This window comes from Diceros bicornis, chromosome 2 (genome assembly GCF_020826845.1).
Source record: "Diceros bicornis minor isolate mBicDic1 chromosome 2, mDicBic1.mat.cur, whole genome shotgun sequence".
In the NCBI taxonomy this organism is placed as follows: Eukaryota; Metazoa; Chordata; class Mammalia; order Perissodactyla; family Rhinocerotidae; genus Diceros; species Diceros bicornis.
This window is the reverse complement of record NC_080741.1, coordinates 47,954,335-48,066,898: the sequence shown is the minus strand read 5'-3', so window position 1 is coordinate 48,066,898 and position 112,564 is coordinate 47,954,335. Positions and strand designations below refer to the sequence as shown.

Genomic DNA, 112,564 nt, shown 5'->3' with positions numbered 1-112,564 from the left:
TCAATCTAATCTATCTATATCTATCTATCATTTCCTTTCTGAACTGTTTGAAAGTTGCAAACATCATGCCCTTTTGCTCCCAAATACTTCATATTTCAACGTGTATTTTCTAAGAACATGGACATTCACTTATATAACACCATACAGTGATCAAAATTAGGAAATTTAACAATTATTATCTTATATACAAATGTTTTTCAAATTTTCTCACTGCAACTTATAGCAATATTTTCCCCCCTGGGATCCAACCCCAGATCACATACTGCATTCATTTGTCATGTCTCTTTAGTTTCTATCAAGCCGGAACACTTCCTCAACATTTTTTTTTTTGGTCTTTCATGACACTGACATTTTCTTTTTTCTTTTTATTTTTTTTTGTGAGGAAGATCATCCTTGAGCTAACATCCATGCTAATCCTCCTCTTTTTGCTGAGGAAGACCGGCTCTGAGCTAACATTTATTGCCAATCCTCCTCCTTCCCACCCCCCGCAAAGCCCCAGTAGATAGTTGTATGTCATAGTTGCACATCCTTCTAGTTGCTGTATGTGGGACGCGGCCTCAGCAGGACCGGCGAAGCGGTGCGTCGGTGCGCGCCCGGGATCTGAACCCGGGCCGCCAGTAGCAGAGCGTGTGCACTTAACCGCTAAGGCACGGGGCCGGCCCCAACACTGACATTTTTAAAGACTACATGCCAGTATTTTGTAGAATGCCTCTCAATTTGGTTTTGTTTGATATTTCATTGGTAGAATCAGATTACAAATATTTGGTATTAGTACCACTGAAGTGATGTTGTTTCCTGCTCAGGGCATCCTAGCAGGAGGCACAGAGAGCTGTTCCAACACTGGTAGTGTCAACGTTGATCACTTGATTAACGTGGTGTCTGCCAGTTTTCTCCACTGTGAAGTTACTATTTCTCTCTTTATAACTAATAATTGTTTTGTAGGGAGATACTTTGAAACTATGTAAATATCTTGTTGCTCATGAAACTTTCAGCCTTCAGTTTTAGCCTCCGCTGACGATTCTTGCCTACAACAATTTTTACTAAGATGGTTGCAAATGTAATTTTCTAACTCCACCTTTCCTTCTACATTTATTAGTTGGCGTTCTACTGTACAGAAGAGTTTCCTCTTCTCTAGGATCTATCGGTCTCTTGATCTGTCTATTTATTATCAGTATGGACTCATAGATTACGATTTTATTCAATAGATTGTAATCTATTACTACCATTTTTAATTTTAGTGTTCAAATTGTTGCAGATTTGGCCAGTGGGAGCCTTTTCAAGTTGGCTTCTCTGCCTTTTGGCAAGTCTCCATCATTCTTTGAACATTTCCTTACTTTTTGGAACAAGATGTTCCAGGCTCATCTTGTACCTTCCCTGCCCCAGTCATGGAATCAGCCATTTCTCTTAGGAGCCCTGGCTCCTCTTAGTGGACAAAGGTGCTGATAAACCAAGACCTGGTGCTGGGTGTGCTTGTCTCAGTGGAGATGGCATAGCTTCCGAGCTCTCCCAGCACCTGGGTCTCAGGCTTTCTGAAGTGAGTTATGGGGACGCTGCAGAGCCTGATGCTGCTTGGTTGGTTTCTAGTCACATTTACTCCTGAGACAGCCCAATACGATGGACGTGGGACATTTTCTGAGTTAAGTGTTTCAATAACTCCCTCCTGGGACTTGGCCTGGCCGAGTAGGGCAGCTGCAAGAGCTGCATGGCTGAAGCGGTCCTTGGAGGACAGGAGAGAAGCAGGGGCCACAGCCCAAGGAGAAGTCTCATGAAATGCCCGTCAGACAGAGCATTTGGAAAATAAAGCTACTTTGTCCTCACATAGCTCCTCTCCTAGAGGAGACCTTGATAGATGGAGATGCTTCTATCTCTGCTATTGTTGTCATTGCACAGACTCTTTCTTCTTTCTCCTCTCTTGGAAATAAAGGATTTATGCTGATTCAAGTTTTGACCATGGGTTGTCCCAAAATGGTGAAGAAAAATTCCAGGGGTTGCCAAGGCCCAGCTGGATCTTGAGATGCTGTGCATTCAGCACAGCAGACGCTCTTAGCTCTGAGAGCTGAGTTCTTAGATGTGGTGGTAGGGAGGGTCAGGGAGAGACCAAAATAAATAACGTGAAAGGGGGACTCTCCTGTGGAAGATAACAACCCAGGTTTAAAAACTCTCTCCTAAAAGGGCCAAGGAAAACCCAACGAGTGAGACCAGCCTGCACACCAGGAATCCTAACCATTGAGAGTCACTCAGCTCTGATCAAGTGCGGACCTGGTCCCGCTAGCAGATTCACACATGAGACTTTGTGAGACACCCCATTTATAAGGGGGCTGCTTTACTGAGTTTGTGGACTGAGCGGAAGCAAAGAAGTTATGAGTCATTGGTCAGAAGAGGGCTGGCAGGAAATGCACTTGCAGCCCAGCCTGTGGATGGATGTGGCAGAGCCCCCAGAAAGGGCCATCTCTGTCCTTTGTGGTGGGGCTGCGAGAAGTCCTGCTAGAGGAAAATGCTTTCATTCACCATTGAGATGCAAGTACTGCCCCTCAACAACGTTAGGCCTTTTATAGGCAAGTTCAAGGTCAATAAGGCAGAAATCAGAGAGCCAACACATTTCTTTAGCCGATCCCAACCTCTTAGTGATGTCAATTTTGTGACACCTGAACTATTTGCATGAGTTTCCTGGCGTTTCTAGCCTTCATTTGGCTGCTTTTCTAGGATAAACTGACTGGACCGTTAAAGGCTTTTCCAGGGCTGGTAGCACCCACCTTTCTGTTAACATAATGATGGTCTTTCTTCCTAATACTCCATACAGTAAGCTCCATTCCCTCCAAGAGTTCACAATGCTTTACATGTGACATATTAGTTATCCCATCGCTTCATAGGTGGAAGGAGGGTAAAATTAATAAAAAGATAGAGTGTTTAAATTTAAGCACAAGAAACTAATTTTCTATAAGAGGGAGGAAGGGGAAAATGAAACTTATATTTATGTATGTTATATTGTGAAGCATTTTATGTTATATCATGGTTCTTTACTAACAGTCCTCACACGAGGTTATTGTTCCCGTTTTAGAGACATGAAAACTGAGGCTGAGAAAGCCTGGATAACATGCCCATGATCCCACTGCTGTAAATGACAGAGCTGAGATTGCAACCTATGTTGGTCTGATCTCAAAGCATGCAGGTGCTCTTGAAGCTGGTATGGTTGTATCTGGTTGAATTTGACCCTTATATTAGGCACATAAAATATAAATTGTAAATATACATATAAAACGTGATTAACATTGTGTAATTTGAACCACATTTGACTAAGACATGTCATCATCCCTGATCATCATTGTAATAGGGAAGAGGTAGGATATTCAAAGTTAAATCTTTGATACTTAAATAGAAAATAACTATCACCAATGTGGTCAGTTGAAAAACAGATGACCAAATAGAATGGGATTGTTGGGGTTTGATCGATAGAAGGTGAGGGCTTAGAGTCTAAGACTGGGTTCTAGAATCTAGTTTATTCCGTGTGGTTCCTGACAGCCCAACTTCATTAGCTGTGCAACATAGGGCAAGTGCTTAACTTCTGTTATGATGTGGCCAAGGACTGAATGGGAAACAAGACACCCTCATGAGTATACAGCCCAAAGACCATGGCACCAAGCACAGACAGGTAAACGGTGCACAGAGGCAAGATTTCAAAGGTATGATGACCTTCCCACACAACATTTTGAGGACAGTCCTGACTGCAAATATTCCAACCTATTATCCCTTGAGGACGCTGCTACTTGAAGATCATGATATCTCTTTTTTTGGTTTGTAAAATATGGTTACCATAAACAAAGAGGTCTCTGGATGGCTGGGCCAAATCAGAGGGAAGTCTGGAAGTTGTCTTAGCAGACTACTGCAGGGCTGTGTCCCTGACTCTGCCCTGTCTGGGTGGCTTAACCCTTGGGCAAACCTGTGCTCCTTCACTAGGACCACGGGTGGTTAAACAGGAAGCAGCTGGGCGTCTTTCATCTGCCTCTATCTTCTCTCAGCAATTCCTTCCCCAGGCCTGACTCCTTACTTCCAGGCTCCTCGTGACCTAATGGAGAGATCAAGAGTCCCGAGTCATGACTATGATCCTGCGAAGCGAAAAATTTAATGCTGATTTTGTAGGACACATTTTAGTTTACAAAATGCTTTCAATTACATTATCTAATTTAGTGAATTATCAACGAGGATAAGGAAAAGTGATAAGAAGTGCAACAAATATGACAAAAGGCACAAGCCAAACATGGGAAGTCCCACAACCGATAATGCTCCTGCTGTAGAGGGGTGACCTGTGAAGGAGGAGGTCTGCGGATGAGCAGGCCCCTGAGTGGTGGGCGGCCTGGGCAGAGGCAGGGCAGGACTTGAGGACAGAATCACCGACCCACAGGCCCTGTTTCCCCAACACCCCTGCCCACTCAGACCCCACTGATACAGAGCAGGGAACCGGAGCCTCTCTGAGAGACATCCTCCGCAAACTGTGACAGAAGCCTCCTTTGGACGATTCAAGCGCCTCACGTGGCCGGGAGCACTGGACTACTTTGTGATGCACTAATCTGCAGGGAATTGAAAGCCTGTCCCCCTGGTGATTTATGTTCAAGGACCTCATTTAAAATCGTGCTTTGAAAATATGAGTTGCGAAATTGACAGGGCCGGGCTTGTGTCTTTCTTGCCTGACCTTTCCCACCCCTTTATGAATCTGATTCGTATTCCATTACCTTCGGATAAGCCATTCCTGCTTGGCGGAGAGAGGATGCCAGTTAGTGAGTGCCCTGGATTACACCAGCATTTTCACTGCAGTCTTCCCTGTCATTCTCTGAAGAAAAACGAGAATGAGAGAAGAGTCTCTGGCAGTGCCATAGACTTTTGAGATTATTTTGGAAGATTATTTTGGGCAAAGATTTTTTGGGGTCTTTCCAGACACTAAGAATGAGGCTGCTGAGTCCAGTCACGTCTGGCCAAGCACGTCCTTACGTTTCAAGGGTACATCTCGGGAAGGCTGGAGGTGACCCACAGAGCCGCTTTCTGGCCAGCCCTGAGGCTGGCTTCATGGAGAAGGGGTCGGGCTGAAGTGACAGTGTGGTGGGACTCCTTCTCCACTTCTCCACCAGGACTTGGGTGAGTGAGAACACGTGTGAGTGAGAACACTTTGCAGGTCAAAGCTACTGATGCCCTGTGTCTGGAGTGCAGCCGGTGATCTGCGAGTGAGCACAGCACACAGCCAGGGCTGCTGCTGGGTCATGGGGGCGTGTGTATGCGTGTGGATATTCCAGCAGTTGGTGTTGAGGGCCTCCCCTTTCTGTCAGGACCTTGTTCTCTCCAGACTCCTCTCAATGATCAAGGTGTCACTAGAGGGCAGCCTGGGGTGGGGTGGGGGACTGGGAGAGTCCAGAGGCTGAGTAAAGACCCTGCTCTGGTCTGCTTTCATTCTTTTGCATGTGGCTGTTCAGTCTTCCCAACACCATTTATTGAAGAGACTTTCCTTTCTCCATTGTATGTTCTTGGCCTTTTTGTTGAAAATCAGCTGTCCATAGACGTGTGGCTCTCGATTCTGTTCCATTGATCAGTGTGTCTGTTTTTTTTTTTTTTTTGCCAGCACCATGCTATTTTGATTACTATAGCTTTGCAGTACATTTTGAAAGTAGATTATTATCTTACATTGTACACAAGAATTAACTCAAAATGGATTAAAGACTTGAACGTGAGACCCAAAATCATAAAGCTCCTAGAAGAAAACATAGGCAGTATGCTCTTTGACATCAGTCTTAGCAATATCTTTTTGAATATGTCTCCTCAGGCAAGGGAAACAAAAGGAAAAATAAACAAATGGGACTACATCAGACTAAAAATCTTCTGCACAGCAAAGGAAACCATCAGAAAAGTGAAAAGACAACCAATTGGGAGAAAATATTTGCAAATCATATATCTGACAAAGGGTTAATATCCAAAATATATAAAGAACTCATACAACTCAATAACCAAAAAACAAACAACCCAATCAAAAAATGGGCAGAGGGCACGGACATTTTCCAAAGAAGATATACAGACGGCCAATAGGCACATGAAAAGATGTTCAACATCACTAATTATTAGGGAAGTGCAAATCAAAACTATAATGAGATATCACCTCACACCCATCAGAATGGTTATTATTAAAGAGACAAGAAATAACAAGTGTTGGGGAGGATGTGGAGAAAAGGAAACCCTTGTACACTGCTGGTAAGAATGTAAATTGGTGCAGCCACTATGAAAAACAGTATGGAGGTTCCTCAAAAAATTAAAAATAGAACTACCATATGATCCAGCTATTCCACTTCTGGGTATTTATTCAAAGAACAAGAAAACACTAAGTGGAAAAGGTATATGCACCCCTATGTTCATTGCAGTATTATTCACAATAGCCAAGACTTGGAAGCAACCTAAGTGCCCGTCAATGGATGAATGGATATGGTGTATATATACAATGGAATACTCCTCAGCCATAAAAGAGATGAAATCTTGCCATTTGTGACACATGGATGGACCTTGAGGGTATTATGTTAGGTGAAATAAGTCAGATGGAGAAAGACAATTACCATATGACTTCACTCTTATATGGAAGATAAGCAAACAAACAAACACATAGATATGGAGGACAGATTGGTGGTTACCGGAGTGGAAGGGGGCTGGGGGAGGGCAAAAGGGGTAAAGGGGAACGTGTGTATGATGGATAGCAACTAGAATTTTGGTGGTGAACATGATGTAGTTTATACAGAAGGCGAAATATAATGATGTGCACCTGAAATTTATATAATGTTATAAACCAATGTGACCTCAATTAAAAAAAAAAAACACCCAGCTCTGCCTCTGTCAGGCCCTCTGGCCTTAGAAAGTCACTTATGATTCAAAGTCCTCCTTTTATTCATCTGTGAAATGAGGGGTTTTAGGTCATCTTCAGCTTGAGTACACAATGGTTTTGGGAGGGTTCTTACCCTGAGGTCCATGGATCATGAACAGGCTTCAAGGGCTCCATGGACCCTCTGAGTATACACGAGTCCTTGTATGTACACTCATATGTGTGTTCCTTTCTGAAAAGAGTCCATAGCTTCCTTAAGTTCTCAATGGGCTCAATGACAGTGACACAGGGCACACAGTACAGGCAAAACACTATTCTCACTCTTTATATGCGTAACTCACATCTATGCCTCACATCAGCCCTCAGGGGCACAGAGAGGGTAAGTAATTTGTCCAAGGTCACACAGTGGGCATTTGGGCTCTGGAGCCCGAGCACGTGACCACTACACTACATGTGGGTAAGGAATGACCTTCCCAAGAATATCTGAAAAAAAACCCCTCTCTTCAGTTAAGGCCGTGTCATACAAGCTAATAGGGTGTTTTAAGGCTGAATTTCTCTTCTAATTTAAATCATCAGCATTAATTTAATAATCGATGAATTATTATCAATAATTTATTAAATCGATAAATTATTAATGCTGATTTAAGTAGATAATTAATTATAATAAATCAATTGCAATAAATCAATAATAATGATTTAAATCATTAATAGTGGAACTTTATTATTAATAGCTTATAGGGAAATTTGTGCATGAATAACACGGTGTGCATGAATTTCACACAATTTGCGTTTCATAGGAAGTGACTCATCTCAGCTAATCACTGTTTTCGGGGATCCCTGTGATTGTCCGGTAATGTCCCATGTAAACCAATCTGTATTATTCTTCACAAAGATGGCTAAAGGTATTCCCAGGTCTTGCACTGGCCAATTAGTTTTTCTGTGGTAACAATACACTAGCCTATGGTCTATTGTTACCCAAACATATGTCAATAACAACAACAAAAAAGAATAAAAAGATAAGGGAGACATAAAAGATCACTCATTACTTGTAAAGTGTTTTTCTGTAGCACACCCAACATAGAAAAATTATTTTATTATAGTCAAGCTTGACGGCCTCTCTTAACTTTACATTTTTATATATTTATTCTAGAGACCAAGAGGTCTTGAAGCAAAGCTTATGTCAGATGACTTTGCTTAGATCCTTGGACTCAGGCAGCATGTGTGACTTGGAGGGTGTCCATGTGTACAATGGTACCCGATGTCGTACATTCACCTCCTCCACACGTGGTCATTAAAAACTGTGGGACTGTCTGTGAGAAGAGAGCAAATGTTGGAATGAGGCTGTCAAGAACACACTAACTGATTGTTCTGTAGGAAGCAGGGAAACCATCCAAATGTTGTATTCAAATGGAATGCTGTAATAGTTGTGGGCTGTAAGAATTATCTTTTTCTGGAAAACCTTGATGCAACTGGCCCAGGATCCTTATCTCTAGCCAGAGGTGTTATGTCTCTATGTCACATTTAAATTCTACCTTTCTGCTACATAACAATTGCTCTGAAAACACGCTCACATGTGTCCTAAGTTAAGAGCAGGTGGAGTGGCTGTCGGTGAGCCCAGTGAGGAGAGGGGCTTAGTGGGGTTGAATGAGTGGAAAGCCGATGGTCCTGAAGATGGTGCAGGCCTAGGGGGCCTCCTGTTGCCCAGCGACGAAGCTGCCTGAGCTGCCAGGCCTCAGCCTCCCTGTTCTCGTTGACAGACCTGAGCCCGAGGTTTCCAAGGCCCCTCAAGATGACGTGGCGCCTCCACTGAGAACCCACCTGTGAGGGCCAGCGATGTGTGGCACGTGGAAGCCACCTGAAGAGTGGCTGAGTCAAAGAATCAATCGGCATCATTTGAGAGTCCAAATTTGAGAAAAACTGCCCAAATCAAAGCAAATGTATTTCTCTCTCTTCATAGTGTCTAAGACCGTCTGCTGCGGTCATTCTGAATGGAGTGAGCCTGAACTTTCACTGAGAAAGCCCCTTTCACCTCTTCCTGTGACTGCCTTCGAAATTCAGGAAGAAACGCATTTCCCAAACGAAAGGCAGTGAGGTGGGGAAAGGAAGTCACTCAGGGGGAGAGACTGTGGGGCAGCCATGGGTATGGATTCCACATCTGCTCCCTGCATCTGCAAAGCTAACGGCAGGATCACAAGGCCCATTCCCATCTGTGCTACCTGGAGACCCACAGACTCCGGATCAGTGGGGCACCTGCTCTCCTGCCCCAGGTACGGAAGGATTGCCTGTCAGTGGCTCACTCTAGTGATGAGATGCAGCTTGATGCATAAAATGGGGATTTAAACCCCACGGAGTGATAACACTATCGTTTCAGATTTGAACAGTGAACTTGACTATTTCCAGATTGCTCCGTACTCAGCATCTCCCGCTCTGTGCTTTCTCGCTTCGTGTAGTTGTGTCTTCACACCCCAGGCGATGGGATACACCATGTGTATCCTGGTGTGTTCACCCCGGGCACCTAGGACAATGCTTTGCATATAGCAAGTGTGTTTTTTTCCTACTAAATGTTTGTTAGCTTAAAGAAAATCAATAACATTAGATTTAATTTGATCCAAATCCACATTTTTAGGATGAGATGAGGCTGGCGGCTGGGGAGTTACTATGTAGAGTGAGATTTAAGGGCCTGGAGTGTGGAGTCAGCATTCGAATCTGTCTTCACCTACCAGCTGTGTGGCAGGTTAATTACCCTCTCTGAGTCTCAGTTTCTTTTTCTGGGAAATGGAGGTGACAACAGTTACCCAACACTGTGGTTGAAAGCATCAAATGGGATCATGTATAGAAGAGTTTTCTAGCAAAGTTCCTGGCAGAGTAAGCCCACATAGATGGGTGCCTTTTGGAAGCTATTATGGGAACGTTGAGAACAGAGGGGTTAAATGAATTGCCCCAATTCATACAATGAGTAGTATTTGTTCTATTACATCACATTGTGGGGTAAAAAAGCCAATAGAAAAACAATGCAGGTCTGCAGGTAACATATACACACACAGAAGGTTAATGTAAATCCTTAAAAGATAACAATCTAAAACAAAATTAGGCAAAAGATGTGAAGAGGCCACCCTTGGAAAGAGAAATACAGATCGTCAATAAACATACAGAAAGATGCTCAATCTCATTTTCAAATAATGCTAATGACAATAATAATGAAATATTAAGTTAATATATTTGCTGAAGGTTAAAAAGGGGCTAATACCCAATGTTGAGATGATGTAGGAAAACAGGTACTCTCAGAGTCTATTGGTGGCAATGTAAATTTAAGAACTTATACTATTATACTAATCTGTTGGGGTTAATGAGTTGCTTTATTTTTGTAATAAATAATATGCGAATGCTTTTTTTTTTGGATGAAAAGTTGAAACAACACAGAGATACGTAGAATTGGACATGAATGCTCCAGTTCAACACCATATCCTCCCACCCCAACCTGATCCTGCTTTCTTTTCAGGGACAACCACTCCCAAGTCTGGTGCATCTCCTAGGCATTTTTCTAGGCACAGATACAAATATATGTAGAAATAAGATATGTGGCTTTTTAGATATAAATGAAATGTTATACACGCGTGCGTCAACTCTAAGTTTTCTTTCCATGTCTGTACATATAGACTTATGCTCTCTTTTTAACAGGTACGTGTTAAGGTGGACCATATACCTTATCATGGATATACCATACCTTGTTTAATTGCTCCTTTATTTATAAGCATTAGGTTGAATTTTGCTCTTATGAATATGTCACTCTCATATGTACATCTTTATGCACGTGTGCGGTTTTTTTGGTGGCATAAATTCAAAGTGTAACCCATTAAAATTAGGGGCAATCCTGCCAGGTTGTCCTGACAACGGCTCTAGGAACTTACCTTCCCACCACGAACTTATAAGAGAGCCCACTTTTATAATTCAAAAAATTGAATTTGTACAATTTGGTAGTTTGTATCAAAATTTTACAATCCCACCAAAGCAATCACACAAGTGTACAAATATAGAGGCATGAGGATGATCATTGCAGAGACAGTAAAGAGCTAGAAACCAACCAAATGCCCAGCAAAAGTTAATTGGTTAAAGATTCCTCGGGTCTCCCTCCTGTGTGGGGGTGAGGATGGTCAGATCTGTCAGGAGAGCCTCAGTGTGGGAGGAGGTGATTAAAGCTCATACCCCTCACCCTCAGGTGCGCTCAGCTTCACAGAATCCCAGCGCCTCCGGGTCTCTCCCTGCACCTCCCAGTACCCCCTGTGCTGAGACACAGTATGGATCCCACACCATCAGGGGCCACCTTTGGTGACTGGATATGGTGGGCTCAGGCCTGGGGAGATGAAGAGCTGCAAAGGCCCTGTGGTGTACGAACAAGCTGAGCATCAGACTCACCTGCAGCGGGAGAAACACCTGTCCTATTCCTGCTGGCCTTCCGTGGGCTCTGCTGCAATACACGGCGGGGGAAGTGAGGAGAGGGGTCTGCAGCCCAGATCCACCATGAGAGAGGAGGCTGTGCGCTTGCGGACGCCTCCAACACGATGGCTCGCCTTCTGCCTCGTACTTTACTGGATACTACAAATAGTTTCAGGTAAGGCACAGATTACTTTCATAATTTTAAAAAAGAAGAGAAGTAGAAAAAAATGCAGTTGGGCATATAATGAAAGCCCTGATCCTAAGAACAAATAAATGAGAACCACTCACATTAGTGAGTTTGTGAAGTTTTTTTTTTTTTTTTTTGTGAGGAAGATCAGCCCTGAGCTAACCTCCATGCCAATCCTCCTTCTTTTGCTGAGGAAGACTGGCCCTGAGCTAACATCTATTGCCAGTCCTCCTCCTTTTTCTCCTCAAAGCCCCAGTAGATAGTTGTATGTCATAGTTGCACATCCTGCTAGTTGCTGTATGTGTGACGCGGCCTCAGCATGGCCAGGCAAGCGGTGCGTCAGTGTGTGGCCAGGATCTGAACCCGGGCCGCCAGCAGTGGAGCGCATGCACTTAACTGCTAAGCCATGGGGCGGCCCCTGTGAAGTTCTAACTTAAAATATGTGGCGAGGAGAGACGGTGTTAGGAACTTAAATAATTTGTCTTTATTTCCCAAACATTGCAAGGCCTAGGGGAGGCAAGTAGGAGCAAACCAAGATGCCAGCAGGGGCCTGGGCCTCACCTGTCCCAAAGAATAACGAGAAGGCCAGTCATGCCATGCAGCCAGGGAAAGACAGGGTGGCGAGGTGGGTGGGTTGGTCAGTTTGTCCCAAAGAATACAAAAGGCAGCACTGGATTCTGGGAAGATGGTGACACGGATGTGTTCTCCTGCCTTCCTCGCCCTCCCTATACGTTTTTGGAGTAATACTGCTACCTTGAAGCCTGTCTGAAGTATCACGTTCTCTAAAGCAGGGGATGGAGTGGATACGGGCTTCATTCTCCAAGGTCCCAGGTGAAGGCAGTGACCAGAAGCCAAGGAGAAGGTTATGTCTCCTCTAGGCGTGAGGTGAAGTCCAAGTTGGCCAGACCTGGTCTCTCCCCGTAAGGAGACAGACCACTCATTGCCCAGGGGCCTTGCTGACCTTGGGGGACCTGGACGGGCCTCACTGGTGGACTGAGTTGCTCCAGGACCTCACCACCAGACCAGCAGTCCCTGGTCCTCACACCAGGGCGCTCCTTCCATCCCCTCAGCAAAGGGTCACATTTTCAGCAAACCTACAGGTACAGAAACTGACTGGGAGAACAACAGACCACAGAGGACAGGGAAACGGTAAAACCCACCTGCCAGCAGACACCTTTCTAGTTCATGTTTTACGACGTGTCTTAAAGGAGTCTGCACGGAGACAGAGAAGCCAAAATGTGGTCCTAAATTGGTCGAAACACCAGGTATTTGAGTGAGGGGCAATCAGAGAGCTTAGACACTGTGTTTTGGGAGTGAGAACAGCATCTCGATCTCCCTCTGAAGAAGAAGGGAGAAAGTGTGATATACATGGAAAATTCCAGTGAGAGAAGTTGTGCCTGGGAAGGTGATAATATGAGAGTTTCGGAAAAGCACACGAAGTAGAAAAAGTAAGCAGCCTGAGAAATCAGGAGGGAAACAGTAAGAGAAAAGGCCTTGAGAAGCAGTAAGAAAACACTGGCGGGCTCAGGACCTTGGGGAGAGGAGGGAGAAAGGTTTGAGGCGGGTATTCAGGACGGCATCGGCTTTGTGGTCTTAGACTGGAAATCTGGAAACTGTCTTGCACTTAGTTCCAAAACGGAGAAATGTGAAAAGTCAGAGCCACAGAGATATTGGAGCCAGTATGTCAGCCAGTCTCAGTTCATTGGTAAGAAACCAAGAAGTGACGTGACATGCCCTGGGCCTTATGGCCAGGGAGGGACAGAGGGGACATGGACCTGTTTTTTTAAATTGGAATCAGGGCTTCCTCCCACCTCCATGTTTCTTGCCATTGTAGGCATGATCCTGGGCACTGCAGAGCATGCATCCACGCCGAGCACTGTCCCGAGGCCCAGCTCTGAATAAGGCATTGTGAGCCTCATCTTAGACTTGGCCAGGAGCCAGAATAACTGCCCAACACACAAGCAGTGCCCAACGCTGCTCCCATGGAAACATTTTGGCCAACTAAACAATGGGCAGGTCTGGCGTGGCTGGCACTTACTAGGTGCGGGACTCAGTCCAGCAGGGCCCCTGCATGCTCTCATGTCATCCTCTAGATAGAACAGTGAACAAGGCACACAGACCTCATGGAGCTTAAATCCCGGTGGGGGGACACAGACAACACACAAGTAAGTATGATGATTTCACGCTGGGACAAAAACAAGACCTTGTGATGAAAGGTGTCTGGGAGGGGTGACCTTAGAGTAGTCAGGGGTCTCTGAGAAGATGACATCTCAGTGGGGCCCCAAATGGTGAGGAAGAGCCCTCATCGAGAGGATCCCCACACACATAAAAGTGGGGGAGCCCAGAGTCAGGGTGCTGAGTTCAGGGAAGGAACAGCTGGGCTTTCAGACACTTGGACACAGGACTCCTCTCCGGGCAGGTGGGAAGAGGCCAGCTGGAGTCAGAGAGCAGAGTCCCAGACAGCCAGCTGCTCCTCCTGCCTCCAGCCGCAAGGAGAGGCCCACTGCGCCATCCCAGGGACCAGCCTGGACGACAGGAGCCAGGAGATGACCCTCACCTTGGAGAAGAACAAACCCCTCTACCTGCTGGGGCTGCCGGCTTGGGGAAGTGCAAACATTGTTTCCAGGCAAGAGCAACAAAGAGTGAGATACTCCTGCAACATTCAGGGAAATCATCTACCGGTTTTTAGTCAAATGCCTACCGAGGTAGAGGCCGGGCACAGAAAGCTCATGGGTCGGCTGCAGCCTGGGGTTAGACTGGCCACCCCTGGCCAGATGTCCTGTTCCAGGGGTGGGGCTGGAGAGCGCTGGAAACTGAATGAGCTGCCCTGAAGAGCCGAACTCAAGTTATTAAACACCAATGTGTGTGTGCTGGACTCTGAAATGTTTTACCAAAACAACTGCAAAAAAATAAATACAGAGAAGGAAAAAAAGAAAAGAATACATCCCTCTTAATAATCCAATTAAAACGAGAACCTAATCTGCCTATTTTCTAAAGCCACGGCACAGGGCACATGCTCAACACTGCCCAGTTTTTGGCAAGGTGTGGTTAGCATAGACGCTTAGAAAGACGGCCCAGCAGGAAATGGTTGGAAGAGGCTTCCAGGAAGAGAGCGGAGGATTACAGGGAGGCACAGCGGTAGGACCTTCCCCCAACTCCCTTCAAAACATTTATTGAGCGCCACTTACATGCTCTGCACTGGCTGGGAGACAACAACGAACAGCCTGCCCGTGCTCTCACTCTGCCAAGGAGCAAACGGAGGCACAGGCTGTTAAGCGACTTGCTAGTAATGGGCGGGGCTGAGATTTGCTTCCAGGCTGTTGGAGTCCAAACCCAGTGTTTTGGGAAAAAGACCCAGATTTGGACTGGGCCAGCTCCTGGTAGCCTAAGAAGGTGTGTCTGTGGTTTCCTGCTCTCCTACAACCACCTTCTTTCTTACCACTCCTCCTCTTTCCAACAGAGGCCCAACCCAAAAAGGAGAGTTTTCTCCCTGTGTGCCAGGAAAGGGCTTGCTTGGCTTCCTCTAAGGGGGAAACTGGCCCCTCAAAAAGGAGGCAGAAATTGTCTGAGCTGATCCATGATCTCCAGGTGCACGTATAAATGGGTATATGTATGTGTATATGCATGTGTGCATATATTGCTCTATCTGTTTATGGCTCTGAGCCTCTTTTTGGCCATTTTTGAGTGGGTAGTTAGGACAACTCACTTCCCAGGGAGAGCACTTGCCCCAATGATTGACAGAAGCCAGGGGAAGAGCCACATCCATTTCAAAGAACATCAGTCGGCTCTACCCACCCAGCAGTTTCAAGTTGGAAGGAGGTTGGGGACTGGGGACTGGGGACTGGCCATCTCAGGGGAGGGTCAAAGCTTTCCAAATCTGCGCTCTAAGTGTGGTTACTGGTTACTAGGTGGAATGACAGCGCGCACCAGGCAGCTGTTATTCCCTCTCCTAAGAAGTGAGATGAGGCATAGCTGAATTCAGAACTAGCTCCAAAGAGCTGCTCTGAGTGACTCTGGCCCAAAAAGGATGAGCTTCCATGTGTTTCGCAAGTTGGAGGCAAAGGCAGGGATCAGGCAGGAAGGTACGGGATGAGGCCACATCGCCAGCTGCTATCACCCGATGCTTCCCACGCCGGCTTTCAGGGGCTCATGGAGTTGCAAAGCAATTGGTCTTATGTCCCTTTGTGGACCTCCCTCCTCCTTCCCCTGCCCAGAGAGGGAGGGGTCTTGGACTTGGGGCAACAGAGGCCCTTGGCTAGGCTGTGCCCCGGCTGACTGAGAGGGAGCCAGTCCAGGAGTAGCTGGGGTTCACTGTCAGCGACTGCGTGGAGAGAGGGCCTTAAGCTTCAAGGGAAGGGTCTTATGCCAAGGAGCTGAGGCCGGCTTTTGTCCAGTGGGGCTGTCAACATTTCTATCTACAACTGATGATTCTGTACAACTGGTGGTCCAAGGACGCCTTTTAGAGGCCGAAACACCTTTTATCCAAATATCTCCAAGTACCACAGAAAAAGCAATGTCTCACTTTTTACAATATGAAATGAGGTTTGGTTTTCTTTTCACAGCACACGGGTTTTATTTTGATGGGCTAGTCTGGCAAATCCAAAAAGTCAGTTTTGACTTTTTTGAGGATGAAATCCTATAATAATCAATGTTAATTTTTCTGATTGACGTTGATTATGTGCTGATTTACCTAGTTTGTAGTCCTTGCCTTCCTTTTTTCTTTTTTTTCCAGTTAAAAAGAAACCTGAAGGATTTGAAATTAGATAATTTCTCGCTTGTCTTTGACTCCTCGTGTTGGCACTGCCATGGAGGGCTCCCTCCAGTACTGGGGCGACTCTGTGAAGGGTTAATTCACAACATACAGTCAGCATAAGAAATAATTGTGTAGCTTGGAAGTGCTGTATCGCTCAGGAGAAGACTGTGAGCTCCCTCTTCTGCTTTCATTTCTCTCTTTTTTTTTTTTCAGATCAGGGTTGACCTAGCAGTGAAGCGGGCCAAATCTGCAGGGAAGTGGAGACTCCTGGAGGCGACTAGGACTGGGAAAGGCCTCTCCCTGAAGGAGCCGCAGGCTATGTTAAGGACCGCCTTTGGTCAAACGGTACTTTGCCTTGTTCTTCCTTCTTTGTCATCTTCGCTCTGTGTGGGGATGTAGGAGATGGTCTCAAGGAGTGCTAATTGTCTTATAACTATAGTTGTTAATGAGAAAGAAGATAAGGAAAGCTCCCTGCCTGCCTTTCTCCCCCCCTCACCCCCTCCCTCCCTCTCTTGTCCTTCCTTCCTGCATCTACCAAGCATTGATGCAGCAGCTCTAGGTCCCCAGCATTGGCACACAGGTGCTGAGGATGCTTATAGACCAGTGGGGGAGACAGACCAATCGGTGTGATGGAATCTGTGAGAGACCTGTGGGGGGATTCAGCTCATAGAGTGGTCCTTCCCGCCTGGTGGTCAGGTGGGGGTGGGGGAGATAGGAAAAATGGGAGAGGGGTGCAGAGAAGCATAGATTGTGTTTCACCCTCCCAGATGCAAGAAGCTTGTTTTATACAGGGCCAGCCGTACCTCTGCCAAGGTGGGCATTACATTTTCAAGGTTCATGGCCACTTCTTAAGGCCTATGGAAATCTATGCCAGCTTTTAAAGTGTGGGGTTTGTCCTTGCTGTGCTCCTTGACCAGCCTGCCATGTTGTCAGTCCTGGGTGGCCAGTTCATGGCCAGTGGGACCCAGGATGTGTGTTGTGGGCCACCTCTACTGATTAAATGTGGGTTCAATTCAGTACCCTCTTGACTTCTCTGTCACACTTAGTATGGCTGGCGCCCTTCTGGAAGCTTCCTCCACCTTCTCATAGGTTGTTCCTTCTTCCTCCACCTGGTCCTTGGATACTCATCAGGGCTGGCCCTTGGCCCTTTCCTTTTGTTAGCAAAGAGCTGGTGGCAGGCCTGACCTCATCCCTGAGCTGCCCTGCCCGGCCTGGCCCTCCACTGGCTCCAGTGCTGCCCTCCCCAGGGCCTTCCCACCCTCTGGCTCTTCCCACTCTGCCGGCTTCTTTAATAAGCAGGGTTAGTCTTCTTTTTTATTGTTTTTTATTTTTTTCCTAATCAAAGGAGTACATGTAGCTACTTTACAAAATCAGCACAGCTGAATACTCTTCCAATGTTGGTAGAGACAATGCAGAGCCAAATGATTTTGTTGGTTTTGGAAATTTTTTAAAGTGAGGCTTTAAAAAAAAGGTGGCTCCAAGCCCAAGCAGTGAGCTCTTGTGTAATTGCCTTCTTCCTGCTGGCTCATCCTAGGGCCTGCAGAGCCCCCACCGCCAGGTGTGGGGAGCACGCAGGGTTGGGAGGACTTCTTGCAGGGCGGGAAGTCTGACTCCCTTTTTTTTGTTTTGTTTTGTTTTTGGTTGCTTTAGGGCCTTGTGTGGGGGAGAGAGGGATCCCTAGAGGAGAATGTTGGCTGATAAATGGGACTAGCTCACGGTCCCTGATTAATGTCTAAGCTGTGAGAAGAAGGAAGCAATTAGCCATCAATTGTAGCATGATTATTTGCTGACCACTGCCAGCTAAGTCCTGAGGTGAAGTGTGAAACGGTACATGCGGTTTCATAAAATAACATAAGGTAGAAGGGTAAGTAATTATGGACTGCAAGAGTTACCAGTAGGGAAGCCAATTATTCATTGTCATTGAAGCAGCATGAGCCAGGCTGTGTGTGTGGGAGAAGGCAGTGCAGAGTGGGGACCCACCTTGAGGCCTGATGCCCCGGGAGATAAGTCAGAAGGGAGTGTTGGCTGTTGACGGCTCATAGCTATGTCTCTCTGGGAATAGTCCTTAGCATAATGGAGCCACCTAGGCCAAGGAGATGCTTTCTTCTCAGGACAGAACTCCTAAGGGGTGGTTGCCTGGGGGGCTCCTAAGCCCGGGTGATTCAGTGGGGCTTATCTTTGTTTTCCCTGCCCAACTGGATGGTCAGTGTGCAAACACTGCAGCCACAGCCTGAGACGGGCACAGTGATTGGGGGCACAGACCCTCAGGGATGAGGGCCTTGTTGCTCCGCCAGGTGAGTCACATGAAGCAGCAGAGGTGCCAGCCCAGGGTAGTGGAATGTAGAGGGGGTAGAGGAGGAAAGAGAGGAATATCACTTATCAGCTGTGTCCTGAGATCAGCTGCAGTGTTGGGGACCGAACTCTGTCCCACTAATCCTCTTCTTAAGTTCCCCCAGGACCTATCAGAATCCTGGAGGAAGTGGAATCAACAGCACTAAGGCTGTCTGTGATGGACTCCTGGATTCCTCCCTCAGGACCACGGCACTTATTCCCCCAGATGCTGGGCACATTGACTGGAACTGCCCTCATCTCAAGGGAGCCCACTCACCCAAGGTCACATCCCCTCCCAGGTGCAGACTGTGCTCAATGACTGGTTGATTCAGGAGTCCAAAGGCGTGGCCTCTTGCCTCAGTTGGGGACAACTCTGAAGGGCCAGGCCAACTCCAGAGCTCCTGGTGGCATCAGCTGAGGCCTCTGTCGCACCCCAGTGTGGCTGCTGCATTGCAACACTCCAGTTCACTTCTCCCTCTGCCACATGCTGCTCCCGGCTCCTGTGGCCCAAATCAAGGTGATATGTGGACGCCCAAGTTTGGAAAATACCGTCACAGCTTCACCTACAGTGTGCTTACGGATTACTTACATGAAAATGAGAAGAAGCCTTCTTTCAATACAAAGTTCTTTTCCTGTTTTTTTTTTTTAATTTCCATTTCTGGGCAAAAAAATGTTTTGTAACACTCAGTGGTAAATAGGCAGGTAGAAAGAGAAGGAACGTGACATTTGTTGAGAACCTTTTTTGTACCAGTGTTCTATATTATTCCACTTAATTCTAACAACACTGGGACTAACCCAGGTTAACAGACTGGAAAACTGGGCCCCACTGCCAGGAAGTGGCCAGACCAGCCCTCCACACTGGGCCGCCCACCTCCACGCTCTGAGCTCCTCGTGGTGCCCTTTACTGCTTCCTGCTTATCCCATCTCACCTCGGTCCACCGGGAGCTGCAAAAAATTCCACTCATTTGGAATTTTGCATCTACAGGGCATTAATTTGGAAAAACACGAATTGTAGACCAAGCTGTACCTGCATGATGGAAGCAAATCTTGTCCCTCACAGCAGAGCACACACACCAGAGACCAAACGGCACCGCCCTGAGCTTCGGTCTCTTCCAGTTCCCTCAGGTTCAAGCCCAATATCCTCATCTCGTCCCAAATGAACGTATGAAAACAGGTGTAATACACCCTCACCCTGGGAAACACAAAAGTGCAGAGGAAAAAACCAACCACCATAAAGCAGCAGTCACGGTACCCGCCTAGAAATAACCACAGTTCACATTTTGGTCCACATATTTCCCATTTTTACTGGACATACGCATATATACAAAGTATTTTAAAAATGGGCTTTACAATATATAGTTTTATCATCTGGTTTACAACTAAATATATTGCGAACATTTTCTCTTTTACAATTAAAATTGTGTAGTATGGAGGAAACATAATTTATTAAGCACTCTTTTTGGGGAAATTTAGCCATTTTTTCCAAGGAGACTTCATTCTCTTTCTGTCTTGAGAAAAAAGAGGTGTCCTTGTCTTATGTAGCTTTCTATAGACGAGAGAAACTTGCCCTTCAGCTTAGCTTTTAACTTGCTTCTCTGCGCCCATCTAATCATCAGTCAACCAATCCATTTTCTTTTTTCCAGTCTGTCTCTTCCATTCGCTTCCTCTTCTCTGCCTAGTCTCCCTGGTACACAGGCACTTCCATTACTCCAGCATCCTGTCCCTCACCTCTATTATATGCCCCCTCCCCTCATTTGGTCCCTTACAGATGCTTCCTTTCCTTTTCTCTTAAAGATATTGTCTTAATTGATTTTGATCAACTGTATTCAAAACTTTATCCTGTTCCACATCAGGATTAGCCTTTAATAATCTGGAGATAGAATTCAATTGTTTAAAGGAAAATATTAATAAGAAGCCCTTGGTAGAGTTACATAAGACTTGGGCACAATGTAGACATGGCTGACTCTTTAAATCTATTCACTATTTCAAGGCAACAGACAAATGATCATCTCTCAGTTAGGACAATGGAGAGACAGCCTTTATAGGTCATGACATTTAGTGACAAATGTTGCATGCAAATGTTGATTAATAGTAACTTTGTATAGCAAGGCAGATGCCAGCTAGCGTAAGAGTGGTGCGTGCAGACAGTGTTAATACTGAAGTCCCGGAAGCCGTGAGGTGCTCATCCAACACGTGGCCATCTGGAAGGGGGAGACACTTGGTTATTAAAGGAAATCTCTCCAGCAGTCTATCCTGCTGCCCACGCATGTGGCATATCTCTGTGAGCCAAGAATTACTTGGGGCCCAACATTTGATGAGTACAGTGTGCTTATGGGATCAACAGTACTGACAACATGGAATTCAGACTCTCCTGAAAAAAATCTATAAAAGTTGCCATGGGCCTGTGGTTAACTTGCTCTTCCTTGAACACGTGCTCTCACACCTGGTAACCCACCCCAGCTGGTGACGCCTTCAATTGCAGGGGTGCAGCAGAAGTTGGTTAGGCTCTGATGATAGGGAGACACCACATTTTGGGCCCCAAGTTCCAGAAAAAAAGTATGGTCCCCACCCATCCAATCATTCAATCGCCACTTACCGAATACCTATCCTGGGCCTGACACCCAGGGTGCGAATGGAAAAGACACAATCCCTGTCCCATCTTGTACTCAAGTGAAGTATTTGTTTTCATTTACTTTCTGGACTTGAATATTTTCAATTTCTAACAACTACAGAGTCAGAACTATGAGAGTCCTGTGAACTTTGGTGGACCTGGAAATCTGGTTCAGGTCTGGGTGGGGAGAGAACCCTCTCCTCTCGGCCTCCACCCTTCTTGTCATTGTTCTCCTCAAATCAATAAAAATCAATACGGTGAAAGGGTTCTGAGACCAATCACCAGGGGGGTCCTTTTAGGATCCAAGAAGAAGTCCCTAGGGAATGAGAGTGGGGTCAAGCCTCTGGTAGGAATTAAGGGCATTAATTGAAATTGGGTGCCCCCAACCCTGCTGTTTGGGTGGGCACTAACTGAGCTGACCCCTGGAGATTGTCTAGGTCTCCCTGCCCAAAGGAAAGGAACACCAAAGGCCATCTCTCGGTGTTTAAGAGGCCAACTGTTTTCTTGTGTATTTCCCTCAATAGAAGTTCACATACAATAAACTGTCAAATAGATTGAAATAACTCTCCATCTGAAAGGCAGCACGACTGGCCACATTTTGAGGGAGTAAATATCAAGCACGCCAAGGTGACCATCCCTTCGGGAGTCCTTGATGCTTTACAAGCAGAACTTTGGCTGTCAGGCTCTAGCAAGCCATGAGGTAAGAAAGAGGAGAGACCCCATTAACTTAGAGCCTACAGGAAAGTAACTAAGCTCAAAGGGCAAAAGAGGGGAATATCTGCTTACCACAACCTGGCAGAAATGCCTGAGGAAAGCAGCGAAGCCTGCCGTGCCAGCATTTACACATGGAACACTTCCTGGGCAGCCAGGCGCCATGGGCCACAGACCCACAGTTTCTGGGGATGAACGGATAAGACGATACTTATGTATTTTAAATCCCCACTTCTCTTTCCCAGTCCTCTCCATCCCAGCCCTTTTAATGGCTTACTCTTTGCGCACGTCATGCTCACAGTTCCGGCCGTAGAAGGAGGGGGGACAGGCACAAAAGGACCCCAGCATGCAGGTTCCCCCATTCAGACAGCAGGTTTTGTTTAGCTCTTTACCTGAAATGTAAGAAGAGGTGACTGAGAGGGTGGAGAGATTGAAAAGCTGAGTTCCTGTAAGCAAAGGCTAATACAGCGCTAATGACTTAGTCTCCCCAAAGTGTCTGCAGATGTCTAAACACTGTCAACCTCACAGAACAAGACTCTGCTTTTCAGTGTTCCTTTTGCTACCTGTGCCTTTGGGCAGAGAAACCTTTTTCATGCCTAGGCCAGTGGTGGTTCCCGGGATCCCCAGCATGAAGTAGAAATCAGATGAGGAAATCTGCGTGCATTCCAGGGAGGTGACAGACACAATGCCTGTCTCACCTCCATAACCAAGACCAGTCCAACCATCCGCCCATCTCCAGAATCGGGAGCCCACTCTCTTAGGTGAAAGAGTGTCAAGAAGATCCTTGGGAGACACATGAAGGACTAGGTCAGAGACACCACACTGCAGATCTAACTAAGGCAGGCAGTCTTACTGTCCTGGATTCCTGTGGATGGCACAAACTGGAAAGGCCGATGACGAACTGCAGGCTCCTCCTGGGACCGAATGCTGTCAGCTCTGAAGGCCAAGTCTCCCTGGGACAGACGTGCAAGTTCGTGGTGGCCCAATCCTTAACAACAAAATCAACTCATGGAGTCTGCATTTCAGGTCACATGAAAATTGCTAGTGATCAAAAGAATGAAAAGTCTCTCACCAGCAACTAAGCCCAGTTCAAACGCTGTGGAAATGGCCATGATCATAATCACACTAGGAAGGGGAGATCAGACATCCGTTAGCAAAACAAAGTGAATAAAACACTTTGAGTTAACACCTGGGTCTTTTCATCACAAGGACAAGACCACAGCCCACCAAGCAGAAATTAGGAGTACCACCTTTCTTTTCTTCTTTTCCCTGGCTTTGTAAATGGCTGACTAATTCATGTACCAACATAACGAAAAATGATGAGAATAAAAGCCACCTAACATCCAACTCGCCTCAATATGGATCATTACTTCTTAGGCTCTGTCCTCATGCACATAATTTTAAGTAGGTATAAATCTTTTATCTTCTAGTCACATAACATACATTTTTCTCCTGCACATGGTTTTCATATAAGAATTTTAAAACGGCTGCATGATATTTTATGTAAATGACAAATCACATTTTACAAACTACTTCATTTAAAACAGTCATTTAAAAGATTTCGAGGTTAAAAAAATGTCTCCCTATTATTCTTAATAGTTTTGCAAATGTTGAATCTGTCTATATCTTTAACATTCTCAGAAGCAGATTTTTAATTTCATTGTGATTTTGACCCTTTCTTACACAAGAGTAGGAAAACATTAGTCATTTCATAGGCAGAGCCATCAACCCGAGTAAAGATGTTATAAGCCAACGGCAAAGCTGGATACAAGGGTGAAGTTCCAGGTCTTTCAGGAAAAAGCACTGTTGGCAGCTCTTTTAAGGTTTGAGCAAGATGAAATCAGACAACACAGAGGTGTAGAACATTACTTCCTAAGCTGGCAAGCTCTAGTAATCAGAAGTTCACATTCAAGATTGGTTCATACCTGGAAGAGAAGCACTCCATCTTCCTGCGGCCCAGAGCTCCTAACAATTTATGGGGAAACGAACGTTAGCATGGCTTTAATTCACAGTCACTGCCAAAATATCCAAAGGAAAACATTAATTTCCTGAAGAGAAAATGGGGATTTAAAAAGAAAAGTCTCCCTGATGAGGAATATGCTTTCCCCAGAAGCTCTTAGGAGAAGACGGAGCTAGGATGATCCCCCCTCTTCCCCGGGAAACGGGGGGACTCATCCCAGTGTTGGGTCCTAATGAAGGCTTTGACCTTAGCCAGAAACTCAGTCTTCCTGGGGATTCTCCTCCCTCAACAAGCCCCTGGGGTGCCTGGGAGGGCCCTCAGGTGGGCGGGGAGGCGGCAGACCCATGCTCCTTGCAAGGCTTCAGCATTCCAGGGGTGGAGGTGAGAAGGGTCAAAACAAGAGAGAAGGGAAAAGGCGAAGACTTGTAAACCCTTGGTTAACTAGCCCTAACGTCTCTAACATCAGTTGTGGGTTAAAAATATCCATTTACTCTTTTGGAAAGAAAAAAAAAAGGCAAATCAATTACTCTATCCAGTTGCTGATTCCAGGTTGGAGGAGTGGTGGAAAGAAATTGCTTTAATCAGGAAAACCTATACACCATGCATGGGTCTCTCAAGGCGTTTGATATTTTATTATAAGTTTTACTGCTTGAAATTTGCTTTCATCTTTGTTTTTCTGAGAAAGGTGTGTTGAGCCCCGGGCTCGGTCCTGGGCATACTCAGGTGGCCAAGAAGGTTATGCTCTCCGCCGGTGGGAAGTTGGGTGTGTGGGGAGAAAGCTCAGGAAGCTTGCAATAGAGATAGAAGTTCAGGGTCAGGAGGGGTCCCTGACCTCCTGTGAGTGTCAATTTCAGACGGACCTGAGTTGCAAGCGGAGGCAGGAAGGAAGCGGAGGCGGCGCCAGGCGCCCTGGCGAGGGGCGGGCCGGCTGGGAGGTGCGAGTGTGCGGCCAGGGGCTGCGCCTGCCTGGCGGACGGGGGGTGGGGCCCAGCTGCTGGGGGTCTGCAGTCGAGGTGCCAGGCCTGCTCCGGGAAAACGTTGTAGGAACACGGCCGTCCGGCATGGGAGGCCATTTTAGCCTTGCCACTTGGTGTCACTTGGCTTTCATCAGTCTCCCCGCGCCCACAGTGGCCTCCTCCATGCTCTCGCCGCCCCGCCCCCCGACACCGGAATTAACCCCGGATTCAGACGTGTCCCAGGGTACCCTGAAAGCGTTTATTTGGTGGTTCCGCGAAGCCCCAAAGGCCTCAGCTGGAGAGAGGCGCTTCCATGAACCGGAGCCCTCGACGTGACATCTCGATGCTCCAGATTATTTAATTCGTCACTAAATACGCCCAAAGCCACGAGTAGTTTCTAAGTATAATTTAATTCTAATTTCTCAAGTAAATGCCTGGCGTTGCCCTGGTATTGCCAGACACACAAGTGTGAAGCTCTTGTGTAGTTCCATTTCACCCATCTTCACTGGATTTACACCTCGGCAGAACCAATCGGCAGCACCCGAGGTCGTTTCAGCGTCACTGTCTACCTGTGCGAATGCGACCCGTCCACAGGTGCTGAGAGGATCCGAGATTTGCTTCTACATCTGCCTCTTGGGAGAGGTAAACTAAAAATTATTTTTACTGGGGGGTAGGGCCCATCAGAGCGATGGTGGAATGCAGCCCGTTTGCTTATAGCTAGCAGCATTTCCAACTCCACAGCAGCTGGCTATTGAACTCCTGCTGGGCTTCAACTTGTGTGGCCTTTCAACTTGTTAGATGCTCCAGGGGGCATGCTGAGATTCAGAAAGGTCTGGGGAAGGTGGCCTGAAGCTCTGGAAGCCGGATGTGGGGGAGGGCAGAGCAGAGGAGAAGGCTAACCTTCCACCCCAGGAGCTGCAAGGAGGCTTAAGGAAATTAGGGTACGTTTGTAGAGCATTTTGTGCTTCACAATCCTTGACACTCCAAGGAGATAAGTAGTGTCAGCATTGTTAGTCTCACTTTATGGATGAGACAACTAATCCCATTTGTGGATTTAAAAAATGTCTTTTCACAATATCGTCCCATTTGCAACAACAGGGGTGGACCTTGAGGGTATTATGCTAAGCGAAATAAGCCAGACAAAGACAAACACCACATGATTTCACTCATATGTGGAAGATAAACAATCATAGGGATAAAGAGGACAGATTAGTGGTTACCAGAGGGGAACGGGGAGGGGGGGGGGGTGGGGGGTGGGCATAAGGGATAAAGGGGCACATTTATATGGTGACTGACAAATGATAATGTACAACTGAAATTTCACAATGTTATAAACTATTATGACCTCAATAAAAAAAAAAGTCTTTTCCACATAGGCTGGGCAGGTCTGTGGCAGAACTGGCAGCAGAACATCACCCCTGAATTGATTTCCTTATCTAAAGGGGCTGGTGTGGAACTGGTAGAACTTGAACTAGGACCCCTGGAAATCACCTCCCTGTTTTTAGAGGAAGGAACCATAGCCCCGAGGCTGGCTGTGTTAGCATGGCTGACAACCCAAGACTGTCACCCTTTCTGCCAAGCAAAATTCCTTCTTATCCAAGGATGGGAACTCACTGAAAAGATCTGCATTCCCCACAGGTCTAGAGAGGGCAGAGAAAGTCAAGGGCAGAGAAAGTCAAGTGTATGTAGGGTAGACAATCTGGGCAAGGTTTTGAGGCAGGAAGAGGATTAGGGGAAGGAAGAGCTGTAGTTCTGGAGTGGCCAGATATTTGCTCTTGGGCTAGAGACCCATGGGCTGTTCATTCAACAGGTATTTAATGAGTCTACTATGTTGGCTGTCAAGGGCTGGGCTCTGGGGACACAGTGGTGAGAAGTGACTCCACTGTGTAGCGGGGGAGAAAGGACAGTCATCAATGTTGTAATTGTGATAACCGCAGAAAGGGGCTGCTGCCTCTGGAGGGCAGAACTGACCAGCAACTGTAGGGCTGCCACTGGACACCTCTGCTCAGTCACTGCTGAAGCCCACAGATGCCGCTCAGCCTCTGGCCAGTGAGTGCTGTGTGTCAGAGACCCATGGAGGGCCAGGCCTGGGGTCCCCAGTCTTGGGCATCCTGCCTCCTCCCTTACGAAGGGCATTAATAGCTCAAAGTGAAACACGAATGGTCTTGGTCTTGGGACGTTTCAGTATTGTTCTCTGAGCTGTTGTGTATTAAAAACTGGGGCAAGAGAGACAGAATTGGGGGCCGGCCCGGTGGCATAGCAGTTAAGTTCGCGTGCTCCACTTTGGTGGCCCCAAGTTCACAGGTTCGGATCCGGGCCCGGACTGATGCACCACTTGCCAAGCCATGCTGTGGCAGTGTCCCATATGAAGTAGAGGAAGATGGGCACGGATGTTAGCCCAGGGCCAGTCTGCCTCAGCAAAAAGAGGAGGATTGGCAATGGATGTTAGCTCAGGGCTAATCTTCCTCACACACACACACAAAAAAATAGAGAGACAGAATTGTGTGTTTAAAATCATACAAATGAGCATTTGACTTAAAAACATCCAACCAACCAAGAATAGTCGAACCAAAAACATCAAAAGACAGACATCCAGCGTCTGTCTAAAATTCAGGGGAGAAAACACATGTGGAGATAGGATAGATTTTAGCTTTAAACAGCCAATTCATATTATTGACCAATTATTTTGGTGGTCAGGAACATATGGAATTAAACCTTAACTAAAGAGTTAATCAAAAGAACAGCCATTTCTGTAGCGCAATGATGAGGTTTTCAGGTAGGAGCCTACTTTTATCATAGGACTCTTGACCACATGTTGTGTCTTATCTCTGTCATTGTCCCCCGAACATTCAGGCAGGCCAGAGATGGGAGACAGCAGCCGGCCGGGCTGGGGAATTCCTCCAGCTGAGGAATGGCGGGGCCTGTAGTCCCACCCAGCTCAGCACCCAACAGCTTCTGATATCACACTCTCAGCTGAAGTGATGCCCTGGCCCGTTCATTAACAAGTTAATGGCTCTCTGTTTTCCCTGGTGAAATTAGCAAACAGCAACTGGAAACCTCTTCTTGTATTTGCCACCGATCTCTGTGTTGGGTTTAGAATAGATTCCTGCTCTCAAAAATCTGCAATCTCAGTGGGGAAGGGGTGCTCAGACGAGTCATTTTAGAGCTATATTGTTATGTAAACTGGGGAAGAGGGACGGAGAACGGCTTAGGAGAGGACTTCATTTTGTGTGTGTGTGTGTGTGTGTGTGAAAAGAGTGTGTATTCTGCTGTTGGTGAATGGAGTATTCTAAAGATGTCTGTTAGGTCTAGTTGGTTTATAGAGTTATACAAGTCTTCTGTTTCCTTCTTCATATTCTTCCTGGTGGTTCTATCTGTTTTTGAAAGTGGTATATTGAAGTCTCCAACTATTATTGTTGAATTATCTATTTCTCCCTTCAATTCTGTCAATTTTTCTTCATTCTTTTTGCTTTCTGTTCCTCTGATTATATAATTTCAATTAACCTCAATCTCAATTGACTTTATTCTTTTTTCTGCCAGTCCACATATACTGTGAGTCTCTCTAGTGAATTTTTCATTTCAATTAATGTACTTTTCAACCCCAGAATTTCTATGTGGTTCTTTCTCGTAATTTCTCTCTTGTTATTGATATTCTCTATTTGGTGAGATACCATTCTCACACTTGCTTTTAATTCTTTAGACATAATTTCCTTTATTATTATTACTTTTTTGGTGAGGAAGATTAGCTCTGAGCTAACATCTATTGCCAATCCTCCTCTTTTTTGCTGAGGAAGATTGGCCCTGGGCTAACATCTGTGCCCACCTTCCTCTACTTTATATGTGGGATGCCTGACACAGCATGGTTTGATGAGCGGTGTGTAAGTCCATCCCCCAGGTCAGAACCTGCGAACCCTAGGCCACTGAAGTGGAGCGCGTGAACTTAACCACTGTGCCACCAGGCCGGCCCCTAGACATAATTTCCTTTAGGTCTTTAAATATATTTTTTTGTAATAGCTGATTTAAACTCCTTGTCTAGTAAGTCCAGTATCTGGGCTTCCTCAGACACAGTTTCTGTTGACTGTCTCTCCAGGCCCCCTGCCCTGTGTATGGGCCATACTTTTCTGTTTGTTTGTGTGTCTCATAGTTTTTTGTTAAAAACTAGACATTTAAAATAATACAATGTGGCAACTCTGAAAATCAGATTCCTCACCTCCCTAGAGCTTGTTGTTGTTACTATTTGTTCATTTAGTGACTTTCCTGGACTAATTCTTTAAAATCTGTATTCTTTGTCATGTGTGGCCACTGCAGTCTCTGCTTGATTAGCTCGGTTGTCAGCTATTGATTAGGCAGAGAGATTTCCTTAAATTCCTTGAACCCACGTCTCCCAGCCTTTGCTGAGGGGCTCTGTGTATTTAGGGGCATGACTCCCATGCTCCAGCTGATAGTTTACAGCTCTGTCTTTGCCTTCACTTCCTGCCTGTGTGGTGCCTCAAATCAGCCGGAGAGGAGAGAGTAGGGCCTTCTCAGGTCTTTCCTGGGCATGTGTGCAGCCTTGCACATGTGTGTGGCCCTCTAGATTCCCAGAAATAGGTCAGAGTTTTTCAAAGCTCCCTATGGACATTATGATTTTTCATTTTACATTTTCTTGTCAGGCTTTTGTTAGCTCTAACTGGTAATGCTGCCTCAGGTAGCTGCAATGATAAATGATTGCCAGAGATTGTTCCCAACAAATACCCTGGGGAAAGGACTGTTCACATGGGGTGAGCTCTGAGTCAGGTCAAGTAAAGCAAGCCCTAAAAATGAAGTTTTTCAGTGAGCTCTTTGATATGTCAAATGGTGACAATACCTGGAGCATGGGGCTTTTAGGGAGCTCTAGCCCTTCATTCCCCTCCAGTGGTTGATGGGCTGCTGGTTTTTACCACTACTATAGTTGCAAGGTTGTGGTTTTCCAAGGCTACTGCAGAGCTAGAGAGTGAAGGACAGGGGCAAGTTAGTGTTCTTGTTGAGATTCATTCATTTTTCTTGATCAAACTCTTCTCAGATTGTTGCAAGCCTTTGGTTAACTCTGGCCCGAGGATTCTGAAAAGTTGATTTTGAAGGTTTTTGCCAGTGTTTTCATTGCTTTTATGGAGTAGCCATTCTGGAATTGTATTCATTTCTGCTTTTCTAAGAATTTTTTAAAAATGATAAATGAACATTGAATTTTGCCATATTTTTCTGTGTATCCGTTGTGATGATTATTTTTATTATGTTAATGTAGTGATTTACATAGATTGATTTTTCAAACGTTGAAACAAATTTGCATTTCTTGATTAAACCCAAGCATAGTCATGATACAAATCAATTTTATGTTTTGCTGGATTTAGTTTTCTACTGTTTTGCTTAGGAGTTTTGCATGTATGTTTGTGATTGAGACTGGCCTGTAATTTGCATATCTTTGAATGGCTTTGTCATGTTTTGGTTTCAAGATTATGTCTGCCTCACAAAATGAGTTTGCACTTGTTCCCTTTTTCTGTTATATGAAAGAGTTGCTATAATGTTGGGGTCATTTCTTCATTAAATGTTTGGTAGAATTCATCAGTGAAGCCGTCTGGATCTGGCTTTTTTTGGGAGGAGTGGGATAAATTTTAATTATGAATTCATTTTTTTCCATAAATTATAACAATGTTCAGATTTTCTATTCATTCTTCTGTCAGTTTGAGTATATTATTTTTTCTAGGAATTTGCTCACTTCAACAACGTTTTCAAATTTATAGGCATAAAGATGTTTATAACATTATCTTAGGACCTTTTAATGTATGCAGGATCTGTAGTGATGGCTCCTTTTTTATTTCTAATATTTGTACTTTTGTCATCTCTTTTTATTTTTAATTTTAATTTTTTTTTGGTGAGGAAGATTAGCCCTGAGCTAACATCTGTTGCCAATCCTCCTCTCTCTTTTTGCTGAGGAAGATTGGCCCTGGGCTAACATGTGTGCCCATCTTCCTCTACTTTATATGTGGGATGCCTGCTACAGCGTGGCTTGATAAGCAGTGCTTATGTCCACGCCCGGGATCTGAACCTGCGAACCCCAGGCCACCAAAGCAGAGCCGCAAACTTACGCACTACGCCACCTGGCCGGCCCCTCTCTTTATTTATTTATTTATTTATTTATTTATTTTTTGTGAGGAGATCAGCCCTGAGCTAACATCCGCCAATCCTCCTCATTTTTTGCTGAGGAAGAGGGCCCTGGGCTAACATCGGTGCCCATCTTCCTCCACTTTATACGGGACGCCGCCACAGCATGGCTTACCAAGCAGTGCGTCGGTGCGCACCCGGGATCCGAACCAGCGAACCCCGGGCCGCTGCAGCGGAGCGCGCGCACCCAACCGCTTGCGCCACCGGGCCGGCCCCCCCTCTCTTTATTTTTAAAGAACCAGCTTTTGCCTTTGTGGATCCTCTCTACTGTATGCTTATTTCTTAACTTCGTTTTTCACTGCTCTTTTGTTTTCTTCCTTCTATTTCTTTTGGATTTACACTTCTGGTCTTTTGTCTTAATTACTTGAAATGAAAGCTCAGATCACTAATTTTCAGACTCTTCTATGGCTCTAGATTTCTTATTTTTTACTATTTGCAATTAAGGTTTTTAGCAGCATAACATGTTATATTTTCATTTCCATCATTTGTAAAGTGTTTTCTCATTTCCAATGTGATTTCTTCTTTGATTCATGCATTATCATTTATAATAAATGGATATTTTGTAGTTAATTTTTATTGACTTTTAGCTTAATTGTATCATGATCAGAGACCATACTCTCTACGATTTCAGTCCTTTAAAGTTTGTTGAGATTTGCTTTATGACCCGACATATACTCAGTTAAAAAATAATTGGTCCTTTAAAATAATTGTGCTATGCTTTCCTGAGTTCAGTGTTCTATGATGTATATTTGGTTAATCTTGTCCATTTCATATTAGCTTATTCTATATCTTTACTAATTTTTTGTCTTCTTTCAATTACTGAAAGAAGATGTTAAAATATTCCACTGCAGATTTGTCTATTTTTCCTTTTAATTTTTTAAAGTTTTCTATTATATGAATGTAGACCATATCATTATCTGCTTACAAATCTAGAGCTGTTATATCTTCCTGATGTCTTCTGGATTGTCTTTTTTAGCATTATGAAATATTCTTTATTGCTAGCAAGTCTTCTTTTAAGTATACTTTGTGTGATCTTAACATAGTTTTGCCAACTTTCCTTTTTTGTTATGCACCCCCTCCCTTTTTTGTTACTTTCTACCTCTTTGTAGCTTTATATTTAAGATGTGTTTTTTGTAAGCAGTAATAGTTTCTTTTAATTGTAGTGTTTAGTCCATTACATTTAGTGTAATTCACTATGTGTCCTTGACTTATCAAAGTCTTACACAACTTGGTACCTTTACCACTTCCTGATACTGGTTTAAATCATCAACAAGGCCAAGATGCAAGAAAAGAAGGAATCTTAGAAATGAAATCAATGTATTTGGGGCCTTGTCCCCCTAGAATAGCAAACTTTTTCTGTAAAAGGCCAGATAATAAATATTTCAATCTTTGTGGGCCATATAATCTCTGTAGCAAGAACTCAACTCTGCTATTGCAGCATGAAAGAAGTAACAAACAATACCTAAATGAATGAGCATGGCTATGGTTCAATAAAACTTTATTTACAAAAACAGACATTAAACCAGATTTAGCCTGCAGGCTGTAGTTTGCCAACCCCCTGCCCTAGAGGCATCTGCTAGTTCTGGAATAGGTAGCTGAGAGATTGAGGGTCTAAACTGATTTCTGCAGACTCGTGGAGGCTAAGGGGACAAAACAGAGTTGAGAATCAGCTCAGGAGGGAGTTCCTGGTAAACTTGGAACCATGAGGTGCTCCAAGGATAAGGATAAACCAGAAATAAACAACCCTCTGAGGAACTCTAACACAGTCTTGAATCATCTCAATTTCTCATTAAATTTAGGTGATCTATTGATGATTTAAACTAGTTTTTCAAAATTATTTTGTCCAAGTTTCTAATTGTTTTCTGCAGGTTGGTCTGAATTACCTACTCTATCATTACTGGAAGTGGAAACTACAATCATAAAAATAATCTTAAGAAATCTCTTAGACATACTTATTTTCCTTATCTATTAAATAGGGATTCATTCATTAATTTACCAAATATTTGTTAAGTACTGACTATGTTCCTGGAAGTATGTTTGGTATTAGGCATTTGGAGTGAATTAAACAGGCAAGGATCTTGCCCTTTTGAACTTCACAGTTTGTTGGAAGAGTGTACTCTAAAGTAAACAATCAAATATCCAATTGTAAATAGTGGTTAATGCTATGAATTTAAAACACTGGGGGTTATAAAAAGAAAATAACAGGATAGTCAGTGATAATCTGATTTCTTGTATTGGCCAGAGTTCTTAGCTTATAAAATTTCTGGGAAGGCTGTTGTTGTGGGCTAAACTGTGTTCTCCTACAAATTCATATGTTGAAGCCCTGACCTTCAGTATCTCAGAATGTGACAGATTTGGAGATAGGGCCTTTAAAGATGTAATTAAGGTTGAATGAGGTTATATGGGTTGGCCCAAATCCAATCAGACTGTTGTCCTTAGAAGAAGAGGAAATTCGGACACACAGACGGACACCAGGGATGCACACACAGAGAAAAGTCCATGGGGGGACCCAGGGAGAAGGTGGCTATCTGCAAGCCAAGGAGAGAGGCCTCAGAAGAAACCAAACCTACTGATACCTTAATCTTCCACTTCTAGCCTCCAGAACTGTGAGAAAGTAAATTTCTGTTGTTTAAGCCATTCAGTCTGTGGTATTTGTTATGGCACCTCTAGCAAGCTAATATAATAAGTAAATTTTATAAGAGTATTGGATACAAGGTCTGCAATGAGAAGTCTGCAACCTGAAAGAGGGCCTCATCTGGCCCTCATGCTGGTGCCATCATCTTGGACTTCCAGCCTCCAGAGCTGTGAGAAATAAATTTCTGTTGTTTATAAGCCACCCAATCTGTGGTACTTTGTTAGAGCATCCCGAACTGGACAGTATGTGAAGAGACACACACTAATGGTACATCTGACACCATAAGTACATGGGCCACGAGGGGAATTAATCAGGACAGCACGGGACACCAAACAGACTAGCTGGTGTAGAACTGGATCCTTCTGGCTAGAACAAGGCGACAGTGAATTCAAGATTTTAATAATGGGAAAAAATGGCATTTTTTTCCATCTCAATTTCTGAATATGTATTTTGCATTTTCCTTTTTGCTTATCCACTCATGAAAATCACTAGATCTGAAATCCATTTTATTATTCAATCTCTAGATAAGTCACTTAGGTTAGGTTTTCCCCAGAGTGCTACACAGGCCCAGGTGTAGTTTGATTAAGAGTTGATGTGGGCTCTGTGTATGAAGCTTTATTGTGGGTGTTCTTTGTGTCGGTGTTCCAGGGTCGCTGCTCTGCCAGTCTGATGCCAACACGTAAGGCCAGGCTTCTTCGAGTTTCTCAACAAATATGTTTAATGTCAGAGTGGGAGGTGAGTGCATACCCCTGAGCACTTTTCACCTGCTTTAAACAGATAACCTCAGCTTCTTATCCTTCATTATTCTCATAAAATGGGAATATGAACACCTGCCCCACAGAGATGCCCTAAGATAAACAACTTTTATTTCTGGCACATTTAGGTATTGGACAAATGTTACTGCCTTTCTGCATACCTCTCCCTCCTGAGGCAGGGTCAGACAACTTCTCTCATTCATTTATTCATTCATTATTCCTACCATGTGTCAGGTAATGGGCTAGTTGCTATGACGAGCAAGATTTAAACAAACAATGTTCCTATCCTCAAGACCTCACAGTCAAGAGGAAATGGACATGTAATTAAGTAGTATTTGCAGAGCGAAGGCGCAAAAGCATGAATGGGCCTGGCTGAAGGAGGAATCAGGAAGGGGTGTGGATGAGCTGGAGAAGTGTGATGGGGCAAGGGATGGTGATGCTGGTGACAGGGGAGGCCTGGAGGTCAGCAGGAGACAGGTCATGAAGACCTTGTATACCAAGGAGTTTGCCTTTTTTTTTTTGGTGAGGAAGATTAGTCCTGAGCTAACATCTGTGCCAGTCTTCCTGTATTTTGTATGTGGGTTGCTGCCATGGCATGACTTGATGAGTGGTGTAGGTCTGTGCCCAGGATCTGAACCTGCCAACCTGGGCTGCCGAAGCAGAGAGTGCCGAACTTAACCACTGTGGCACTGGGCTGGCCCCAGGAGTTTGCCTTTTAAGTGTAGAAATATGAAGAATCAAGCAGGAGAGTGACCTGAGCAGGTCTGTGTGTTTGGAAAGATCTCTTTGGCATCAGAGAGACATAATACTGATGACAGAAGCTGGGGTGAGACTTGCAATGGAGCTGTCAGGAAATGCAGAGGCCTTGAGTGATGCTCAAGCTGTGGCGATGGAGAGATGTGCAGATGTGGTCAAGGGTGAGAAGGCAGAATCTGCAGGGTCTGTGAAGATTCAACAGAGTGGGAGAGGTGGTGGTGACTTGTTTTGAGGAGAATGTGTGGTTTCTAAGGGCTTAGAAAAAAGAGATTCATGTATAAAATAAGGGTAAACAGGCTTCTGGACACAGCACAGTGTCTCAGGAGGGTCACTGGCTTTGTGCTTCACAGGCCTGGGTCCAGTGCCCATGTCCACCCAACAACAGGGAGTCCTTGGGCCTCATAGCCTGGTCAGTAAGATGAATGGAGTAATGCCTCCCTTTCAGTGCTGTGGCCAGCACGAGATGACATAACAGAAAGTGCTGAATATAGTTTCTGCTACGTAAAGACAGTAGTACATTTTACCTCCTGTTTTGTTTCTGATATTTTCCAAGGTTAGGTATAATGTTATAAAGCACCTGGAACTGTGCCTGGCACGTAGTAGCTATCATTCGTGTGTGGCTTTTTGTTTGTTTTGTTTTGACTTTGTGTGTACATATGTCTCATTTTAATCTTAGAATGGTTGTACCAAAATTTGAAAAAAAATGAAAAAATTAAACAGAAATAGTTTTCCATCTACAATTGTACCACCACACACAAAGAGTTTTCAATGGGAATTTTAGGATTTGCATTCTTGATAATTACTGTTTGGCTGAGAGGGAATGACCAAAGCCTCCCTGGGTTTCCTAATAGATCCGATCCATCCGCAAAGTCATCCTCCAGGGGGTGCTGGTCAGAGTCATGTCAGGACTGCCTGTGGACCCGACGGACGTGTGGTCAGCTTCCAGGGTACAGATGACGTTGCTCACAGTGATGGAACTGGCACAGATCTGAGTTCTGGCCTCTCCCAGTTGAATAAGATTATATCGTGAAGAGGCTTGGCCTACTCCCGGGGGAAAAAAGAAACAAATATGAGTCTTAGAGAGAAGGATGCAGCATTCTGCTCTGATCCTGGGTTCTTAGCGCCCCCCGTGGCCCATCTTGGTGGTGAGGGGAGCAGCAGTCAGGATTGCCCACTGGAGGGTTGTCCAAGTCTAGATTCTGACTTGGGGGAGTGCAGCCCAGTAGAAATATCATGACAGTCTCATGTATGAGTTTAAATTTTCTAGTAGCCACTTTAACAAAGTACACAGAATCAGGTGAAATTAACTTTCATAGTATATTTTAATTTAACCCAATATATTCCAAATAGTGTCATTTGACCCTGTAGTTAATGTAAGTTAATATAATATGAGGGCCAGTGCAGCCTTCCTCATCCCAGGGTGCTGTGCTCAAGCTGTTAACCAGCAAATGTGCCGTGGTGAGTCAGGAGCCCTCCCCGCTTGCTCCCACTTCAGTGGGAAGCAGTTAGTAATAATCATTGAAGTAGAATGAAACAGTTTATAAGATTTTGGGTTTTTCAATCTTCTAGAATTATGTGATGAAATGGGGGCGACGGGCTGGTGAGATCAAGAATTTACTTGGAAGAAAGCTTTGTGGTGCGCGTGACTCAGTGTCCCAGCAAGAGTCCTAGATTTAGCATGGCTGTGAGGAAAGCGTTCGGTCCCCCATGGACGTCTGGCTGTGCTTGTGTGTGGAGCCCTCTTGGGTATGAGGCAAATGCGTACGCCTCCCCGTGGAGAAGCTGAAGCTGTGGTCTGTGGGCTGCGTGTCACGAGAGGCTGCAAACCCAGCTGGAGCTGAATTGCGTGAAAAGGGTTGAGCTCTGAGAGTCCAGCCGGGGTTGGTAATAACAAGGCTGTGTATGAGTTGGGCGGCCTCCAGCTGCAAGGGGACACTGGGAAGCGAAGACCACAGGGCGTAATTCTACCTGCTGCCCCTTGAGAGCTCAGAAACTGCAAGGTCTTTCTGGACACAATTAGCCCAGAGATGCAGCAGTCTGCACGCAGTGAGTTTAATACAATAACAACAATTCCGTTTGTGAGCAAAAGTGCATTTTGTATTTTAAAGTACTTCCTGGTTCATGTCCCTGCCTGTGAATCAGAAGCAACTGTGGAGTATGCTAAGAATGTGAACCACTGGACCCCACCCCAGACTTACTGAGTTAGAACCTCCTAAGTGAAGAGGGGTCCACGCAGGCCATGCCAGCGAGGAGCCAGCCCTGGGTACCACTGCCCTAGACTGTGGTCACTCCAGATCCTTGCCGCTTGTGGTCTTTCCCTGGACCAGCAGCTTCGGCATCATCTGCAGCGTGTTAGAGATGCAGACTCAGCCCCTCTCTGGCCTCTCGTGTTAGACTCTGCATTTTAGTAAGATCCTGGGTGGTTTGTGTGAAGGGTTGCCAGATAAAATACAGGACACCCACTTATATTTAAATTTCAGATAAACAACAAATAAGTTTTTAGTATAAGTATGACTCACGCAATATTTAAGACATATTTAAAAAATTAGTTGTTGTTTATCTGAAATTCAAATGTAGCTGAAAGTATTTTTTTTTTTTGCTAAATTTCTCAATCCTATTTGGGTGCACACTATAGTCTGAGCAGCCTGAGCTATACTCCCAGCCCTGCTCCTCCAACGCGAGCATCATAAAGGCGTCTTGTTGTATTTTTAATGCATTGTGGGGAAAAAAAATTTTTTTCCACTTAAATATGATTAAGCTTCTGAATATTTAGCTCTCCTATAAATTGAAATAGTATTTAAATAGTATCTGAACTGAAACTGAAGCTTTTTCAATTTATATTCTTTGGTTCAGAAGACCATAACAAAACAAAACAAAACAAGAACCAAAGTCAACATTCGTCACTAAATAGGTAACTTATGTTATTTATCAAAAGAGAAAAATAGTATAAAAATTTAATGCTAAGTAATAAGAAGCACATCCAACACTTTAGAGGTCTAATTTAATATAGTCACAAAGATTTATCTGGGCCCAACCAACTTGGTATACAATTTAAAGTGATAATTTAATTATGAATGTCAACAATTATAAATGTCAACAAATAGAAAATGTTCCGTATAGAAAATGGTCCTTCCAAAATCAGACCATTTTGTAACTAGAGTTATTATGTATATATTAGACACAAGATGTTTTTCTGCTTTAGGGCAAAGGTGTATGAGGCGCCATCGCCATGAAAGGGCATGGAGGGGTTGTGTCGACTCTATACTGATTATTAACTGATTGTCAAATTGTCACAATGTTGAATATCAGTAAAACATATTTGCCCCATTAGTGAAATCTCTAAAGGGAACCGAAACTCACATAGGTTTTAGGAAGTTAAAAAGAAAAAATGTAAGGATGAAATCAAGACCTTTGACATCTGTTGCTTCAAACATTGAAAAAAATTTCACATTCCTTGGTCATATGGCTTTCTTATCCTGCTTTTTGTTTGGTTCTTAGCTTAGAGGGCTAAGAACAGGAACCCTTTCCCTTCTCTGGCCTATTTATTTAACACACTTCAGGATTTCCAGCGTAAAAAGGGCCGGCCATCTGTACCCAAGGTGCAGATAATCCTGGGTTATAAGGCTCAAATTAGCCCGCTGGTCGTCTGCTCTGTGCCAAGCCCTCCTCCGCGAAATCTGTTTTGTCTCATGCCGGGCTGAGTCACATAGAATAGATAGATGGTCTATCAGCACATGGCCTACAGATCATATTATCAGCTTACAAATATAGCCTGTTAGCGCACAGGCCGGGAGGCTCGGGCAGTTGGAGCGCTTCCGGCTCCAGCGTGTGGCCGCTGCGGGTGTAAACAGGCTCCGCCGCCCGGTTTCCACTCAGCAGGCAGGGGCTTGGGGTTGCCGCGCAGTCACGGGTAGGTGGCCGTCGTGGAGGGGGCGCGGGGGGCAGAGTGAGCCGCTGCTCCTGAAACTGGGGGCGATTGCGGGGAGCGGGAGGGTGGGGGCGTGTGGCACCTGCGGGAGGATGGGGGCAGTGCGCTCCTTGTTGATGTCTTTCCCGCTGTGCCCTGGCAGGACAGGGGTGAAGATCCCCAACGGAACACGGGGCTGAGGATCACGCATTTATCTGCATTTTAGGGCAAGAACTGGAACTGAATGGGGAAGAAGAGAATGGGGCCGGCAGGTCGCTGGGCTTCTGCAGCGGGGCTGCTGCTGTGGCAGGGTTCCCATGACTCCTGCTCTTGGTTAGCGGGTACTCCCCGTGTACTGCCCTGGTGCCCAAGGCTGAGCTCAAACTTACTGGTCCAAAGTGCTGTCCAGGGGAGGTAAATCAACTTTGTTTGTGTCGTCTTCAGTGCCCTGAGAGGGATGATTGACACCTGGCAGGGCAAGTCTCTCCTCGCAGAGACTGTCTCACACTCCCTGGCTGGGGGTGAGGGTGGAGAGGAGATTGGAGACCCAGAGGAGAATTGTCAGGCTTTGTAAGCAGCTCAACTGTACAGGCTGCTCTTCTGCGGGACCAAATCCTCTCCCATAACTCAGGGGCTGGGGTGTTCTCCCAAAGAACCTCTGCGAAGGGTGCCTGCTGGGGAAAAGTCCTCAGATGCTCCTGGTGTACCTCTTGTTTTTATCTTATCTTTAATTGGTGACAGTGAGTCTGTCTTAATTTCTTTTCTTTTTTCTTTAAATAGCTGACATTTTTTTGAGCTTTACTAGGTGCCAGGTACTGTCTTAAGCACTTGACATAAATGATTACGTGTGACCCTCTCACCAATCCTGTGAGCTCGATTCTGTGGTTACACCCGTGTCCACATGGGAACACGGAGGTTCAGAGAGGTTAGGTAATGGTCTCAGGGACATGCAGTAGTAGCAGGGGAGGCAGAACTCCAGCCCAGACAGGCCAAACTCTGAGACTGTCTTCTTGATCCTCTCTGTAGCCTCTGCCTCCTCTGGCTGGATTTTCTAGGTCATCCAATTACCGTGAAAATAATGCGTGTTTTCAGGGAAAAGCTGATCATGTGACATAAAATGTAATTTAATTCAGAATTTGGCTGAAATATTGTGACTATACTGACCTCACTTGAATATTTAGCCCCTATATACCCCACTGTTTCCATCGGAAAACTCACTGTGCCTTCCAGCTCTGGGGTCCAGACAGTGACCTTATGTGAGGACAGAATTTATGTGTCACTAAAGCCCCCTGTCTGTCATATTATTGCTCCCACTGTACCTTGGTGTTACCAGAAATTCCCACTGGTTAGTCATTCCCTTGGATCCAGCAAGGCTGATGATAGGTGTCTTCTTCACGTGGGGGATACACCTGGAAGGATGCAGAAGGCCTGGAGCTGGTCCTGGGAAGAGAAGAGGGGTCCTGGGGGCTCTGAGGGGTAGGTGGGAAGGAGGGGACGCCGGCCTCTCTCCCCATGGCTGGTTCAGGTGACCTGTTGACAACAGCTCCATTCACTCTTCCCACCCCACCCCCCTTGCTGCTGTCCCTCTCCCAGCACGCAGAGGGAGCACCAGGGATGGCTTGGCACCTGTATTGTGGACTTTGTTGGGTGTCCTCCAAGATTTCCCCAGATCCTTTCCCCTCAGATTCTCTGAGATGTTAGCCCTGTACCCAACCCCCCACCCCCCAGCCCAGTCTGTCATTTGACAAGAAGGCAGAGGACTAGATGACCAGACAGTCCTCCCTCCCGCCTGGAACCCTGGCACATGACTTCGGAGTGGAGACTAGTGTCCTGGTGCCAGGGGACATGTTCTTCCAGTCATGCTCTCTGGCTCAGGATAGCAGAGGGTTCTGTAAAGTGATTCTGATATACCTGGGCTGGGGAGGGAGCGTGGAAAATTATTCAACGAAACCTGCACGGATGGTCCTTTCCCCTTCCTCACAGTCCCTGAGGCACCATCCCTGACCCCACCCCCACCCCACACACACTTAAGGGCATCCCTCCTCTTCTGGCTCCCACAGCAGCTCGTTGTCGAATCCACACGCTGCATTGAAATGTATCCCTTTAAGAATCTGTTCTCCCCTCTAGATTGAGAACTCCCAGGCAAGGACATTCATCTTTCTGCATTTAATGAGTGCCCATAAATGTTAGTTATTTAGCGTTCCCAGGAATCAAAGAACAAACACACACCAAATAAACTGGCTTAATACACAGGGTTTCTGTGGTGAGGTTCAGAAGCAGGAGCCTGGCATCTGTAGCCCTCGCGTCCCCTCCAGGTCCTAACGTCTGCTACTGGGTGACTGCTCAGTGTCGGGCTGACTTGAGGGGGCCTTAAGTCAGGGGCCTCTCAGGTGGCTGCTCCTCCTGTCAGTAAGCTGTGGCTCTTCTTCAGCTCATCCACGGACAGATAACATAGAATTAAACAAACGATCAAATAATTCAACTTATATTATGTGCTGTGAAGTAAATAAGCAAGAGTCAGAGAGAGGAAAGAACAGCAGGACTTACCGTAGATGAGGAGGCTGGGAAGGCCACACTGAGGAGAGAGCACTGAAGCTGGGTTCAGGGGTGTGGGAGGCAGCTGCGGGAATTGGGGAAGAGCGTGTAGGCGGAGGGAGCCGGTGCACAGAGTCTGAGGTGGGAGGAAGCGCTGGGTGGACAAGCTCTGAGGAGGCGTGTGTCAGGGTGAGCGGGAGGGGCTGGCCAAGGGCAGAGGGAGCCAGGGTCTCATTGGGCCCTGTGAGGAGCTGGGATCTCCCTCACATTCCAGAGGGAAGTCTCTGGAGGACTTTAGCTAGGTGGCAGCATGACCTAGTTCTTGTTGGAAAATGACTCTCACTGGTGTGTGGCAAATGGATTAGACGGGGGTGAGTGGGAAGTCAGGAGACCAGCTGTGAGGCTTTTGCACAACCGAGGCCAGATGTGACACTAATTGGTGGTGAGAAATGCATGCCCTCTAAGACTTAGGTGGTAAATTAGATGTGTGAATGAGTGTGTGTGTGTGTGTGTGCACGCATATCTGCTTAGTGGATGGCAGAGTGAGGAAACGGAAAGCATAAAGGAGTGACCGCCAGATAAATATGGAGTCATTTTTGGGGCTGGCCCTGTGGTGTAGTGGTTAAGTTTGGTGCATTCCACTTTTGTGGCCTGGGTTTGCAGCTTCAGGTCCCGGGTGTGGACCTACACACCACTCATCAACCATGCTGTGGTGGTGTCCCCACATACAAAATGGAGGAGGATTGGCACAGATGTGAGCTCAGGGCTAATCTTCCTCAAGCAAAAAAGAGGAAGGTTGGCAACAGATGTTAGCTCAGAGCGAGTTTTCCTCAGCCAAGAAAATAAAATAAAATAATGGAGTCTTTCTTGAGATGGAGAATTAAGTCAGCCAGGGATGGATAGATTCTAAATGAGTAAGTCTGTAGGGAATCATGTTTCTTTGAGATACGTTTGAGACGTCCAAGTGGATAAGTCAAGGAAGCAGCTGGATATAGACACCAGATGTCCCTATAAAATAAAGCTGATTTTTATAAGTGCCTCTTATTTTACTGTCCGCTGTAAACAAATTACCCCAACACTTAACAGCTTAAAACAACAAACATTTATTATCTCACAGTTGCTGAGGGTCAGAAATCTGGAGTGGCTTAGGTGAGTGGTTCTGGCTGGGTCTGACCCTGGCAGGGTCTCCCAGGAAGTTGCAGCCAGGATGTTGGCCAGGGCTACAGGCATCTGAAGGCCCAGCTGGGGCTGGAGGATCTGCTTTTAAGACAGCTTCCTCTCATGTGGCCGTTGGCAGGAGGCCTCAGTTCCTCTTCTCATGAAGCTTCTCCATAGGGCTGCTTGAGCATCCTCGTGACATGGTGGCTGACTTCCCCAGAATGAGTGATCCCAGAGAGAGAGAGAGAAATACCTTATAGGGCTTTGTCTCAGAAGTCACACACCATCACTTTCACCACATTCTGTTCATTAGGAGGGAGTCCCTCAGTCCAGCCCACGCTCAAGGGGACAGGAATTAAGCTCTACCTTTTTAAAGCGAAGAATGTCAAGGAAATTGTGGGTATAATTTAAAGCCATCACATCAACCAAAGCAAAATATTTTATATATTATTGCTCATTAAGGCTGGGATCAGCAAACTATAACCCACAGGACTGGCAGGTGTTTTTGTATGGCATATGGGCGCTGCTGGAACAGGCTGGCACTGTGAGCCGTGGAGACCACGCTGGAGTATCCGCTCTGTCCTTATTCCTCTTCTACTCTCCGAACCTGTCTACCTGGCCCAAGGGCCGCGCTGGTTGCCATCTACATGTTGGAGAGTCTGCTGTTGGCAACTGCCAGGCACCAAGCAGTGGAATCTCTGTTCAAGAGCTGTGACTTAGTGAGTCACCAAGTGTCCAGCCAGCTGCCCAACTTGAGATGACTGGGAGAAGAGGACACACAGGCATCTGGGTGTCACTGGGGCAGAGAGTGAAACTGACTGCAGCAAGTCCCCCCCACTGCCCCTCTGTGCTCCAGCATGCTAGCCTTTCAGTCACTCCTGTCCTGAGAATGTCTCCAGCAGGTGGCAGCTGGGCACAAGCATGGAAGCCTGCTCACTGCTCCGTAGGCCCTCCCCCAGCAAGCGGGGAGGGGCAGGCCAGGAGCTTTCTCTTTTGTTGTGTAAGTACCTAAATAATATCTTCCACCTGAGAGGCCTAAAATGTTTACTATCTTACCCTTTACTGGAAACGTTTGCTGACTCCTGCGGGAAAGCAAAAGGTTTTTCCAGAGGAATTTTCTTTTCCACTGTGAATCTAACCTTTGAGAGTCTCTGATAGTTGACCTTTTCTCTCAGGACCTGGAACACCAAGCCCTGGAGAGGAAGGAGCCTGGCAACACTCAGTGTCCCTTCTGTCGCAGTGAGCGACATCATTGTTCTCCCCTCTCCTAGTCCCCGGTGTGTTCTTCTCTGGAAAATGCTCTGTGGCTGTGGACAGCAGGCCAAATCTGGAGGCTTGTTCTCGTGATTCTGCATAACCATGCAAAACCAGATCTCCAGCAGGGAACTGGAATCAGATGTCACCTTGGAATCATGGATCTTTGCTGTCAAATTCAGTGAGGACCCCGGCTGAAGCTCTGTGTTCTCACGGTGCCTCAGGAGAGTCACTCGGTTGTCAAGTTTTCACTAAGAGGCTATTGCTTTATTTGTATTGAGGGTCTTCAGACTGGATCCTGTAGAGGTTAAATTTTCTCTTTTCTGCTTTGGTGTAGTATACATGGTGATATTTCTATAGTTTTGCAGGAAGTTAATGCTTAGGAAATTATATTTTATGTGTTTGCCTGAAAGGTTGTGTTGACCGGAGTTCATGCTACAAAGAAGGGATGAGCTTTGCAAATTTGCCAGGGGACCTTCTCTCCCCTAACTGCCAAGTGACTGGCACCTGCATCTGTCCCTGACATCTGCCTCCTCTCTGCTCCCCAGTGTGGCTTTGTTCCTGGATGGAGGGGCTCCTACCTGTCCTGGAATGACTCATGGGCTCTTGTTGTAAAACCACTTTCCCAATCTCAGCGCCCACCCATGGGGCTACTATCTTCTGAGTTAAGGTCCAACCTGTCCAGTTGTCTAGGGAGGCAGACTCAGCCCTGTGCTACACAGGACGCCAGCAGCTGGCCTGGACCTGGTATTTAGGAGCTGGTATTTCTTAGCTTCCCAGAATCTCTGGATGTTACATGTAGACCTCCAGCGAATGTAGTCATCACTTACTGTCTTACAGTCTCCAGTTTTATTACACATATTTGCAAACAGAACATCTTACAGGCAAGACCCTGATTTATATCCTGGCGCATTCAAAACACCTTTAATTGAAGAAGAGAACCTCTTTCTCTGCTTTGTAAAACACGGGGGAAATAGTGAAAATGGTTAGATGACAGACAGGATATACTCTTTCTTATCAAAATACTGAGACTAATAGTGATTTACTGCTATTTAAAAATAGAGCACAAAGGCATCAAGAAGAGACCATTCCTCTAAGATGGGAACTTGAATTACATTTCTCCAAGCTGATGCATAGAAATTAATGAGCAATGATTATTTAATGCAGGGGCAGTTAATGTACGGATCTGGTTACTTCTCAAGGATTTACTGGCCTAAGAAGATGAAAGAAACTCAGCAACAGAATCTGAGCCCCCACTGATTGATCCAGAGCGCACACCCTGGACAGCGAGCCAGCCTTCCAGCTTTAATTACTCTTGGCCGGCTGGGCTGTCCACACTGCTCAAACACACTTCACTTTACTTTGGCCTTTTGGTTTGCTTTTATGTGTTGACTTGGATTATGTGCAGAGATTTCCTCAAAGAAACTAGGCTACCTGATTTTTTAAAAAAATTTCTCCATTACTGGCTATGGACTTTAATCTCTTGTTTTCAGGCTGATGCTTGCCATTCCTTTTTGGAGGCTTTTATGTCAAAAGCCAAAACCTGAGACCTTTGCAGTGGGTGCTCGTGAGCTGAAGATAACAGAGTAAGGAAAGTGGTAAAAGAAAAATTAGAGGCGGGATTTCTGGTTCTGGGTGAGATGGAGTAGGCTCACTCCATCCCGTGTGTCCCAGTAGATGCAGCCGTAAAACCTGGACAGGATACATGGATCGGCAACATGAAGACTCTGAAAAGTAAACAGTTGCAAGAGAAGAAGGAAATGGCACTCGAATTCAAAGCACTACGAACCTGTGGTGTGTTTCCCACTTTTTCCCTCCTGTATTTCCCAGCCTGGACTCAAGGCAGCCCGACACCCAGAACTGGGCACCAGAGCACCTAGTTTTGCTCCAGGAGTGGAACAGGGGACTCCTAATGCTCAGAGAGTGGGGGTACATCCCTGCTTTTCTTTTCTCCATCCTCTCGTGCCTCAGGCCCCCCTAGGATTCTGTAGTAGTAGCAGTGAGGGGCTTGGGAATAGGTTGATAGTGGAGCCCCTCAATCACCCAAAACTTTGAGAGAGGGGATCCTTTCTTTCTGATCAGAGAAGCTGTAGTCCCCAGAGGGTGGAGAAAATTCTCATTGCTTTTTTCCTCTCGCAGTCTTCCCACTGCTTGGCCCTGACGTGGGTGCAGTTGGAGCCAGTGCACAGCTCAGCAGGGTAACTAGAGCCCCAGCTCTCTGGCCAGAGGAGTGAAAAGGGAGCCCAGGAATCCAGAGAGGACCAGGGAGATCACCGAGAGGGAGGAGCTTGGGACAACAGCCCCATGAGGTTGTTTATGAACTTCTGGGCTCATCCCTGAGCTGCATTTGCGTGGATCTGACCCTAACCAGCTTGCCAACGTCTGTTAGAACTGAACCCATGGATAGACCATCATCCCCATCCCAGACAGCCACTGGGTGGTGCACATGGAACAGCTGAGTAGCACTGCTGAGTCAGAAGACTGATCTGACATGGGGATCACCACCCACATGGAATGTGAGGTCTAAACCCAACGAATTGATCACCTCCTTTGTCAGTTATCAACTTATTTCCTCTCAGCTCTGTATGCACCCTTCAGTGTATAAACTCTGTGATATACAGTGGAATTCCTTTAAGTATTTGTCCTTTAACATGAACACCATGTTAAACTTTCTCAGTAGAGGGCACTGAGAGGACAGTATAGCAGGAAGAGGTTTCCTCCCTTTTCTAGTGGGGGGTGGGGGGGGATCAGCAGTGTGGGATGCCTATTGGAGTGTGCCCCAGCCACACACCCAGAATGTAGTCCCCTTGCAACCTGGCAGCCTTGGCTGGCAATAACCTTTCTGCAGCTCTCTTGACCCAGAAAACAGAGCCTCGTGTAGCCCATGTCCTCTGAAGGCCTCTTGCCCATGCTTGTACTTAGACTCTCTCTGTGAGCCTCCATGTGGCCTGCACACAGCCACCCGTGCACACACCAAGCTGCCCCTCCTTTTGCAAGTCCCTGTGTGGTCCACACTCTGAAAACCTCCTGAGCCTGCCAGCACCTAGACTCCCACTGCCTGCCCATGCCATCAGTTGCTAATCAGCTGGTCTTTCACCTGTACTCTGGGAGGTGGCCTATTAGTTGTTCAGCAAGCTGGACCAGCCTCACCAAACCAGAGGACTTCTCTGCTATCTAGTGGGCTGAACCACAACTTCTAAAATGAGATCTGAACCCCTTCCAAGTTTGGCCTTTCTTGGGTGCTCTCCCTCTGCCCTGGGGTATGAATGGAAAGAAAGTATCAGCAAAGAAATAGGAGATAGAAAGAACTAAATGGAAATTTTAGAAATAAAATAGACAATAATTGACATAAAATACTCATTGGATAGGCTCATAAACATAACGGAGGTGACATAGGGGAGAGTTAGGAAACTTGAAGATAGATTACTGGATATTACCAACCTGAAAAAAAGAGACGGAAAAATATTTACCAAAATGAACAGGCCTCAAGAATCTATGGAACAATAGTCAAAGACCTAATATTTGTGTTGTCAGAGTCCAGAAGGACAGGAGAAAGAGTGCAGTGCAGAAAAAAATAGTTGAAGAAATGATGGCTGAAAATTCCCAAATTTGGCAAAAGATATAAACCTACTGATTAGAGAAGCTAAGCAAATCCCAAACAGGAGAAACCCCAAGAAATCCATGCCCAGGCACATCATAATTAAACTGAAGAAAACCAAAGACAAAAACAAAATCTTGACAGTAGCAATAGAAAAATGATACATCACCTATGGGAGAATTATGATTCAAATGACTGTAGATTTCTCGTCAGAAACCACAGATGCCAGAAGAAATGGGCACAAAATTTTTAAAGTGCTTAAAGAAAAGAATTGTCAACTCAGAATTCTATATTCAGCAAAAATAAGCTTCAGGAATAGAAAAAAAGACATCCTCAGATGAAGGAAACAGAATTGTCAGCAGACTTCCTCTAAAACAGTTATTAAGGAAAGTTGTTTTAGACAGAAGGGAAAAAATACCAGAGGCAAACTTGGAACAACAGGAATGAAGAAAAAGCGACAGAAATGGTACATATCAGGGTAGATATAATGAGCTAGCCTTCTCCTCATGAGTTCTTTAAAATAAGTTTGATGATTTGAAACCAAAGATATAACATTGGCTGATATAATGCATAAGACAACTATAACATAAAGGTGACAGCATAAGGTAACCTATATGCTAGTAAGGTTTCTACATGTCACTTGAAGTGGGCAAATATTGTTTCTAAGTAGACCATGAGAAGTTAAGTTTTTATCTTATATTCCCTAGGGCAACCTTGAAAAAGAAACTACACAAAGAAACACTGTCAAAACACAGTAGAGAAAATAAAATGGAATACTAAAAAATACTTTGATAACACCAAAGAAGGCAGGAAAGTGTAAAAGAGGAAAACAAGAGAGGGATTAAAATGAAAAAACGAATAATAAAATGGTAGACTTAAATCCAAACATATCAATAATTATACTAAATGTAAATTGCTTAAACACACTAATTAAAAGACAAAGATTGTCAGAATGGGTTAAATAAATAATCCAACAAGATTCTGTCTACAAAATTTCACATCAAATATAATCGTATATTTAGGGTAAAAGTGAAAGGATGGAATCAAGAAAGTGAAAATACAAAATGAGAGAAATTTTTTACAAATCGTATATCTGGTAAAGGAACTGTATCTAGGATATGTAAAGGACTATTACAACTCAACAATAAAAGACAAACAGCCCAATTAAAAAATGGGCAAAGGATCAGAATAGATGTTTCTCCCAAGAAGGTATGTGAATGACCAATAAGCACAGGAAAAGATGCTCAACATCATTAGTCATCAGGAAAATGCAAATCGAAGCCACAAGGAGATACCACTTCATACCCAATGGGACAATAAAAAAGACACATAATAACAAGTGTTGAGAGGATGTGGAAAAGCTGGAACCTTCATACACTGCTGGTAGGAATGTAAAATGATCCAGCTGCTTTGGAAAATAGTCTGGCAGTTCCTGAAAATGTTAAACATAGAGTTGTCACATGACTCTCCAATTTCACTCCTACGTATTTACCCAAGAGAATTGAAAACATGTGTTCCACACAGAAACTTGCACCATTTGCGCCTTTGTCAAAAATCTCCTTTAGGTAAAAGAATTTTAAGGGAGACAAAAGACAGTTCCAGATGTCAGAAATTAAAAGAAAGAGGGGAATAAATTGGGGGTAGCATTTTCAGCTCTTCAGACTAAAATTATGGCCCTCAAATATTCAGCTACACAAACATAAGCCAGTTCTTCTACTCATATTGGCAAGCCATTTATGGAGAGCACACACTTGAGTCAGAAGATTAAATATTTGGTTTTGGAGAGCACGCTCTTGAGTTGGAAGATTAAATATTTGGTTTCGTATCCCCCCTGACTGCTATTTAGAAGTGTCTGGAATTGGAGCAGAGAATATTCAGCAGCCCTACCATTTATCAACTGACACTCCATGTGTTTGTGCAAATCAGGAAATGGATTTAGCCAAATTTCGATGCCGTAGGCAGGGGAATTTAAAACAATATTTAGAAAGTTATTTTACTTAGATAAACGAGATAAGTGTGGCTTAGTGGAATGAACATTGAAATGCACTTTTATGTCCTGATAATTTTTTTTTTATCAGTGAGCAAAAACTCACTCAAAACAAACAGTAAAGATGAGGTGGGAAAATAAAAAGAAGAGAGAAAGTTCATTGAGTGGCCTGAGAGTGACGCAATCTGGATGCAAATCTTTTATTCACTTTTCATTCATTCATTCACTCATTTATTCATTCAATAAATATTTATGGAGGGCTTACTATGTGCCAGGCACTGTGCTAGGTCTCACTGGGATGTGATGGCCAAGATGTCCCCGAGTCTGTCCTTGCACTTAAAGGAGATCAGCAGCTTGTGAGGGTTCATGTTGCAGGGAAACCTCATAGGACACGTGCCCAGTCTATGGTCAGTCCCTGTGGGAAAGTGCTCAGCGGGGCTTGGTGCAATGTTTGGTTTTGCTACTTAGTCGTGGCTAGTGTGTAGCCTCAGATAACCTGGTGTATGCGTGTGTGTGTTCTGATTAATTCATCAAGCTTACCCTTGATTGTGTAACAATCTACTGGGAAGATCAGATGCTAGTAAATTCAATAGCATGTGGGACTATGAGGCTTGACGAATGCCCAGGGGGCTTTGGGAACCCACAGTTCAGCCGAGGGGTAGGGAGATAAGTGTGACGTTCTGGAGGACATGACCCCAGGTTGAGTGTTGAACTTTGACTTACACAGAGTACTATTGGACCTTAAGAACATGAGCAAACTATCATCCTGGAGGTAACAAGGTGTTTCATCATTACTTAAGATAATTGGTTCATTCATACTTCATTTTAAAGTTTATGGTAAAACTGTTGTCTTCTGTGTGTGTATGAAGCTGACATAAATATATTTTTTTAAATAGGTAATTTCATGTTCCCAAAATGGGACATAAAGTGGTTGTATTCGACATTTCTGTCGTCAGAGCCATGTGGGAAACTCGTGTCAAGAAGCACAAAGCTTGGCAGAAGAAGGAGGCAGAAAGGCTCGAGAAAAGTGCACTGGAAAAGTATGTGGTTTCTGTACTTGCCTTGTAGCTTCTTTAGAGGACAGGGACTCGGGCAGGCACCCAATGTATTGTGAAGGGGATGCATTTTTTTTTATAATTTTATTTATTTATTTCTTTTTCCCCAAAGCCCCAGTAGATAGTTGTATGTCATAGTTGCACATCCTTCTAGTTGCTGTATGTGGGACGCGGCCTCAGCGTGGCCGGAGAAGCGGTGCGTCGGTGCGTGCCCGGGATGCGAACCCGGGCCGCCAGCAGTGGAGCGCTCGCACTTAACCGCTAAGCCATGGGGCCGGCCCCAGGGGATGCATTTCTTCTGAGATTTCTCACTGTCAGTGACACTTACTCACTGGACTTCAGAACCCTCACACTGTCGCCCGGAACAAACATTTGATTCCAATAACAGTAACACCCGTGACTATAAGAACCCACATATATTCCAGGCACTCTGCTAGGCACGGGGAAGACGGCGAAGACAAGATAAATTCCTCTACAGTAAATTCTGTAGAGGACTGCTTAGCTGGCCTCTCTAGGCTGTCTGGTGCTCTCCACACCTGTGTAAGCCATGTGATGGCTGCTCTCTGTCATGCACTTCAGCCCTCACCTGTTGAGTTGAATGCTAGATAAGATTCATTGTGTTGATGCCATTTTTACTTGGATTGAAATGATGTAATTTGACTACTATCATGTCAACTCATGAAGTATGAGTAAAAGAGAGTCATGTATATGAAAGCTAAGTTGAGTGCTTTGGAAAAACTACATTTACGATAAATAGGAACCACACAATTGAATCAGCACTGTACGAGACTGATAAAAGTATGACAAGCTAGAAAGGATGCACGTTTAGGTGGCTTTGCATGTCTGTAATTTTTATTCCCTGTGAAGAAACCAAACCTGGAACTGTTGGATGATGGATTATAGGTGTGGTTTCTGTAAGGCAGAATGGGATTCTCATTGGTAGAACCATTCTTGAACAAAGTCCATGACCCTACATCAGGTTGGCAAATGGTGACATATTTCTGCCTTTTAAGTTAAAAACAAAATGTGTAAGGTGCAACTGTCTCTTTATTCTTGCTTCTCCACTTTTATGAACTATTTGGATTGAACAAATACCTATTCTGATCATGCCTGATAATTAAGCTGCTACCTTAAGTGTCACAGTGTTCCAGTTGGTTATCATTATCCTCAATTTGAAGACAAGGAAGTTGGGACCTAAGTAACTTCCCCAAGTTGACACAGCTAGTAAGTGGAGGATTTGACCAAGCCCTTTCCCCTACGTAATGCTGTAATCACAGATAGTTAGAATGTCTTTTCACTTGCCACTAATCTGAGATTATCCAATGTGGTGTGACTCTTGAATTTAAGAATTGGAACCCTCAGGCTGGGCAACACATGTGGCAGTAGGTCTGAGTGATCTGCACTAGCATGAATCACACAAGGTCCCAGGGCCCTGTGAGCCCAAAGTGGCTCTTTGCCCTGCTCCAGCTTCATCCCCACTCCTAGCGTCTGGGTTCACTCTAGGGTAGGACAACTTGCTGAATGGGGACCCAAGCCATGGGGGGTTTTAGGGACGTGTCTGAATTAGGCTTGGTGCCAGGGGGCTTGTGCTATGTCTTATCCTAGGACAGAAAACTTCTTGGGGACTTGTTAGGCTTTTCTAGCTCAAGATAAGAAAAACAGCCATCAAATTGGCTGGGCAGGTGAGAAGGAGCTGGGGAGGGTGGAGGGAGGAAGGTGTTCAAGAAAGAAGCTTATTAGTTTCCCAGGACCTGCAAAAACGAATGTAGTAAATTTATCTTTTTTGCAGGTATTTTTGAGGTTCCACGATATGATTAATACTGTGATTATTAGTACTATTTGAATGTTAACTGTTAGTTTCTCAAGATCTGTTTCCTGTGGGGAAACTAAGATATTGAAAAACTGATGAATGCCTTATCATAAAAGGCAATTATCTGCTTAACTTAAATTTACTAAACCAGGCAAAACCCTCTATCTTGCTCTGTTATCTCACTTCATGGCATTTCATTTTGTAATAATGTATTTGTTCCATGAAGTATATACCAAAACCTAAACGTTGTAGGTGGAGATAAAATACAGAATATCACCCTACCTGAATGAAACTCAATCATTTAGAGGGAGAAATAGAAGTTATTGTTAGGCTCTATGTGAGGAATTTCTCATTCAGTGAGGCTGTTTGCCATCTAGGCTAGGATTGTGGGTTCACTTCCTAAGGAAAGGGTATTTTATTTGCATACTTATTAATTAATAACAAGTTCACCTACAGGAGTGAAATTTCCCACGGTGGCTGATGGCTGACATTCTGAAGTCAGGTATTTTATAAAGTGGGGCTGCCTATATATTTCTATCCAAATGCTCTTGAAAGACCAGCAAATTCCTGTGGCCTTGTTTTATTTAAAAACCTGGGTTGGCACCACATAATATCAAAGGAAATTGTAATTAATCACATGTCAAAGTTGCTAATAATTCACAACTGTGAGGGTTTAAGATTTCCCCCTACGTTCCGCAGGCAGAGGAAACCCGAAAGGAGGGGCAGGGAGAAAAGTGGACGGGAGGGCTCGCGTCTCCTGAAGCAGGAAAGTCGCGGTGATGAGGAGGACTGCGCCTGCGCCCGGGTGGCTGACGCCTTCCCTAGGCAGTTGATGGCGATTCACCAGGAGAGTAACTGCGGCCTCTGCTGCCCGCTTTAGGATAAAGGAGGAGTGGAATTTCGTGGCCGAGTGCAGGAGGAAGGGCATCCCCCAGGCTGCGTACTGCAAGAATGGCTTCGTAGACACCAGCGTGAGGCTCCTGGAAAAGATCGAAAGGAACTCGCTCGCGAGGCAGAGTTCCCTTTCCAAGGAGAGGGACAAACGGAGCAGCCCGTTTGTGTTTGAACTTTCGGGGGAGCACTGGAAGGTGAGTCGATGTGTTTTTGTATCTAAAGCGGATGGATGCTCGGGGCAGCGCCGCGGCTGACGTGCACGGTCAAGCCGAACTCCAGGCTTTGGCCTTGGCCGGTGAGCGCTCTTGCCTTGAGAGAGCTTTTCCGCGGAGGCAGAGGAGCGGATTATCTGCTCTGAGCCGTGTTCCCGCGCGTCTTCCTCCGTGAGAGTGTCGTCCTGGAAAGAGCGGAGAGATCCACTTGGATCCCTTCGAGGCCGGGAGGGGCTGGGACCCCAGCGGCTCTCGCCAGGACGGCACCGCATTTAAATACCTAATTCTGCTGCCTTTCCCCTAGACGTTTAAAATAACTCTGCCGTTTTTTTTTTTAAATGAACTGAGCCTTTCGTTTATCCAGCGCCCCTCAGTAGGTGGTTACTTCTGACTTGTCACAGTGTGTAGAGCAGCACAGGAATTTCAGCGGACCCTTTAGCCAGTTTTCCTCTGAGATTCTGAGGCCAGGACAAAGATGTCCCCTCGTTCTTTCCTCTGGTGTTTACTGGTGCTTGCTGCTCCCCTCCTCCCACCTGCCGCCTTCTTGGAGAGGCGTCTCCAGGGCTGGCCTACGATCTGACGTTTCCTGGGGTGCCATGGGGGAATGAACCCTGGCTACAGTCCATGTCAGTGGGATGGGGTCCTCTGGGACCTGCCTCCCTCTCTTTTTATCCTGCCATTTTGTGGCTGAGAGGACTCTGGACTGGCAGACTAAATACTTGGGGTGGTCCTGGCGCTGTCCTTGATTGGCCACGTGTCCTGAGGCAGTTTACTCCACTTTTATTTGTTTTATCTGCTCCATACAATGGTGCTAATGCTTGCCCTGACCCCCTCTGAGGGCGTTGTGAGGATTAAATGAACGGATATTCTGTGATGCCAACTTGTTAGCTACACTGCCCTCTAAACTGGGAGAGATTGTTACCGTAAAAGCTCTTTGGTGTTCTTTCTCCTGCATCCCCATCATTGAGGTCAGTGGCTACACAGACACTGCCTCTTCTGGGGCAAGAAGGCCTTTCTGGATTTCTGGTTAAAGACCGCTGGTAGATCATTCTCATGTGCCATCGTCAACCATGATCGCAGCTAAGCACTTACCCCGTAGGGTCACCCAGCCCACCTGGAGAACCTGAATGGAGTTCTCCCGGCTCCGATACCTTTTGAAAATCATCTCAAAGAGCATTGAGTGAGTGCCTGGTGTGGTAAGCGGGATAGGAAGAGGGTTATGACTCAGCAGGCTGGGGGAGACACCATAGCGGACTATGTGGATGGTGTCTTCATTACTTGCAGCCTTTTTGTACCCCACCTTGGTTGCCTAAGTGGCTACCCTTCCCTGATTGGAACTCCCCCCCAGGAAGACTCTGGGGCCCAGACATTCACTAGTGTGAGTTTCAGTTGCTGATTTCTTCCCCTAGAGAGATCTGTGTTTCAGCCTTACCTCTGATGAACGAGGGAGAAGCTGCATTAAGGGATTTTCACTGTCTGAGAGTACTCCCTGGCGGCGAGGGAGCTCTGGCCTCTAACATCACACCAGGCAGTGTGCCCAGCCCTGCAAGAGGTCACCACAGGATGCACAGGGCTGTGGAGCTTCTGAGGCCTTGGGGACTGGGTGGGAGAGCTCTGATGGGACCCGTTAGGGCTGGCTGCGGGGCCACGCTCTGTGACTGGGGGTGCCAGATTGGAGTGGGGGGCTGGTCATTCCTGCTGTGAGCCAGACACCCTTAGGCCCTACTCTCTGCTCTTTCAGGGAGATTTCCTCAATTTTATTTTACAACTCTTCAATAGAATTTTTCATTTCTGCTATCAAGTTTTTAATTTCTAAGAGCTGGCTGTTTTGTGAGTGAAGGAATCCTGTGATGTGGCTTTATTTTTCTACTTTTATAGGTATCTCTTAATTTTACCTTTCATCATTTTGTCCAGTTTTTGTTTTATGGGGTAATGGCTTTTCTTACCTATCTTGGGATCCCTAGCATTTTGGGGGAAGTTTTCTTCTTTCAGAGTCTCCTTTTCCTTTTAGGGTGTTTGTCTTTATCTTGCATGTTGGGGCTCTCTGGGAGGTCTGGAGACTCTGGGTGTCCCAAGCACTGACAAGCTGATTGGAAGCTTAGAGTATGTGGGCTTCGTTTTTTGAGGGTGTTGCTATAGAGCAGCCGTTTCACTGGCACGCTGCTCCCTCCCGTCTCCCCTTGGGAGTGCACATTTATGACTTGTCTGGAGCTGGTGAGAGCCTCAGAGGAGGATCCTCTCCCTTCCTGCAGGCAGGGACAGGCCTGGCAGCCAGTGCTCTGGGACAGAGAGCAGGGCTGGAGGTGAGGGAGTCGCAGCATTCATCATTCATCCTCTGGTTGCTGGCCCCCCTGCCCTAGATGTGCCTGAGGGTCCCCAATCCTGGGACTCTGTTTAACCCTCCAATGAATAAGTCTCAGTCTCCTACAGGGGCAGTTGCTCTGTGACGTGGATGGGGGTCAGGGACCTGGTCTTAGACTTTGAACCTGACCTCTTTCTTTTAGCCCTGCCCTCAGCTCTCACCTCCAGATGTGGCTGACTCTTCCACTCCTTGAGCCTTGGGGAAGAGGGGGCATCTGGTGAGATGCTCAGGCTGTGTCTCAGTCATTCCTGTATGTTAAATTGGCCATTTTTACCCTATTCCTTTTATTTTTGTTTATTTATTTGTTTATTTTTTTTTGTGAGGAAGATCAGCCCTGTGCTAACATCTGCCAGTCCTCCTCTTTTTTTGCTGAGGAAGATTGGCCCTGGGCTAACATCCATGCCCATTTTCCTCTACTTTATGTGGGACGCCACCACAGCATGGCTTGCCAAGTGGTGCATCGATGTGCGCCCGGGATCCGAACCGGCGAACCCTGGGCTGCCGCAGCGGAGTGCGCGCACTTACCCGCTTGCGCCACCGGGTCGGCCCCCCTTTTATTTTTATTTGACACACTATCTTAAGATTTTTCTCTATTTTTTATTAAAAATAGTTATGAACATAATTCTAGGAGGTATAATAATCTTTCAAGTGTGCCATTATTGAAAGAGCAAAATGAGAGAAGTTGTTTATGAGGCACTCAGTAAATTGGTGCCTCAATAAAGAGAGTGTTGGTATAACCTGGCATCAGCTCCCTGATGATCCAGCTCTTCATTTTGTCTCAGCTGCAGGAGGAAACCGTCTGGTCTGGTGTGGGTTGCATTCAGATCAGTTCTGATCTAAGCGTCAGACCCTGAGTTTAGAAGGGCCTCATGCTTGGTTTAATGCTCTGCTGTCACTGTCTTGAAATTCCTAATAATTTTTAGCAAGGGGGCCTGCATTTTCATTTTGCACTAGTTCCTGAAACTATGGAGGAGGTCCTTACCCTAAGTGACTCATTGAATTGTCTTTGGGTTTTGGTTTTCCTCTTTCAAATGGGCCTTAATAATGCCCACTCTGCCTATCTTATGGTACTGTGATATGAAATCATATTTAGAGTGAAAGTACTTTTTGTAAGTTAAAAGCTTAACCTGCGTATCCGATAGCAGTGATCATAAAGCACATTGTAAGTACCAAGTACCAAGCAAAAGGATCACTGTGGACTTTCTGATTGCTACCCCCACCCCACCGACCTCACCCTCGTGGAGTGCCCACTCTGCCCTCTGCGCTCCTGCCACGTTTGGCTGATGGCTCACTGTAGTCAGCTTCGTCAGGTCAGGGGACATGTGTGCCCTTCTCATCTTTTTTCATCCCTTCAGGGCTGAACACACCTCACTTGCAGTGGGGGCTTGGTGAGCTGAATTTCTTCAATAGCCCCCCTAAAGCCCCTCAAAAGTCTTTAAGCATTTCTCAACACCTTTACATTTTTTTTATTAATTTTTTTTTTGCTGAGGAAGATTCATCCTGAGCTAACACCTGTGCCAGTCTTCCTCTGTTTTGTATGTGGGTCGCCACCACAGCATGACCATCAACGAGTGGTGTAGGTCCACACCTGGGAACTGAACCCCAGGCCACCAAAGTGGAGCATGCCGAACTTAACCACCAGGCCATGGGCTGGCGCCCCAACACCTTTACAGTTTTACTCCAGACACTTGAGCTAAGGGAGGCCTTAGATACGCCAAGTTCCTCTCCATCACCCAGGGAGGTGGTATGCCTGGAAAATGGGGAGCCTGGCCTGGAATTCAGGTCTCCCCACTGTCTCTGGTGCTCTTTCTCTGTTCCAAACTCATAAAAACATTTAGAAATTTGGCACAGCAAATATTAGATGTTTGTCAAGTATGTTTAAAAGCGACTACAGAGGAAGGGAAATGCAGCACAAATTTTAAAATCCAATGCATGGACAGATTTTATTTTTAGAAGATGTTAAATTGGTATGTTGTAAATAAATAATATATGTTGTGGCTATGGGCGTGAGTCTGGTTGTCTGTTCACTAGGCATTTGATTTTAATAGTATTGTGAATTCATGGCAGGGTTGAAATTGAGCTAATCTGCTTTTGTGAAATTAATGACAACTGCAGCGTCTTTGCTTTCTTTTTGAAATGGCTGTAGAGCTGCATTAAGTCTAACGCTCTCACCCATGCTCTCTCACTTCTTGCTTTTTAAATAAATGTGCGGTTTAACTTGGCTTTGTGCACACTGCCGCTCAACTCCGACATCTTGAGAACTAGTTCTGATGGACGCAATTCATTCTATTCTAGGAGCTCCCAGATGAGCTGAAGGAGCAGACGCACCTGAAAGAATGGCACATAAACAATACCCTGATTCAAATCATTCCTACGTATATTGAGCTGTTCCAAGCGATGAGAATTCTGGATCTGCCTCAAAACCAAATATCCCGTCTTCCAGCTGAAATTGGTACGTTACTCAGCAGGAGCCTTCAGGCCTCTTTTCTGGTGGGCGGGCGGCATCCTTCTCCCGGCCCAGGAAGCTGCTGGGCAGGGCTGTTTCATGTGTGCCCAGAGCTGCCTGTTCGCAGTGTCAGCTGTGGGCAGTGGTGCCATGGCCTCACCTGCGTAACTCAGCACATACAGATGTTTGCCGTTGCTCAGAAACTACCAGCCTCCTGAGCGAGCGGTGCTGTGTTTAGGAACCTTTTGTTTCATTTCTTTTAGTTTTAGAAATACAAACATACAATAAATATGTTTATTGTAAACATAAAATACAATATATTGTTCCCATATATCAGTCCATTGATAAGTTTAGTTTAGCTTATTATGTCATTTTGATCAAAATTTTATGATTTTCCATCGTCTCATTGTTCAGTTGCATCACCTGAAAATGAAGACCGTAGTGCTCATCACGCTTCTCTTTCTCTCGGGGTGTTAGGGGTGAAGGTCTGGGGGCTGCACAGAGCTCCATTCTCACAATGTGTGCTCCCCAGTCCTCCCCAGGAGAGAAACAGTCTTTCCTTATTTTATATTGGCCACCCGCCATCCTGCTACTTTGACTACAATACCCGACTGTAAGGCTTGCAGTGTGTACCGGGTGGGTAAGTTAGAGGGGCCACTGATTTCGACAGCATTACCATTATCTTCCAGCAAACAGTGAGACCAACAAAATTGACTCAGAAATAGCCCCACCTCCGATATACTGTCTTTGTACGTTTCCCGTTCTCATTTATAAAATGGCAAGAAATTTGTATTTTGAGTGCCTACTCTGCAATAGTAAACAATAATTTTGGTTTTCTAATTTAAAAAATTAGGTTAAGAATGTTAAAGTAGTCAATGTCTTAGAACATGCGTGACGTGAGTTTTGGAATATTAAATATATTTGCTCTTGTGCTAGTTTCTGGTTTGGAAGTGATTATGTATTAATTCAATTAAGACAGAACTGGGATGCAGTGTTTCTCCATCAATCCAATTATTGCCTGTATTCTTAGTGTCTTCATTTCCTGCTTGTGAAAGGGACTTTCTGTTTTAAAGCATATTCTTTAGGAAGCATGAGATGTCATAATTGAATCAATGCCAATATGAAGGCAAAGATAAATGAATTACACGCTGTCTGTAGACAGTCTTCTTGTCTAAAGCATTTAGCATGTACATAAAGCTTTGTGCATATTTCCGTCCCTAGTTCACTTCTTAGAGCCCACCAGTGGACCATAGCTGGTCATCGTGCTTTCTAGGAACTGTACTGGTCTTCAAAGCCGTTCCTGTTACTTCATTCATCATGTGATTTCAAAGGGTTTGCACTCTGGGATGCTGGGGCTTGACCCAAGCTACATGGAAGACAAATCCCCCGCACTCACCTCGCCTATGGTTTCACAAAGGGTTAAAGAGTTACAGAGTGAGCAAAAAATGCACTGATCAAGGACAAAATGCTCAGGGTAAAAGATGAGCAGACATATGAAGAGTGCTTAAAAAGCAAATACGAACTTATGTTTAATGCCTCCCCATCATCATTTATACAAATGTGTTACATCTTTGTTTTGTTTTTTGTTCTTAAAAGACCTTAAAGGACCTACACCATGGATATTAATTTTTTCTGATGACAGGTCGTTTGAAGAACCTGAAAGAACTCAATGTGAGTTTCAACTGTCTGAAGAGCATTCCTCTAGAACTGGGCGATTGTGAACAGCTAGAGAAACTGGATTGTTCTGGAAATCTAGAATTAACGGAGCTCCCCTTTGAAGTAAGAAAGTAAACATTTTTGTACTATGATTTGCTTTTATTTGGTTTATGACATGAAATGGCCTCTAAGACAGGGAAGATGAAATGCATCTTTATTGTATCACATTTTCCTGACATTTCAATCACTTTATATCAGTGATTACAGTCTTTTAAAATGTCCTTACACTAGACCAGGACCTGATTTAAATTCAGAAATGCTATCAAAGGAAAATTAAGCAAAAAAATCCTATTTCCATGAAAGATATTTTTATTTAATGCCTATTTAATATGATTCCTGTTGTCTATAATGCAGATCCTGATTTATTTATCCACAATGATGAAATAAATTGGAAACTGTTGGAAATAAATAAAAGGGATAAAATTAAAAAAAATTTTTATACACTCATAACAAAACTTGTGGATAACTAAAGTAGTCTTATAGATAGGATTTAAGAAGTCCACTAATTTAAAAACCTTTGGTAGTTTCTTTTGGTCTATATTCATTGGAGAAATGATTTTAAATCATTTTCTGACAAAACGGAGAGCAGACGAAAATGAATAGTTTTTATTGCCAAGTAAAACTCAACAGCTTCTTGTGCTGAAGAGAGATAAGGATCTCACAACCCTGCTGGTAATGAACAGGCTGAAAATCGTGTTGCTGGTGAGGTTCTGACAAGGCCCAGGCCACTGATTATAGTCCTAGAAGGGGTGTTGTTCTCCTTTCCTGAAAACTTCTGGGTGGAGGAAGTAGCTGCCTCTACTATTAGCACCCATCTCACCCCAGGAAATGCCTGACAGTGGTCCTGATGAGGGCACACAGCCAGGGGTCATGATTCCCTGCACAAGTCTGCTCAGTCCCCAGTCTTCCCCAGTTTAGAAAATGACTCAGTCTTCTCTTGGATGTTTGGCTGGGAGCAAGCTAGCTCATCTTTGACCTCTCTTGCTCCCACGCCTCCTGTCTATTCTGTGAGTCAGTCCTGTTGGGCATGCCCTTCAGAATACGTTCTGTGTCTGACCACTGCCCAACCCCTTTTCACAAATACCCTAGTCTAAGCCCGTGTTGTCTGTCCTCTGGACTGGGACAACCTCCTAGGCTGGTCTCTCTGTCCCTTCTATGTTTTCCCCCTTTATTGAGACAATTCGTGTACCATAAAATTCACCCAGTATAAATGTACAGTTTACTATAATTAAATTGTAGAATGTTTCCATCACTCCCCCAAATTCTGTCTTACCTGTTTGCAGGTAATCCCCACAAGTGGGAGGCAAGGCAACACTGGGCAACCATAATCTGGTGTTTTTTTTCCTGGAAAACAGCAATTTACTGCTGATTCCCCTGACCTACATTGACATCGGTGGCAGCACATGTACTCTGGATATAGACTTTTAGGCTCTTTGCTTTGAATGGGATTCTGTTGCACAGTATTTGTTATACTCCCCGGGTGGCTCTGTTTGTTACAATAGTTCACTGACTCTTCCCATATATAACGTCACTACTTCAATCCTAAGTGGTTCTCAGTGGCCATAAATTTCAACCACCTGTTCAAACTATGGCTTATGCAAGATAAATAAAAATTACATGGCTGAGGACAGACTGCATGGTTATATTAAAGGGAGTATCATCTGTGAGGGTATCTCAGCCTCATGTGTCCAACTTGTATTTATCTAAAGGAAGCACACAGTACCCCTGGTTCTAGTCTCTACAGACCCAGGAAGGCACTGTTTTGCCTAAATGCCATACCTAAGCGCTGGCAATTTTTTAAAAATTGTGATTAAATAACCCCATAACATTAAATTTGCCATCTTAACACTTTTTAAGTGTATATTTCAGCAGGGTTAAGTATATTCACAGTGTTGTGCCTGTCTTCATGAGGATGTTTCTTACACAAATAATTGACACATTCCAGATTTAAAATTCAAATAAACAGCAAGTAGAATGAATGACCTATGGAAGGTTATGGGATGGGACAACCAGGAATTCTGAGACAAAGGTAAAGATAGTGAAACTTCTGTGTAAATGAGCATTCTATTTACTTTGACTGAAATGTCAGATCTTTATCTGGATAACATTGGAATTTTCAGACAAATATAATTACTTTTCAAAAGAGTTTATGTGTGTTTACTTTGCCTTTGATGAAAGTAGCTGGTGGGAAATGACTTTTATATCTAAGTAATTTCTCTCCTTGCTAAGTTTAATGCCACTCTGATTTTCCTTATTCTAATTTTCATAAAAGTCTTATTTCCTTTAAATATCCTCAAATTATTTTACAGTCTAAAAAATGTATTTTCTACATTTATTGTAAAAAGGAGAAAGAAGAGAGACTGATGGTAATTCTGTCTTGATTTTTCTGCTGATCTGATAACCCTGGCAACACAGTCAGAAACTTTAGACTGAATTATGGGCACCCAAAACATCTTTCTTGACTGCTTATTCAGCATCACATTACTATCTTCACATTCATTTTTATAAATTCAAAACAAGAGAAAAATTAGAATATGCCCATTTAATATGATGAATTTGACCTGTGTTTCACTAAAGCACATTTGGCAATATGGAATTGGGTATTATATTAAGGTAAAGAGAGCCATAAGACTACTGTTTCTTTTTTCGCTGTATTTCAGTAATCCCTCCCATTGGTCCATCTGACTTCATACTGCATAACAATTTTGCAAAAGTATTTTGAGAGGCAGCCCAAATTTTATTTATGGACTCTCAAAATAAGTCAGTAAAAGGTAGCTCCTTCTGTATTTCATAGTCACTGCGAAACTTACATCACCAAATCCAAACATGAGACACTTTTCCTACTTTATTCAGTGTTCATAGATTTGTATTTGAAATAAAAAGATATTTCCCTACATATTTCAGTTACCATGTTAAAAACAAAAATTATGGCTATAAGCTGTAAACAGTAGAGATTGCTGATCATTTGCATGTCACTTTACCAATTCAAATGTGAGGCTCCTTAAGATTTGCCAAAACTCATTAAGGTGGTCTTCCTCAAGTCATGCTACTCTTTAAGGCTTGAGCTTTCTGTCTTCTGTGACTTTGTACATGCTGTTCCTCACCTGGAGTTTCCTTCCCTACCTTTCCACCTGTTGAGGAACCTCAGGACCCAATTCAGATGCTCCATTCTCTGTGACATCTTTCCTGACCCCTGACCCTCACCCCACTGTGATGTTGGACCGATTAGTCCTTTGTTTCTCTGTGTTACCGAACATTGCAAGGTGAAAACTTCTTCATGTTAGTTCTTACTACATAAAATTGCACTGCTTGTTTGTGAAAGTATAAACTCCTCAAGGGCAGCCACCGTGTGCTATTTATCTTAGCGCCCCCAGCGTGTAGCACAGTGAATGACACATCGTAAGTGCTCCAAAATAATACTGTATTGATCTGTTTTACATATATTCATAGAAATGCCTTTGGGAAGAGACATCAATCTAAAAATTATTAGTTGAACTTAATTCCCACTCATAAAAAGTAATTTGCATATTTTGTTATTCCTTTCTAGTTAAGTAATTTGAAGCAAGTTACATTTGTAGATATCTCAGCAAACAAGTTTTCCAGTGTCCCGATCTGTGTCCTGCGGATGTCTAATTTGCAGTGGCTGGACATCAGCAACAATAACCTGAATGACCTGCCACAAGATATAGACAGGTAGCTACTTGCATTCTGAAGGTGAGGTATATGAATCAGTTACTAACGTCTTAAACACTGTTAACGTTTTAAACATGCATAGCACGTGTACGTTCTCTAAAATCAACTAATTTTCCAGAAAATTAATTTGGTTCTTTATAGAATAAGAAGATTCCCAGTGTGCATCATACACATATATGTATATGTATGTGCATTTGAACATATCTTCATTGTCTTGGTGAACTTAACTTCAGTCCTCAATAGAATGGCACCATTAACTTTCCTTTACTCCATAGAAGTAGAAAAGTAAATTTATTATGTATAGAATAGAAACATACCACTCTATGTTTAGAATGTCAGTGAGGATAATTGTTACCAATTTCATTTATTGCTTATTATACATAGTCTTTCAAACAAAATTGATATGCATAGTAAGGTTTTCAAATTGTATCCTTGTAGCTATTTCATGTTTAAAAAATAATTATTACACTGAATCATGTAAGATTCATTCATTCATTCCACCAATATTATTAGGCTCCTGTATGGCAAGCCCAGGAAGTAGGCTGGGTTTGAAGTGGTGAATGAAACAAAATCTCTGGCCTCCTGGAGTCCACAATCTTCTTTATAAAGTAGCGTAAGTGAGCTGTCATGACACAGAAGCCAAAAATGGCTCAGCCTTGAATGGTGTCTCATATGATCTTTCTCTCCTCCTGGTACATAGGATGTGTGCTGGTGCTGTCTAGGTTTATGAGACTAAGTGGGAATTGTTTGACTTTGAAACACAAGGAGAACTTAGTGCAATATTTGTGGGATTGGTCAAGATTTTGCAAATGAAGAAAGAAAAAACTAGAGGAGGGACACTGAGTTAGAACAAGATGGAAAACAAAGTAAAACATATTTGGAGCATATTTTGCTCATTTCCTTTTCACTCTGCAAATTTCTTCCTACTTTAAAGTTAGAAAATAAGAGAAGAGTAACTGTGCTTTTAAGATATACAAAAGGAAGTATGTTGCCAAAATTTCTTTATTCTCACTCCAACTCTAGTCTGATTTCTTTCCCACACCCTGTTAACCCTTGGGAATGCAGTAGACACCCAGAGGGAGGGATACATTGATTTTTTAGGCCCCATCATGTCCTGTTGTATGTTGTGCAATTTGCTTATCCTACTGCTATATCTGTGTCTTCAGTTGGCAATTAAGTCAGTAAAAAAGAAAAAAAACAAAAACAAAAGCAAAGCCCAAATTGTCTCACCTGACATAACTTTATTTATTTAAATTTTAAAGTCAGTTTATTCTCATAAGGGTTGTATATAAAAATATAAACTAAATAGGGATTTCCTACTAGAATTTATTTGTAATTCACTTTGGTTTTCTTAGCTATGAAGCTAAGTCCTTGTGTTCTAATTCCGTCTACGTCTTCTTAGGCTAGAAGAACTGCAGACCTTTCTCTTGTATAAGAACAAGTTGACCTATCTTCCCTATGTCTTGCTTAACCTAAAGAAGCTCACCTTACTGGTCGTCAGCGGGGACCATCTGGTGGAGCTCCCGACAGCCCTTTGTGAGTCAACCACTTTAAAGTGAGTAGCCCAGAGATCCTAGTAGAGACACGTTCAGACTCAAGGTAAGAAACCAGGAGCATCTGGAGCCTGGATGCCTGTCTCAGGAATTGGAGTAGATGGTTCTCGTACCCTGAGAACCTGGTCCCAGTTCACAGAAATTCTGATGCCTCTTTACAGGATTTTGAAGTTTTTGGCCAATGGCACGGGGAGGTAGAACTCAGAGGATTTATGGACAAGTACTACCTGCTGGCTGAAGGCACAGCGGGGCATATGTCCAGGGCTCCCTGCTCTGTCACTCAGTGTTCACATTGCTGTTGGTGTGACTGGGTCAGTGGCTGTTGAATCCTCCCTGGTTGCCTCACCTTTCTTTGGATTTCCTTGAAGGAGCCTGCAAACCACCCAAAACTAAGAGAAACCACCCATGCAAATGTGATACAAAGAGACTCCAATCTGGGGTGAGAAATCAAACAGTCTTTCTTACCTTGGAAGTGGACTTGAAAAGCCCCAGCTCCACCCTTCCCTGAAGCCCACTCTAGGGCACATCCCCATGGCTCCCTGCTAGTGAGTCCTACCAGAATCTGGGGCTTTGGGGTTCCCCCATCACCTCTGCCCTGAGACCATTTTGGCCCATCCCCAGTAGCTTGAAGCCTTCCCAGGATCCTTCACACAAGGCTGCTCCAGTGAGAGCAGCCTTCTTCACTGTGTCCAGTGACCCATCTGCCTTGAACACCAGCTGCTTGTTAGAATCACCTCTTGAGGGAATATTTCCTGGGACTCCCAGTTCCCTCAGTGGCAAATGCTCACTATCAGCATAGATTTTCCTTATCTTCTGGCCCCTGCAGTAAGATGCCTAGCAAACAGAAATAAAGAGGTTAGCTATTGTGAAGAGAGAGACTACATTTATTCCTATATAAAAGTATGAGATTAACAAGGGTATAAGACATCTTCTCCCCCTGCCCCACCCTCCTCCTTCTGCTAGAATGGGCCTTCCACTGGCCTTGACTGTCTGAGGAATGCTGTCTGGATAAGAAGAGGCCCACTGGTGAGAGGGGTAGCAAGACCCACCCCTGCAACCCTTTCCACCTTCAGGCAACTGGGAGCAGGCATAGCAGTCTCACGTCTAAGGGCGGGAGGGGAACGCTGGTCAGGTAAACTGTGACCTGTGTGCCGGTAACTAAAGTCATTTCAAATAATTGTAGGACTCGGAAATCTAAGAGAATCAGATAGAAGCTCTTTGAATTAATAACAGTTAAATAAAAAGACTAGATACAAATTTGCATTCAAAATTCAATAGCTTACTGATTTCTTAGAAATAACCTATTGAAAAATAATGGAAGACATAATGGCCGTAATAGTAATAACCAAAAATACAAAACATGTAGGAAAAATGCTAGGAAAACTAGTTCTCCTTTATGAAGGGAACTAAAAAGTGTTCCAAAAGAATATCAAAGATGTCTTGAATGTTTGGAAAGATATACTGTGTCTTTTCTGGATGAAAAGACTGTAAAGATATGATTTCTTCCAAAAATTATACTAAGTGTAATATGATTCTAATCATGACTTGAGTGGGATTTCTTTTTTGTAAATTGAAAAACTGATTTGGAAGTATACCTGAAGGTAAAAAGCTCAGAATAGCAATGATGATTTTGGAAAACCAGGGTAATGTGACAGAATTTGCCTTACTGAGAATTACAATGTGTTTAAAATGTGTAATGATCAAAACGATGTGATTCTAGGCAATGATTTGTAGATAAATTATTAGAACAGAACAGGTAGTCCTGAAATTGACCCAAATACGTGATAGAGGGATTTTCATAAGCCAGTGGGGAGTATGAATGACTTAATACACCATTGAGGAAATTGGCAAGTTAGAGAAAGATAAAGCCTGTTCTTCACTTTAGAGCATAAGGAAGCTTTATAGCATATAGCTATATATATGATGTATTCTTAGCATATAGAAAGACATCTAGATTAAGCCACAGATTAAATATTAAAAGGAAACTATAAAAAGAATAAGATATGCCATGTTAATGATGGTGGATTGACCACGTATTGGTCAATACGTGACTCAATACATGGGTCGATATGTGAATGAGAGACCTCAACACATTTATGGGAGACATAGAGCAGACACAACAGTGATGACTGATGAAAACAGGATGAAATAGGCTGAAGCTCAGAGAACAAACCAAGCAATGGGCACGTCTGCCCTGGAGAACTCAGAAGAAGCTTGGTGGTAAGAAATTCCAGTACAAGGAGATGCAGACTGAGGCACAGTGCTAAAAACAGAAGGAAAAAAAGGAAAATTTCATCTAAACAGGCCAACCCATGTTCAATCTCCTCCTCAAGTTCATTGAGCAGACCATCAGCACCAGCAGTCCAGCCTCCTGCCCAAAAGCTGAAGTTTCCTCTAGGGTGGCCCTGGGGGAAGACCCTGGGGGAAGACCCTGGAGTTTTATGTTTGGGGAGTCCCAGGGGACTGGCTAGTTCCCTGCCTGAGTGGTCACCCACAGTGAGGCTGACCCCTGGGCAAACACTGCCTGCACATGTGCATGCTTTGCCAACATTTTGTTGCCTCATTCTCGAATATGAAGGCATTACCAAGCCTTACCAGATAATTGTCACAGAAATATAAATACTGTGTATTGATTTTCCATTTTAGAATCAAACTGCAGGTGAGATAGAAAAGTTAAATATGGTTACAGATCAGAATGCAAATGGCATGGACATTAACAATGTAACAGTGAAGGTTCACGATGTCTGTGATGTGCTTTGAAATGCAGCAAAAATTAAGATGGGTCAGGGGGTAGATAGATGAGTGGTATGTGATAAAGCAAGTGCGGTCAAAGGTTAAATGTGGGACCCAAATGGTGGGGACAGGGGTGTTCACTGTAGAAGTTTTTCAACTTTTCTGAATGTTTGAAAAGTTTCATAATAAAATGTTGAAAAAGTAAAAGTATAGATCACAAAAACTGGGAGGTGGGAGAGTTGGGGAAGTAGAGAGAAGGGAAGGAATATCTCCCCTTGATTGAATAACATGAAAGTATTTGTCCTACAGTAGAAGATATTTCAAGTAGATTAAGTAAAAATAGGAATTGACCAATCAAAGAGATTGCTTCTGGGATCTGAGAGTAACAAAGGGGTAGAGAGAGAGACTACTGCTTTAAATAAAAAGTATCATTGCACTATTCAAATTTAGAAATATGTACAGTAAAAAATTAAAGAATTATAAAATATAGGCATATTTCTTTTTTTGGATAGGGAAGGATGATAAAAATTAATTCGGTGAAAAAGATTGCAAAGGAAAAGTTGAATGAATCTGTCTGTATAAGAATTAAAACTTTTTTGCTTTCTCTGTATTTAGACAATAAATAAAATTAAAAGGAAAATGAACTAGGAAATACATATACTAAAATATGACAGATATATGGCTCATATCTTCATTATATATAGATAGCTCTTCTAAAACCAATGAGAAAGACGCTAATACCCAAGACGGCGGGGCCTACAATTGCAACCAAAGACTATTTGAGGGATTTCCTATTTTGAATTGAAATAATTATATCGTCTTTCACATCAAAGCATCTTTCAAAATTGTGAAGACAGAAGATTAAATGCCATTTTAGTTTCTCTTCTTTAGCTTCTTTTTTTTTTTGTAGCAGTAGTCCATACCTCTTTTGTGGGGATTTTGTCTGAGGCCTTTTAAATTTAGCCACCTCCTTTTAGAGTTTGATGTCACTAATGGGGAGTAATATCAAACACAGGAAGACATCAGACAGTTTTAAGGATCTGACTGAGAGAAAGTGCTGTTGTTCACCTCATGGCCTCCTGCCTGCTGTCCTCTGTCTGTGGCTAGGTAGCTCTCATTTCCCCATCAGGCCTCTGAACAGTCTCTGCCTTAAGACTGATTCCATAATCCTGTTAGATTATTCCACAGCGGAATTCCACTGGTGACACTAATATTATGTGGTCAACTGTGACTTTCAAGGATAAGTAAGAACTTGGGATTTAGGACCACAAAGGTTGACTTCCTTTGAGAGGAATTTTGCAGTTAAAAATGCACAGGTGAAAATGTGATATTGTCCATATTTTCTTGAATAGATTTGTCAGCCTTAAGGACAATCCTATTGATAATACCCAGTGTCAAGATGGTGATGAAGTGATGGAAAGTGAACGAGATCGTCAACACTTTGATAAAGAATTTATGAAAGCCTATATTGAAGATATTAAAGAAAGAGGTAGGTTACTCACATTTAAAATTATTTAAAATGAATATACAGAATTCCATTCACTCCTGTAACACATTTATTGATATAAGTCAAATTGACAAAAAGGTAATTGGTTAGAGGCAGCTTACTTTATAAATTATTTTTCTATTTACCAAAAAAAAGTAATTTCCTTAAAATATCAAATTTTCTTAGTGCACTTGAATGCTTGATACATCATCAACTATTTGGCAGAGAGACTGGGAAACATACACTTTAAATGTGAGGGTTGGGGTCCTGTGGCATAGTGGTTAGAGTTTGGCACTCTCCGCCTCGGCCTGGGTTCACGGGTTCAGATCCTGGGCGCAGACCTACACCACTTGTGAGCCATGCTGTGGCGGTGACCCACATACAAAGTAGAGGAAGACTGGCACAGATGTCAGCTCAGGGCTAATCTTCTTCAAGCAAGAAAAAAGGAAGATTGGCAACAGATGTTAGCTCAGGGTGAATCTTCCTCAGAAAAAAAAACTCCCCAAAAAAACATGAGGGTTACATTACTAACTGTACATGAGTTTTTAACTAAGTGACATCGACAGAAGAGTATCCGAATTAATGGGAAAATAAGGTTCCATTTCAAAATTCATTTAAATTCAACTTTAGAAAAAGTCGTCTCTTATGTAAATCAAGGTACAGCTATGTAAAAATCACAAAAGGAAAAAGACAAGATGACAGATTAGTAAATAGATCCATTTAGTTTTGGTTTCCCATAGGGTGGTGATAATACGGAGGAAGATGGGCCATCATAGTACCTCAGGAAAGGGTGGGGTGTTTTTCCCAGTGGTTATTTCCAGAGTGTTCCATAAGACTTAGAGCCCTTGCCTCCTGTACCAGCATACATACACAGGAAAAGGGCATAAATCAGTCTTTGTTCTTTTAATCACTATCTGCTTTTTGGGTGTGGATGCCTGAGAATTATCCCTTCATTTTTCAGTTCTCTTTTTTTGGTAAGCTAAGTGCAGACCTGACAGAAAGAAAGGTGACATGCATGTGGATTTAGGGAGGAGGTAGCCCTGGCCCCCAAGACTTTGAAGGTGAGCACTTGTGGGCAGGTTCCCCAAGTCACCCTCAGAACATGCCATGCCTGTGAGCTTACTCCTCCCCTGTTAGTAGATGCCTGAAGGTGATTAGTCACATCCAGATATTCAGAGGTTTCATGACATTAAAATACCATTTATTTGGCAAATTAAAAATTTTTTCAACTAAATTAAGAAAATTTCTATACAGTTACCTCTAATCTATTTGGCCATCCTTAATCTTGAATGCTAAAATATTATGAAATAAATTAGAAATTTATATTAAACATGAAACTGAAATAACAGAAGTGTTTATTTGTCAAAAATTATCTTGTATAATTTTCCTCTTGGGTTGTATAATTTTCCTCTTTTGAAAAACTTTATTGTTGTATTTTATTAATTTATTCATAATTATATTTTAGTGCTATAGTGTAAAAATGCAAGAAAGAATTAGAGAAAATAGGTATTAAGCTTTGGATCTATGTGGCCAGCAATGAAATAATTTGCTTTTAAAAATTAAGTTAGTGATGATAGATTTTTGAATTCATTCACTTATTTCTAAATAATTATAATAATTCTATCCTTCATATATTCATGTTAGGTTGAACCAAATGATATTGCTAATATTCAGCTGGTTTTGACCTACAAAAATGGTGATTTCTTAATAGTTCAACCTATACGTGGTCAGGCATGTGCTTTGAATTTTTTGTTTTCTTTTCTTCATCATGGTGTCTTCTCTGTTTTCTTTCCTTCCTCATCAGGCTAATGTCTGAGTCAGTCACAGAGTCCGTGGCTGTAAGGAAAAAAGTAGATTTAGTGAGTCCACATGGACCTCCAACCTCATGTGATTCAAGAATGATGAGGAAGTGAAGCCCTCACTGGTCCTCAGACGTTAGTGAACATAAGAATCACCTGCAGGCGCCACCCGCAGAGTTTTTGACTCATCAGGTCTGGGGGGAGGCCTGAGAATGTGCATTTCTAACAAGTTCCCAGGTGATGTTGATGCCTGGGTCCGAGAAGCACACCTCGAGAACCACTGGTATAGACCATCCTTTGACAAAATTTGGCTGTGGAGAGAGAGAGTGGGTAGTAACCAGAGGGAAGAGCACGACTGAGATCTTCCTAAGATTGTGCTTGGTTTAGAAATAGCCCAAACTTCTCTTATAAACTGTATTCCTTTCCACCTGGTATCCAAAGTCCCAAGTCCTTGGCCATCTATTTCTATTTTGTCAACTTTTGTTATTTTAGGGACACACCGTTTGCAGGATCCTGATGTAGCTGTGTGAGTTGGTTGGAAAGATTGCAAAAGAACGAGAGTTAATAATTTTATCTTATTCTATTGTAGATCTAAATATTTCTAAAGTATGACTATATCTTTGTGATGGCAGACTTGGTGGTGATAAATGCATTTATCTCTACCCTTAAAATATGAAGTGGCAATAATCTGTGTATTGACGTAGGCCATGGCATGTGGTTATGCTTCATAATGAAATGGAGAATGATTGAGTGTATTTTTTCCTTTTGTTACAGATTCGGTTCCCAGCTATACCACCAAAGTATCTTTTAGCCTTCAGCTTTGATACCATCCATCAGAAGCCTGCAGAATCTCGCTACCCTGTGGAGCTGTAAATCTTCACATTGTGGGTCGTGTCATGTAGAAATAATGGCTTGTGCTTAAGGACAGAGTCTAGAAACCATGGTGATAGTTGTTAGCAAAAATGATTTTCAAATTTCAGATATATGAATACCTCTCTCTGTGGACTGGAGAATTGATAAATGGGTTTATATATTGATATTTACAGGTTCATTTGTATACACTTCTTTCCAAATAATACACATTTATATTTTAGAAAATATATTATTTTTTTAAATTATAACTTAAAGACCAAATTCTGAAGTTGATTGCATTGTTTTCAGGAATCAAGGGATAAACGGGTTGTGAAAAGAGCATTTATATTGGACTAGTCAGATGAGAGTTTATTTTATTTTGTTATTTTGGAAGAGTTTTAATGCATTATTCCTTTAACAAGAATAATTTTCCTTGAGCTTATACAAACTGCTAGTTCCATATATTTTAAATTATATTTTGCAAGTGTAGGCTCTCAGGAGATACTTTAGGTGTAATCTGGTCCTTGAAGGTAGAAAGAAGGGCTGGAATGTCTGCCTGTGCATTGGGCACGAGGCGCTCAGATGGTGCGCTGGTAGCCCTAGTGGAGGAAGTGTGGGCCTGGCTGGTCATGGGAAGCCTTGCAGGGCCTGCATGGCTGGTCATCCTGCCCTGAATGGGCACCTTGGGGGTCCCGGGACCCACCTGAGAGCAGGGAGCAGAGGCCATGCCCTTTTGGACCCCTCCTCTAAGTTGGCCATATAGGATAGTGGAGATGACCAGTCTACATTGATGAGGAGTGGCCTAGCTTCTTCATGGCTACCACAGGAGGACTCTGCCTATGGCCAAGATGCTGTGGTCCAGAGGGAGCTCACGAGACTGTATTTAAATTGGCAAAGATGGGCTTTGGACTCTTACATCACATCATGTGATTTGGAGAAATTGTACAAATATCTATTTTTATACCATTATCTTTGGCTAAAATAAACAGAATTGTGTGTTGAAGATAAGCTTGAACAAGTGGCTTTTGTGACTAAGAAGGAAAAAAAAGGCATATATTCATGTATATGTTTATATGAATTGACTTCTATCTGGTCTAGCGCCTTGCTGTCCAATAGAACTTTCTGCAGTGATGGAAATGTTCTATATCTATGCTGTCCAATATAGTAACCACCAGACACGTGTGCTTCTTGAGCACTTGAACAATGACTGGTGGACTGAAGAACTAAATTTTTAATTAAATTTAAATTTAAATAGCCACAGATGGTTACCATATTGGACAGCACAGATCTAGCCAGTTGGGTTTTTTAGAAGTTAAACTGGGCTAGAAATGAAGGGTGACTTTTATTTCCTCTTATCTGAAGAACCAGTCTATCCCCAGAGGGGTTACTATTGACACCTCAATATTTTGTCTTGACAGGCTTAATCATAATTCCAAATATTTTATCCTCAACAGATGTAAAACAGGCAGAGCATTCTAAGACCACACGGTAATGCTTCAGTAGAGGATTGCTTCAACTTAAAAACAAACTGAGCAGTAGGTCAAGAGATGAAAAGAGTAGGAAAATGAGAAATCACTTTAATTAAACCTCAAACAATTGTCTTTTTCTTTTTTAACTCTTTAAAAATAGAATTCAAATTTATTAGTTGTACTACTTGAATGATTTTGGAATTTTATTTCATGCCAAAGAATATGTTATATATAGTTAAATGGAAAATATATCTGAAAAGGGGGGAAATGGGGGCTGTCACACAAATTGACTGTCTATTACTTCTGTAAATTTTATTTCAATAAAACCAGTCTTTTGTGCAAAACCTTGTCTCAGTGTTACATAAATAAATGAAAAAAATACTGCATTGATATATAATTATTTCATGTTACATAATAAACAAAACAAATATGTTGTTTGAATATGATGCTTGTAGAGATACTATTTAATTTATTCATATAAATGTAAAAATGCAGAGAGATTCTAAAGTAGAATATGCATCTTAGTGGAAATATAGAGATTTGAAATTTTTACATGATGCATATGGACTGATACATAATTTGGAAAAGTAGTTTACATAGCAGAATATATGTATGAACATTAAAGCAATATGAAAGAATAAAATATAATTCTTAGCAGAAAAATGTTCTGGTTGCAAAAGCTTATCATTATACCCATTTTTCATACGTTGGAGGTTAAGGGGCAAAGACGCTTAGGTGGAATCATTGAGTAGTGCATTTTTTATTAATGGCAAGATCCACACCAGATTTCTAGACTCTAGCTTTCTAGAATGACCATTGGGCATGCTTGCCAATACCAGTTTCGGATAACTTATGATGACTGCAAGCAGTAAGCTCTGGAAATCAGTTACTCTCTTTCCCTTTCTGTCTGCTTCTGTTCTTTCCTGTCTCAATGCCTCTCTTTACTTCTGAGTGGGAAGGAAACTTAGATACTTTGAGGTATTGTTTTGTGGCGTATGTAGGTTTAAATGCTTATTTTATGGTATGTATGTTGGATTTATTTCTGAAACTTAGGAAATTAAATCTAAGCTTTAAAACTTGAAATGGTGCCAAACTGCAATATTAACAGGCAGCTCAAAAATCTTCCCTTAGAATATCTAGCTATATCATCAGAGCGAAAAATTGAGATGCTTAAGCTGTTTTATTGTAGTGTTAGATAAATTACAGGTGGAACAAATTATATCTGAGTGTTGGGCTTGAGCACCACTCATAATTCTTAGGAAAGAAATCAGCCAAACACTGGTAATTGAATCAAAGAAGATATGACATTAAATAGATAAACTTGGCTTGACTGTGAAATTCACCAGGGGGACAGAGGACCCAAGGCTGAGCTGGCGTCGGCAGAGTTGTGGCCTTGAGGGAGGAAGGGACATAATTTGGGGCTAGGACTCCAATCTTCAGTCATCAGCTGCCACAGTACTGTCTAATTTCATTTATGGCTGGTTGACCCAGGGAGCACCTACAACCCAAGAGCAAGCAATGAATCGGTCCAAAATAAGACTTGGGGTTCCTACTTCTAGAATGTTTTGTGACTTTCTGAGCATATTTTGTAAACTTCTGCAGGGGCCGATGGTCTATGACACTCCTCTGCACTAAGTTATCAGGGCAGACCCCACTTCATTTGCCTGTTCGCCTGTTGTCTTGAAACATTTGGTTTAAATGGCCCCTGATAAAAATTTTCAGATTTTAAGCCTTCCATGAAACGTGGAAAATAAGGAAAGGTTCAAGAAAGAGACGACAGTGTTGAGAGATAGCTATAGTAAATAGAGAAATGGTAAGATGTTTATTCTCCTGTCCTTAAAGAAAACATCAGCCATTAGGTCTAACTTGTAATATTTGCCCACTTTTGGTTATATGCCAGAGACATACATGCCTGCTTTGGTTACCCATGGCATGTAGAAGAAAGGAAGGCGTGGAGAAAGGAATTTATAAGCCCTCAGCTAAGTCCTGCCACACTCCTATTGGGAGATCAGAAGGCTGTAGGTGGAGGGGCTTACCTTGCGCTATGCCTTTCTAGACTGCTGCTTGCACTCCAGATTCACTGGCTGGGAGACTATGCTCTCTGGTCTTGTGAACATTCCTTTCTGACACCGGCCTGGACTGAGACTGTGATAAATGTATCTATTTTTCTCCTGGTTGTTTTGGGTTCCAAATGAGGTTTCATGTAGTTTCCTTAAATTCTCCTGCTGCCTCATGTCTGTGGAAGAAATAGACAAAAGCAAAAGAGACACACTGTAGGAGTTCAAGGTGGAGATTTTGAAAGGCTATTTATTCATTTCAATTTAATGGATTCCACCCTGTTGCCAGGGTCGTGGTTTTCCTGAAAAATATGCCTTGTGGATGGAGAGTCCTTTATGAATCGCTCTTCTCTGGATTCATGTGCAATAGAGGCAAAAAGCAAAGGAAAAAGTAAAAACATTAGAGGTGAAGGAATCATTCAGAAAGCTTTGTTCTGCTAACTTCTGTACGGAACTTCCCGAGGGCCTGGGCAAACAGTATTCTCTGCAATAGTAGGCTTAATATTTTGGGGAGGTATTGTGATTCAAGTTCACGGTAAGGCTTATTATTTTCCAGAGATGTTATTTCAATGCTGCCAAGTGAGAAGTACTTGCTATTTATATAAATTTTAAATAATTGTGCAGGGTAAATATCTCTCTTCAAGCTCCTTCTGCAATATGCCCAATGCTGACAATGATGTTTGTCCTATAGAGGGTGATACTAGCTTCACGGAGTAACCTGGAAGAGATTTCTGATTCTTTAGGATGTCTCTTCCTGGGATTCCTTAGTTATCAGGTTAGTGTAGGAAATGCCTGTATTACTTACTGAGGTACATATTCTACTGGCTTAGAATGAATTACGTTTTCACTCGAAGACATTCTCTATTTGAGCCCAGATTTTGTATTTTATAATTTTATTGAGGGTAATTATTCTTTTTTTAAAATGAGGAGTTCATTTTGATTGCTAGATGACTCTCAGTTTTCTTATGCCAGCTCTGACCTTGAATGTTGTCGCCTGTTTTTTTGTTTCTCCTTCTCTACAGGGCAGCTCCATTTGGGAATCCCACTGACATTAAATCAGACATATTACAGATGCGTTTATATTCTTCCTCCACTTTCCAAAGCTCCATTAACGATATTTTCTTGGTCTTCCAAATGTGTAATTCTGTAACCAAGCAAAAGGGGCTCATTCTGCTTGCCACAATCTGGTGCCAATCAATTGCAAACAAGCTGGCAGTTGAGAAAGGAAAGTTTATACAATTAGCTAGCATAATTGGAAAATGGCAGACTAGTGTCCTAAAGAACCATCTTCAAATCGTACAGAATCTTGAGGCAGTTATTTATAGGGGAAATGGGCAGGGAAGGAGGGGGTTTAGAGATGTTGACCATCCAGTGTGATGAAATTCAAGGCACCACATTATCTCTTTCTTTTGTCATTTGTGATGGATACTAATACAGAATTTTTCTTTCTGGAAGTCGTCATGTTCCTGGGGAACTCAGAGAACAAAGTTATCTTCTTATCACAGCTGGAAGATATACGTAAGCAAGAGTCATAGAACTAGCAGGTCATGTATTTTGCAAAAGTGAGAGGTGCTTAATCATCTAGGCTACATGCAGACTAGAGGGCATTCAAAGAGACTAGTGAGTCAGGGTCATAGTAACAATATTTCTTCCTTTTCCTAAGAGGGCTTACCTCCTGCTAACTTAAGATCTAGCTGTTACAATTCTATATAATTTTCTTTAAAAAAATCACCTGTTAAAAAAATCCACAGATCTTTCTCATTTCTTTAAAATACTTCCTTGATTCTAGCTTTTCCTGTCCTAACTCTGGTCCATTCCTGATTCACAGGGACAACACTTTTCCTAGTTTCTCCTTTCCCAGCTTCTCCCACCCTACTTGTCAGTAGCAATATTTGTCATCAAAGTAAGTTTTTATCATGTAATAGGCATTCTTAGAATTTTGAAGAGCTTTCTGTTTCTTTCTTGATATTAAAATTCTTGACTTTAGTCTTCAGTGAGCTCACAAATAGTTTAACTTCCACTTCCCTCAATGTCCTAATTAACTTTTCTACCATTTTCTAGTTTGTTTTCCTTATTGACATGCTCTAAATCATTCCATCCGTCCCTGCCTGTCTTTGAATACAGTAGAGTCTTTTTCTGGGAGAGATGTCGGCAAATGTTTTGCATATCCTGTACGTGCCATCTCTTTATTGTGCAAATATGCACACACACACACATGCACATTCTACCCTCTTTTGAAAGCTGGTCAACATTGGGACTCAGGGAGCTGGGATTGCAAGGCAGCTCTTTTACTAATCACTGTGTAATCTTGGGAAAATCCTTTCATCTTTGAATGAGCCTCATTTTCCCCACCTGTAAAAAACAGAGTTGGAGAAGACACTTTCTAAGGCTGATCTATCTTTAATATTTTATGATTTGCCTCCCACCAAGAACCTCTTTTTCTATTAACGACCCAGCACATCTTCACTGCCTCACTGATCACGCAGCTTCCAGCTTTTTGTGGCTGCTGGAGCACACTTGTTTCCCTTACATGCTTGTTTCTTAGGCATGTGCTTGTACCTGGCTTGTCCCACTATTACATTTTAGGTTCCTGGAGTTTGCCTAATACAGATATATAGACTGTGCTTGAATGTTTGAAAGTGAATAGCAAGTCTGTGAAGAATCTACCCACACATTTCTGTTGTGTTCCCAATACTTATCTCTGTACTGAGATGTATAAATATGATTTCTGATATTGCCTTGAAAGTGTAAACTTGCATCATAAAAAATTGCATTTTCTAGAAATGCAAATCAAAGAGACAATGAGATATCACCTCACATCCATATGTATGGCTCTTATTAAAAAAAATAACAGAAAATAAGTGTTGGCTAGAATGTGGAGAAATTGGAATTCTTGTGCACCGTTGATGGGATTGTAAAACAGTTTGTTTGTTATGCAGAACATTATTGTGGTTCTTCAAAACACTAAAATTGGAAATATCATATGATTCAGCAATTCCACTTCTGAGTATATATCCAAAAGAGTTGAAAGCAGGGTTTCAAAGAGATATTTGTACACCCATGTTCACAGCAGCACTACTCACAATAGCCAAGAGGTGGAAGAAATCCAAGGGTCTATAGATGGATGAATGGATAAACAAAATGTGATATTTACATACTATGGAATGTTATTCAGCCTTAAAAAGGAAGGAAATCCTGTCACATGCTACAACATGGATGAACCTTGAGAACATTGTGCTAAGTGAAATCAGCCAGTTACAAGAAGACAAATGCTGTATAATACCACATGTTTGAGGTATCTAAAGTAGTCAAATTTATAGAAGCAGAAAGAAGACTGGTGGTTAGCAGAGCCTAGAGGGAGGGAGAAAAGGAGAGTTGTTCAATGGGCATAGAGTTTCAGTTCTGCAAAATGAAAAAGTTCTAGAGTTTGCCCCAGAGGGAGCAGCAAGGGTGCAGGCTGGAGCTCAGCCTGGCCAACTACGTGCCCTTGGGAACAACCTGGTAGTAGACAGGAGGGGCAGATGGATGGAGGAGGGTAGGGAGGGTGAGAGAAAAGGCATATCTGCCTTAAACGACTGTTGCTTTCATTTTAGCCACGTAAACTGAAGGATTCATATTTTTTGACCAAAAGAGATGTGAAAATGAGTCTTAAAATGATTCTCATTAATGAGAACAGAAAACTTGGTAAAAGCTACTTGGTTTCAGAATCCTGATGAGAATCTGCATACAGACTTCCACACTTGGCCCTTCAGAACAGGGGTCCCCCCAGTGTTTGTGAAGGTGCAACCCTGTCAATGAAAAATCGAGCACACACTCCAAATGGGTGTATATTTATTTATTTATAGATTATATCACTATACCATTCCACTAATATATTAGCATACATTATAAAACATGCAACAAGAAATAGTAAAGTATGAAGAGAAATTAAACAGAGTTCTAAGGATATCTCCCTCACCTCAGCGGACTGTCCTGCCTCATCCCTCAGCTGCTGTGGAGACCACTGCTTTAGAACCTGGGTTTTCAGCCTAATGCTTTCGACTGCAAATGCGTCCACAGACTGACCTCAGGGGGTCTGTGCAAAATTTTCTGGTGAGAGGGCCCACAGGTTTCATAAGATTTCCAGATTGTTCTGTAAGCCATAAACGCTTGAGTTCCAGTTTTCTAGAGAATGAACAAAATTACGGCGTTCTTTTTTTTTTTTAATTGAGGCGAAATTCACATTAAATTAACCATTTTAAAGTGAACAATTCAATAGCATTTAGTGCATTCACAGTATTGTGCAAGCACCACCTCTACCTTGTTCCAAAACATTTTCATCACCCCCGCAAAAAATCCATACTGATTAAATAGTGGCTCCCCATTTCCCCTCTCCCTCCAGTCCCTGGGTAGCCATCAATCTACTTCCTTTCTCTGGATTTACCTATTCTGAATATTTCATATCAATGGGATCATACAATATGTGACTTTGTATGTCTGATTTTTTTAACTTAACATCATGTTTTTGAGACTCGGATACTGACTGTTACAGCAATCATGATGATAATGATTAGAATGAGACAACAGCAGCACAGACCTAAGGTCCTGCGCAGTGGGGTCTGGTTTGTGTAGGAGTAGAACCTATCACTTGAGAGGGGGTCCTGGACTTCCCTCTCCTCCTGGTAGTTGGGGTTTTCTCCTGGGCTCCGGTAGGTGGGGAAGCTAGCAGACCGTGTGGGCCCAGAAAACCAGGGGCTGAGTAAGACCTTTCCTTTCTTCACTGCACCTGCAGTGGTGCCACTCCTTGTGGGAAAAGGCTGGTGCATGGTGATGCTGAGGGTAGGTGAGCTTATTGCGGGAAGTGCTAGAAACACTGGTGACTGCATGGCCAGGCCTTTCCCACTCTGAGCACAGAAGCCTAGCAGACATGCCTCGCAGTTGCCACTGTCGTGTGGCCCTTCACAAGAGGTTTCCGGAATCTCCTCAGTCAACTTAAATTCTTCTCTATAGCACTTCTTCAGAATTTGGAACACCAGGTTGCTCAGGATCCTTGAGATGTTCTCGTTCGTGAACTCGGGAACCTCAAATGGAGGCTGGGAGCACTTTTGACATCTCTGGGCAAAGACCCTCATCTTCACCCGGCCCCTGCATCCACCCTCACTCCAGTGCATGTGGAAGAGGATCTGAACTTGGGAGGAGGCCCAACTGCGGGAGCACAAGGAGCACTGGAATCTGTGGACACAGAAGACAAGATTCTCAGCTTGGTTCAATATGGCCGACTGGGCTGTGCCAGAGGAAAGAAGGAGCTACTGACAACACAGAGAGCGACTTGACTGGGGTCATGGATTAGTGGGGGAAGGAATTACCCAGCCCTTCATTCCTATTTCTATTGTGCCACCAGCACGCTGTGTGACCCACAGGTGTCTATCATGAAAATAGCAAAGCACAAGTCATGAGAGCTGGAAGGGATCTTGGGTGACTTCTAAGTCCAACGTGATCGTTTTAGAGATGAGGCACACACTGGAAACTTGTCATGCCCAGAGACCTGGTGGGTGTAAGAGGCAGGACTAGAACTCCAGTCTCCTGGCCCCAAATCAAGGCTTCTTCAAGTGCGGATTTAAGTGGATCAAAGACTCCAAGTGCAACAGCAGCCATTAAATCAGCCCCGAGAACCCTGAACTGAAATCCATAAATGGATACAAGTGGGTGTTGGTACATGCTACAGTCTGAATGTTTGTGTCCCCTCACAAATTCAAATGTTGGAATCCTAATGCCCAAGGTGATGGTGTTAGAATGTGGGGTCTTTGGGAGGTGCTTAGGTCATGAGAGTGGAGCCCTTGTGAATGGGATTAGTGCCCTTATAAAAGAGATCCACAGAGTTCCCTAGCTCCTTCTGCCATATGAGGGTACAATGGGAAGTCTGTGACACAGAAGAGGGCCCTCATCTGACCAGCTGGCACTCTGATCTTGGACTTCCAGCCTCCAGAACTGTGAGCAATTTATTTCTGTTGTTTATAAGCTGCCCAGCTGTGGTATTTTTTTTTTTTTGGTAAGCAAGATCAGCCCTGAGCTAACGTCCGTTGCCAATCTTCCTCTTTTTGCTGAGGAAGATTAGTCCTGAGCTAACATCTGTGCCCATCTTCCTCTATTCTGTATATGGGATGCTGCAACAGCATGGCTTGATGAGCGGTGCATAGGTCCATGCCCAGGATCTGAACCGGTGAACCCTGGGCCGCTGAAACGGAATGTGCAAACTTAGCCACTACGCCACGGGCCAGTCCCCTGTGGTATTTTTTTTTTTTTTAATAACAGGCTGACTGGACTAAAACAGTAAGCCATGGACCCAAGGATTAGGGAGGGACCCTAAACAGTCCAGTGTCCTAGGGAAAATCATTGCTTTGCCCTCAGTTGCCCAGGGCCCCTGATCTGTCAGTATTACAGGGAGATCACAGTGTCCAGCTCTCTCTTCTTTTGCCTCCCTCTAACCCAATTCACTGTGCAAGGTAGCCCAAAAAACTTCATATTCCTCATGCTCCTGGCCTCAGACAGGGTACAAAAGAATGACATCTCATCTCAGCAGGGAGGAGGGCAATTTTCTAAGCTACAATAGATGGATGTTAGGACATGTCAGGACAGATGGAGAGAAGGGAAGCACATGGTTGCACCTAGGATAGGAATTACGGGAGAGCAGAAGGCTGCAGTATGGCTGGGACATTTAGTGCTCACCAAATTATCCATGCACTCCCTCCCATTTCCCTGCCCCTTTGCAGTTAGTTTCGGGTGATGTGACCAGTTGGCTAATGGGACGTGGGCAGAAGTGATATGCTACTTCCGGATCTGGCACAGAAGCCCTTGGAAGATCTTCTAGCTCTCTCCTTCTCTGCCTTGGTGACTGTGGGAGCCACGTGTTAGGTTAAATCACTGATATTTCATGGTTTATTTGTTACAGTAACCAAGCCTAGCCTTGGCTTGATGCACAGGAGCCCCGGAAGTCTGGGATGGTGAATCAAGGGGGCTGGGAAGAATGAGTCAGTCAGTGTTCCCTCCTGTATTGATTCTAGCCTCACCTCACAGGGCGAACATGAGGATGAAATGAAGGGAAGACGCCAAGAAGCTCTGACTACTGTGATGGGATGACCTTGCGGGAGTCATTGAGAGCACGGGTGGTGCAAAGGGCCCAGGCCCTGTTCTCCTGAGCTGCAGTCCCTTGCCCTCCCCCTGGGTCATGCTGCTTTGCTCGTGTACCAGCTCAGAGTTCAAAGTTCTTATAAAAAAATGAGTTCAGACTTTGTCAGGATGCTCCTGGTGCCAGCTCCTGGCCCAGGAAAACCACGGGTCTCAAGGAGAGGAGAGCTCTGCTTCCGCTGCTCAGACCCTCCCCCAAAGAGGGGGCAGCGGCCAGGCAATGAGCCCCTGCCTCAGTCCCAAGATAGAGTCCCTGGCCTGCACCATCCGTGAGGGTGGACAACCCCCCCATCCTTGGGGCTCTGCTCTCCCACCTAGAAAAGAGAGAGTGAGACTTTTAGTGGCTTCTAAGGGCCCCATTTTAAAAAGACTCCATTAGCTCAGAGTAGAGAGGGGTAAGATTCCTGTGTGTTGCTCAGCTCCCCCTGTTCTCTGCCCCCTCCCTGAGGGGGTCTCCTCAGCACCCAGGGCCTCTCCCTCATGGGCTCCATGGTGGACCCCAGGTCTCCCAAGGCAGGGAGCATATGCAGCGAGCTTTGCTCAGCTGGCTCTCCCGCCATTGAGCAAAATAGTCACCATTCCTCCCCTTCTCTTTATCTCACTGCTCCTCGCCTTCACTCCTCGTAGCCTGATTTCTCTGAATCTAGGCATTAGCCCACAGCACTGTCCAGTCCCGCTACTATTCTGGGGTTCATTGTAAGAAGGAAAAAAATCTTTAATGAGGCTAAAACTTCTTGGATGATAGGTACCTTACTTCCTGTAATCTTCAACTTACAAGCATGGAACGGAACAAGAAAGGTAACGAGTACATACAGTAAGAAATAAGCAAGCATTTTCTGGAATATGTATCATTGCATTCCCCACTCACCTGGCAAAGTTCCACTGCTGATATTGTGTCCACCCCGGTTTCAGGATGCCAGGAAGAAGGCTTCCGTCTGGTGTCAGGGTCCACTTGTGCCATGGTTTCACCTCCTGAATTAATTCCTGAAACATCTGCTTCCATACCTCCACGTTCTGACCCATCGCTGCTGCCGTGGTGAGCCGGGTGGGTCAGGTCTCCAGGGCTCTGACAGATCTGTAGCAGGACATGAGGTTTGCCACTTCAGAGAGCAAGGGCTCAGACCTGCTCTCCCTTTGTTTACCTGGACCGGGCCTGTGTACCAGGTCTTTGTCCCAAGGACGAAGGTCAGTTGAATCTAGCTCCAAGTTCAGAGAACTAGGCTCCACAGAGAATTTCGAAAAACACGGAAGGCATGGTTTCATCCATCAAAATATTACCAAAGGAGAGCCCAGGACTCCATGTCAGGAGGAGTGGATCTCAGTCGGGCTCTGCTGTTTACCTGCCTTCAACCAGGAACGCCTTCTTTTCCGATCCTTTCTAACATTTGAAAATCCTTATCCATTCGGCTGCTGTGCTCATGACCGGGGAGGAGAGACGCAAAGAAGGACATGGCCACTGTGAGACCACACTTGGATTCCTGCGTCCCTCCTCTGTGTTCTTGACTTCCTCACTAATGACCAGTCTGGAAATACTCTAGGACAGTATTTCGCAGACACTAACCTGTCCAAGGCGACTCCCAGGCCTAGTCTTCCACCCATTAGAAACCAAAGCTGATGCAGTCCCTGTGCTCAAGAGTTGAGGCTACAAGTTCCATACGTGGGTGACAGGCCAGTGGCCATACCACTGTCCCCCACTTCCTTGAGGAGAGGCTTGAGAAGGAGCAAGGAGAGAGAAGCAGGGGCAGACTACGGGGTGGATGCTGAAGTAGGCAGGGAGGGTGGACAAGATTCTGGGGGTCTACATCATATGGCCCCACCCACGGACATCCTGGCACTGTGTCACTGACTGACCCCAAGAGGAAAGCCCCACGCTCAGCGAGTCCTCCAGCCTGGCAGCCCCTGTCTCAGCTCGAGGCCATATAACAGCCTCTGTCCTGGCCTCCCTGCCTCCTCTGGAGCTGTACTAGCTACTCTCTACACTGCAGCCGGAGGGTCTTTCCAGAGGTAGAAACCCTCGTCTACACAGTGCTGCTTAGCCTGGTATCTGGACGCCTCACAGGCAAGCCCTGCCTTTCCACCAGCCTCAGCCTTGCCAGGCTCATCCTCCTCCAAGCCCATATCCACCCCACACCCTAAACTCCAGCCCCTCGCTCCGTACCATCCTCTGAACACTCCTGCCCTCCCAGCCCTGTGCCTTGTACTCATGTCGACCCCATCCACGGCTCCTGCCTTCCCTCCCTCACATGGCTCCTGTCCCCTTCAAGTTCTAGGCCTCACACAGCGCAGGCTCCCTAGTCCACTCCCATGCTTACGCCAGCTTCCTAACTGCTGCTGCAGAGAGCAGCCTCAGCGAGGGGAGGGCCTCCTCCCTCTCCCCACAGTGGAGCAAAGGCAAACGCTCTTCTGCATCACAGAGTAGTTCAGATCGAGTGATGACCCTGCGAGAATATGGAAACAAAGAATTTGTCTTACTTTCCGGTCTCAAATCTTGTGTGAAATCGTCATATCTAGTTCTGTTTCATTAAAACCATCCTGGAAAGTAATTGTGCAAGGAGACCTTGAAAGACACCCAGATAGCTGAGTGATTCTGTGTCATGTAAAGATGCACTTTAGCCTCTGGCTCTAGTAAGAATATTCTAATTGAAAAACTCTGCATTCTTAAATGACATACATTTTTGAAGACAAGCATTTAAGAATGTGAGAAAGTTTGTCACATTTAAATTAAAATAGGGTAAATGTCATTCCCCCTGTTATAAGTGACATCATTTACCTGATTATCCAGAGAATTCTGGGTTTCTGGGGTGAAGGCGGGGGATGCCACGGCCTAGGAAAATGCACACAAGCTCGGCAGGGCTGAGGATCATCGAATATTCAGATTTGTCAGGCCAGCCTCCTCACTTCTCACTGGGATGCTACTAGTCCCAGCCCTAGAAGCTCTCACTGACCTGTTCCTGGCATCTACATTTCTAAAAAGCCTCCCAAGTGAGTCTAATGCAGGTTATGGTGGAGACCACAACGGGAGGCTGAAGGGAAGGTAGCCCTGGGAGATCCTGGTGAGCAATCACACAGTCGGGAACAGACCCATAGGCAAGGTGTCCCTCCCTCCCGCAGTGTCGTGGCAGAACGAGCAAGGCTTACAGAGTCTGTTCTTAGGGGAGTCAGTCTGGGCTGCCTGGCCGCATCCATCAGCTGGGTCAGGCACCGGCAGTCTGGGCAGCGGGCCACAGGGAGCCGCAGAGGGCTCTAGGAGGTAGGTGAGGAGACAAGAGGGGTGGGAGGTGGGAAGAGGAGGAAGGTGGAAAAGGAAAGGAGTCGTGCGGAGAGAGGAGTTTGCTGCTGCAGCATTTGGCAGCCTCACCAATCCACCTCCTTCCTGCCCTCGCTGCTGGGGCACCAGAGGTCAGCTCCTTCCTCAGCGGTCCCAACTGTGGCAGTCTGCCCTCCTCAGCCTTGTGCTATTTTGAATTTTTGTGCTTTTTTTTTTTTTTTTATGTGAGGAAGATCGGCCGTGAGCTAACATTTGCCAATCCTCCTCTTTTTGCTGACGAAGACTGGCCCTGAGCTAACATCCGTGCCCATCTTCCTCCACTTTATATGGGACGCCGCCACAGCATGGCTCGACAAGCGATGCATTGGTGCGTGCCCGGGATCCGAACCGGCAAACCCCGGGCCGCTGCAGCAGAACACGTGCACATAACCGCTTGCGCCACCAGGCCGGCCCCATGAATTTTTGTGCTTTTTGTTGGTGATTCTGTTGTTTAAACTGGCCCTGAAGCATTGTGCTGAAGTGCTGTCTAATATTCCTAAGCACAAGAAGGCTGTGATGTGCCTTACGGAGAAAATGTATATGTTAGATAATCTCCGTTCAGGCCTGAGTTATAGTGCTGTTGGCTGTGAGTTCAATGTTAATAAATCAACAGCATATGCGAAATAAAGTGTCTTTAAACGGAAACAACATAAGGTTATGTATTGATCAGTTGACTCCAATGTTGTTACCAGGGGCTTCCCGTAACCTAACTCTGCATTTGCCCTGGAAGCAATGGTTCAGTATTTGCTAATTCAGTGTTTGTGGCAACATCGTAGAACATAACCACTGTGAATAATGAGAAGGGACTGTATTTCCCTTTGTCCACCCAGTGGTTTGCCCTCCCTCAGCTCTTTCTGTGGGGAGAGCCGGGTTGGTGACGTTAAATCACTTCTGAGCCTTGCTCTCACCCTATCTGCTTTTCATCCAGAAGGTTGCTAACTACTAGCACAATAGGCTAGTAGCATTAGACCCTGCCGGATCTCCAGGCTCTCTATCAGCCCCCGTCTTACATCCACGTCCCAGAGATCAAAGTCCACAGTGTCACTCTTTAGCCAGCTGGCCTTCTAAACTGGTGGTTAGGAACAGCCGAAGGCCTCAGTGTACCCCCCCACTTTGGCTATAGCTGATAGAATCCACTGGAAATTGTAAATCTAGCCATTTCTGACTGCAATTTCTTTTTATTCCAGTGTATCAATTTCCCTGGAATTTGGGGAATAGTGGATTTATTCCAGGAAAGTAGGTCCACTCCATCTTCAGCTCAGTGCTTTCCAACTTGATTTCCGACTTCTAGCCCCCAGAACTGTAAAGAATAAATTTTCATTGTTTTAAGCCACCCAGCCTGTGGTAATTTGTAAGGCAGCCCCAAGAAACTAATACAGAGGGCTTTAAACCGTGCTGGCCTTTCCCAGCTGTCGTGAGGGTTGGGGCCACCTGCCTGCTTTGCCAGCAGGTATAAGGACGAGGAAGCAACTTCAGTGTATAGTGCATTCCTTCCTTTCCATATCTACCACCACTTCTTCATTATTTGTTGGAATGATGAGAGGAGACCCTCATTATTTGTTGGCTGGACAATTTTTTTTGTTTGTTTGTGAGGAAGATCAGCCCTGAGCTAACATCTGTGCTAATCCTCCTCTTTTTTTTTTTTTGCTGAGGAAGACAGGCTCTGAGCTAACATCTATTGCCAATCCTCCCCCTTTTCTTTTCCCCCAAAGCCCCAGTAGATAGTTGTATGTCACAGTTGCACATCCTTCTAGTTGCTGTATGTGGGATGCGGCCTCAGCATGCCTGGAGAAGCGGTGCGTCGGTGCGTGCCGGGGATCTGAACCCCGGCGGCCAGTAGCGAAGTGCGCGCACTTAACCGCTAAGCCACGGGGCCGGCCCTGGCTGGACAATTTTAATAGCTCCTTAACTCATATTCTACCCCCAGTGTTCTCTCTCAGAAATCATCATTTACAGAGTTGCCAAAGAGCTCTATTTAAAATCCAAATGCCGGGAGCTGGCCGGTGGCTTAGCGGTTAAGTGCTCGTGCTCCGCTGCTGGTGGCCTGGCCCGGTTCTGATCCTGGGCTTGCACCGACGCATTGCTTCTCTGGCCATGCTGAGGCCACGTCCCACATGCAGCAACTAGAAGGATGTGCAACTATGACATTGTCTTGACATGAATACAGCCATGTTTGGCCGCTCCATTGACCTACAGCCACCAGCACAAAAAGAAATATAAAAGCTGCTTTCTGCGTGGTGGAAACTGGCCCTTCTCCCACGGAGAGAGTTGCAAGTTGTAACATTTCAAGGCTCTTGGAGCGTCGTAGCACGGGATGGACTGGCCATCTGTGCCGGGCTAAGACGATAACCAAAGAGAACAATGCACGTACACAATTACTGGGCTGGGACGTTAGCCAAGGGGCTCAATGCACATACGCCACTGATAACCATATGTGCATGGGAACACTGGATGCTTGCTCTGTAAACTCTGTAACTGCTTATATAAACTGCTGGAGACTGAGACCCGGTGAGAGTTCCACCTGTGGAAGGGACGCCTTGCCCAGGATGTGTGATCCTTGTCCAGCCGTGTCAATTGACAGGACTCTCCCGGCAGTGGGGCATGGATGTTGTGAGTAATTGATTTACTGTGAAGTAATTGATCTGATGTGTTCTCTTTTCGGTCAACCTGGTGTTTCTCTTTCCGGTTGATTTGTGTCATTTCCCTTCAGTCGATCTGGTGTTTCCCTTTCCGATCGATCTGATGTTTTTCCCTCTTATTATATAACCTATTCGGATCTGCTGCTATCTCAGCCGATGTGGATGTTTTCCCTTTCCAGTCGAGCTGGTGTTTTTTCCCTCTTATTATTTGACCTATTCGGATCTGTTTGCAGACTATCGTCTTTACTATCCTCTATATAATAAAATATACCTTCAGTCCCTTTGTTTGGAGTAGAAAGTTTCTTTTATGTCTCCGATCGAATCCCTGAACCTCTCATAACAGACATACAACTATCTACTGGGACTTTGGGGGAAAAAAAAGGAGGAGGATTGGCAATAGATGTTAGCTCAGGGCTGATCTTCCTCACACACACACACAAAAAAATCCAAATGCCGTGCCCCTGCCATGCTGGCCTCCTCACTCTTCGTTGAACAAGATGAACTGGAGCATGGCCCACTCAGTTACTTCCCCTGTGTCCCCCTTGAATGTCACCTTAGTAGGGAGGCCTTCCTTAATTTACCCAGATAGCACTTGCCCTCCCACACTCTTTTCCTCTCATATTCTATGTTTATCCTTTTTTGTTTGTTTTTAAATCACGTCCTGACATAGGCTTAGTTTCTAGGGAACCACCAGTCTGAAGGGGAGAGCAAGGAATGTCTGTTCACCTCAACGGTGCCTGGGTGCTGAATGAATGGTGACTGAAGTCTGTCTAAATTCTGCTACACTCTGTACAACTATCCCAATCCAGAGTCAGGGTGGGAGGAGGGAGGGGTGAGGATGGTCCTGCCAGTGCTCTTATCACAGCTTCTAGCGGGCAACTGTCCACAGTTTCTGGATCTGTGCATGCTCTGGGGGATCATTTCCGTTTCCTCTCTGATAACCTGCCTCTTTCTGTTGGGTCTTGCTGGGACGTGTCACCATCCCTGATCCGGTCATTGGTAAACAATTCCCTCCTTCAGAGCATTTGGGTCAAGGTAGGCTTCTTTTCTCTTTCAAACCTGGCCACCTTGGCCTCTATGACTTTTTTCCCCAAGGGAATTATCCTTTAAGTCAAGTTTAATAAAAATGCCTTCCATTATTTTTCTTTCATTTTGCACTGTCCCTGTGATGAATGCAAGAGTAAAAAAAATCCTTTATAAATCAATTTAGTTCCTCCTTGAGACTGATAAAATCCTAATCAGTAATTCCTAAGGACAGAATTTTCCATCCTTGGGATTTTTTTAAATTCCATTTGAACCACTGGTTTTATTTTCATTCAACTGAGAATTTTTTACTTGAACCCAATAAGATGACTTGCCCTCTATGTTATGAAAGTTTCCATTACTGATTATCTGTTCACTGGCTGAGATTCACCATCTCTCTGTGTTAAAATTCACAGCCCGGGGTTGGGCTTATGTAATGAACAGCCCAGAACAAATGTGAGAGCAAGTGACTGGCCACACAAATCCCTTCCCACAGCAGTTGAGGGAACGCAGTGGCACCTACTAACATCCCGACGAGATGTACAGGCTAGAGCTGTGCACAGTGGTGCTCTGAGGCCCGGAGGTACTGACTCCACAGAGCTCCCACCTGCTCTTGCCATGAAAATGGAGAACCCTGAGTGCGCAGTGGCCCTGATTGCTCAGTCCCTTTGCCTTCTCTTGGAGCATCTTTATTTGTGTTTCGAGTTTATTTTTTTCATAATTGTGTCGTTAATGGTGCAAAAAAAAGGTGAACACATAAGTGACTATTATTTTAAAGTAAACATTATTATTAAAATGTCTAACACAGCCCCCTGCTTCTGTTAAAGTAATTAAACAAAGAGTCTGTTGGACTGAGGTGGCTCCAATGCCTTGGTAGCCAGATAAGCAAACTGAAACCTAAGCCAGAGTCAAAGCCCTGGAATCCAGGAAAACAAAACTTAGGAACAACCAATCACAAGCAACCAACTAGGCTTTGCCACATTAGGCAACTGCTTAAGCTATAGCCAAACAAGTAATTTCCTTGCTCAGCTTCTGCGTCTTCCCCGTAAAAATCTCTCCCTTCGCTCCTGCTGGGGGAGCACACCTACCACTTTCAGTTTGGTGTTGCCTGATTCAAATCAATGTATGCTCAGATAAACTCTTGAAAATTTTAGTATGCCTGTTTGTCTTTTAACATTTCTTTTACTCAATAGTATGTACGTGAGATTCATCCATGTTGTTCCACGCTGCAGTAAGTTATTGATTCCCAATCTGGTATATTCCATTGAATGAAAACTGCAATGTGGGGCTGGCCCAGTGGCGCAAGCGGTTAAGTGCGCACGCTCAGCTGCGGCGGCCCGGGGTTCGCTGGTTCAGATCCCGGGCGTGCACCGACGCACCGCTTGTCAAGCCATGCTGTGGCGGCGTCCCATATAAAGTGGAGGAAGATGGGCACAGATGTTAGCCCAGGGCCAGTCTTCCTCAGCAAAAAAGAGGAGGATTGGCAGATGTTAACTCAGGGCCGATCTTCCTCACACACACAGAAAAAAAACCCCAAAAACCTGCAATATGTCTATCCACACTACTGTTGCTGCCCACGGGGGTTGTTTCCAGTGTTTGCTTACTATGAATAATGGGGCTGTGCATATGCTTAGACATGCCTTTTTGTGCACCTTTATATGTCTTTTTGTTGGGTACATAACTAAGAGTGGAAATGCTTGGCCTTAGGGTATGCGTATGTTCGCCTTCAGTAGATGTGCCAGTTTTTGAAAATTTATGAGTGTTTCAATTGCTCCACTCTTCACCAGCACTTGGTGGTGTCATTCTTTTAAAATTTAGCCTTTCTAAAGGGCATGTAGAGATATCTCACTATGATTTAAATTTATGTTTCCTTGATTATTGTTAAGGGTGAGTATCTTTTCATAATGTTGATTGACCATTTGGATAGTTCCTTTTGTGAAGTACTTGGTCAAGTCTTTTCCTCATTTTAAAAACTGAGCTGTTTATCTTTTCCTTATTTGTTTGTCGGAATTTTTAAAATATATTTTCCATATTGGTTCTTTTTCAGTTACATGTGTGACAAATATGTCTCATCTTTCTACTTTGGAGATCTTTATAATAATAAACTTAAATAAAATAAATACCTACTACCTAAAATAAATAAAATAAAACCTAGAGGAAATGGGTAGCTTCCTCGAATTATAGAACATTAAAATAGACTTAACATCTGAATATTCCTATAATTATTAAAGAAAACCACAGAAACTGGGTCTATGATCTGTGATCTAGGTTTGTGTTCTAGGTGAGTTCTACAAAGCATTCAAAGAAAAGATAACTCCAATTGTACACAGTTTTTTTTTTTACATGTCCTAGAAAAGGAAGTCACACTTGATAACTCATTTTATTAGTATGGTATAACCTTGATTCATGAAATAACCAAGAAGACAAATTATAGGCCAATGTCACCTAAGAACTCAACTTATAAAAAAAACCCAAACCCACATACACAACAGCAAAAAAAAAACCCAACAAAGTTAATTTAGCAATGTATTTTAAAATGTCTTTTTTTTGCTGAGGAAGATGTGCCCTGAGCTAACATGTGTTGCCAATTTTCCTCTATTTTGTATGTGGCTCACCACCACAGCATGGCCACTGACAGACAAGTGGTGTAGGTCCTAGTTGGGGAACTGAAGCCAACTATGGTGAACAGGCCACCAATGTGGAGTGCGCTGAACTTAACCACTAGGCCACCGGGGCTGGCCCTTAAAATGTATCTTGACCAAGTTGAATTTATGCTAGGAATGCAAGAATGTTTTAACATAAAATATATTATTATAATTCACCATATTAACATATAATCTTCAAAATAGATGAAAAAAACACAAATAAAAAACAGTGTTCAGTAAAATCTAACATCCATGTAAGACAAAAAGAAAAAAAATCTTAGCAAACTAGAATACAAGGGAATTACTTTGCCTGATAGAGTAATAAAATTCTGCAGCAAAATCACTCCACAAGGTGAAACAGTAGAAGCTTACCCTTAAAAATCAGAAACGAGACAAGAGTACCTGCCGTCATTTAACACATGAACCTTTATTCAGTGTTGTAATAGAGGTGCTGGGCAGCCAAATAAGTTATTAAAAGAAATAGTTATACGATTGGAAAGGAGAAAGAAAAACTGCCCTTATTCACAGACGATATGATTGTTTACATAGGAAAAAATACCCCAAGAGAATCTACAGATAAACAATGAGAATTATTAAGAGTTCAACATGTTTTCTGGATATAGGATGCATAGACCAAAACTATGTGCATTTCAATACACCAACCACAAACGATCAGGAAACAAAAAATTTTCAAAGTGACATTTACAACAGCAATAACAATAACAAAACATTAAGGGACCTAAGAATAAACTTAACAAAAGATATGGAAGAACTTTATGGAAAAGTTATATAACTTTATAAAAGACATTTTAAGACCCAAATTTCTCCCGAGTTCTGAGAGAAGAACTTTCAGACGAGTTCTCCTCACGTGCACAGCCAGAGGAGTCAATAGAAAAATGTCAATGTTTTCCAAATTAATCTAAAAGCTCAATGCAATTTCAATCAAAACTCTGACGGGACTTTCCACGGAACTTGATGAGTTTGCTTCTAAAATTTTTATAGAAGAAAGGGCCAAAATAACCAAGACAATTTTAAAGAAGATCAAGTTGGGGCAGGAATTCTCCCTATTACATATCAACACTTATTAAAAACAAAACAAAACACTGTCATAATCAAGGGACTGTGCACACACTGCCTAATTAGATAGAACAGAAAGCCCAGATATGGACACACCCACACCCAGAAATACGACACATGAGCGAGACAGCACTGAAGATTACTGGGAAAAGGTGGCGCTATCAATAAATTTTTCCAGGGCAATAGGCTATCCAATAAATTCAATTAGATCCCTACCTTAATTTCTTGTGGATTAAGAACCTCAACATGAGGAGCCAAATTTGAAAATTTTTTCAAGTACATACTTTCACAAGACAGAAAAGAATGGCTATACATTTGACAAAACTTTTTTTCTTATAAGACACTCTTAAAAATGGAAAAAAGAAACCACAAAATGGGAAAAGGTATTTTCAACACGTTTGAACAAAAAAAGAGTTAATCAATATAAGAACTTTATAAATCAAGGAGAAAAATATAAACGACCTAATAAAAAATGGGCAAAAGGTGTGAATAGCTAATTTACAGAAGAGAAAGTAGGAAAGGTCAATGAACATTTGAAAAGATGTTCAACCTCACTAGTAATCCAAAAGTGAAAATTAAAGTCAAAATGAGGTAACGTTACACACCAGTCAGATTTGCAAAACCTGGAATGTTTGAAATACTGAGTGTTTATAAGCATGTGGCCCAACAGGGTTGCATAAACACTGCTGATATTAGTAGAAATTAGTACAACCACCTTGGAAAGCAGTTTGGCATTAAAGACCCAGATTAATAGCCCATTCAGCTATTTAGCAATTCTACTTCTATGTATACTACCCAGAAAAACACTTACACACTTAGTACACAGATATGAACTAGACTAGTTATAGAAATATCATTTTAATACCAGAATAACTGGAACTGCTCCATCCTCTGTGAACAGAGAAATGAATTTTATTAGAGTCACCCAGTGGAATTCTACACAGCAGTGAAAATGAATGAACCAGAATAGGAGTCAGCAAATGATGACCTGCAGCCAAATTTGGCCCATCATCTGTTTTTGTACAGCCCAAAAACTAAGAATGGTTTATAAAGATGAACATTTGCAATAGAAAGGAACATTAACTTCAATGTCATTCCCTCAAAAAGAATTCCAGTCTTCTTGTTACTAGACCTGTATTACAAAAAAATAGCATTCAATTGTTATTATTATATTTTGAATTTCATCAATAAAAGCTTTATGGAAATTTGTCTTCCCTCTTGTTGTATAAGTGCTTACATAATATCACCAATTTCGCCTCTTGGTTCATACAGCCTAAAATATGTATTATCTGGCCCTTTACAGAAAGAGGCTTGCTGACCTCTGAATTAGAGCCACATATATCAACATGGACATATCTCCCAATCATAGTGTTGGGCAAAGAATTCAAGTTGCTGGAGAATATATACAGTATGATACCACTTATATGAAGAACAGAACCACAACACCATGCTCTGTGTCACTTAGGGAATCACTCACTTGCACTAACACATAAGAAAATACATAAACATAAAGGAGCGTGGATGCGACCAAGGAGAGGGCACATGGAGGCATTGTCTGCACTGACAATATTTCATTTCTTCAGCTGGAAGTGGAGTCTGATTGTTCAATCTTTCTATATTCATACACATTTTAAGTATTTTATAACAAATTAAAAGCACACAGACATAAGATGAGGGAAGGATTACAGAGTCTCTTCAGGGACTCCAGACTCCATGCCACTGGCTGGTCCCTGCCCAACTCAGGCCTTTCCTCAGGGTCCTGAGAGAGCCCGTGGCTGCGTTGTGGCTGTGAGCTGCCCTGGCTGTGGCACTAGGCAGTGGTTTCTATCTCGGGCTTGGGACGGTGTATGCTCCCTACCCTTCCAAATGCTGTGATGAGCATCTCTGAGAAGAGGGTGCCACGGCTAGCACAGGGAGCAGAGAACACAGTGGACTCACGTGAGAGAAAGCTGATTTGTAACTTTGGGTTCCCTTTGAGCCTGGTTTCCTTATGGGCCCTGCCCCCTTACCCCTGAGGCTGTGGCTGGCCTGTCCCTGAGACCAGCCCTCTATAGAGATGCTCACCTAGTCCAGGGACATCAGACACATCTCACTGCCACAGACGAACGCCAGGGAGAGCCACCCAAGGAGGGATCCCTGGTCAGTGCCCCCAGAACCAAGAGCCAAGTGAGCACTCCAGGCTAGGAGTTGGCAGTGGGAAACTAATCAGCCTGGCTGCTCCTGCCACCAGCACAGGGGTGCAGACCACCAGCCTGAGCCTGCGTTTCTCATTCCACTGGCCTTGCCCCAAGATGCCGTAACAGGGCTGTGGTATTAAATTAGGACACATTCCTCTGGGGCCACGGCTGACCTTCCCTCCCAGCAGGAGTGCTCCTAGTGCAGCAGAGGAGTCAATAAAGAACTGTTAACTGTGATAAAGAGTAACTCCAAGGTACAAGGAAGCTCTATATGGTACCACAGGTCCAGGGAGCGTGCTGAAGGAAGGACAAACCTGGAAGGGGCTCAGGTCTGTTGGAGAAGGTGTGGTCCGCACAGAGGACAGCAGAGACATTCACTGGGCGCCAGCGGGGACAGGAGGCCTTCTGAGTGCCTGAGCCACATGGAGCTTTGCACAAGGACTGCAGCTCAATATGTGACCCTTAGGGCCATAGGCCGCTGCGCGCAGGCCACGTAGAGGCATGGACAGGGAGTCTGGGCGCCAGCGCACAGCAGGCCTGAGGGCACAAAGTCTGCGCAGGGCTCCAGGCCCTGTGTTGAGAGGGCTGTGGAAAAGTTTATCACTAGGTCCAGGCTGCAAAGTTGCAGCTAGGCTGCACGTCCCCACTCCACCTCGCCCTCCCCGGCCCACATGGGAAACGGCAGGAGGGCCCTTTCCTCTTGCAGTGTTCCTCCAGCGCCCCCTACTGAGCAAGCTTACCACCGTGCTCACTCTAAAGGAGAAATACGTCAAGAATTCCAGCTCAGAGCACATACTGAAGGGTGCATTCAGAGCTGGGGGCAATACGTTGATAATTGACACAAGCTTTATTACAAATACATGACCTAACTACACCGAAGGGGCTGGGGGAAAGGGAGCTGATTTGTTTCCCAGAGGGGTACAGGTTACCAATTCTGAAATTGCTTCACGCGTGTGCTGGGATTGAACCATTATGCAAATGCATGATAGAAGGCGGGCCAGGTGGTTCCCACTGTAGGAGAAGGAAGCTACAGATACACAAGAAAGGAAGGCTGGAATGAAGCCTGAGGACTGCATTAGAACTGGAGACATCAGCATGAAGGTCAGTATATACACAGATGGGTATATACAGAAACAACGCAAATATGTCTGTCTACATGATCACATATATTACCTAGCTCTGTCTGCTGGGAAGACCTAGTAGTAACAAGCTCACCCAGTACTCAGATCTTGGTTTCTAAATATCAATCTCCAATAAAAGGAATGAAGGCTTCTTGGTGAAATGGCTGCGTAAGGCACGGGGCAGGAAAAATATAAGATAAGCCTGGAACATCTTGTAGTGCCAGAAAGTAAGGAAGTTCCCCCAAACAAAAGGATGAGGGCATGTCAAAGGGATGCAGGAATCAACCTGAAAGAGCTCCCAATGGCCAAAGCTGGAACAATCTGAGCAAAAAAGTAAATAACATAGTATTGGATTATAACCCAAAGTATAAAATAAACATACATGAATTCACACTGATATAAATAAATGATTGAATAAATAAATAGGGGAGAAAGACAAATCTCTACGGAAGAATTCCAAATAACATACATAGATACTCCCCGCTCCAGGAGGTGAGACTTAATTTGGTCCCTACCATCCTCCTTCTGGGTAGGCTAACCTCACTTGCCTGTCCCTGCTGTGTTCCTTGGAAAAATAGTACCTTTACGGTGGGGAAGCTTAGAGACACACTTAACCAAGTGATGGAGGTGAACACCCCCAGTGATGGCATGCGGATGTCACCCACCCCTGATAGGAGGCGATGAGAAGGGCTCTCCTCCTCTATGGTGTTTTTACCAAAACCCACATCCCCAGTCTAGTCATGAGATAGACATCAGACAAAGCCAGACTGGGAGACATTCTACAGGACCCCTCAAGTATCCTCAAGGCTCCTCAGCACCTCAGCACTCCACAAGACCTTTAAGGTCGTGAAAAATAAGGAGCGACTCAAAAGCTGTCACAGACTAGAGAAGACTGAGGAGATGTGACAACTAAATGCAATGTGGTGTCTTGGATGTGGTCATGGAAGAGAAAGAGGACGTTAATGGGAAAGTTGGTGGAATCCAAATAGAGCCTAGAGTTTAGTTAATAGTAACGCACCGCTGTCAGCTTTTCAGTTTTGACAAGTGTACCATCGTAACGTGAGGTGGTAACCATGGGGGAAGCTGGATGAGGGGGGTACGGGAAATCTTTGAACTATTTTTGCAACTTTACTGTAAATCTAAAATGCCCTGTGATTCTGAACCCGGGGCAGGGTGGGTCCTCAGCCTGCTCTGGCAGCACAAGCCCTGAGTTGTGAGTGAGAAGACGTGGGTTCCACCCTGTGGCCACACCCATGGCTGTGAGCCCAGGATCCATCCTACCTCTCTGGGGTGTGGTGAGTGTGCAAGTAGAAGCTGTGCGTGAAAATGCTCTGGACCTGGCTGCGGGAAGCTCTGTCGGCAGCTATTAAATTAATTAAACAAGGAAGCCGTTAGGCTGAGGCGGCTCTAATGAGGAGGCAGCCTACCAAAGCAAACAAAAATCCAAGCCTGGAAATGCCTCAAGGTTATGAAATCAGAACACTGAGGACAACCAGTCACTGACAGCCCAGTAGGCTTCAAGCCAAAGCCAATCATCATTTCCTTTCTTTGCCTCCTTACCTTCTCTATATAAATATCCCCTCCCTGGCTCCTGTTGGCAGAGCACACCTAACCACTTCCGGCCTGGTACTGCCTGATTCGCATCGATTTTGCTCAAGGAAGCTCTTAAAATTTTTAATATGCCTCAATTGATCTTTAAACAGTTCCGATCATGTTTCCAAGCGGCCCAGGATGTTCATACTACCTACCTATCTGCCCTGCGCTGCTCCCTGAATGTCAGTTCCAAGAAGGAAGGACTTCAGTCGTGTTTGCTGGCGTAGCCTCGGGTGGGCCCAGGGCTCAGTCAAGGTTGACTGAGTGAAGGGATGGCAGGAGTCCCTCACTGTGTCTGGGCCCCAGGGAAGGAGCCACGGTGGTCTGCAGCTATGCTCCCTCTCTCTACCTTCAGGGGACTGGCTGAGCTGGAGAGGCCCCTCAGATTTTTATTTTTAGGAGTTACAAACCTTCCTGAACACGTGGCTCAGCCCTGAGGTCTGGCTGCCTGAGCCTCCAACCACCTCCTGAGGGCACTGGGAACAGGACCTCTGCTAGCCTGCCTAGAGACGGGTTCAGCTGCCCTTCCCAGGGGGAACCCAGCCTCCCCGGCCTTCAGTTCTCTGCCTTTCAGGAAGGGTGTCTGATTTATTTGGGGGGCGGGGAAAGAGGAGGGGAGAGGGGAGAAGGAGGAGTGGTGTGAGAGATAACACAGCTGTTGAATACTTCCACAGAACAGATGGAAACCTTCCCCACATCCATGCACTGTAGCTGTCGTCCCTCTGGGGTACAGGAGGGTCACTAGAGGGGAGAGGAAATGTGTGTTCCTGCAGTTGCAAAGGTCTCTGGGAACTTTAAGTACTTTCCTGCCCCATGGGTGACCTGGCCCTGGCTTTCACTGGGAACTTCCATATCCCCTGGCAAATTCAGCCAAGTTTGCAGGCCTTTGACAGAGGCCTGTGGGGTGGGCTGGGGTGGGCTGGGGTGGGGTGAGGTGGGGTAGAGGGAGGTTGAGGTTGGGGAAGAGCCCTGGACCTGGAGTCCTAGCTCACCCTGGAGCCTCCCAAGGAGGCTTTGAGGAATTTGGCTGTGGAATCTGTCTTGACTAGCATTGCTACTTCCTATCTATCTCCCACCCTGCTTCCTTTCTCCCATTCATTCATTCAATCATTTAATCCTATACCAAGTGGTTGTAACATGCCAGCAGTATGTAAGTTGGGGGGTGGCAGGCAAGGCAGAAAGGAAGACTGGAACCAATATTTCTTTAGCGGACCAGACACCGTGCCAATTTTTTTTTACATACATTATCTGGTCCTCACGCCAGTCCTGGGAGAGTATTACTCCCATTTTAGAGATGAGAAAACTGAGCTTCAAAAAGCTGAATTAGAAATGCCACTCCTATAGCCCAGGCTCTCTGTTGGAAGCTGAAGGCTGCCATCCATCTTGTGGCTGGTTTATGTCATTCCCAAGCTCCAGGGGACTACCCTCTCTGAGATCCTTCCCCAACCTTGGCATCATTTCTCGCTCGGGCTTTCCTCCTACTCACCCCACAAGGGCCGTGCTGTGGGCAAGGAGGCAGGAAACCTTAGAGCTGCTTCCTTGTTCCTGCTGCAGGGGCAAGAGGGGGTGTGTCAGTGCAGCCTGCGGGAGAGTGGGGGTTCCTAGTACAGACGTGTTCTTCCTCCTTGAAGCGGCAGCCTCCTCTCACAGAACCCAAACAACTGTGCTCATTCCTGTCACTCCCAGAGGACAAGCTAAACTCCCTCTCCCCTTGCCTTTCTGTCCTTGCTCTTCCAGGGCTGTGACAGGCCTTAAAAGATTCCGAGGAGGGTTCTCCAGGACACTTTCTCTTCTAAGTTCCTTCCTGAGCCCTTTGCATGGAGGGCGGCAGTTCTGGTATCTGTCTTACTGAAGTCCTCCCAGCTTCAATTCAGTCTACTGCCTCAGCTCCCTCCTTCCCCGAGAAGGAGCCCGCCTCACGCGTACTTACAAAGTGGAAGCTCCTCACCCAGTGGGCACAGCACACACCTGACTGCATCCGGAGGCCTTGGCCTCAGAAACGATGAGTGGACAGCCGACCTGACTGGGCCATGGTTTCTACACCTAGCAAATGGTAGGGGCAATTAATGCACCACAAATTGCTGGCATTACAGCAATGAACCCGGACCTGAAGCTTGACCACTTTACAGGTGTGAATTTCAGCACCGTGGGGAGTAAAGGAGCTGGTCAGCATGGGTGGGTTCTGTAAAGAGGGAGGGGCCAGGCCCAGGGAGGGTGTGGCTGGAGGGCCTGCTTGGCAACCTCTGTCCTCTGAGGAGGCCCCACATTCTCCCTAGGAGCCCTGTGGGTCCTCAGAACCCCCTCCTGCCACCAGCCTCGGCCTGTGGCCTCAGCATCCCTGTGATTGACATGAAGCAAGCAGACGGTCCTCCACTGCCACCAGCCGCTGTCATGGGAACTGTGGGTGGACACCCAGCACTGCAGAACTCCCTCTCTCCCACCATTCTCCTTCCTTGCCCCAGCACCCCCCATTCCTGCTCACTCTTGCTCCCCAGCAGGGAGCTCCGCATTCCTCCCCAGTGGACAGTGTCTTGCAGCCCTCATGGCTGGCCTGGGCCCAGAGCACAGACAGAACCCAGGGGAGTGAAGCCTGGAACCCGGCCAGCAGACCTGATCATCACCTCCCAGGCCGCCTGCCTCTGCCTCAGCCAAGCTGCACCCCTGAGCTTCCTGTGGCCAGCTTCTCTGATCCCCAAAACTCCAGCTGGGCCCTCCACTGAGGTCTGACTTGGCCCAGAATTTAGTCAACAAAAGAAAAGGAAGATGGCTCGCTCCTCCTGGAGCTGGCAGGGCCTTGGGAGAGCGGGAGGCTGGCCAGAGAGGAAGCATGGCCTCAGGGGCCAGGCCCATAGGTCACAGTGACTCTTTCTAGTCTGGAGCTCACTCTGCAGCCCCCAGGGGTGTGGAAGAGTTGGCCTTTCTGCCCCAAAGTGGCGAGTTCTTGCCCCGCAGGCACGAGATGAGATAGATTGTGCAGCTTCGGGTCTCAGCACTGGTGGGAAACGTTTGACTCGATTTTTCCTTTGTTTCCTTATTCCTCCCATGGGCCCCTTTGATGTTCCTGCTTCATCAACCATAGCTAATTTTGATCGACAGCAATAGGCTGGGCCCCCAGATTATAAGGGCTCAGTGCCAGTGTAGGAGGCGGGTGGACATCGGCAGAACATTCTGGGGCAGAACATTCCGGGCCCTTGGGCCTTTCTTGGTGCTGCTTTCCCAGCAGGAACGTGCAGTTTTCTAGGGGACTAGTGGTGGGGTGTGGAGGGGAGAGTGCAGCCCCTGGGGCTGTGGCTGCCTGGAGGGCGCTTCAGCTTCACCGCACTCCTGAGCCTCAGTCTCCTCATCTGTGAGGTGGGCAAGATGACCGCAGGCACTCGCTTGCGGGGCTGGCTGAGGATCCAGTGAGTGGCGTACACACTGCGTCGTTTGTTAGTGTCAGCCGAATGTCTTTGTTCCTTCTTCTGTTCCTCCTCCCTCCCTCCTTCCCTCCTTCCTTCTCCAGAGCCCATGCCCCGGCTCCAACATCCATCCCACTGCTGCTTGGGCAACCACGACTTTTGTCCATCTACAAAGATCCATCCCCTCTCCCTCTCCCTCTCCTCCCCAATCTCTTTGGCCCCTGCCAAGGGTTGATGTTCGAGGGAGGAGGTCATCTTCCAAGGAAAGCTTTGCTCTGCAGGTTCCAGAGGGCCTCGCAGAGGATTTCTGACACATCTGAAGCAAGGACAGCCCCTTTGGGGGGTGCCAAGGAGACTACTCACAGGGCTGCAGCCATTGTATGCCTTCATGCTTGTGGCTTTTAAAAATAAACTTTTTATTGATGTACAACATACAAATAGAAAAGTACATGGTTAGTATTTGCACAGCTAGATGAGTTATCACTAAATGAACACCCTCACGTAATCACCACCCAAGTCAGGAAAAAAATCCCACATTCCCAGCACCCGAAGCCCACTTCTGCCCCCATCAGTCACTTTCCTGCCCCTCTTCCCCAGAGTTACCACTCTCCTATCTTGTGACATCATAGGCTAACTTGACCTGTTCTTGAGCTTCATATAAACCCAGTCAGGTGGTAGGTGCTCCTTTGTGTCCGACGTCTTTTGCTCAGCATCGTATTTGTGAGATTCAGCCGTGTTATACTGGTTAGCAGCAATTGGCTTCTTCTCATTGCTTAGTTTATAGTATTATAATTTATTTATCCCATTGACTACTAAGAGACATTTTGGAGGTTTATGGGTAACGCTCCTATGAACATTCCTGTTTACCTTATTGGTGCACACATGTACACATTTCTGTTGGGCATGTACCTGGAGAGGACGTGCCTGGTCCTAGGCTGTGCTGTGCCGGAGCTGGCTCAGCCTGGCTCACAAGAGCCAGCTGTTACATTGTCAGGAATTTGCAAAATTTTGCCGCTCTCTGACTTTCCTGCCTTTGCATTCCTGTGGCTCTTGAGGTTATTTATGTCTATTGTGTCTGTATGGTGGGAACACTATATAATGTGATATTACTCATCTCTTCCCAACTCCAAAGTCAGTGATGTCCATCCATGTTGGTAGCATGAAATCAGCCATGGGGAAGTTTTTACACTGTGGCAATTGGCAAAGCTACAAATCAGGGCTTAATAGTTTTATTGCTTTGCTGATTGTCTAGACTTAGACTTAAGAAAATCATAGAGAAAATGTTAATAATGCGGATTAAATTTATAAGTGTGTCGTCTCTATAGCTGTAACACTGTAAATAGCACAAAAAATTGAGGAAATATTCCTCCAGTATTGGAAAATTATTGTCTAATTCAGGAAAGAAGTTGCTCATGCCATTGACAAATGAGTAAAGTTCCACATATGTCTCTTTCACCTTACTCTTTAACATAAACAAAAATATCAACCCAGAGCCAGTTATTAAGCACTTATCAGCCCAGCACTGGTCATAGGGCATATTCTGCTTTAGCTGATACTGACAAATACTTCTCCAAAATGGTTGTACCAATTTATATGTCTGTTGGTGGGTTTTTCAACAAAATTCAGTTGTACTTTGTCCTCCTGTCTCAGGACCAGCAGTTTCCTAGAAACTAAGACTATGGGTGAGCAAACAAGCTGGCACAGGCTGGTTGATAATTATGGGCAAAAGATTCCACAAGCAAATGCTACTTCCACATGGCCACTTGCTCAAGTGTGAGCCGGGCAGGCCAGTGGGCTGCAGGAAGGACGAGGGCATGCAGGTGCAGCTACTTGGCTTCCTGGAGGGGGCTGCACTCTGATGGCCCTGGGAGTTTGAGTGTGGAAGGGAGGCACCAGTCACTGGGGTGGGGACAGCCTGTGAGTTCTGTGGGGCAGGGAGTATGGCTGGGTCACTCCCATAAGCAGTGGCAGAGAGCAGAGAGCTGGGGGCACTTCTCCTGGCAGATGAGTCCCTCCCTCTCCTGTCCTTTATGCATCAGCCCCGTGGCCTACCTGGAAGAGAACCCTAACTAGGCTGTCCCTGAGGCATAATCCTAGTTTGAGGAAGCTCTGCTCCCTTCTCAAGGCTTCTCTCATAGGTTGAACTCTCACATTTTATATATCACTGCTCAGATCTAATCTCAATAAATTCTTTGGTGCACTGACATTTGTGGGCAACACAGAGTGGCCCATAAAATAATAAATCAACATTGTCCCAAAATGCACACAAACCCTTCTGAGGCTTGTGACTGGACCCATTGTTCTCCTTGCAGCCAGGCTAGACATTTCCTGCTCTTTCTCCCACGGAGAAGCCATGATGCAGTCAACAATCAACCACAGATAAGTTTCAGTTGTGAAACTCGCAGAGGCAGGCTCTGCACTCGATGTGGACCATCAAAGAAAAGCTTCAGCCTTCTTCTGAGTTCACATGCAAGGAAGGACACAACATATGTGAAACAGTGGAGATGAATGTCTGCACTCTGCTGCCACAGGCTCGGGTGGGGTGGCGAAGAGGTGGGGACAGAAAGGTCAGAGTGGGGCTTGAAGGGGCAGTCAGGATAGTTGTGGAGTCCCAGACTCCTAAAATGTGAGAATGATCTATGGACAGGATACAGAGTGTTTCATGAGCCCCTGGAGTTGGACACCGTGTTTTGTGTGACTAGGCATCAGTGTTATCCTGGGGAGAAAATGGACTCATGGTCCAAAAAATAATTTCAAGTCCAGTTCCAGACATCTACCTTTGAGTCCTGTGGTAGCAGCACCACTCTGGGTGGCAGTGAGTAAGGGAGCTTCCTCTCTCACAATCCATCTGGAGGCCCAAGGGTCTTTCAATCTGATGGTATCCAGAATGGAACGTCTGGTCTACCTCCTCCCAAGCTGTTCCACCCAGACTTCCCCATCGCAGTTAATACAAATCCATCCTTCTAGCTTCTCAGACCAAGTACCTTGGCCTCATCTTTCATTCCTGACCTTCACGCCCACATCTTCTGATAATGTAAGTGAATCTCATACTGTCCACCTTTAAAACATGTCTAGAATCCAGCACATCTTGCCGCTTCCCCACAGCTGCACCCCAGACTAAGCTGTCTCATTCCTCGCCCAGATTATTGCTGAGCCTCCACAATTGTCTTTCTGCTCCCCACCTGCCCCTCCTTCTCAGTCTATTCTCAGCCCCCTCAAATGGCTCCTACCTCTTCCGGAGTAAAAGTGGAAGTTCCTCCAGTTACTCACAAGGCTCCACAATTCCTGGTCTCTATAATCTCTCCCCCAGTCACTTGCTTCCAGCCAAGCCCACCTTGTGGAAGTTGTTGGAAGATACCAGAGTGGGGGAGTGTGGGGGCTGTCCCTGCCTCCTCAGAATTGCCACAGGTGGGAGGAAGACCTCCTCCCCCAGTTACAGGGCACTGGGCACAGGCATGTTCTTCCGTGCTTTTTCCTGGACATTCTCATCCTCACCTGTGGTGCAACTACCTGCCCCCTTGTCTATCGTCCTTGGGGGCATGGACCAAGTCTGATTCATGTTGGTGACCCCAGCACTTGACAAGGGCCTGGCCCAGAGTAAATGCTCCGTGAGGATATTTTCAACAGAAGGGACCCCCACCCCCACCCCCGACCAGCCTCACCCATGCAAGGAGTCAGGAAACCAGAGTCTACCTAGCCCTGCCAGGGCAGGCCTGGGCAGGCCACATGCGCTCTCTGGGCTTAGAGACCGCATTTGTAAAATGGCGTCAAAGGAAACATTCAGCTCTGAGAGTGATTTTTTTGGTCAAATTATTTCATAGTAGCAACTTCAAGCCAGAATATTTCCAAATATCCTGGAAATTGCTCACTGCTCTGACTCTTCCCTCTGTTTCCAAATAGCCATCAGGTTCTGCTTCACCGACCAGGTCCTCAGGCTTTGCTCACCAGTTCCTCATTCTATGAGTCATCTTCTGCCTTTACATCCTCATCTTGGCCCTCTGGCGCCCATGTTGCAACCTGCTGCTGCTTCCTCATCAAGCTGCACCTTCCCCAATGACCAGGTAATGATGGTTAAGAACCAGCTGGGCCTGGACTCACCCCTCAGTCCCTGGCACTCTCCATGGCCCCCGCCATTGCCTGCTAATAGGCAAAGCACATCATCTGTCCTTAGTCACCAACATGGTGACCTTCAGCTCCTGGGGAAGTGACCAAGTGGTCACATGGGCTCTGGGAAATCTTCTCTTATAGCCCAGAGATCCTTGGAGGTGGGAGAGAGAGGGTGTGGTGAAGCAGAGGTAGGACCTGAGAATTGGGAGGCAGCTGGCTGGGAGACAGATTAGAAAGTGCCAAGAAGAGCCACTGAAGCTGCTGGGAGGGGCCGTTAGGGGAAGTTTGAGGACTGTGGGGCTGAGGGAAGAGGGCAGGAGTAGTGAGAGAGACAGAGAGAAGTAAAGAGAGGCTGAGGCAGAGAGAGACCTGGAGATTGAGAAAGAGGTGGAAATCACAACAGAGAGAAAACAAGAGAGCAACCAAGAGTTACAGGCAGATAACAGGACAGGAGGGTACGGTGAGCTGGAGTGAGGACACTCAGGGATCAGAAAGACAAGGACAGGGGCTCACTGCCTGTTGGTTCATCTTCAAGCGGGAGACTTGGGGAAAGTGGCTCCTACTCTGTCCCCGTCCTATCTGCTCCTCCTCTGCTCTCACAGCTCCTTGTGGATGCCTCTGTCAACACCATCCACACACCAGATCATGGATCATCTGGAGCCTGAACATCTTCTCTGTGGGAAGGGATCTCCTTGCAGATTGGGATCCTCAGGGCCCCACACAGGGTCTGGCTCACAGCAGGGCTCAGAAATGTCTGGAAAGAGTAACAATAATAGTTAACATTTCCTGAGTTTTCAAAATATGGCTTGGCCTTGTACTGAACATCTTACATTCACTCATTCATTCAAAAATACCAGTTGAGGGCCGGCCCCGTGGCTTACCGGTTAAGCGCGTGCGCTCTGCTGCTGGCAGCCCGGGGTTCGGATCCCGGGCACGCACTGACGCACCGCTTCTCCGGCCATGCTGAGGCCATGTCCCACATACAGCAACTGGAAGGATGTGCAGCTATGACATACAACTATCTACTGGGGCTTTGGGGGGAAAAAATAAATAAATAAAATCTTAAAAAAAAAAATACCAGTTAAGCAGCCCCCATGTGCTGGGCACTCTTCTAAGCATATTTATAAGTTACTTCATTAAATCCTAAAAATTTTATGAGGAAAGTACTTTCAATATTCTTATGTTCACATGGGGAAACTGAAGCTCAGACGGATTATATGATTTACCCAGATTTGGAAAATGGGTAAGAGGTAGAGTTGGCTTCAAACTCCCACACCTGTGATTTTTTTTAACCATAGATCTTATTTTATTTTATTTTTAGATTTTAAAATTATTTTATTGAAGTGATATTTGCATATAACATTGTGTACGTTATTTCAGGTGTACATTATTATATTTCAGTTTCTGTATAGACTGAATTGTGTTCACCACCAATAGTCTAGTTTTTATCTGTCACCATACATATGTGCCCCTTTACCCCTTTCGCTCTCCCCCCACCCCCTTCTCCTCTGGTAACCACTAATCTGTTCTCTTTATCCATGTGTTTGTTTAGCTTCCACATGTGAGTGAAATCATATGGTGTTTGTCTTTCTCTGTCTGGCTTATTTCCCTTAGCACAATACTCTCAAGGTCCATCCATGTTGTCGCAAATACGATGCCTGTGATTTTTAACCACTCCCATCACTGCCTCTGCCTCTGGGGCACCAGACTATCTAGTGATGAAAGAAAGGACAAGGGAACCACCTGGAATGGAATGAGCACCTTAGGATGTGCTCAGAAGAACTGAACTACATCTGAGCTTAGAAGAGCCAAGGGAAGAGGGCACAGAGCTGGTGGAGGAAATTAGAGGGAAATGGTGACTCTGAAGAATATATAAAGAACTCCTTTAAAATGATCAGAAAAAGACATACCAACCAATTAAAAAATGGGCAAATGACATTAGCAGCTACATGAAAAAAGAGGATATCCAACTGCTCCCCCCAAATAAAAAGGTGCTCGACTTCATTAGTTATCAGAGAAAGCTCAATTTAAAACCATAGTGCAATATCACTACATTCTCAACAGAATGGCTAAAAATGAAAAAGACAGATAATACCAAGCATTGGCAAGAATGTGAAGTCACTAGAACTCTCATATATGTTGGTGGGAATATAGCTTGTTACAATTAACTTTGGAAAACTGGCAGAATTTTCTATAGCAGAATACATGTGCTATGCGTGTGCCCAACAGAAATGAGTACATATGTTCACTACAGCACTATTGTAATAGCTCCCAACTAGAAATTACCCAAATGTTTATTACTAATGGAAAAAGACAGATTATTATTTTTGGTAGATTCACATAAACAAGGACTATATAGCAGTGAGAATATAAGAGCTATGTCTTTATGGAACAACATGGGAGAGTCTCCTAACCAAAATTTCAGACCAAAGGACTCAGGCACATTCTATATTATTCCATTTATAAAAACTTTAAACACAGTCAAAACTAATGCATTATGTTAGATGTCAGGATAGTGGTTACCTTTCAGGGTAGTGACTAGAAAGAGGCATGTGTAGGGCTTCTTGGGGCTGGTAATATTCTATTCCTTGAATTGGGAAGTGTTTTGTAGAGAAGTGTTCAGATTTTAAAAATCTATCAAACTGTACACTTACGATTTTTGCATTTGTCATATTACGTATGTTACAATTCAATAAAAAGTTACTTTTAAAAGCCGAATATTATATATATAATTTTTATCTGTGTGTGTGTGTGTGTGTGTGTGTGTGTGTGTGAGGAGATTAGCCTTGAGCTAACATCTGTTGCCAATCCTCCTCTTTTTGTTGATGAAGATTGGCCTGGGGCCAACATCCATGCCCATCCTCCTCCACTTTATATGTGAGACACCTGCCACAGCATGGCTTGATAAGCCGTGCGTAGGTCTGCACCCGGGATCTGAACCCATGAACCCAGGGCCGCTGAAGTGGAATGTGCAAACTCAACAACTACACCACCAGGCTGGCCCCTATATATGACATTTCTTTTTTTTTTTTTTTTTTTTTTTTTTTTTTTGTGAGGAGATCAGCCCTGAGCTAACATCCGCCAATCCTCCTCTTTTTTTTGCTGAGGAAGACGGCCCTGGGCTAACATCGGTGCCCATCTTCCTCCACTTTATATGGGACGCCGCCACAGCATGGCTTACCAAGCAGTGCGTCGGTGCGCGCCCGGGATCCGAACCAGCGAACCCCGGGCCGCCGCAGCGGAGCGCGCGCACTTAACCGCTTGCGCCACCGGGCCGGCCCCTATATATGACATTTCTTAAAAAAGAAATGTAATGTTGGTTTAGCATTCAAAAATAAATTAGTGCAGGGGCCAGCCCTGTGGCATAGCGGTTAAGTGCGTGCGCTCTGCTGCTGGCGGCCCGGGTTCGGATCCTGGGCACGCACCAACGCACCACTTGTCAGGCCATGCTGTGGCAGCGTTCCATATAAAGTGGAGGAAGATGGGCATGGATGTTAGCTCAGGGCCAGTCTTCCTCAGCAAAAAGAGGAGGATTGGCATGGATGTTAGCTCAAGGCTGATCTCCCTCACAAAAAATAAATAAATAAATAAATAAATAAATAAATAAATAAATTAGTGCAATCCATTATAACAGAAAAATCAAATGATTATCTCGATAGATGCTGAAATTCAACATCTATTTATGTTAAAAACTGGTATCAAAGGGAATTTCCTTAATTTACAAAAATCTAAAAATCTACAAAAAACAACCCTACAGCAAGCAGATGTCATATTTCATGGGAGAAATGTTGAAGCTTTCCTTCTGAGGGCAGGAACAAGACTTGGATGTCATCATCTCCATATCTATTCAACATTGGACTCAAAGTCTTTCTAGTATGAAATGATGGGAAAGTAATAAAGCTCCCATTATTGTGTTTGTGGAAATTCCCAAATAATAGAATAAATAAGTGAATTTAACATGGTTGCCAGATATAAGGAAAATATACAATACTAGATGGTATTTCTAGTACTAGCAATTATTAGAAAATGAAATAAAAATCAGAAAATGAAAAAAATGGATGGTCTCACAAACATAATGTTGAATGAAAGAAACAGGTACAAAAGAATACATATTGTATGATTTCATTTATATAAAGTTCAAATATAGACAAAATAAACTATAATGTTAGATGTTAGGATAGTAGTTAACCTTGGAAATGGGGAGAGGGTGTTGGTTTAAGTAAAGGTGTAAGAGGGCTTCTGGACATTGGCAGTGCTTTCTTTTTTGACCTGGGTGGTGGTTACATGAGTGTTCTTTTTGGGATAATTTGTTGAGTTGTACATTTATGTTCTTATACTTTTCTTAATGAGAGCCATTTAAAAAAAGTAAAGAAAAGATTTCTTGGCCAGCTTGAGCTGGGTGACCCATAATGATAACTTGGCTATAGCCAGATCAAAAGAGCCATGTGGGTCAAGGGTAACCCCTTGCAGGGCAGTAAGAGTGGGAAGGATAGGAAAGAGGTGGGGGAGGGGAGAGCCAGAAGAAAGTGATCTCATTTCACAGGGGATTTCCCTGAAGAATCATAGGGTGCTCTCTCTCTTTCCCTCTCACATATCTGAACCCTCATACCTGTGTTGCTCAAATATGTTGGCTTAGCTGCTTGTTCCAGAACTACCTGGCTGCTTATTCGAAGTCATTGCTTCAGAATCTTTCGGAAGGAACTCAAGTTCCCCATTTCCGACTCTTCGACTGATTGATTATTTAGCTGTGTGATGTTTAGTTTCTAAGTGTTTGGAGATTTTCCTATCTTTTTGCTATTGATTTCTAGTTTGATTTAATTGTGATCAAAGAATACATTTTGTAGGATTTCAATTCTTTTAAATTTGTTTGAGGTTAGTTTTATGTCCCAGAACATGGTCTATCTTTGTAAATGTTCCATGGGAACTTGAGAAGAATGTGTATTCTGCTGTTGTTGGGCAGAGCGTTCCATAAATGTTGATTAGATCTTGTTGGTTGATAGTGTTGTTGGATTCTTCTATACCCTTGCTGATTTGCTGTCTCTTTGTTCTATCAATTGTTGAGAGAGGGCTTTGAAGTCTTCAACTATAATTGTGGATTTGTCTATTTCTCCTTTCAGGTCTATCGGTTTTCTCTTCATGTTTTTTGCAGCTCTGTTTTTTGGTGCATACACATTTAGGATTGTTGTGATCTCTTGGCGTACTGACTCTTTTATCATTATGTAATGTCCCTCTCTGCCCCTAATAATTTTCTTTGCTCTGAATTTGACTTTGTCTGATATTAATACAGCCACTTCTACTTTCTTTTTTTAATCTTTGCATGGTATATATTTTTTCATCCTTTTACTTTCAACCTGGCTATGTAGTTATTTTTTTAGTGAGTTTCTTGTAGACAGCCAATAGCTGGGTTGTTTTTTTAAATCACCCTTCCAATTCCAGTCTTTTAACTGGAATATTTAGACTATTTATACTTGATATAATTATGATATATTAGGGTTACGTCTGCCATTTTATTTTTTGTTTGTTTCCTCTGTTTTTACATTTTCACTGTTTTCTTTTTCCTACTGTCCTGTGGGTTACTTAAACATTTTTTAGAATTCCATTTTGGTTTACGTATAGTGTCTTTGAGTGTATCTCTTTGTATAGTTTACTTAGTGGTTGCTCTAGGTATTACTTCGTACACATGATTTATCACAATCACCTAGCCTGTTAGGCTGAATAATGGACCCCAAAGATGTCTGTGTCCTAATTCCTGGAACCTGTAAATATGGTACCTTACATGGCAAAAGGGACTTAGCAGATATGACTAGATTAAAGATCTTGAGATGGGAAGATTATCCTGGATTTTCCAGGTGGGCCCAATGTAATCACAAGAGTTTTTATAAAAATGAGGCAGGAGAATCGGAGTGAGAGACAGAGATGTGATGATGGAAACAGAAGTGGGAGTGATGTGGGGCCAAGATCCAAGGAATATGGTCAGGCTCTGGAAGCTGAAAAGGGCAAGAAGATGGATTCCCCCCAGAGTCTCCAGAAGGAATGCAGTCAGGTGTTCTTTAGCCCATTGAGGATGATTTGAGCCTCTACCCTTAGAACTTTAAGATGACAAATTTGTGATGTTTCACGCCACTATATCTATCATCTCCAGGGTTTTAAGCTGCACTTAGTAGTAGGAATAGTAGGAATAGGGAGAGATGTGTCTACTTCATCTTGATCCAGAATTGGAAGTTGGTCATGTTATTCTGAGGTGCTGGTGGGACTTCCAGGTTGAGATGTCTGGTTCATGGTTGAGTTCACCTCCAACAGAGTACATGTGAGATCTGGGTGGGCAATACAGTTCTGGGACTTTTCAGCACAGATCAGGTAGTTTGATCCAAAGGAGGAAGGAGGGTGAGATTCCTCAGGGACAGAGTGTAGGGAGAAGAGAAGAGGGGCAAAGAAAGATGCTTTGGAACCACTGTTAACTCTATGGCCTTGAAAGATTCTCTCAGGGAAAGACTGTGGTGGGAGAGACGAGAGGCAGGGAGAGTGGTCAGGTGCTGAGGCAGGAGCCCAAGGCCATCTCATGACCATGGAATGGAAAGAAATGTGTGGGCACAAGAGGCAGGATGAAGGAAGTTTGAGTGCATTTGG

At 44.5% G+C, this 112,564-nt stretch overlaps 3 protein-coding genes across 3 annotated transcripts; 1 reads left to right on the top strand and 2 right to left on the bottom strand.

The window, feature by feature from the left end:
* Positions 1 to 19,809: 19,809 nt before the first annotated feature.
* CRIPTO (cripto, EGF-CFC family member) lies at positions 19,810 to 24,096 on the bottom strand. The gene is made up of 6 exons (XM_058556822.1): positions 23,797 to 24,096; positions 22,944 to 22,996; positions 22,725 to 22,859; positions 22,149 to 22,263; positions 21,947 to 22,056; positions 19,810 to 20,750 (listed from the first exon to the last, which is right to left on the bottom strand). Exons 1-6 carry the CDS (start codon positions 23,814 to 23,816, stop codon positions 20,635 to 20,637), a joined length of 549 nt encoding a protein of 182 aa, XP_058412805.1. The 5' UTR covers positions 23,817 to 24,096; the 3' UTR covers positions 19,810 to 20,634.
* A 768-nt stretch (positions 24,097 to 24,864) lies between these two features.
* On the top strand, positions 24,865 to 73,059 carry LRRC2 (leucine rich repeat containing 2). The gene is made up of 9 exons (XM_058556798.1): positions 24,865 to 25,429; positions 50,446 to 50,589; positions 53,295 to 53,502; positions 58,178 to 58,334; positions 59,971 to 60,107; positions 63,592 to 63,737; positions 65,140 to 65,292; positions 69,376 to 69,512; positions 72,083 to 73,059. The coding sequence occupies exons 2-9, from the start codon at positions 50,465 to 50,467 to the stop codon at positions 72,130 to 72,132; spliced, it is 1,113 nt and encodes a 370-aa protein (XP_058412781.1). The 5' UTR covers positions 24,865 to 25,429; positions 50,446 to 50,464; the 3' UTR covers positions 72,133 to 73,059.
* Positions 73,060 to 80,182: 7,123 nt separating this feature from the next.
* Positions 80,183 to 83,971, bottom strand: RTP3 (receptor transporter protein 3). The gene is made up of 2 exons (XM_058567499.1): positions 83,719 to 83,971; positions 80,183 to 80,897 (listed from the first exon to the last, which is right to left on the bottom strand). Exons 1-2 carry the CDS (start codon positions 83,871 to 83,873, stop codon positions 80,183 to 80,185), a joined length of 870 nt encoding a protein of 289 aa, XP_058423482.1. The 5' UTR covers positions 83,874 to 83,971.
* Between the last annotated feature and the right edge of the window lie 28,593 nt (positions 83,972 to 112,564).

What these genes read in the sequence shown, in the direction of transcription:
- CRIPTO (XM_058556822.1), bottom strand. Translation starts at nt 23,816, where the DNA reads ATGGAGTGCTTCTCTTCCAG. An exon ending in ATGGAGTGCTTCTCTTCCAG is followed by an intron (nt 22,997 to 23,796) that starts GTATGAACCAAT and finishes TCCCCTTCCTAG; the next exon opens with TGTGATTATGATCATGGCCA. An exon ending in TGAACTGGGCTTAGTTGCTG is followed by an intron (nt 22,860 to 22,943) that starts GTGAGAGACTTT and finishes TTTGTTGTTAAG; the next exon opens with GATTGGGCCACCACGAACTT.
- RTP3 (XM_058567499.1), bottom strand. Translation starts at nt 83,873, where the DNA reads ATGGGTCAGAACGTGGAGGTATGGAAGCAGATGTTTCAGGAATTAATT. An exon ending in CAGCAGTGGAACTTTGCCAG is followed by an intron (nt 80,898 to 83,718) that starts GTGAGTGGGGAA and finishes CTGTGTCCACAG; the next exon opens with ATTCCAGTGCTCCTTGTGCT.
- LRRC2 (XM_058556798.1), top strand. Translation starts at nt 50,465, where the DNA reads ATGGGACATAAAGTGGTTGTATTCGACATTTCTGTCGTCAGAGCCATG. An exon ending in CTGCCACAAGATATAGACAG is followed by an intron (nt 63,738 to 65,139) that starts GTAGCTACTTGC and finishes ACGTCTTCTTAG; the next exon opens with GCTAGAAGAACTGCAGACCT. An exon ending in TGAAGATATTAAAGAAAGAG is followed by an intron (nt 69,513 to 72,082) that starts GTAGGTTACTCA and finishes CTTTTGTTACAG; the next exon opens with ATTCGGTTCCCAGCTATACC.